General features: G+C 32.7%; 2 protein-coding genes and 1 long non-coding RNA gene across 8 annotated transcripts in view; 2 read left to right on the top strand and 1 right to left on the bottom strand.

The window, feature by feature from the left end:
* The first annotated feature begins 2,142 nt into the window (after window positions 1–2,142).
* LOC143223509 (brefeldin A-inhibited guanine nucleotide-exchange protein 3) lies at window positions 2,143–85,591 on the top strand. The gene is given in 32 exon segments (XM_076451582.1): window positions 2,143–2,272; window positions 3,943–4,131; window positions 5,955–5,991; window positions 6,164–6,245; window positions 8,390–8,497; window positions 13,467–13,637; window positions 16,253–16,385; window positions 16,684–16,781; window positions 18,216–18,400; window positions 20,478–21,166; window positions 24,346–24,631; window positions 26,064–26,254; window positions 31,079–31,241; window positions 34,379–34,531; window positions 35,342–35,560; window positions 36,021–36,270; window positions 38,268–38,435; window positions 41,377–41,544; window positions 43,491–43,692; window positions 43,694–43,756; window positions 47,098–47,277; window positions 48,116–48,386; window positions 49,164–49,341; window positions 50,467–50,587; window positions 53,250–53,439; window positions 54,185–54,355; window positions 56,148–56,271; window positions 77,813–78,041; window positions 78,710–78,849; window positions 78,998–79,182; window positions 80,781–81,772; window positions 82,363–85,591. Coding segments are annotated over 31 exon segments (6,564 nt in total). The 5' UTR covers window positions 2,143–2,272; window positions 3,943–3,954; the 3' UTR covers window positions 82,603–85,591.
* A 12,061-nt stretch (window positions 85,592–97,652) lies between these two features.
* LOC143223507 (uncharacterized) overlaps window positions 97,653–116,585 on the bottom strand; it is a 33,023-nt gene continuing 14,090 nt past the window's right edge. For 3 of the 6 annotated variants that reach the window (XM_076451578.1, XM_076451577.1, XM_076451576.1), the window contains 3 exons: window positions 112,000–112,167; window positions 99,483–99,668; window positions 97,653–99,168 (listed from right to left, as the gene is read on the bottom strand). In XM_076451578.1, coding sequence (XP_076307693.1) covers window positions 98,312–99,168; window positions 99,483–99,668; window positions 112,000–112,167 — 1,211 coding nt within the window. In that variant the 3' untranslated portion in view covers window positions 97,653–98,311. The remainder of the gene's footprint in view (window positions 99,169–99,482; window positions 99,669–111,999; window positions 112,168–116,585) is intronic. The other 3 variants (XM_076451581.1, XM_076451580.1, XM_076451579.1) reach the window with 1 other exon arrangement.
* The window catches only part of LOC143223508 (uncharacterized), a 33,737-nt gene continuing 23,408 nt past the window's right edge, over window positions 106,257–116,585 (top strand). Inside the window, exon 1 of the long non-coding RNA XR_013012943.1 lies at window positions 106,257–106,285. This is a non-coding gene — a long non-coding RNA (uncharacterized LOC143223508). The remainder of the gene's footprint in view (window positions 106,286–116,585) is intronic.

Here is a 116,585-nt window from a genome sequence, read left to right as displayed (position 1 = left end):
GTATTCTTTCCTCAATGGGCCATGCTTTTTTCAGAATAGATGGTCTGCCATTGTCTCTTTTGGCCTTTGTATCTAGGCATAGTTGGATGAATTGGATCTGTCCTTGGATAATATATCTGTATCTACTGGTCAACCCATCCCACCATGGCTAATTACCTTTCCCAAATGTAGTCTTTCTTTGAGTCATCTGAAGAAAAAATATACTCCCGATTGGAAGTATTGCCTTCTATATGCTGAACATCTGTGGATCTGTCCTTCCATTTCCATTTATAAAGATGGTTCAGTATCAGATGACTGTGTGGGCTCTGCCATGGTTTGTTGTAGTTCATTGGTTGCACACAGAATCCCCTTTACAGTTTCTGCATTCACTGCCAAATTTGTCATTTCTCTTGCTCTGGATCACATAGAAGCTATGTAGTACACGAACTGTATTATTTACACTGACTTGCTTGACTTTCTACTTGCTGTGGAATCACTTCACATTAGTTTTTTACCTTATTCTTGTTGATATTTAAAACAGACTCACCCATTTCTCTCTATCATCTATTTCTATCCAGTTTTCTGGATACCAAGCCATATTGGTATTTGCAAGAACAAGTTCCCTGACATTGCAGATGAGTCTGTCTGCTTTAGTGCTATCATAGCTGTGCCTGTCCCATACATGGACTACGATCCTATTTCCAGTTGACTTGGAGTGAGCAGTGTGATGATAAGAGAATTCCTCAAGTTGTGAACAGCACAATATAATTGTAAGTAGAGTAGTGGTGGCACTGTCCATGTGTTGTAGTTCCCTCCCTCAAATATCCAGTGTGCCCTCCTCTTGCAGCAGGATAGTGTCATCAAATATATCCCAGTCTGTCCGTTTGAGGTGAGACAAACACCATGTGGTTAGATTATATTATAACCACACCACTTTTTGTGTTGTTGACCACTTGTGTGCTAAAACTCCATCCATCTCTGCAATGTTTGGTGTTCTTTTGCCTTCTTCTTCTGTTATCTTCTGGGTGAAAAATATACCCTGGTTGAGACCAAAATGTCTCTTATGGGTGTGCTTCTATGGAATCCTTGCCACCAGGTGTTGGACTTCTTGGGCTTTCTCTTCAGACATTCTGAAGAAAGCTCATATAGATTTAATATTTATGCTGGCCCCCTCCATCATTTCATTGTGGGATTTTAACTGTTCTGTGTGAAGGAATGACATTGTTTCAAAGCTTTTAACATTTTGCTTAATTCAAAATGTATTTCTGATGGATATTCACACCAGTCTTCCCAACTTGTGGTGCACTTCTCACCTTATATAAGAAGAAAGTTAATTTTAACACATGCTTAGAATCAGCTAGTATGTAACAAGGTTGTGTCGCTCTGCTGTTGGTGGAGGGCTATTATCACATGATGATATCATGCACTAGCACAGTTAATGTTAAACATGTTTTTTAAGGTGGGAGGTAAAAGAAATCAAGTTCTGTATGAAGAGACAAGTATCTATCAGAAATACATTCTCAGGTAAGGAAAATGTTGAAATTTCAATGTTCACTCAAGTTAAATAATAACAGTTTGTCTATTGTTAATCACCTTGAGATTTTTAATGGGTTTGTATATTTTGTAAAGATGAGTAGTTTATAATAATATTTTAGCCTTTCTTTATAATATTTGCTCTTAACAATAATAAACGTATGTCTGCCACACTTTTTATCATACATTATGTTGTTATTAACATTTACATCTGTGTTTTATAAACTTTTGGTTGTATCAAAAACTTTTTGCTGGTGTTTTCATCATAAGTGTATTGAATCAACTTTTTAATGTTTTAACAGTTATTGAGTTTGAAACTATTTCTAAACATCCACAGTTAGATGTATTTTGGTGTTACAATGTTCAATATTTTTGTGAAAAGGTTCATACTGGTATGATTTTTTTATGGAAAATTTAATCCAAACAAACCTACAAACCATAAAGCATTTTAAAATTATTTTAAGTATGTATGTGTGTGTGTCTATACATATATAGAAAACATTAAAAATGAAATAACTTATTTTATGTTTTAATTTTATTTTGAATATTATGAAATCTTTCTTATTTTGATTGTAAGTGTTAGAGGTGTTTTGTCTAAACTCAATGTTTTTTGTATTATTGTAGCAGCTTTTTACGAGATCAGAGTTCTCAGTCTGTGTATGAAACTGATGATGAAGAGAAATGGCTTCCTGCACAACTGTTAAAAGCAGTTTCTTCAATCACTGCCCAGTCTGATCATACACAAGTGGAAATATTAAAAGTATGTTGCACATACTTTAAGAAAAAATTGTAATTTGAGGTATAAGCCAATGAGAGAATGAACTTAGCTCACTGTGATGGTAGGCCATTTCTAAATTGATTGTTATTCATCACCTAATTTAGTACTAACCTATTAATAGTATGAACTGAGTTAAAGACTCTTTAGATCTATCTGAAATGTCAAAATATTTTAAAATAAAATGTTTGTATGTTTATGTGTATGTATATTAAAATTATATCATTGAACCTTTATACATTTTACGTGATGGTGGAATAGAACTAATAAGTTAAGAAAAGTAATATGTTTAAAAACTTGATAATAGCACATTTCAGTGAACTGGTATAGAATTTATCTATTAACTTTCTTTCTACAAATCATAGCTCAGAAAGAAGACCTTTTGTTTAATATCAGAATTCAGTTACTTTTTTAACTGGACTATGATAGTAACCATAAGTACATTTAAAATTTATTTATGTATATAATACAAAAATGTAATGTTATTCTGTTAACCCTACCATTATGAGTTAGATGGAATCCACTTGGTTCATGACCATGAAAGTAATTATATTATGATTGTTGATAATGTATGTACATGTTTACAAAATTTTGCAGGTTAGTAGTAAACATTACAAAGCTTTTATATACAAAATGTCAGATTTTGAGTTCAGTATTTAGAATTTTTTAATTAAAGATTTTCTTGGGAAATTGTTTTTTCAGAATATTGATATCCAACATGTACAATACTTTTGATTTGAAGATTAAAAAAATACTTTTATGTAAAAGAAAATTTACAGATTTCACATATGAAATTTTTATGACCTCCAGATAATTATCAAATCTTTTTCAGAAGAAAACATTGTGTTGTTTTCACTATCTAATCTGAATCTCTGTTTCATAAATTTGACCAATCTTGTAACCACCATAAAAGTTATGAAATAAATTTAAGTTATACTTTTTCATTCTAGAAGGACCACAGATTATAACTCAAATACAGAAGTTTAGTCTAAATAGCTTAAAGATCATAATGTCATACATTTATACATATTTATTATTTTTACATTTAAATTGGTACATTTACTAAAGTCGACAATAAAGGAATGCAATACTATTGAAGCATTTCAGTACCATGTAAAAGAAAAGTGTGAAAATTTGTCCTCATGTAAGTTGACCAAGAATTTAGCATTGGTTAAAACCATTGATCTGTTTGTACATACTTATCAGTCTAGCATTACTCTTTCTATTTAACATAACTCAAAACATACTTGCAAACTTTTTAATTGAATACTTTGTGTCATGAAATCAGATTTTAAAAGTTCTTTTGAAAACATCTTCTAAAGTGTAATTTGAAATAAGTATCTAGAGTTTTTACTCACTCAAGTAACAGTGTTTTTAGACTAGATGTATTTAATGGGCTGTGATGTAGGAAATTATCTTATACAGATGCAAGTTTGTAATTCCCTCACTAGTGTAGTTCATGTTGTTTCATGGACCACATGGAACTTAACATTTTGATAAAGTTTGGTTTATCCTCAATATTCACATAGGACTTCTATTTGGGGAAGCATATTGTATCTTATTTCCTTTTGCATTTTATAAGATAACTATTATTCATATTTTCTGTTTAACAACTATTGTTTTTGTTTTGAGTTTTGACTTTTGCTTGTTTCTAGGTCTTACTTCAAATGGCATGTACAAGCAGTTGGAGTCTTACAACTTCCACTGTTTTAGGAACTGTTGCCATATGTCAAGAGGTGTACAGTACAGGAGCAATAGGTGTTCGTACAGCAGCCTTAGCTACAGCTAGTCAGATTCTACAGTCTTTCACAGATGTTGTTCAAGAGCCAGAACATTTTGATGAGGTACATATGATAAATTGTTGGTAAATGTCTTAGGCATAAATTTTGTCAGATTTAAAATACTGTATTTAATGGCTTAACATTCATTAATTAATTTTTTATTGTCATCTAAACTTGTACCAACTGTTACTCAAACCTGGAATACAAAATGTCAATAAAGCAAGTAATTTGAATAGTATTAGTAGTATTTCAGTGTTCAGTATGCAGAATCTCTCGTTACTTCATTATGTTCATGCTGTAGGTATTTATTCATTTTCAGTTTGTATGTAATAGTTGTTTCTCCACCGTCTGCTTAGGTATTTCTTGTGTATTCACGTTTAAAGTTTTAGGCAGATATTAATCATTGTTCTTGTTTTGTACAAATGTTATATGTTCATATTAAACTGGTGTGTTTTTACAGGTTCAGGTATTACATGCTTTACTGAATGATTTTTTGGTAGTTTCTTGAATTTGCTTATTTTGATGATAAAACCATTGTAAAGTCAAAGCAAATTTAAAAGATGTGTGTGTGAAAAGGAACTTGCAATTGAGACTCATACAACTTGAAAATATAACTGCAATGTTTAGAAACATTAAATTCTGAGTAATTCAAGTGTCAACCATGTTCTTAAACCTTTTCTAGATGGATCACAGATGGAAAGCTGTGTCATCACCTTTGTGGATTTGCATTAAAAATTTTATTTAACTACTATTTTATGAATTTGTCATTAAGTTTGATATCAAACTGTAGGTTATAATTCAAATTTTTGTATCATATCTTACTTAATTTTTTTATTTAAAAGTAAATAAAAAACAAACATTTCTAAACATCAATTTTTGTGTATTACATGGTATGTTGAATGTAGCACTGGTTCAAATTATGTTTAAGATGTTGAAATATAACTTATAGATTGGTACAAATTAGGAACTTAAATTATTGATATTCCCAAGTTAGCATGTAAAATAAAAAACTTCAGTGATTTTCTAAGCCATTTTCAAATATAATGGCATCTTCTCTTTCTTTTGAAGTATATCTTCTTGCTGGTAAGTTGAGTCTTTAGCCTGTTTGAAATTTCATTTTTTTTTACTGAAATACAACTTAGTTACTAAAATTATAATGAAATTACATTATATTGGTGAAGTACTTTGTTTTTTTTTTGGTTATTCAAATGTAAATATAAAACCTAAAACAAATTTTCAGTAATCATTCTTGGATGAAAAAAAGTAAAATTTATATTTATTTCTTAATTTTGTTTATGGTGGTTACAAGATGGGCCAAATCAAGTGAACCTGCTCAAAAATTCTTTTGGGAAAATAACATAAAATATAAAGTTTTTTTTCCTGAGAAACATTTCATAAAATTATCTAGACATAAGGATTTCATGTCTGAAAATTTTAAATTATCTGATTTACAAAAGCATTTTTAACCTTAAATTACTTTGCACATTGGATAGGCAACATGTGGAAAAAATAAAAGGCATGAGAAGAACTTTGCATAACAAACCTTAAGACTAACTTTAAAAATTCTGATACTTTGTACGTGAAAGTACTATAATATTCACTGACGATATGCCAAATTTCGTGAACATAACTGTACTAATTTAAAAGTAATTAAGTAGGAATTGCACCAAAATAAACTTTTTGCTTTTACTCTACATGTAGAAGTACCTTAATAAATAAAGTTGGCACTAAAAGACTTGTGCTGTATATATTTTAGTTTGTTTTACAACTGATTTAAGTTGATTGTAAAGAAAAACATGCAATTTAAATTAACTGTTAAGTGCTTTACTTGTACTTAAATGTGAATTGCTTTTATTTGTTTTAACATTTCATTTGTTCTGTTTCAGAGTGATGAAGATGGAGACACAGAAGAGGTTACTGAAAGTAAGACATTGCTAGTTTAAATATAGAACATGAACATTTTTTATTGTGTCCATATTTTCATACTAATTTTTCAAAATATTAAATCAAGTAAACTTCCATATGAAGTTACAGTTTACTAAAGTGCTCGATTCTGCAGGAATCCATTTAATGTAATATTTCATTAACTCGTTAGGAAGAAGCCCTATTGGAGGTGAAAGTGATGAACTTGTGCCAGTTTTAAAGTACATCTGTGATAACCTGAAAGAATGTAGTGGGTACGTATCAAAACCAGAATGAAACGTATTTAGATATTAGGATATTCATTGAAAAGGTTTTGAAAAATGTAATCATGATTTATCATTTTCATGTGGTTTTTATTATCTCTCTCTCATATAATTATACTTTCTGAAGCCATATGACTCACTGGTGACCAACCTACAAAAAATAATTAAAAACATTATTAAACCAAACATATAATTAGATGTAGAAATATAAATTTTGCTGTGCAGAAATATCTACAGGAAAAAAGACTTGGCAGCTCACATGTTAAGTAGAAAACAAGTTACTCATAAATAAATTAACATTTTTACTTAAAACATTGAAATTAGTTTACATGAGTGATGTAAAAAATGGAAAAGTGGAAAAACTTCCTAAACTCTACAACAAATTCAATGCTGTAATGCCTTTAGTAAAAGTTGAATACATCTTAAGGTTTATAATCATTAGGGCAAAGTTTTAGTAGTTTCAGAAAATTTGTTTAGCACTTCATTTCTCAGAATCTATTTGTGTTAAACTGAGTACATTTAAACTTTGTCATTAAACAGTTGTTTTTTTAAACTTTGCAAAAAAGAGAAATGTTCTCATCATAGTAATTTATTAAGTTCCTTTTCTGGAAGAAGATAATAACATAAAACAATGAAATTTGAAATACAATTCAGGTGTTGGGCAGACCAGGGTGTAAGAACAGGCATCCAGTATAGGATGGTGAGTTCATACCAGAGATCTGATAATGGTACTTTCACAATAACTTATAAGGCTTCAAACTCCAATGAGTCATTACAGTATTATGGTCAGTAAGCACAAAATTTCATCTTTGAAGTGATAGTAGAAAACTATGAGAATGCCAGTATACCTCCAAATGTTTGTATTCTTTTATGTACATTGTGATATCAGTTAACTAACAATACGAACAGTGCTAGGTTTATGACTAACCAAAAGAATATGAACTTGGATAATGCAGGGTGCTATTCAGCCTGTTGAAATAGTCTAAAGGGAGGGTGTTGCATTCTTTGTTTGGATACAGTTTAAGGAATTATAATGTTGAGAAAAAATTCCAGGACCAGACTTAAATCAGAAACATTTGTTATTTTGGACAGACTCCATCATATGAGCTGGCAAGACTTTCAGCTTTCATACTGAGCTTATATAAACCTGTCATTAATAAGGCCATACAGAATGTTGCAGCTTAAAAAAAATAAAATTACCTTCAGCTCTTAGTTTTCTCAAGTTCTGTTGAAGGTTTTAACTTGAAGACAAACATTACACTAAGTAAATTTTGAGGACAGTCTGTGATGGGTAAAATTTACTGGATAAAGTAAATAGATAATTCCCAATAAAATGAGGTTAAGTTTATTAAAATACTTAGGAAAGTTAAAATGTTAAATCTGAGTGTATACTGAGGTTATGCTAGAATGCTTAAGAAACATGAAGCTATCCTGAGCACAGATCAAGATCAGGTCAGATTGCTTGGTTAAGTGGTTAGTTTGCAAAGTGTGTCGTTAAGACACTGAATAGTGTGTTTTAAGGATAGACATTTTACAAGTTCAAAGTAGGTAGTAACATTTAATAAAACTGAATAGTGTGTTTTAAGGATAGACATTTTACAAGTTCAAAGTAGGTAGTAACTATTTTGTAATAACTTAATTTTAATTTAAATTAGCAATTGAATAAAATTTGAAATATGCTGAAAAGAAGACAGTTTGGTAATACTAGTTAATTAAATGTATTGCATTTATTGTCATTCTGAGAATCTATATGTACAAACAACCTTTGTGTTACATACAACATAATTTAGATTTAGATTTTTACATTGTATTTAATGACTACTGTGAATATATATCCTTATTGCTATTAGCATTATTGGTTAAGATCAGTAAAAAGAACCAGAAATAAATTAAACTGTTTCAGTAAACACTTGTAACAAATAGCTGAGGGTGCATTGTAAATAATTTGATATGATTTAATAATAATGACATGGTTAATAATGTTTTCAAATATATAAAAAAACAATAATGCAGGCATAATTTCATAGTAGAAACCTAAGGGTAGGAAACAATTTTTAAAAGTATGTTACAATGTGTTTTAAACATGCAATCCTTTGTGAATAATGTTTTTCATGAGGTGTCTTTAATTTTTACAGCCAACATGGGAAGCAGGCTTCTCCTTTGCTACTTCAGTGTATGCTTGCTGTACTGTCCAGTTTAAAGGAAAATGTTCAGAAGAGTTCATTGTTCATCAGTTTTATCTGGTAAGTTATCAGAATTTGATGCCACAAATATACTTGGGGTTTACTGGTAATTTATAATTTTTTGAGAATTTCTTCTGTTTCTTAAATTTACCTGGCAGATATCCCTATTTGAATATATTCAGCCCATGAGTATAACATAATTGTTGTTGAATTAGTAAGTACATAGAAAATATATTTCTTGTAAATAAAAAAAAATAAACTTGATACTTGGAAATTAAACTAGGATATGGTCATTTTGTTATCTTGCAATTTGGGTCAGATTCAACATTTTTATGATATACCTTATTAGTAAGCATATGTTTAACATTCAGTGTAATATGATTTGGTTTTATTCTTAATAATCAATGCTTGTTGAACATTTGTTCTTTCTTTTAACTATTTTGTTTGTAATATATATAAAATGCCTTTATAGATTTTACTATCACATGTGGTGTTCGACACGCACACACACACACACCGAACAGCTGTAAAAGTGTTACAGAGAGTGTTGGATAGAGCCTCAGCAAAATATGTGTAGGTAATAATTGCATTCTGTTTTGCAATATATAGTGACTGAGGGCACTATCCACCACCTTGTAACTATTAGTTCATTACATGAAATCTCTGTTAGTGGTATTATTCAGTAATTGGTCAATGTCCAATGAGTTTAAACCTTCTCTGCTAGTTTTACTGACCATTACTTGATCTTTTTCTTTTTGGGCTGTAGAATAACTGAAAGTATTTTTATTAAAAATTAAATTATACAGCTTACATTGTTTTAACCTCTAAATGTGCTACAGACCATTAGTTTAGTGTCATTTACTAAACTACCTCATTAAAGTTTTTCAAACAACTACTGTGTGTTATTGATTTTATGAAACATTGAGGAGAATTAACTGCCCATCTCTTTGTTATTAGCAATTATGCTGGTTAACCCATGTGCTTTGTAGTACCTTTAAAACAAGAGTTTCATTAACAAAATATCAAGTTTATTTCATCTATAAAGAAGATTCAAATTGTTCATTTAAAATTTTTCCAAAAGAACAGAAATATTTATAGCTGGGTCAATATGGTTTGGAAAGTTCTGCCTGCAAGTACCTGTTTATATTGTCAAGCTCATCTGTTTTATCCTGGCTAGGAACAAAGAAATTCCATTTATTACTTTGGGGTTGCATATTGTAGAATTGGAAAACCCTTGTTCTCACAAGTTGCATTTGTTTTCTTTATCCCCAGCTGAATAGTAGATGGTATCTTATTGAATTTGTGCTTTTCCTCATAATTTTGTGATTAGTCAAAGTAATATTCTTATATGGTTAACTACAGTGTTAATAAAAACAGAATAGCTGAAATCTTGACAATGCCAAAGTGCCTACACACATGCGTGTATCATGCTGAACTTTGAGTGTATTATGGTATATGATGCACAGAGAAACTACACAGTTTAACTGATTTCCACAGAATGTTGTTGGGCCAGTTCTATAATATGATGTTCAGCAGGATAGTCAGTTTAGTTAACTTTATATGTATTTCACAATCTGACTTAAAATAAGAAATAAAATAACAGGTGTGATTTCTATTGTAAAATTAAGTCTTGCATCTTCAAAATTTTTATATCAAAATACAAATTACACAATGTATACTTGCACTGATCTTCTACTGGACTTCAATTAACAATTACTATTTGCTTGACATCTTTCATTCATTTATATAGAACGTAGAACTGTTTGAATCAAATACTCCCTACTTAACACAAAATTTTGGAATTATGTATAACAAGTTATACACATGACTGGCCATTCTGTGCAGAAGAGACTGTAACCTCTAGATATCATCTGTTTTATGTATAGCTTTGAGTGAAATTAAAAAAGGAAAACAACAAACAGTCAAACTAAATAAAAATTACTCTGTTATGTAGCTCTCTGCTAGTACAGCAGTAAGTCAATGGATTTACAATGCTAAAATCATGGGTTCAGTTCCCCTTGGTGTGTTCAGCAGATAGCTCGATGTGGCTTTGCTATAGGAGAAACACAAAAAACACAATTATGTAATTTATGCAGAAAAACAAATTGTTAAATTGTATGTAATATCTATAAGAATTTTATAGTTTCTGTAATTTTATAAATATTATAAAATGCTGTTTAAAAACCAATTGTTAGAATTTCGTATTATGCTATTATGTGCTTGAAATCTATTTAAATATGTCTAACATTTTTTCTTTCATTATAACAAATGTTTAGTCTTTATTCTAAAAGCACCATACAGAATTTAAGGAAACTTATTTGGTGGTCACTGAAGCATATTTTGAAATCAATTTTAAACAAACATAAAAGAAATAACAAATTTTGATTATTAATTATTAGAAATTCAATTTCATACATAACACCAATTAACATGTTTTATATTTATTAATATGCATATATTTTTTACTTTCATATGTTCTTTTTGTACATTTATTACAATTACATGACCCACTGAAATTCATAAATTCTATACTATCAGCAATTTAAAATGAAATGTGACTGCAGATCCATTTAGATTTGTATTTACTAAAACCAATTATTTTAAACAAACGCTTTTAGAAAAGTATTTCTCTGGCTTTCAAATGAAAAAAACATATAAACCTAAATCTGGTATCATAACAAGAGGAACCATTACCAGACACTATGAAAAATGTACTGTCTTCTGTTTAGCACTCTCGCTCAAGCTTAGTTGAATTTCATAGTTTGTAGCCCAAAATTAACCTTTATAGTTTCCATATCATTTTAATTTCTCATCTGTTTTGTGTACTTGTATGAAATTTCACAAGCTTTTAGTAAGTACTAAGAATTATTTGGATAGAAGTGGCTCTCAATCAGAGCAGAGGTCAAACAAGTTCTCTGCATGTTTGGTTCTTTGAGTTTTAGGGAAACCTGAAAATAGCTCATCAGAAACAATCTCTATGAGAAACCTCTAATTATAAAAACACTAAAGTGTATAAATCTGCAATTTGTGCCAGAAACCGATCTTTGCTAACTTTTATTAGCTCACTGAGGCATGGTTTTTCTTTCTTAGAGCATTTCAAAATCTTCCACTTTTTTATTTTTAACTGTCCTGTTTTTCTTTCATGCAATATTTACATACACCAGCATATAAAATCTTTCTTTCTTTTTTTTTCTTTAATTGTTCTGAAATGATGGATACCTGTTTCATGTTAATGTTTTTTTGTTTTATAGATTGTGAAAGTTTAAGAGTTTTAAACTTCTCTTGAAAAACCATCTATGCATAATCAACAATTACAGTAAGAATGTCATCCGTTGAAAAAAAAACCTCTTTAGTTAAAAAAAACAAACAAACCAACAAACAAACAGATTTGCTACATCAGTATGCTTTACCTTGAATAAGCTTTTAACTTTCTATACTCTCAAGCCTAAAGCTGCATTTTATTATAGTGTTTAATATCATTTTCTACTATTCTTTTTCATGGGTATTTGCTATCACTATGGTTAATGAATGAATTTGTTGATTAGCTAATTATTTTGCTTGGCAAATTTAGTTGGATGTTTTAATTAAGAATTTGGATAACCCAAGCATACTGTTTTACTATCTGAAAATGCTTGAGTTACTAATTTTTTAGTTTTTCTAATGGTACTGTGTAAAGTTTGTCATAGGATCCATCCATTTCTTTAAATGCTGATACAAGCTCTTTAGAATGTTGGATATTAATCTTTAATGTGACTTAAATATGAAGTTGTACAAATCACAAAATTTAATTGATTTAGATAAACTAATTACATTTGAAAGTTAGTGTTAGCAACTTTTATATGGGATTGCTATATTGTAATGACTTTTAAATGGGATAAGTAGTAACTTGTCTATGAAGAAATTATGATATTATAAAGATAATCCAAATACTATAAATGCCATTACAAAATAGAAAATAAAAGTAATTACTATTTACAGCATTTTATTGCTTTGTTACAAGCATTGGTGAAGTAAAATCATAACTTTTGACACACTAATACAACATAAATGAAGTTAATTACTGTCTGTAATTAGCAGTTTAAGTGAATAGAAGTGTGTGTCTGCAAGCTATGTCACTTAGAGCATTGATTCTCTAATGTTGTTATGCAAGCTACTTCTGATAATTGTAAAAAAAATTAATGAAATGATTACAAGATAAACAAGTTGGTAACACTGTCAACCTTTGTGATTGGTTAGAAAGTAAGTTGGCAATGCTGGCGGCCTCTGTGATTGGTTTGCTGAAGCTTATTCTTCAGTTTTGGTTTAAGGTGCTTGTTTTTACATACATTTCATAGTTGTAGTTGTAGAACGACTACATTTAGTGAATTTATTTTTAATTGTGAAATTTGCTGTGTGAAGATAAGTTAACTGATGGATCAGTTCATTACAGAAAAACAAAATGTAAAGTTAGAGAAGAAATCATGAAATTAGACATGTTGCAATAAGTCTACTACAATGGTGGGATATTTGGATGAAAGGGGGTTAATTTAGGGACACTTCAGTCAAAAAGGTTGGGAACCACTAAACTAATGGAGTTATTATATTAGTGATGTTTAGAAAAATAAATAAAGGTATCTGAAAGAGAACAATTTACCCAAAAGATATTTCATATGACATACAAATAAGATTGGTATTTTCAATGTGTATTCTGACTTTTTTGTTTTTAATTACTAGTTTTGTTTTGTTTTGTTTTGTTTATACCTGAAGGGTATTTAAAAATAATGATACAATGGGTGAAAAGATTTTTGTTTCTGAGGTTAAACTTTTAATGCATTCTTTCACAGTAGTATGGTTGGTTGATTATTTGTTTCTAGTGATCAGCAGGAATTGAACCACAGAGCTCAGCATTGTAATAACAAAAAAAGTATAAACATAATTAAAGATATACTTTATATAAACTTTCATTTTGTGTCTAGCTGATTTGTCTTATAGAACTTGTAATAAAGTTGTAAATTAAATATATTGAAACATATTTCCATATACTTTATAGGCAACAACTGTGCCCTCTTTTGGTTGGATTAATAGGATCTCCTCGAACGGATAAGAACATCATTTCATCTCAGAAGGGTACGGTGAATGATAGTAAGGAGATGGGAAGAGGATCAGGGTGTTTGGCTGCAGCACCTACTTGTCACAGTGCTGAAGCCAAAACCATTTACAGGTCATTTTCAAAGGCTTTTACATACTGCATGATTCTGTTTCAAATCAGTTGAATTTATTGTCTGCTAATTATAATTTTGCTCTTTTTGTTTTAGGAAATATTAGGTGAAGACAATGCATCTTAAGTTTATGTATTAGTGAAGGATTTTTTAAAAATGTTTTAATTACATGGGATATTTTGTAGGAAGTGGAAGAAATAAAGAACTTCATAGTGTTACTAGCATTGTTACATTGTAGACAAAGAAATACTGTTGTATATGACAGCATTGAACAAGTAATATGATTAGTATCTTTGTAAGAACTTTAATACAAAAGTAATATGTTCTATCAGTAACTGATGGTACTAGTAACAAAAATTAAACCACAATGAACTCACTAATTTCATGAACACAAATAATAGGAATCATGGTAATGTGATGTAGTAGTTTGTCAGTGTATTTTATGTTTGGAACTTTTATTCAGTGTGTGGTGTTGCAGTATTTTCCAATTATTTGTAATTACATGTTAAAAGTTCTATAAGAATTATTTGATTAATATGGTATGATGAAGCTTAGCTTTGTGAAATGTTGAGTTTCTGGATGTAGAATTTACAAAAAAATGGTTAACTGTTTAATAAAGATTGGCAGTGGAGGAGAGTGACTGTTTAAATGTGTTTTTGGATAAAAAATGTTTGGTAATGTCTGATAGACAAGTAAACATACATTGAGTTATTGTTTTAACAGAGGAATGCATGATGTCATAGTTAATGTTCAACAAGTTATGATGTCTTACCCCCTTTCTTTGCATTACTTGAATTGGTCTAGAGTGAAGAATTGAGTTAATTGTAGTGTTTTTTTAATATTTAAATATAAGTGGAATTCAAAAAAATTCTCATTACATGTAGAAAGTTATTTGCAATTGAGTGTGAGTTAAAATTGAACTGTTTTTAATTCTAATTTATCAACAAGTTTGTAAGTTACTTGCCATGCACAAAAGAAACTGATGGAAATCTCATTTTGTAATTTTTTTTAAATATCTTAAATACTAGTTTAAAAATATTTTTTTGTGTGAACTCTGAGAATGCTTTAACTAAAAGCAACATTTTTGTAATGTGTGTCTGTAGAGTTCACCTTCATAAATTGAATATCCAATGCATAATGGATTAAGCCATGTGTTTGAAATGAAACTAGAACAGAATATTTCTGTTTACATGGATCTACCCAGTTTCTTCTAATTTGTACAGAAATACAAACTAAGTATGTGTGCATTTCACATTTATTGATGTTTCCCAGTTTTGGTGCTTTTAGGCAGTTTGTCTGGCATATTCACTTGTTTAAACCACCTGCACCAGTATTTGGTAATATGTTGTAAGAAGGCTAGAATGATATCACGTAAGGGATGCTTAACATTTCAGTTTGTACTGTTGTGATAGTTAAATATTTACATGCCTTAAATCATGAGAATCATTATGTACTCCATAGGCTACAACATAGCAGGATATATGAACTTTAAAGGGAAGGAGTAAAAATATTTGTTACTCTTTGCAGTTTTATTTACTTTTCATACAGAACACTTTTGGAGACCTCAGACAGGTTTATTGAGTTAATAAATGTGGTAAAGTTGAAGTATATTTACAAATATCAATTTATTGCTCATAGTTTGGGCAAAAGTTTACAGTAATCATGTATGTAGAGTTTGGCAGTAAGTGCTCTCAGGAAAATTAAACTGTTTCTCACTTATGTGCCATACTTCTGTCTATCAGCGTTTCTAGTTTTCTTTGTATCAAGGTACTAATGAAATGTATCTTTTGAAATTTCAATTATATTTGTAGTTGTTTGTTTATGACCTTATGACAAAACATTTTAATAAAAAAAATTACATTTTTAAATGGAGTAAAATCAACATCTTGATACTGTTACTTAGAATTCAACATGTACAAGTAAAAATATAGGCTATAACTTGTAACAAATAAGCACAGCTTACTCCCCATTTTACAATCTTTAATAAAGCTACTGAATTGGTGTGTGGATTTTTTTTTTTCAGTTTAGTCATCTGTTGTCTATATTTTCAATAAAAATATATTAGAAAAGAAAAAATTTATTTTATTACCAAAATATTAAACAAAATTGATGGTTTTTATCTTGGGCTGAAAAGACATTATCTTACTCTATTAAGAACTAAAATTAACAAGATTACACCATGAGTATGGAACTTTTTAATTGATTCATATGTCATTTTGTAATAAAGAAAATGTTATTCATAAATAAAGTTCTTTACCATTTAATCCTGCTGCTTTTAAGTATATAGATTAACAATGTACAAGAACTGGGTATTATTTTAAGTGAAACATGAGAAATCTGTAAAATGCTCTTTTAAGACGGTTTTTTTATCAACTGATCTGAATAGTGCTGTTTCTAATGGTAAGTGAATAATGAGACTTGTTGAAGAATTTTCTTTGTTTAAAGATGTAGAAAAGTTACAAATGATAATGGAAAATTATAAGCTGTTTTATATAATTGATTCAATTTACATAAGGATGTGAGAAGATATTTATGAAAAATAGAAGTGGACAGTATTCTTTAAAAAATACTGTTACTATTAAATTTGTGCATTATTTTTCACAAAATGCTATTACAGTATTGCTAAAGAGCTGGTACGACTGGCTGGATGTGTAAAATCACTGCGACCTGTTTTAGAATCCCTTTTTCATCGAATGCTGTTGTATCCACCAACACAGCATCGTTTGGAAGCACTGAAAGCTGTTCGAGAGGTACTTTCTTATTAACATAATTTAAATGTTAAATAATTATTCATTGTATGAAAACAGTTTTATGAAATATCTGAACATTTGTGTATATGTATGCAGTACATTAACTTCATTTTACAAAGTCATGAAGCAGGATATTAACGAGTATTCATCTAATAATTACAATATCTTTAAATTGTAATTGTAGCATAAATGTATTAAAAATTCTCAATAATAAACATTTTTGTGTGTTTTGTTTGTTTAAAACTTTTATCTTTCAAAGTTGCAAAAACTAGAAATGTTGCTTGTGCTCTCTTTCTAGATTCTGGGGAATCCCGAACTGTTACTCAAGTTTGCAGGCCCTCCTCTGTGTGGTGAAGGGAAGACGTCCCATTTCAGTGATTTGGACCTCACTAAAATGTAAGCGTGGTGATGTGTTGTATGGAAATGTACGTGTTTTTCTTGTGCCAGATAATGTATTTGTTTAAAGATTTTATTCAATGACAAATTTTAATGCCTACACAGAATTTTATGTGTGAAGTGGTACATGATAAGGTAAATAAAACCTTACTGAATCTATGGATACCACAAAAACGTAATCATTAAAAAAAATATTACTGGTCTATTAATCATATCACCATCTCAAATCATCGATTATTGTAGCACACAATCACCCTGATTCCAATTGTTGAGTCTGATTGTGCACAGTAAAGTTAATAATGTTATTGTGTAGTATTGCTGAGAGTTTAACCTTAAACAAGTACAGAGAAGGTACTTTGTAGTTTCATTAAATTTGAAATGGTGAAGTTATCAATGAATGTGCCACATAAAAAAGTATCTTTTTTTTCCACTTTTATTTTTTTATTTTAATGAGGGAAAAGTAAAAATGGGTACTGATCTTGCAGCTAGTGCACGATTTATACATAACATTACGCGACTGGTGTGAGACATAAAATATTGAAGTTCGTTGTCTAAATTCATCACTCACTTCATTCGTAAATTTAAAGTACTACTATTTACATCTCTTTGAACTAAAGCAAATGAAGTCTTCCAACCAAAAATCAGATAAGCTGACTGTGTTTGAATGTTTTTGTTTATAAAGAAAGTAATCTTCAAATCTATTGCCAGAAGCTTTTAATTTAAATTTATTAAAAAAAATACTCCCAATTGTATTTGTATTGCATACACAATGATCAGTTTTCCAACCTTAACGATAGAAAAAGAAGTAACAACTTTAAATGCATTATGATAAAAGAGACTCGTATTGTGCTGGTTGAATTACACAGCCTTTATGGTTTTATTGCCTTAAATTTTTACAAGTTCTATAGTAATTCCTGTATGTTGAATCTGAAAATGATAACCATACCCGTACAAGTTAGTATGAGCTGAGAATTAATCTGTTTTATACATGAGATTTTGTGGTTGCAGATGATGGTGATCTGGTATAATAGGATAGAGTACAATCCTTTTGTTTGATTTTAATAACAATGTGGTATACACAAAACCTACACTTTTTTTTTTTTTTTTTTATTGAGTTAACCAGTTAATTTCTTTTTGCATCAAAAGTAAGTCTACAGATTAACTGTGGTTAGCCAGTACTGAATAGTAAGATTTCAATGTATTTTGTTGTCCAATAAGGACTGGCTTATCCTGAATCTGCTGTTTTTTGTTAGTGTTGATGCATATGTAATACATTTAGTGTAAGGAATTTTAATGTAATTAGGGTTATATTATATTTAGAAATAGAATATTTGTGTGAAACTGCACAGTGAACTATCAGATAAGTGCATAATTTAATTTATATAACACATTCAGTAACTTTTCAAATAATGTACATATCTATTTTAATTCCAGTGTTATGGATTCTCTGGAAGAATGTTGCCATAGCAATGACACAAGTGTTTGTTATACAAGTGTATCATGCACTGTTGCATTGTTGTCAAGTTTGGAACATCTAGCAACAGGGGAAGGTGTGCCAAATCAATATGTGCAGCATATCAACAGCCTATATATGAACTTGCATGATGTTGACTACAAAGGTGTGAAGTTATTGTATATACTCTATTAAATCAGAAGTGCTTTGAACAAGAAAGAGAAACAGTCTAATGATGAGTTGTTTTTTTTATGTTTCCCTGTAAAATCTCAGATGAGTTCTTAGTTCACATAAAATGTAATTTGAATTTTCAAACTGTTTTTAAAATGATTGGAAATGTATACTGGCAATAACTGTAACACTTGTGCATGCTTTATTATAAATTGTTATTGTATGTTTAAATGGAATTTTACAGTATTGTGTATGTATGCAGTATAGTATAAATTAAATGAGGTATAGTTTCTTTTAGTACTTTTTGGAGGGTTTAAAACATGATAGGCAAACTAATTTTGACTTATATGAATAAGAAAATCTATAGCTGTGGGATATGGTAAGATGTTAGAAAAAAAATGGATATTTACAAAGCATGTACATTTTGAATTTTATTTCATGATATAAACATTATGGAGTGAAATTGTAACATAATTATTTGAAACTTTTATGATTTTTGAAAAAGTAAATGTAAGTATAGAACAAAAACTTAAGAAAAAATATTTTCTTGTACACATAGTGTTTAATGATACTCTGCTGACATTAGTTGTATTACAGAAAGTGTATACATGCAGAAAATGAATTCTTCAAAAATTATACTCAAATTAACATGTTAAAAGCTTTTCCTGATATTTATTTTCATTTTGATAGTGTTATTGGTCAGAGATTCTTTGAACCTTAATAGTTTCATAAGTTGCTTTATGAACTTCCCCCGGTAGGCCCAGCATGGCCAGATGAGTTAAGTCAACTCGTAATCTAAGGGTTGCGAGTTCGAACCCCCATTGCATCAAACATACTTGCCCTTTCAGCTGTGGGGTGTTATAATGTAACGGTCAATCCCACTATTCGTTGGTAAAAGAGAGTAGCCCAAGAGTTGGCAGTGGGTGGTGATGACTAGCTGCCTTCCCTCTAGTCTTACACTTCTAAATTAGGGATGGCTAGTGCAGACAGACCTCATGTAGCTTTGTGCAAAATTAAAAAAACAAACAATAAACCTCCAGTACTAACCTCTTTAGTGCTGATTGACTATATTAGGGTACAGTCCACCTCTGACAGTGTGACATACAGTTTCTTGCTTCATATATTCTATCTGCACTTGAGCAGTTACAGTCAGTGGGTTAATTACAAACACATTTTTGTATTGAAATAAAAGTATAGAATGTGCATGAGCAAATTAGTATTGTTATTACATAGTACTGGAGGCTTTACAAATGCAACTGGTGAAAAAAACATCAAAATTCAGAGAGGCTCTTGCCATTAAAAGTACCCAATTGGAAATAAAGGTCATTGAAAACGTTTTTAACATGTTAATTAGAATGTAGTTTTTGTAAAATGTTTTGTTCCTAATGTTAATTGCAAAAATTTTTGTGTATTAAAAGTACTGAATTTTGTTGATTATGTTGCATAATCTAACACAATGGGAATTTGGAAGTTAACTTGCTCTCTGATCAAACTTAACATTGCAGTTCTTTACTATTCTGCAACAAATTGAATTATCTAGGACCTGTAGACATTTACTATACAGTTTGACATTTTATTCAATAAGAAGTTGCAAGAACTTTCATTGCTTTCTCAATGAAATCATAAATCAATTATTTTTAGTACTGAGTAACTAATGAAACCTCTTTTTAGCTATTAATTAGAACCAGGTGCAAGCTGTGAAATCAGTTGATTAATTACCATTATCATTATCCAAAAAGAAGTTGAAGTTATTGAGGGTGTGTGTGTGTGTGTTTAAATTATGTTTAACTTCCTTTTGAGAAGTAATATAAGGCTTATTGGTCAAGATGGGTAACAGTTTGGAATGTACTTATTTTAAACTTTTCAGACAAAATTTTGTTAGGCTTTGACAGTATGAGAACTTGTTACTAAACAAGTTGAAGCAGTAACAAAATGCTCTCTGCATTATAACAGTTGTAGCTTTTCAGAGGTATCAATAGTAAATAAAAGTTTATGTAGTTAGAGTTTTATTTTATGTTATTTCTTGTGAAATTTCAATGCATTTTAATGATTTTGATGAGGTTCTTTTGTAGGAGCTCAAAATAAAAAAAATAGAATAAGTATTCAGGACCAAAGTTCCACTCTTGGTAAATACCCCCAGAGATTGGATGATAAAGTGGATGACACTTTAAATACTTATGAAGATGACAAAAAGCTAAAAACAGAATTTGAGAATAAAGTGTGTACAACCCAGAGTGAATTAAATAATACAGGTTCAGAATATCGAGGAAGATTTGGAACTGATGAAACTGAAGAAAAATTTGAAAATAGTTACGATGTTCAGATATCTACTGATTCAACAGGGTGTGATTACATAGTTGGCAATGAAAATGTTCTAGTTGAGAAAGAGTCTTTAAAAAAGTTTGAAAAAAATTCAGGCACTAATATAGGGGAACAAAGTGGACAAGACTTGGAAATAGAGGACAGAAGTTCTATTAGTGATGATGAAAAACAGTCTTTTAAAATCTGTAACTTAGAAACAGAGGATAACAATAAGGAAAAGAAGTGTGAAAGTGTTGCAGATGAAACTGATAAGACATTCACTGTCATTGAAAATGAAGTCGATGTTGTGGAGAAGGACAGTCGCATATCCATAAAAAATGATGACATCACTCAAACTGGTGAAAATAAGGAAAAACCAGAATTTCTTCTTGCATCAGATACAGAATCGTCAGGAACTACTGAAGGACCTGAGGAAGGTTTTGACAATGAACAGGAGGAGGTAAGTTTAGTGATCTTGAATTTGTTTCCTATGTAGTTGTGTAGGTATTTTGTAATATAAATATTAAAAATAAATAATTATGGTACGTAATATTTAGACTGAAGAAGAATTGTCTATTGATCTGTAATTTGTATAAAATAACATCACAATTAGACTAGTAATAATCTTAATCACCATATACAGGATTTAATTTAAAAAAAATATTATAACAACATTTTTCAACCACTTTAGAAATAGAACATTGTTGCTACTAGGTGTTTTTACTTAACCCTTAAAGAGCAGCCATCATCAGTTGATGTTATTATTCTTTGCACTCAGTACAGCTATCATCAATTGATGATACAGGCTATAAAAACATTAACTGGAACCCCCTCATACCATAGTGACTGCACCTACTCAAAGCATTGTGTCTGAGTAATTTTCTCTGTAAGTCATGGAGCATAAAAGGAAGGATGCATCAGCTAAGGGAATGAAGTGAAAACAATTTTCATGAGAAGACAAGATTGGAGTAATAATTATTCCAGTGAAGAAGAAAACTTTTATCAAATTCAATTGTTTCAATTAGATAGTGAATTAGAATGTATAAGTGAATTAGAATGAGGTGTCACAATTTTGATTCATTTATTCTTTCTTTTGATAGTAGAAACATTGTACTCGCAGATAAATTTAGGCACGTGGAAGAATCTGAAGAATATGAATCTTTTATTTCTATATTTGATCAAAGTATAAAAAGTCATACTGTGTGAGAAACAAACAAATCTTTTGAGTTTTGTAAATCCTTGAATTCTGAAGAGAGTGAAAGTAACACTCCCTCTACTTCATGAAGTAAGAAATGGGAAGATACAACTCTTGAATAAATATATAAATATCTCTTTTCTTTTTTTCTTCTGGAGATGCTTATGCCACATGTAAAAAAATATGTTGGCTGATTATTGGATGAATTATCCCCTTATAGGAACTTCAATTTTTTCAAAATACATTACTCTAGATTGATTCATGGAGATTCTTAGATATTTGCACCTTGCAAGTAATGAACTGAATGCAAATGATTGATTATGGAAAGTTCAAGAAGTGTTTGCAATAGTAAAGAATAAAGCTAAGGAATCTTTTCCTCTATTACAAAAAGTAGTTATCAGTGAATTTTGATTCATTTAAAGGATTGCATTGTTTTCAAGCAATACATTCCAAGCAAGTGTTGTAGATTTGAAATAAAGATCTTTGTATTATGTAACTGTGAGACAGGAACTGTAATAGATATGGTTATCTATTCTGCAAATGAAGTAGATGCCCCTAAAGATCCCTGATTAGGATTTTCAGGATCAGTTGTCAAGCAACTGATGAAAAGACTATTTTGAAAAAGGTCATATAATGATGATTATTATACAAATCCAGAATTATGGAATTTTCTCTTTGAAAATAAGACTGGTTTTTGTGGAACAGTTATAACTAATCAGAATATCATGCCTAAATTTTCACCTCTGAAGAAGGAAAATGTTGAGACCAAAAGCAAGGGAATATTTTTAGCACTTCATTGGAAACACGAACATCCTGTTTCTTTGCTCAGTACAGTATGTAAAGGTGAAATGAATTGCAGTGGAAAGGGTGATTACAAAACTAAACAACTGATAACCAAACCTGTTATGGTTTTAGATTATACTATCAACATGAGGCTAGTTGAAAAAAGTGACATGCAAATTGGACAAACTTGATTGCTTTTGTAAATGTGTGAAGTGACACAAAAAGTTCTTTTTTCACCTAACTGATATCTCAGTTTTGAATTCTTATAACATATCAAGTAAAAACTGGCAAGAAGCCATCATTGAGACAGTTAAGTTACAATGTAATTTACCAATTATTAGAAAGGTATGGAAGGGTGACAAAACCTTTCCCAGGAAGACATAGCCTTACTGTTACTGATAGACTTGTTGGAAAAGAAGCATTTTCTCAGCACTTCTCAAAATGCATTCCATCCTCAGGAGCTAGAAAAAGTGAACAGAAACAATGTAATGTATGTATGCATGTAATACGAAAAGAAAAGTGAAAGATGGTGACTACCTGATGTAAAGAATGTAAAGTAGCATTGGATAATGTGTTTGTGATTTTCATATCCTTAAAAACATTTAAACTTGTAATAAAGAGTTCTGTATTACACTTTTATTTTCATTTTCTTTCATATTTTGTTCCAAATTCATAATAAAAATTCTAAAGATTATGCATAAGAAATTTTTCTCAATTTTTTGCATTTGTGGTGAGCTGCTACCTACAACATTCCTACTGCTTAAGGGTTAATTCAGAGCTCTTCAAATTACTTGGACTTGCAACACACAACACGTCAACTAAAGTGCAATTTATGTCAGTCATTTATGGGACATCAAATCTTGAGCTAAAGATTTTGATGTTAGTGGTATTATACTCTTATTGGAATATATGGCCTGTAAAAAAAAATGATTCAAATTATTACAATTTAATGTGATATAATATCACATAAACAGATCATTTTTCATCAGTTTAGGCATTAGACACCATAAGGTTTGATGTACATTTAATCTAAGACTTTGTTGTAAGTGTGGTTGGACCTCATGAGCTCTGGAACTGAGGTTAAAGGTCAGAAAAACAGTTGCATGTAATATGTGTATGACTGAAATGCTGTTACACTATTCCTACTACAAACAGGTATAAGGCCAGTAAAAAAGTATATGATAACATTTATTATCAGTTGTATTATCATATATAATTACATAAACTATTCTATAATGAAATATTGTTTGACACTTGATCCAAAAGTGGAAGTTTTATAAATATAAGGAAATAGTTTTATTGACTGATATATGGAAAATGTGGCATTTCATACAGTAAACAAAAGGTAGGAGGTTCTGCTAACTCATATTAGGAAACTTGTTTGACAGTGAACAGAAGTAGGCTTGTTTAAAAAACAAAGTTTTATTGACTGATTTTCAGTGTCCTTTTTGATGAAAGGAGGTTGATTGTATAAAGTTAACCATGCAAAATATGTTGAATATACATGGAAAGGAAAATAACCTAAAAACGAGGAAGAAGCAACTGTCAAAGGTGGGATTTGAAAACACATTGTAGTTCACACTGAACATAAAATGTGTTAAACATAATGAAAATTAGTTCAAGAAAACTTTTAGATTTGTTTTTCATGTATGGATATTTAGATGAATCGTGAACTAGAAGAAGAAGAAAGAAGGTTAGCAGAAGAAGAAAGAACTAGAAGGGAAAAGGCTCCTAGAACTTTGCTTGGACAGGAAGATGCTGGAAAAACAGAACGAGAAAGGGTTGAGAAACTTTGTGAAATGCGAAATGAGTTTGCACAGCAAGAACGAGAGAATGCTCATAATTTTGTCAAGTCCCTTCAAAATCTTCTCCCGAAATTGCTCTCAATAAGGAGTTCAATTGAATGTGATCAGGAAATACAAGAGTTTGCCTCAAACTATTGTGATGGTAAGTCTAAGTATAATTGTAGCTGTTGTGAATCAGTTGTTTTTGTTTTTTTTTTCTCAAGCACTAATGCCTGTATATTTATATTTACAAAGTAAAAAACTTTAAATAAATGTGAGGTAATCTCAAGCTAATACTGTTTTCAGTCAAAACAATTTATTATTAATGAAAATAATGTGCACAGGAACATGAAAGAGGTGCAAAACCTTCAACTTTTTTTACACTAAAGGTGAAATACCTGATTTATTCTAAAAACCATTGGTTATTAAAATTGTTCTTTTTGTGTTAATTATTTTAACATTTTCTGTGCTATTAAATATCCTAAAGAATTATTCATATGGAGTTAAAAAGAAAAGTGTTAAATAGTTTACTTGGTATGTATTCTTCCAGCAACATAATTCCTAGATTCTGTATTTTTCAGTTGAAGGTAAACTGTTGTTTGTTTGTTTTTACTTAACAAAAAAATCATATATATTAATATAATAATATATGCATCATGGATTAATTGCAGATCTTGTAATTATAAACTGCATTATGTTCACTATTGGTAACATTTTTAAAAGTATTTTTATTAGTACGGATTCCCTTCATATTATCCATCGTTTAGAAAGAATAATTATGTGAAAGCTTAGTTAACAGTAGCTGTAAGAAGGATTTTTAGACATAGTTAAATTATTTTCTTATCTAACAAGTATCTTTACAGCAAACAGTGTATTTATATTGATTGGTTTGTCAGTTTTGTAGGTACAAGGTTTAAACCTCAAGTAACCAATTTTGTATGTACTTTTCACTGCCAGTGGAAGTCCACATATTGAATCACACTGAGTAATTTCATTGTTTTGGCTTCTCACATAGTATAAATTGTAAAGAACTGATCAAATAAATTGGGTTGAGAGACTCATTTTTCATGTAAAATAGATAGGAAATCTAGCAGAACTGATCAAATAATTTACAGTTTAACAGATGCATAAGCAGTTTGGTGCTTAAAGAGTTTTCAAAAGTGTTTAAACATCTAATGAAGTTCATTTGGACCACATCACTAATTCTAGGTTTAAAATGACTTAATTTTGTATCTTTAGCAGGTTCGAGGATATTTTTTTCTTTCACTGTTTATCTTTCAAATGAATAGATAGTTTAAAGTCCATGTTAATAAAACAAAAAAACATTTAATGATAATTTAAACTCTTCAAAACATGCTAGTATTACAGGACTTCATAGACTCAAGGAAAACCCACATTGCCTGAATAAAACAAAGGAAGCAGTTGAGTAATGAAGCTTATTTTGTTAATGTTCTGTCAATTATTTCACAACCATATAAATAAAATATGAACCAATTTGTTTTTTAATTGATAGAAAGCAAAGTAATATTTCGATGCACACAAGGTGGTTGAAGTATAGTTTGGAAACCTTATTGTTTTTTTTCACATTTTACAAGGGATATGGCACTCTCAGAGGGAAGAAATCACAGGTGATAGTATCAACAAGGATTATGACTCATTGTCACGCATAACAATAGTGAATGCAGATGGAATTTACCTGGCAACTTTTTCTGCTTTACTATTGAACCTGAAATTGCTGCGAAACAAATACTATATCAGTCAGGATCAGCCTGTACCACTCACTGAGGTCGGTAGAGTTTACTGCAGTTTTTGTTTCTGTAAATATATAAAGAAACTATTCAAAATTCAGTTGTAAATATTCACAGACATTTCTAATCTTCACTAAAACATAACTCATTTATAATCTTGTTTCTGATATCTTGTTCAGCTCTGGTTTGAATTAGTGTTAATTAGATATATTTAGTTTAAAACTCTCCTTATCATATCCTCTGGATGTGGCAGTGTCACATTTGCCAAGCACATGATCATGTATACTTGATTAATTATTATTATTCACTAAGTTTACATGATCTTTCATATGTTTCTAATCACCTATTAGTTCAACCACTGGACTTATAATCACATCTAAAATATTTAAATATGTATATCCCTTTAGGTATTTTTAACTATGAAATTCTGCCTTTATACCTGAAAAATTTTTTTTTTTTCTCAGGTTTACAAACTACTATTAAATCAAGTTGTAGATAGGATCTATGAGATATGCAACATATTTTTTACATTTCCACTTGTTTACGTATATCTTGTAATATTATAAATATTTGGAACATTAATTTTTTTCTGTTTAATGTCAACAGACTTGTGTATGATAATATTTGGAAAGCTATTTTTATTTAGAAACATTTTAGTATTAGGTAATTCCTTAAAAAAAATATTCACACATGCTAACTATTTTATAAGTTGTTGTATTAATATTTTAGCTAGATCTACTTGAAACAGCTCTGGAATCCAACTGTTAAAATATAAATTTGTAGATATGATTTTATGAGATACTTGACATTCAAATTTACCATTATTATTATATATCAACTGTATCAAGAAAGGCAAGTCAGTGTTCTTGATGTTACATGATATATCTTTTGATTTTATTTAGTTATTAAAATTTGCCACATGAGTCAGCTCATCTTTTAATACTAATCCTAAAATGGTTGATAAGGTGGCCACTCTCAAAACTAGTGATTTGGGGCTGTTTCAATAAATCTCAGTGAATGAAGCTTGGCATACTTCTAAAGTGAAATATTAAGGAAAACGTAACATGATGATGTCTGTGTGGATTACACTATGGCAGTACTGTACTAGGCATTATACTGTCCTTCTTGTATTTATATTTACTCTTCATTGCAGAAATGTTGTTCAACCTGAGAATTGCTAAGGAAATCCTTTTCTAATGCATCATGCATCTGTTTCAACATTGCTTCTTGAAACTTTATTGTAACATTAGTTTAACAAAATATTGAGACAAATGATTTTGTGTATATTATTTTAATTTTTGAAGATATTATTCTGCCTGTTGTTTTGTTCATTGTCAGTGGAGTAATCCATTGAGGAATGTTTGATTGATTTAGCTAATATATCAAATTGATTGGAATATCTTACAATAAGCTATCCCTTATCTGACCTGAACCCATTGTTTAGTTTAATTGCTGCACATGAACCAGCACATTCACAACCACATCTAGAGCATTTCAAGTGTGTTTCATTGTTACACCATTTTACTTAGCATTTACAAGTTAATTTCTCCAGGTTGGCTCCAATGGTGTCAGGTTAGGTCAGATGTCTTGTTCAAAAATAGTGCCAAATGTTTTTTTGTCTAATTAAAACAATCCTAACTTTTCTGAGATGGATTTTTTTTCTTATCCACATAATCAGCCTGGATCATGTGACATGTTAAGACACTGTAAAAACTGTTGTATATGTCGAAGAACATTAAAAATGGCAAAATTATCATCAGCATATTTTCAGTGGTACAATTCAATGGCAGTTTCTCATTACATATCATAATGACCAAGGAACAGATTAAAATTAGAGAGATTGTGTTTTATTCTATTCCAGTGTCATTAGTTTTATCAATGTTTATTATTATTATTACTAAATAAGAAACTTGTGTGATAATACCTTCATTTTGATGTAATAGGTGAAGTGTTAGTAACAAAACCTTCACTGAAGGAATATTAGCGTACAAAGGTTCATAATGAAAAATTGCTTAATAGACATTATTATCCAATTCTGAGCTATTAACTTTATTAAAATATTTAACATTGATTTGAATTATTTGTTCACTAGAAGTATAAAGTTCCAAAATATTTAAACAAAAATCCATCTCATTTGTGGTTGTATGTATCCATATTAGAAACTATAGTGTCACTGGACAGTCTCTTATATGTACTATAGGAATTCAGTGTAAAATATTAAATTTTCTTCGTTTTTAATCTTAATAAATAATTCTGTAATTTGTTTCTTTAATCTTTGTAGGAATCACTTTCTCTTATTCAAAACTTTGTATTATTATTATTGTAATTCTGAAATGAATAATATGTTCAATCACAATACAACTGTAATCAATTGCTAAAATTAAAAAAAGACATTTGGATGCAAGCATATCATTTAATGGAGAAATTACACTGCAGTGATTGGTCAATAAGGCTTTTCTGCTAACTTGTTATGCATGATTCTTGCATACCTTTGAATGAAACCTCATAAGTTTAAAATAAGTAAAAACTATGGACTCAAATGTTATATCATATTTTCTTTAGTTATTGATACAAATTTTTCATTTCATATTAAGTATGTTTGTTTAAAAGATATGAAACTGTAAATGTGAAAGTTTGTGTCTGCTGACTAGTTATTTCTATGTGCATGTAGCTTCATTAGACCTGATATATCTGGGAGAATTGTTTTCTATAATTATGAATTTACTTAATGTAACTTCATGAAAGTTTATATCTTTTGGTAAACATTACAAATATGTTGTGTACAAAAGCATTGCATCTTTTAAATAAGTATTTCTGCTAAAGATTTGAGAGTTTAGTCAGTCCAAGTACAAGGTGATTTTAATAGTAAGAACCTCTTAAATGATTACAGGCTTGTGATGGTTTTACTGTCTTAACATTTTTCATATTCTTCAGTAATCCTTGTATATCGAGTCCAAAAATATCAATTTTTCTCCATCACATACATATTTTGCACAAAAGATTATGTGCTTTTACGTAAGTGAATCGTTTTCATTAAAACTGGGTTACATATTTTATGCTTTATAGATTGGGCAATCACTGGCTATACATTTCTCTAGACCAGTCACAACATGAGGGTCATATTGATCATTGTAGAACACAAATAGAATAATAACAAATGTTCATTATAGTAAATAAAATAATTTTATCTAAATAAGTCTTTTGTTCATTCCTGATTTGTAAAACATTAGGTTACATATTTTATGCTTTATAGATTGGACAATCACTGGCTATAGATTTCTCTAGACCAGTCACAACATGAGGGTCATATTGATCATTGTAGAACACAAATAGAGTAATAACAAATGTTCATTATGGTAAATAAAATAATTTTATCTAAATAAGTCTTTTGTTCATTCCTGATTTGTAAAAATTCTTTGTGAGAGAAAAAAATGAATATTTTTTAAATCTATGTTCCTGAGTTTTGGAGAATGTTATTAAAACCAAAACAGCTTTTACAAAGTTTATTTTCAGGTCTGTGTCAGCAAGTGTGTTGTGAGTAAAACTGTGTGTGTGTGTGTATATATATTTGGTATTTCCTTTATCCTAACAGTAACTGTGTATACATACTCAGTCAGTTTGACCAACCTCATAATCACTACAAAGAAAAACAATAATACTAAACTACACCTTTTGCTTTCTAGAATGACTGCATATTTTAACAGTCACAATTATTTATATTAAAATACTCAGTCCTGTAACCTTTACATAATTGCTTTCATTTAATCTTATTATATTATTACTCTAAACTGTGACAGACTTTTAATCTGTCATAACAAATCATTAAATCACCTAGCAATAGTATGGTGTAAATTATTGTAAAGAATTAACTACATCATGCATGAGCAACTCGTGCATTCCTTGTACAATTATTTAATTTAATTTGTTTTTAGTTAAATTTATTTATATAACCAAGAAAATTTCTAGATTTTATGTATTAGCTACTTTTAGAACAATAAAAAACCCTGTAAAAAAACAAAATTCATGATAGTGTGTGGGATCTTGTACTTGGTTATTGATGTTTCATCAAAACTTCACCCTATTTCTTGATAGGATTCTTCATAGTACCTGAAAACGTCTTAAAATTCAGATACTCAATTTATAACACAAAATATAAACATAAAAAAATGTCCCAAAACTCGTAATTTAACTAGCTTTCTAAGTAATCTATAATTGGATTATAATAATTCTGTTATCTATCCTGTATGATTTTAGCAATAGTAATAAGGAAACTGTAGGCTGAATAATTCAGAAACTGTCATAAAAATGAACTAGCTTTATAAAATTTTCAGTGTATTAATATATCATCATCTCACTGGTTATAAGTAATCCAATAGCACATGCTAGAAAGGATTATTGACATTTGTTTTTTTTTTTAAAGACAGTATGATAGGAGGATTTATATTTCTGGTTTCAGCAAAGCAAAATGTTTGAAGGTTTTAAACTTGGGTTGTCCTAGCAGTATTTATATCATAAGTGTGTAATTTATATTAAACTCAGAAGGGGTAGAAAGTATGTCTAAAAAAGGACAATTTGGAGCAAATATAACTGTGAAAGGTTATGATGTGTTACACATTGATTTCTAGTTGTTCTCTCATAAGGTTATATCTACTACAGGGATACAACTCCTGTATGTTAGTTTTAAGTCTTGTGTATTGGAAGTTTATTTTTTTATTACATGTATAAAATGCAAGTAAAATTAAAATTATTCCTTTTAATTTTTAAATTAAGATTTTGATTGAATAGACATTTTATAACTTTTTTCAGAATAAAGCAAAGTAAGATTATCAAATAAGATGTTAATATTTTTATTATTTTTATAGCATGAATTTGTAGATGAAGTTCATGGAAGTGGTGTTCTTGTGTTTCTCTCTGCCACTTGGCTTGCACAAGTATATCAGCAAGTGTTAAAATTAAACCTTCTAGAAGCTGCTGGTTATAACTCCATGTCTCCAGAAAATTCTGCTCTAATCAATCTTCTGACAGGTTTGTGCATAATATTGCTTTTTTATAAATCCCCCAAAACTTAGTGTTAGGTTTGCTCAATATGAAGATTGAGTTTCTTCATAAAAATTGTATTTAACTATATTTAATTATATTTTCTAGAAAATATTTTTAAATCTTTGTTAATATTTGCATATTAGGCTATTCTAAAAGAGAATAAATGCTTTGAAATGAATATATTTTTATTTCTCATGCATTTAGCTTAGTGATTATCTAAAAAACGTGAAATAAAATAATACTCCAAGAGTCTTTGACGTAAACCATTGTGTTGTGACTGAAATATATCGTAAAATTTACTGTTGATAACCACATTTTGTGGGTTCAAGACAGCAGCGTAAACTTTAATATAGGACACTATTGGTGTGACATCAAGAGAAAACAGTTTTAAACTTAGTTGCAGCTGTTCTTCAACACATTTCAATAGTTCTTTAGAGTTGAAATTATTTCATAAAAATATATATTTAATGCTACATATATGAATAAAAATTGACAATTCTGATTTTGCATTGATATTTCTTCTCATAATTCACCACTTATCTCCTCTGTTCTTCTAGTTAAAAAGTGGAAGTAGTTAAGAACTAAATTCTGATTTAAACCTTTTAACTTTAATACAGTTGTAGTTCTATCAATTTTAGCCAGTCACTATTTCTCAACATCCATTGTTATAGCTTGATGTGGTTGCTTGTATCTCAGCTTTAAAGGCCCCCGCCAGTACAGCGGGAAGTCTACGGATTTACAATGCTAAAATCAGGGGTTTGATCCTCTTTGATGGGCTCAGCAGATAGCCCAATGTGACTTTGCTATAAGAAAATCACACACACACATTCAGCTGTAAGGAATTATAGGTTAGTGATATAAATGCACAATGAAAGCTCTTGTTTTTTTGGCTTTTTTCAATGTTATCAACTGGTATAGCTTCAGTTTCATTGGAAGAGATTTGAAGAAAGTGGTCATAGCTCAGCTTGATATGTTGATTAGTGAACAACATCTACCACAGTTACGTTCCTGATATTCTCTGAAATTTCCAAAGAGGTTATTTTGCCATTTCATATTTAAGTCTCATGATATTGCAGTATGATAGAAAAAGATAAGCTTTTTGTGAAACAAGAAATAAATCTCATTAGATTATTTCACACCCCACTGCATTAAATTTGGCTTAGCAAAGAAAGTTTCCATTTGTTAGATTATGTTTATGTCAGGCCTTATTGGCCAAAGTCACTACTTGAATTCCCAAAGGAAATCACAAAAAAAAATGTAACAAAAATTATATAAATTAATATAAATCCAACTTTAAAACTTAAATATTAAATGAAGCCTTTGGATTAGCTTAAGATGATTTGACTTTCTTATAACTTGGATATGGTAGAAAACTTTGTTGTACACCAGTGATCATAAAACACAATAAAACTAACTTGAAATTTTATCCTTATTTTGATGAAAAAAAAAGTTTTGTGAAATAAAGACTACAGGAAAGTTTTCAACAATGTAGGAGGACAAAATGTCAATAAATAAAACATTGTTAATCATTTCTTTCAAAAAGAGAGAACTTCACCTCATATCTTGTTCAGTTTTATAAAACTACAAATTTATAAGAAACTTGTACAAAAATGAGTTTGTTTTTTCAGAGTACATAATCTATATAATGCTCATCTCCTTTAACTCCATCTATGATTTATGTGCTATAACTTGGGTTTCAAACTATTTGTCCAAGTTAGTTTGGGGAAGCCATTTGTTGTTGTATTTTTTAATTAGTAGCTTGAATTTGATTGTTATTACATAACATTACAATCACTGCTCACTAAATGGCATTGGAAATGCTATTTGTATTGATCTATCAAATTTATTCTTAATTATGTATCTGAAACAGTATAAAAAGTATTCCCATTTTTAATATAGTTTCACTGAAATTTTTTATATCACATATAAATCCAAGCATGTAATATTTATTAGTTGAGAATATTTTGTACATAATTATTATAACAGATCATAAAAGCACTTTTCTATCAATAATATATAAGTATAGGCTAACGAAAACAAAGATATCACATTTTTTTTAGCTCACTTCCAAACAAAGCCTGGTATATAAGGGGTTAAATTATTTCATTCAGTGTTTATTTTTTCTGGCAATACAATAAAGCAAACCATACAACAGGTTAATCAAAGTGCATGTAGATATTCTACAGTTAAAAGACCAAAAATATGTGTGGTTATTTGGTTAGGTAATTGCCTTTTCAAAATGTTCTGTTTCGACATGGATTTGTTGGACCCATTTTATTGTGTCTGATGGACAGATATAAAGAAGAGTGTACAAGGAAGGTAAGCCTGGTGTGGCTAGGTGGTGAGGGTACTCAACTTGTAATCTGATGGTTGCAGGTTTGATACCCATCGCACCAAACAATGCTTACCCCTTCAGCTGTGGGGACATTATTATGTGATGGTCAATCCCACTACTCATTGGTAAGAGTAGTCCAAGAGTTGGAAGTGGGTGATGATAGCTAGGTGCTTTCCCTCTAGTCTTACACTTCTAAATTAAGGACAGCTAGCAGAGATAGCTTTGATATAGCATTGCATGAAATTCAAAACATACTAAACAAGAAAGGTATATGAAGTGGTACACCTTCAAATTTTAGTTGTCAACTTATAAATAGTACTTATCATGACAAAAACTAATTTTTAATATTGTGATGATAATTTATAAACTGAGATTAACAGTCACTCAAAATTAAATGCATTCCTCAAAAATTTTATTACTTTTGACTGCAGTTTTAAATACTTGCCAGAGATGCATTACCATGAAGGTAATACCCTAATGAATCTGTGTGTATGTAAAATTTTGCACAGGTTTTCTGTGTGCTTCTGAATTAGTGCTTAAAAATATCCCTTTTTCTTTCAATTTATCTTCATATAATATTAACTTTTATCTTTATTTGAAAACTTTGTTTGCTTATTATCCCTCATTTTTCTACTTTTGAGTTATTTTGCTTTTATTATTAATTCTTATTAATAACTTCTTTAACCTTTCTTTCTTTTTATTTAAATTTTAGTTTGATTTTTCTCCTTGTTTTTGTTTTATTTTTACCTCTTCTTCTGCCTTCGAACCTCATTTGGCTGCTCTTTAGGTCTGGAGTATGGTGTTGATCCAACAGCCATTCTTCGTGTTTCAGATGTGGATGGCCTAGGTAACACTCAACAAGGATCCCAACAACTATCTGACTATGTTCGTTTGGAGCGAGCTGTCACTAATGTTCATATAACACCGACTATGGAAGCTGGTAAAAAGGTTTTCCTCCCATTAGTCTATTTGTTTTATTGATATTCTTATATCCTTGTTCAATAAGGAAAATAGTTTAGATAACACTGGAATAGTTCTTTGGAAAACAAGGGGGTATGTCTTTCAAGTCATTAAATAAGATATATGTTGTAATGTTCTTTCCTTGATAGTTCACTGAAGTTTATGTAAACATTAACAAATTAATTTATTTTTCTCTTAATGTTTTTTACATGTTTGAACACTAGTAACTTTTATGTCACGATTATAAATGATGGTAATTGCACTACACAATCATAAAAAAAATCAGCTAGCTTGTACAAACTAACTTAATATATGCAATAACTGATAATGATTCAAGTATGTCACTGGACTATAGAAACATTAATCACTATATCTAGGTTCATAATCATCTTTTAGTAGGAAGGCCAAATGAACTAGATATGAAGCTTAATATCCTAATAATATTAATAATGTTGTGCTCAACTCCTTCAGGAACTTCAAATTTAAAACACAAAAGTGTGAAGAAAGAAGGTATACAATTTTAAAAATATTTATGCTGTTCATGTTATTCTTGTAGTTTTCATATGATAATGTTTTTAACACATAGCAAGAAAAGTTTTTTTTTATACGACAAATTCCACTAGGGAAGTTTTGGGTAAAAAATATTATTAAAACCATAGTGTGAACAGGGGAAGGTAAGAGGTTATTTGACACTACAGAGTATGATGAAAAGGTAATTTAACACATGAACAGTTATAATGAAGATTTTTTGTGATTTCAAGGTTGTATGTTTCATATGTATATTCATAAGGTATGAAGATTGCAAGGCGAGTACTGACAGCTTGCTGGAATACTTGTCTGGAAGTTTTGTCAGTCCTTCTTGATGGAACTAATTCTTGTGGTATTACTAGTACAATTGGTTTACTTTTGGCTACTGAGGCAAGCAAAGAGGAATTGAGAAGAGCTAGCGATGCTATTGCAGAGAGTTTAGATGGTCTTCAGCGGTCTGCAAAACTGTGCAATGCTCTTGGTAAAGGCTTAATGAATTAATATATTTTTACTTGGTTTGTATAACTTGAGATCTTTTCCCAATTATTAAAAATAACCTTAATTTCAGTGCGAGTATATAAATTTGTGTAGACGAGGTTTAGAAAAATGATTCAATGAAAGTTTTCCTCGTTTAACCAGTTTCATAACCTCACAAAGAAATTCAGTATAAAAAGCAAAGAAACTTAGCACTTTTGAAGAGTAATAAATTTAAGTTTAAATCTATATTAAATATACTGATTTTTAAATATCTATATTTTTAAAATTTTACTTCAGTTTTGTTTTAAGATTTAGGAACAACTTGGACAGCAAAATAAATGTTTTACTTTTTTAAAAAAAAAAAACAGAATTAAAAAGTCTTTAATATCAATGTTAAAACCTTTTTCAATATGTATTAAATAAGTTAGTGATTATTTAATAGTTTTGTGTTTTTTATCCTGCAGGTCTGCAGTCACATTGCAGTGCTATATTTTCACAATTAGCTACTGCCTCGTGTCCTATGATACAGGAAGATCAAGTGAATATTACAACAAATTCGCATAAAAAATATAACAAAGTTAAAAAATCAGTCCTACCAGGCAAAAAGTCTCAGTTGAAATTGCACACGTCCCATATTATGAGCATGGATGTGATTTTGAGTAGAGGACTTGAGCTTGGCAGTCACAGCCCTGATTGTTGGAAACATGTCTTTAGGTAAAGAACGATTATATTTTGAGATTCTAATTCACTATCAATAACATCTGCTTATCCAAACGTTACTGATAATTACAGAGGTTTAACTTAACATTTCTGTGTATGTGTTTACATAGGAGTAAGTGGTAGAGTTCCAACAAGTTATTTAGAGACATTATAATTTCCTTTTGAGCATATTGTGCTACTACATTAAGAGTACGAAACAAGAAAATGTTATTAGGGCACAGTTAAAAGCAATATCTCTTAGAAATTTCAGCCTACTAGATTTAGTTAACACAATTACCATCATCAAGAATAATGACTACAAGTGTTAGCCATATTTGTTTTATTTATTTTTGAACAATAAATCTATACAAATATAATAGCAGTGTCTTTTGTCTGTCCTTACAACTATTACACAATGTGTGGATGGATTGGATCTTCACCAAAATTGGTTTGGAAGTTCATTATGTCCATATGGAGGTATATACAAATTTTATTTTACCAATACTTTACCCCCTGTAGATGGATCTTCACAAAATTTGATATAAAGTTTCATTAACAAAAATTATTTCCATAAGATAATTATGTGTGGTGATATAAACAGTAGTGATAAAATTGGAATGTGTTTTTGTTCTCAAATAAATGCATTATTCATCTGTAACTTTCCTTTTTTTATATCAACTGTTTGCTGACTCTAAGATATGTGCAATATGAACATTTTAAGTAAGCTCTACTAAGAGTTACCTTCCCTGCATTATTACAATAAAATGTCTTTTTTTAATTTACTTTTTTTACTTTTCTTTACATGTAGTTTGAGTACCATAGTTAAACTTAATATTAAATAGTTTTTTATTTTAGCTAAACTTGTGAATTTGCAGGAATACTTAAGTATCATAATTAAATTTTTATTAAGTAGAAAATAAGAAATGTGTGTGTTTACAGTCGAACACGGAGAAAATGAAGTTGAGGAATAAGATATAATTTTTGCAATAATTTTAAAACTTGCTTATTTTTAAATATTATTAGCATTTACAGAAGTTCACCTAATTTATTTTGATCCTTAAAAGAAAATAATGACGTAGATAACATCAGAAAGTTTTAGGAAATGCACATTGTGTAATTTTAATTTTTCATTTCTTTGCTTCAACCATTTTTCTGAAATAAGAAACCAAATATTAAGTTACTTTTACTTAATTCAGCTTAAGCTTCTACAAAAAATTGTTAAATACTTTTTTTTAAATATTTTTTATCTTGTTTTTATAATAACACAGGTAATACTTAACTACACAATGTTTTTTGTGATGTTCCTTTAATACAAGCCAATTAAAATGGGGAGTTTAATGCAGAAAAAATATTGGGTTTCCTAGGATGAGTTATGAGGCTTAATTTGATGGATAATCTATAGGCCATCTGAGTACATTTAGCATGAGTCTGCATATGCTTTTGATCAGATTTTGTAAAAGTGAGCCATGTCAGAATAATAATGGATAAAATATCTACTTGTTAGAATTAACAAAGTAGTGGTTAATATCCAATGATTTGTCCAAAAAAATTTAATGAGTTAAATTATGCTGGTGTTGTTTTTGTAATTGGAAGGACATTACTTGGGGAAGTCAAAATTGAGGTATAATGCCAGGAGTCAAGAAGCCCTTACTTAAGTTTTATTAAATAAAGCTTGTGTGAAGAGAAGTTAGATTTTAAAGTTACTTCTTTTATAATTGTAATAATTTACAGAGTTTAAAGCAAAGTAGTAACCATGTAAAGGTAAACTAAAAAAAATATATAAAAATTGTTTGTTACTGATTCCTTCCAAAACATAGTTGGAATCACGTTTTCACTCCCAAAACACTGTTTGAGCTTGTTCTTGTCAAATTCCATCATTAACTGTAAATAAAGTTCTACAGTCTGTTTTTTTTTTATCACACGTGTTTTCTTTGTTTTCATTTAATCATCTTCTGATTCCTTGCCACTGTTTAAATGACTTTTGTTGAAGTTTGTATGTTATTTTAATACAGGTGCTGTAGCTATGTCTTAGAGCTAGAACACACTTATTTTAGTGGGTGGAATCAGACAGCTATTAGTATGACCAGGCAGCTTAATTCTTCCAGTCGTTTGGATCGTTGGAACCAACCAACTCAGCAAGATGGTGGGCTTTTCCTCCCACCTGTCACTGGAGAGTTTGGGTAAATCTCTAACTTTTGTTTCTTTTCCATCTTGCTTATTGTCACCAAATGTTTGAAGTCAAACTGACATGTTAGTCGAGGAGAAGTAATGTGGTTTGTCACACTTTATTCAACACCATTTGAAGAAAAGTTCTAATTTGACTTTCAGTGCATTGCATAAGAGTAGATTCATTTAATGACAAACATTAAGAAGGTGTGTAACATTGTTTGTGATCTTAGCTCAGGAACATATACAAAGCTTTCAAATTTTGTAAACTTTATTAAACCTTTTGCAAAATACAATTGTATGTGTGTATATAAAAATAAAATCTCACATCTTTAGAATATTAACAGTCCTATACACATTTTGCTGTGAAGTATTAATTTTATTCAATGTAAAATATTTGGAAAAGGCTATTTTTTTTTTATGTACTGCAATCAGAAGTTGAAATGAATACATTTTGAAGTTACACTGAATATGTGGATATTTACTACACATTTAATCATAAGCTTCCCATAATAAACCCAATGAAACTAATCTTTATATATTTTTCTGCTAAGCTCAAGTAAAACATAGTTTAATATGTGCAATCAGCTAGTAATGTATTTTTCTTGTAGTCATCAAAAAGGTGTGTTTACAGACATTAATTCTATATTTACAAGATTGATTTCAGCCATAGTGATACACAGTTCACAATAATGTGAACTACAATATAAATCCAGTACTTCCTGATAAAAAAGCAAAACAAACATTTTTATTCTAATGCTAATATTAGCATTTAGCTCGAGCACATCATAAGAGGAATCTCCACTGTTGCAACACTGCTAAGTTTAATCTAAAGCTCACTTTGTTCACATTTGATGTGTAGTATATTAGATATTAGGTTATTGTTAAGTAGTGTTTACTATATATTAATCCCAGTTTTGATTAGACTAGCTTTTTCTTCAAAGTATACGCTGTGTAAGGGAGGGAATATTTTGTGTCTGTATCCGGTTGTTTTTACTCAGGAATATGATTTACTGCAATAAATGGATTAGATATTGTCAAATTTTTATTAGCTTAGCACGTGAAAATTATAAATAGTAAAGTGAAATTAGTTTTGTTTGACTCCTACTATATGTGATAGTTAAGTATTGATGAAAATTATTGTAAGTCACTATCTGCCTCTATCTAGAAGTGCTTTCTGTTTTTGCATATGCAGTTGAGAAAGTGGCAGGAGATTTTGCATTCTGTATTCTCGTTTATAGCTGCAGTCTAACTGGCAATTATACTTCTGAAAATATAAATGAACAATTTAATGTTGAAAATTTGATCTCCTTAAGATGTTTAGTTATAATTACATAATTAATAGAAAAATTGATTGGTACTTTTGACTTTATTTGAACACGTCTTGGCTGGAAATGGGTTGCTCAGAAACAAAGTTTACAAAGACTTCTAACAAAAAAATTAAGTCAGACTTTGAACACATCTTAAATGAACTTTTTTAAAAAAGACAAATCTAATGTTTTTTGTACCTCTGAATTAACTGAAATTTTAAGTAAAAGTTGTGTATGTTTGCCCTTCTTAAACTAGTATCACTAGTAGATTGAATAACATTCTTTTTTTTGTTTTGCATTTATCTCCTATCCATATCTTGGAAGTCATTGTTTTCTTAAAGATAACTTAATGAATAAAATAAATTGAAGTACTTTTTATATTAAGGATTTTTTAAATTCCAAATTAAAGAAGCAATGTCAGGGTATTCTTACAATATTTTGAGTTTATTTGTAAGCTTCTATACTTACCAGTTTGGCAGTTCCTAGGCTTTGCTTTGCTGAATTATCAAAATACTTCCAGGTGTTTTTAATTTAAATACTTTCCCATATTACCTATTTGTTTATTCTAAACACTAAAAATCATGGGTTAAGGGGTAGTATTATTTAAGAGTAGGTGATAAGAGAAGTCTTTTGTATAAATACAATATACAAACTATTATGTTTTTACAATATACCATAATCCCATTATATGTGATCATTTTTTTACTTGAAAAATGACTGTTAAATGTTGTGAAAGTTTTTTCTATATAAGATAGTCAGTGAGACATATTTAGATTTTTTTTCTACTTTTCAGTAGTCTCATCTCCATTGTTTGAGCTGCATTCCGAGCATTATGAAACCTTTTAAGGTGTTCACATAGTAAACTTTTGACATTTCTCAACAAATTCTTTGAGCTTGAAATGTATATAATTACAAAATCTAGATAAGTACACAATATCATGAAAAGTAATATACAGTGAAGTTTAAATCTACACTAACAGAACAATACCAAGCTTAAAAGGAAACTAATTTTGACATTTCACGTGTCATTTTCATTCGAACATTTGTTTGTTGAAGAAACATGCACAATACTCTGTTTATTTTATAACAGAAGTTCCAATTCCTTGAATGGCATATGACTTCAGAATGGGGTTCAACTTAGTGACCTTTTGATGTGTTGAAGTTTGGTAATCTTTGGATTAACAGACTTTCCATTATCCTTCTTTTGACATAATTTGTAGTTCTGTGTGTTAGCTTGACTGATTCCCAATTTATTTTATGATTATTTTATGTGTAGCATTACTGTAACCATTTTTGACATTCTTTTTGTATTACTGTAACCATTTTTAACATTCTTTTTATGTTTCTCAAGTCTGGAATCTAAATTTTCACCAGTTTTGCTAACATAAACTTTTTAACAGACTTGGCAGGGAACGATATAGACACCATGTTCTTTATCTTGGGTGCATACTTTTTAGGTGGTAGGACGTATTTAAATTGTTATTTTTCAGACATCTCTCTGAGGCTACAATATTTGTATTGTAGTTGAAACTAAATATTTTCTTCTTATTTTCAGAAATTTTGAAACTAGTTTCCTATTAAATTTGTTATTGTTCTGTTAGTGTGGATGTAATTGTGTGTAATTAGTTTATTATTAATTTTCCAGAGAAGATCAGGGCATAGATCCTGTTTCAATGCCAGGAACTGTGGGTCCTCCAGAAGTAAACATATTGCAGCTGTTACAAAAAGGAAACACAGTTGAAGTTCCAGGATATATTGTCAAAGATCAAAAACTTCAGGAAATAATTGAGGGTTTGTCGCAGCTTGTTGATAGGTCAGTTGAAAAATCACTGAGTGTTGCTCTTACATGCAACAACTTTCTACTTTTCACTGTTACATTTAGTAAAAGTTTTATTGTATCCTTTGTTTTTGTAAACAGATGTAAATTTGTTGATGAAATGCATTCCTGAGTAATAATTAAGGTCACCAATTGAGACAGATGTTTTTATTTAAATTCTGAGTTACATTTCTGTTGTTAAAGATAACACAGTAAGATTTCAGTAGCAGTTTTCAGATGATAAGAATGCATTTAGTGCTGACTATTGACAAAGCATATGGTATTATGATCCTATACATACTGTATGGTGTTGCAATAAGATATTCTATATACAGTTCGGTACTTGTTACTGTATTTGCTAATGTATGTTTTTGAGTAAATTAAATGTATTTCTTTGTGGCTAAGTGTATAGAATGACCCCTATTGTGAAGAAAGTCTAGCATGTTACGTGTGTAATGGAATTTTTAAACATTATTTTTAAATTATGCTAATCTGTGCTTTGGGTGTAATCATTAAAACTTCAAGTGTGGATTTTATGCTCTTTGAATAATACAGACTGCACATAATGGCAGAACTTAAGTTTCGAACATCAGATAAAAACTATAAAGTTTTTATCACAGTTAATCTATGTTCAGTTACAACAAATACTGAACTTTGAGATATAGTGATCTACTGTAAAAACATGTTTACAAAAATTAATACCGTTTTTATTCGTTTATAAGACGATTCGCTTATAAGACGGGTCCCAACTTCACCTGAGAGATTGTCGATATTCTGTTTAGACTCGTTTATAAGACGAAGGAAGGAAAGCAGGTAACGAGAGAAAAGTGAAAAAAAATGGAAATTAATAGAAACCTAATTTTGGGTTTCGTATACGATATTTCGATTTCAGATTAGAAGGAGAAAAATAGAAGAGATAGAAAAGTGAAAATAAATGAATAAATCCAAACTCAGTGTTCAAGCGTTTAATGCAATTTCATCAACTATTTTATTTACTGTATGATAAATATTCATATTTAAAACACATAACAAAGAACAATCTAATGCACAAAACTTATCACAACATATTTCAGTATCAAAGTACGTTTATGCTAACTTTTAAACCACATTTCTTCAAAGTATTAAAAGAGTTTACGCAAACTGCACTTTAATAGAACACAGCAAATCAGTATGCAAGTTATGAAATTCAAAAGCCTTCAAATTATTCGTTGTCGCTATCTCCAAACAGTTCATAAAACTGCTCCTCGGACAATCCATCATCGTAGAGGTCACATTCCTCCGTGTTCTCCTCCTGCTCTACGTCATCTCTGCCGCCGATAAACTCACTGAAAAGTTCATCATCCTCACTGCCGTCAATGGAATTCGAAATTCCGCATTTGAGGAACGATCTGATAAACTGAGTGAACTAAATTTATTTTCTATGTCTGTAGACCTCGCCTATAAGACGGGCCCCCCAATTTGAGCTCGAAATCTCGAGGAAAAATCCCCGTCTTATAAGCGAGTAAACACGGTATGTTACAGGAACTAACGTTTTTGACGTAGTAGTAATACTCTAGCATGAGGTGAAATCGGTATGTTTCAAACTTAAAGTGTCTTCATTAACTGTGACTAGCATGTGACATAAATAACTTTAGTAATGTAGAATTGAGATAAATGATATGATTATAAATATGTTATTGTAATGCAGTTGATGACATGATGTCAAAACACTTATACTCAAACAGCACAAAAACATAAAAGAACAATATAGTTTTGGTAAAATATGCTATTAACCAGAGAATTCTTACTGGTACTTTATCTTTGAACCTGTGTGCATGAAGAGAGGTAAAATTGGGTGTTGTTTCATGAGTATCGTCTCGTAGTTTGGAAAATATGGTATTCTAACATTATTGTTCTTCAAGATATGTGATGAACTTGATAGCGTAGATTCTGATTATTTTCAGGTTATTTGAAGATGCAGCTAATAAGTTAAACCTAGCAGCTCTGATTGGATTCCTAACCGAACTTAGTGCTGCCAGTCAGACCCAACTCTTTTCTGAAACTGGAAGAAAATCATCCTCTGGACACAGTCAGTCTTCTCGTTCTCATAATGGTAACACACTATTATTGTTCCGGCTTAGTGATGTCATGCTGAAGTGTGTCCGGGGGAGGGAGACCTCTGATACACGTTATGAAGGCATGGAGTGTTGCAGCACCACACTTTGTGGAGGTAGAGTATCCTTGTGCTCAAAATATTTTATTGTATCCTTTTCACCCTCACAAATTGTTTTTATATGCACCCTTAACTCTTTTCATTGATAGTCAGTTGATTACACCATCCTTTTAACTCCAAAGTAACCATCATTGTTTTCATACTAAAACTTTGACTATAGTATGTGCATCTTCATGATAGTTATACACATTTATACCTGGATAATAATGTAGTTCAATTAAGTTTTGAATGTATCTCTGTAGAAGGTTGTGACGTGCAAACTTTAACCTGACCGTAGTGTGGGAGTTATCCTCTTACTGTACCCTTTTTTCTCTAAGTTTGTTTCAAAATTATTACATTTTTTGAAAGTACACATATAGGTGGGGTGAAACACAAAATATTTTGTTAACAATTGATTATTTGGAAAAAAACAAAGTATAATAAAGCTTTTATTATCAACTTGATATATCTTATGAAATTCAAGAAAAGTGTATGGAAAATAACATATCTAGGTTTATATGCATAAAATATATTATACAGCAGAAAGCAATTACATATTGCATGCTACAACAATCATCTAACTGAATACCTTACAGACTTTGTTGTGGTATGATAGATCCAGAAGCTAGGTGTGACACAGTAGTACAGGCCAACAATCCCTTTACTAAAACCATTGGGATGAGTTGTGTTTTGGAATTTGGAATTTTTTGGATTTTAGAACAAATGTATCAGCCCAGTAAGGTCCAGGGCAGTACCCCACAATCAGACATTAATACTGCAAAAAAAAGTATGAATACTTGCATTAAATAGATTAAATAGACTACAAATACTACTACAGTTTATTTATAGAGTAATATACTGATAATTGAAGTAGTGGAATAATTATAGACCATAAATTGTCTAAACCATTTTATTTCTGAGACAAACATTTGGTAAAATTAAACATACACAGCTTCAAATGAACAGTAATTAAATACATTAATATTTCTACAGAGAAATGTATGAATATTCACACGAAGTTGGATAAATAAAGACTATGCAGTGGTTTCCTATGTATCATTAGTTTATGGTCATCATTGTCACTATAAAACTTCAGTAACTTGTTTTTCTGTTGTTGTGTTTTTTTTAATCATGTACAGTAGCAGTTCTGACACCATATTCTTAAGACAATCTGCATTATTGATAACGTCAGATGCTTTCTTTTCCTTTCTCACTGTTACCCAAATGGGTATCTGCAGCTTTTTTTGACATTTTTACAGTGAAATGAAACAGTCACAAAATAAAAAGCAAGAAAAAAAATATCAGTGAACAGCAGACACACACGTGATCAGTAGGAGTGCTGAGACACCACTGACGCACCTGTCAGACTTCTGAGTGGCTAGGCCATGCCGCCATGTCATACTTTACGAAAAATAGTTTAGTCTTTGGAGCTTTTTGAATTTTGGAACTTTAGATACAAGATTGTGGATCACAGTCAGAACAAAAATACTTTCTTTTTCTTCAGATTCTCTTCCAATTAGTTACAAATTGTATTGATGAATTTGTTTTTCCTGTTGATGGTATAATCCCTGGGAAATGTATTCCCAAGAGACAAAGTGGAAGCAGCGATGTTCCTGGTTGCCCTGCTTCTGGGGATAGTTCAGGTATATGATATTTCTTGATCACTTTCTTAGGCATCTTCATTCTATACTTCAAAGATATATTGTCACAACTTGTTTTGGAATAGAGGATCTACAAATTGCACAATGCTTTTTTGTATTCAGTTTAGGAGTTGGATGGGAGAGTAGGTTATATTACATTGTTTTATTGTACAAAGTATCTTGTATGACATTGTGTATCAGGAAAAGGATGTAGATATTGACTTCTTTGACCAAGGAAGTTGTTTATCAGGTTTCCTTGCACTACTTTGTAAAATGAAAATGGCCAAGAAAAAATGAAATTCATTATTGGTAGTAGGGGTGCCATTTGATTCTTTCATTATTTTGTGTTTGGGATGTTTGCCTCAGACTTTCAACTGTAAATCTGTTAATTTGATTTTCTATTGCATCATTTGATTCACTTTCAAAACAAAAAAAGTTGAATTGTTGCATAACATTATCTGGTTCATGTGTGTAATTAACAATAGATTTACCTGTTTATAAAAATCATGGAACAGGTGGAATAAGAGGTGACAATTTCTCCTCTTTAGTCCAAACCTCAGCCAGGAATAAATCATCTGAACTGCCAGATTTCTCAGTATTTATATATTCAACATTACTGATATTAAATTCGTCTTCACTTTCCATTTTATGAACCCAAAAATGCAACCAGTAAAATAATACATTTCTGTCTTATGCTGAAAACTGCCACACTGCCACACTACCAACCACAAAATACCTGATTGTGCTGCCATCTATTTGTGAAATATGAAAGAAAAACCCTATAACCTGTGTGTTCTCAAAAGGTTGACCTTTTGAAAGCATGTGGGTTATAGGGTTTTTGTTTCATCTCTATCATTCTTGTACCTACTTTTTTTCCAACATTAAATGTGTGAAATATAAAATTGATAGAAAAGAGAATTTCAGTGTCACACAAAGTTTACTTGGGTGCAAGCAACCTGACTTTACATGGTATAATAATTGTATACAAAACAGCTTGGCCCAAGTATACTCAGGATAACCAGTGAAATGATTAATACCATGTAGAAACTACATTCTTTGAAACATCTATAAATGAGGTATTTTTTAGCTGTCATATACTCTGTAATTTTAATATAAAAAACAATATTAAGTTGTCATTTCCATGTGGGAGGCTAAGCTGCATCACTTGGTCTGTGATGTCATGTGAAACTATTGTTGGTGTAAGCTCCTGTCTAACATACTGTGTAATAACTGCTTATCTTGTGAAATCTAAATAAGCCATTACTTGAAAGAAAATTGTTATGAAGGTGAGACTAAGAATTATAAAAGGAGCTTGTTTTAATTAAAAGGAACTGTACCATCTGGAGGGTAATTTATATGAGAATAACTTGTGAACATTTTATGTTTGAATAGATTACAAATATTAAATAGTCCAATTGTACCATATATAAACTTTCATAAAAGTATGCAGAGGTGTATGTTCTGCCAAAACTAGACTAGGAATGGTGACAACGTATGTGTTAGGTTAATATCAATAACAAAGGATGGCTCTCTGTAAACACAATACTAAAAGAATTACACATATGGAATTTTAGGGATACAGTTTAGTTGTTTTCATAGAGAGAAACATGCAGATGGCTTAGAACATGTTATTCTCTTTTACTGCTTGATACAAAAATTAATTTGAATTTCTTTTTATTGGTGACTGATAATTAATTTTGATATTTTTTTTTCTTTCAGGCAGCTTGTCATAAGGATCAGGAGATATCTAAGAAAGCAGTAACTTCTATCCATGATATTGTTAGTGCTTTACTTTCATCCAATACAGAATTGCCTCATTTTCATTTCAATGAAGCTCTCTTTAAACCATTTGAAAACCTTTTATGTTTAGAACTCTGTGATACAGATATTCAAGAATTAGTAAGTAAACTGTGATTTGTTGTCAGTTACACAAATGTAATTATATTGGATTATTGTTTTATTTTTTTAGTCTCACTTAAATTTGGAAACTTTTTTAGGTGTAAATGTACAAAATTTTAGCTTTTCACAGTAAAAAAAAACAATTATTTAAAAGAACCTCAAGACATTGTACAAAAATATTTTTATTGTGACCATAAGAGATTCCTATAATTAAGAAAATAAATTAACATGCTATTGTTGATCCCTTATTATACATTGTATGAAACTTAAACATGTTCTTACTGAGGAGCTTGTAAAGAAGGTATAGTTTTTATGCTTCAGATTAAGAAATACATAAAAATGTTTACAGTTCAATTTTTGGAACAATTTCATATTTTGTAAATACTGTTCAGCATTATACTAAGAATAGGCTTTTAAATAAAGAAGTTTCTTTTTTTTAACCAGTGTTTATTGTATAGTATAACAGTTTTGCTACAACTGGAACATAATTTTGCAGTGTACTAGGAAATGTACATTCCAGCTGCAGTGAAAGGATTGACAGACTTATCCTAATAGTTCTTATGTTTGTGTTTTGATGCTCTAATCACTAAGGTTAAATTACTACTTATTTGAAAATAGTTTAAAATATATGCAGTTTCTTAAAAACAATGTTAGTTTATTTTGATAAAGTCTATAGAGCAAAGTAAAATAAGTAAGTACTATTAATTACCTGGTTTTAGGTTAGTTAAAAAGAAACTGTTGAAACAATTAAATTTTCTTGGATAATCAAAAGGAACACAGTAGTAAGATTTATCTTGTCTTGCTACAGTTAAAACTGGTTTTGGTTACATGTCCATAGATTATCAGTTTAATATGCGAGTTTGTGGAAGGCAGTACTACAGACATAAGGTCAGGATGGCGACCTCTTTTTGGAGCCTTGCGAGCTATTCGACTTCCAGGAACACCACCATATGTGATTTCTTCTATTGAGAATGATGAGGAAATGATAAGGCATTTGCGTGTGGTTCTTGATGTGTTCAATGCTTTTCTTACAACAGACAATGTTTTGGTGTTTGCTAATGCAGCTGTGGACTGTCTTCTGTGTTTATTAAAACATGTTAGAGGACCAGGTATGGTTGGCTTCAAATGCTTTCAGACTTGAAACATGCATTATCATTTTTGGAAAGTTTTGTATTAATATAAGCAATTAAAAGTATTGTTTTCTCTAAGTAAATACATTGTAGTTATTGGCACAGTCACTTATGATTTACAATATTTTTATTTTATTTCACGAACAATATTTCAAAAGTATTAAAACTTGTGACATGTTAAGTATTGCTTGACCAGATTATCTGAGCATTTTTACCATTATCTGTATAAAAGAGCTGAATTATAGCCAGATTTACTCGATGTAAAAAAGTTAAGCATATTAAAGTAAACATGGAAAGGTCAAAGAAATATTTGTTATAGTTCCTGTTTATATCTCATAATTTATTTTCAGCAATGCTTTATTTGGTTTCAGTATATAATATTTTTTTGTGTGTGTTGTGCAAGTTTAATTTGAGGTAATATATAAAGTTAATAATTAGTTTTGTTTTGTGATTTTATAACGTTATTTTAACTTTATATTTGCATTATTGATATGGCTTGAAATTAGACCAGAACATTCATTTTTTTGATTTCTGTTAATGTTGTGAGATTAAAAGGAATCTGTTGGTTCAAAACACCAAAGTAGGGATGACAATATTTTGAGTGACTTAGAATTTATTTCTTGATGTGCCACTTATACTAGTTTTTAATTTTGTAAGATTATGTGTGTAGAGTTAAAGATTTTTTTTTTAAACTAATCATTTTTTGATGCACCAGTAATACAAGATTTAAATGTTTGTCTCACTTTGTTCACTTAGCTGAATTACAAGATAACATTAAAGAAGATAGTACAAAAGGTCTGGAGGAGGAACAAACTATCATAGCAATACCACTGAACCTGTGTTTAGCTGCCTTGAAGTACTTGGAACGTTGTGCTGAGATATTAGCTTCTATGTATCAGATGCCTGCTTGTCCTATCTTCAGTTCTGCACACAGGTATTTGATTTTGTACATTTTAATACGTACATGATAAAGTTGTTAAAGGAATATTTTCAAACTGTAGTAAGACTGAAAGTTGTGACATGTTGAATGTTAGGGTTGAAAAAAAGCATTAAGTAAACAAAGTTGTTTTTTTTTTAAAGCCACTTATTCATATTCTACCTATTTCTGAGAAATATGACAACTTATATGCAGTAAGTATGATAAAATGGAAAGTTAGTTTTGGATATAATTTTTTTTCTATGGATGAAGTTTTTAACGCTCCTGAAAAACTGACTGGTTCTTTAATTGGTACTATTCTTATCAAACTGAGATATTTCTGTGTATATGTGTAGTTTGACAGTTACACATAAAGCCATTGTAAAGTTATTTCTATTAATGAAATAAAAATTGTTAGAAGGCCACCTTTCTGGCTAGACATCTCACTTGATTCATTTGGAATGCATACTTGCAACTGAACTTTAAAACCTTAATAAATAGACTTAGAATTCAATTAATTTTTAAGATATTTTTTGCAAAATAAATGGGTATAACTGATATTTTAGCATCATATGATGCACATCTAATTAATACATTTTTAAAGTGTTCAAGTTGCCATTTCTACCATATCTTTATTATCTGAACTGTAAATTTTGTACTTTTAGATTTAAAGAAAGTTTTTGCTATGTCTTAAAACTTGTATTTATATCTAAGGAAGAATCAAATGTCATCCCTATTATTTTGTTCACACTTTTTCTGTTAACATTCTGCTACACTGTACATGTGCTGTTTATGTAGGGATGATGCAAATGTCATCACTGCTCTCTTCTCTACACTGTTTTTAAATAATTGGTATTAGCCATCCCTACATTTACTTTCTTGTGTGGGATTTTTTTTTTTTACTTGTATTATATGTATGGCATTTTAAATTATCTTTTAAAATATCTTAAACAGCTTAATTTCTGGTAATTTTCAATAATAACTTAGTGGCATTAATGTCCAATGGTGAGTAAAAAAAGCTAAGAACACCATACACTTAGTCGGTTTATATACTGTATGAATTACAAAAAAACTGTTCCTTTTTAGTATAATGTACATAAAAAAAGTTTAATTTATTGCTGGCATTTTAACATTGTTTTACAGAATCAAGTTCAATACTGAGCCAATTTTTGTGGATCCAGTTATTCCTAACATGAAAGTGATTCATTTTGAGAGCAAGAATGAGACAGATACAGATGTAAAAAAGATTTATGCTGTAGAAGAGGTAAATAATAAGAAATCCAGTACCATAAGATAGGTTACTACAATAAAATAATTCTTAAGGATATGAATTGACATCCATACAAAAGGATATGATATTATTTAAACTGAAGTGAACAATACATTTGCTAGTCCTGGTGAAATAATCAACCACAATCTTTTTTAACGATCAGTTGTATGTGCCCATATGTTTAAGTTGTTAGTTTAAATGTGCTTCTACAGGTGAAATGTTTCTACATTATATAGATATTTTATGAATTCATGTTTAACAAAATTAACTTTTTAAGGAGTAGGTAATGAAATAATATAGACAATGTAAGTGAATCTGTAAATGAAGTTTATATTTACTATTATAGATAACAGCAAATTTATACAAGTTTGCCATTGTTCTGTAATAATGGATTGAAACTATTTGAGATTACACAGTATTGTGCATTTAAGTGTTTAAACCCTATTACTATCCTGTAAATCATCCGAGTATTATACATGATACAAAGCTACCTTTTACTTGATGTCTAATTGAACATGAACATGGCTACAGGAATGGTTGTTTTGGTTCATTATGTGAGATTAGAAGAGAATCTTTTGATTGTGTGCATATCACATGACTACTGTGCATCAATAGTACTGCACCACCTATATTGGTGCAGTTAGCTTCCTCTGCTAATTTCACTAAATTTTAACTTTTAAGAATTGGTAGGTTCTAAAAGAATAACTCTAGCCATGAGAAGGAAGGGTAGGAAGTGTGTGAGAAATGGTAAGTGCCAATTGAAAATACATTTTCAGTGTAAGAAAAATGTTTACTTCCAATACAGTCTTACTTTTTTTTTACACAAAACTAGAATCCTGCATTGCAAAGATGTATATTTTTCTCATGTGGCTACCTTTTACCAGTGTTTTACCCTTTCAGATTTTTTTCAACAATTTTGTTTCACTGTATTTGAATTCACTTGTTTCAACATTTTGCATTTTTCTTTGTTACCAAATTCTGAAAGATCTAAATTAGGCCTTAATTCACTTGTAAATAGATTCATGTGTTCTTGCTGGTGATTTCTCCTTCTTTTCAACATAACTTATTTTGGTTGTCACACTACTTCTCTTTAGGAGTTTTTATCTTTCACAAATTTTAATGCCACCACATCATTTATTTTGGTGGAGAATTGTTCTTTTCCTCCTTTCTCCTATTGACTATAGTTCTTCAAGTAGATCTGTGGTAAGGATTCGATGGGGAATAAAAACTCTTGCCCTAAGTCTTCACTGTATAATTCTTTGCACTCCTTTTTCTATGGCCATCCCCTCAGTGACACAGCAGTTAGTCTGCAGACTTTTACTGCTAGAAACTGGGTTTTGATATCTGTGATGGTTGTGGCACAGGTAGCCCTTTGTGTAACTTTGTGCTTAATTATAAACATCAAAATATTTTTTATCAATGATTAGCTCCTGCTTTTTTATTCTTGATGGCAGTGGGGAAATCCTTTCTTAGTCCACTCAGTCCTTCTCCTATTCATCTTCCAGTTTGGAGCAAGCTGTTCACAAGTTCCTCACCTGACATTTCATTCAGCTCAAGATGTTCTGTCTCTTTGGAGATGTGTGCTTCCTTACAAGCTATCATTCCATGGGTGATTCCATATGTGTTTCTTCTGGTGGAAACTAATGACATAGTAGAACTTCTCAAATTCCTTGGACCACCATTTTACTCTTCTTTCTCCAAACACAGCAGACCTGGCTTGGTGGTTAGACACAGACCAGACCATCGTGCAGGTGCCATTTAGTCCACCTTGTCCAGATTTACATCTCATGATGACGAGGAACCACTTGAAGCAAACATGTATCTCAAGACGGCTAGTATGAGTGTTAAAACCTTTATTAAAATAAAGTAGAAAACGAACCTTCTTAGGTCATCTTCAGTTTAACGTCTAAACTGGTTCCTTTATGTTCGATTTTGTAATGTGGAATTCTAGCTTTGTTTGGGAAGTAGGATTGTTCTGGAAATAAACATTTTTCTTGCATTTAAAATGTATTTCCAATAGGCACTTACCACTTCATATCCTTTTTTCCCCACAGCAAGAATTCTTTTTTAGAACCTCCTAATTATCAAAAGTGAGGATTGAACAGGAATGGCAGAAGGAGATAGCTGTGTCAATTTAGGTAGTTCAAAATGGTGTGAAGTTGATGGGGTATATGATTGGTGCACTGAGTGTAAAAATTTTAGCAGTGCTTAGGGGACAGATAGACAATTAAAATAGCTTGGTGTGAGAGGAATTTGTGCATACAAGAAGTACTTTTTCACTGTAAGAAAAATGTTTACCTTTATTACTTGGTACATGTTTTTTTTTAATGTACATCTCAAAATATTTCAAGTTCATAATAATTTGTTAATCTTGGATTAAGCTTATTATATTTTTTAACAATGTATTTTAGGCAACATTTAGATGAATTGTATAACTCAAAAATACATTTGAGATTATAAAGTTTTTCATGTTTAATGCTATCCTGAAATTTAAAAACTTCCTACAATTTTTGGTGAAAGAATTGAATTTTAATTGAATGGCTTGTTTACTACTTTAATCAAACTTAAGTTGTTTTTTTTATAATGTTATGAATTAACAAATTTTTGAGAAAATGTAATTGCTAATGAAAACCCTTTATATTTTATCCCTAAATAGGAAGTAGAATTAATAAAGCCTGAAGAATCAGTATCTCTTAAGAAACTGGATCAAGCCACAGGTATCCTTCACGTGTGGTTTCTGTTGTTAGAAGGACTAGCTGGTGCTGTTGCTACCTGCCCTCGTCGGTACCAGCCTCATACAATGGAAACTTTATTCACAATGCTTCAGAACCTGCACAAAATACCAGGTAAGTTTTAAGTATTTTTTACTTCATTTAGTATAAGGACTACTAAATGTACCTATAAATCATATAGTAATAAACAAACAAAATTCTTCAAATAAGTTTTAAACTGAGAAGGGTATACTTAAAAGGCATTGTTAATGGACTGCTTCTGTCTAGTAAGTTTATGATGTTCATCTAGTATAGACCTGATAAATATTTTTGTTATCAGCTTGAAATGCCATCATAAATCTCTTAAACACTTTTAGTTAATTAACAATGGTCCCAGCATGGCCAGGTGATTATGGAGTTCGACTAGCAATCTTAGAGTAGCAGGTTCAATCCCCATCACACCAAACATGCTTGCCCCTTTCAGCTGTGGTAAAAGAGTAGCCCAAGAGTTGGTGATGGGTGGTGATGACTCTGGTATTGCATTGCTAAATTAGAGACAGCTAGTACAGATAGCTCTTTTGTAGCTTTGCACACAATTCAAAATAAACCAATTAACAATGCTTTTCAAATAAGTAAAATTCTTTAATGACTGATCTTTTATTCAAAGTTTTATACAATATTTTATGCTAAAAATGTAAAAAACAAATCCTGATGTTTTGTATACTTGGTCATTTGCTTCAGTAATTAAAGTTCCATAAATGTTGTTAATGTTGTTTTTGTAATTTTATTAGCAGTTATGACACTTAAAGTTTGTACTTACTTCACAGTACTTGCTTTAAGACTATAGACCTTGGTAAAAGTGGCTTAACTTTAACCACAGGGCCAGAATTTGGAATCTACTGTGTCAACCACCTTCTCTTGCCCATGCTTCAAGGCTGGTTAAGAAGAACGTCTAGAATCTATCGTGGCTGGGACAACTTTGCTTCAAACTTTAAACAGTGCTGTGGACTTGCTACTGATTTAATTGTTGACCATCTGAAAATTCTTTCTGGTACGTTCTGATGTGGAGGTATATTTTGGTTTTGATCAAGTAACTGAAGATTGTCTATTGATTACAGAATAGCAGTTAATTTCTCAACATAATTGGAAACCTTTGTTTGATAGATTGTAATGTGGAAAGTCCTCATTTTTCACCCTACTAAGGAACTTTACTTTTGGAATCTTGATTTTGGTTAATGTATTATATTTGAAGAATATTCATCCTATTGATTAGTAGGTATGAGGTATTAAATCTTCATTCGGTTTGGTGTTGCTATGATATGTGGAATTTACATTGTATTGAGTATTTTGATATATCCTTGTTATTCTCTTGTAAATGAAAATTTTATGATGTAGCGGATCTCCATTCCGTTGAGAAGTTTGTGATGTGACATAAGAAATCTTTCTTCTGTGTATTATTATATGTATTATTAGCCATATTACCTTGAATTGTTTGTGCCATATAAAATCTTTATTCTCTTTGGTATACTTTTAAGGTACAATAATTCTACTGAGTAACCTGTGGCTCTAGAAATCTTTATTCTATTATTATTTGTAGAGCACTTCTATTTTTTGGGGGAAGGTTGATAGAATTTTTCATTCTGTTGCATGTGGCTGTAAAATAGACTTGTGAAGTTGGGATACGGTATTAAAATGTTATTATTCCTCTAGTTGTATATATATACATGTATGTATGTTGCAAATGATGGTATCTTTGTGAGCATTCTTCTATCCCATTTACAGCAGTCCTTTCTTGTGCTGTGTTTGAAAAGTTGTGCAGATAGTAAATGCTCAACATTCACTAATGAAATGACAGGAGACAGGCATAAATAATGTTATGCCACATTTTATTTTGTAAGCAGGATATTCTACACTAAATTTGTTAGGAATTAATCATGCCCTATTATTCATGTTTCAAAATGTGATATAACTTAGAATAAAAATGTACATTTATTGTACGTTAATGTTGAGCAGTGTTGACATGAATAACATGCTCAACAAATACTTTTTATGGTGGACAGTATAAGTAGCTCAGAGCTTTGGCTCTGAGTAACACAAAGAGTGCAACACAAATTTTTTAAAGTCCATGAAACAATTTAAATTTATCAATTATCTTAAACTTTTCCCATTGCTAGGGATAGGTACTTTTGTTTCTTAGATATATTGTCAGTTGTCACCAGAAGAGTCTCTATTGTTCTGAGTTAAGGTTGTGATGTAGCTAATCTTTGTTGTTATGCATGACAGTTACTACCTAGATAATGTTTTTTTCTTATTTTCAACAGCAATTTAATTTTTCATTCATTTTGGCAACTTAGAACAAACAAAAAAACTACATTTTATAAAGTATTTAGAACCAAAAGTAATTCATGTTTTGTGTAGGTAATTTTCTAATAAACTGTCAGGGAAATACATAGATGTTATTTAAAGGTGACTTCATTTTTCCATTGAATAAGTTATCACATATACTCTTAATTTTTTGTGTGGATAGGGTATAATATACAAAAAGGAGTTTGTTATTTATTTAGGTTTAGAACATTATAATTTAATGGAATTCCTGTTACTCAGAAATTTAAAACTTTAAATTGATTTTAATTTTCATTATATCTATTTGAACAAATTAAAGAACAATATTTGAATGGCTGTGTTGAATAATAAAACTATAATTTAAAATCAGAATAGAAAGCATAGAAGTGAAAGTAATTTCCCATGGCTAATGAAAGATGCAGTACATCTATTCACTGTAATGCAGTAAAATGTTGAAGGATTTCTATTTTTAATTTACAAGAAAATGATTTTATTTTCAGAACAGGATAGATTATTGGAAGTTCCAGGTGTTTCTTTAATGCTACAGCAGCTTCTCCTGGTGTTAACTGAATGTATTGCTCAGTCCAAAGAAACCATATCTCGTTTAGGCTGTGCATGCATAAGGTGAGACAACTAGTTTTATTATGTGGCAACAAACATGTTACTGGTATTCCTATCCATATCAAATGTATGACTTGCACTGTACTACTCTAGCAATAAAATTAATGGGTTATTTATGACATTTTGCTAGTATCAAAGTTTTTAGTATATTACTGAATTACCATAAATGAGGAGTATATACCAGATTGTTGGGTGTATTCTAACTAGTGTAGTTCATCATTTAATAGCATTTATTTAAAATATTTACTGAAGTTAGAACTCTTCAGTGTTTTATATGTGGTGTTTATAAAATATTAAAAGCATTCAGTATTAATTTAGATAATTATTTAAGATCACCTCTGGATTTTGTTCTAAAAAAATTTCTGGCTCTCTAAACTGAGTTACTTAGCACAGCATCAAAACTATTTATCCTTAAAATTACAAATTTGTTTTACATATCACTCACTACTGGTGAAATCCACATATTGTACAAGTGTTACGTAAAAGGTTTATCCTAAAAAACATCCTTATAGTGCTGACTACTGAACTTAAAAAAAAGGTTCTAAACAAAATAGGGATAGAAGAAAACATAACACTTGATCCAGTTTTTGATCATATAGCAGACTAAGTCATCTTAATTTTACTTAGACTATAAAATTCTACATTACTGATTTCTCCATTTTGTCTACCAAACACTTGATGTTTGAACAGAATTTCAGCTTTGGTCGTTATACCTCTCCTTTAATTAACTTTATCGTGCTACTTTTATGACTATTTTACAATAGAATAATATTTTGCAATTGGAAATTCTGGTTCTATATGTTTTTCCAGTGAGGAATCCAGTAATGTATGGATTTTATTCTCCATGAACAGTTGAGACAACAGAGTCTGGTATATGATCATCAGCTGGATCAAGTGATGTGTCTACTTCCACCTCTACCTTCTTTGGTTCTTTTGTTTTGAAGTTCAGTAGGCAGTCCTATAAAGATTAATTTAACAATAACATTTTTTTCTTAATACTTATTTGTTTTATAAGATACCGTATACTAAAGCTTTAAGTTTTGTGTAGATTAATAATCTGTTTTGGCTCTTGACCTATTTTTGATTTTGGAGCACAATGAATAGTGAACAGTGCTATATACACCAGAGAAAGAGGGACTATACCAGGTTACTCTTCATATCTAGCTTCTGATAATCTGTATGTGTATTAATTTTCTAATTAATCCTTTGATTTATAGGTAACATAGGTCTTCCTAAAAACATTTGATTATATAGTGTACAAACAATTCAGTATTTTACTTGTTACAGTCACAAAATGCTCATTATTTGCTAGTAATTTCTGTGTCACTCTCTGCTTAAGCTTTTTAAAGGAATACCACATTTCTTTAAAAAAAGCTAACTTCAAGACATAATAACATTGTTTACACTAGAATTATGATTTTTTAAATTTATGTATCATAATAGTAATAAAATAGTTCAAGACTGTGAAAACTGTTTTGCTGTGTCAAATGATGATAAATTTATAGTTACTGCTAGAACTGGGTAGGCACAATACCCATTGAAGATAGATGATGATGAATGAAAAATAAATTTCAGTTTTGGCAGTATGCTGGTTTTCAACTTTGGAAAGCTAAAGAGCAGCATGAACACTGGGGATAGAACAACTGTGGCAAGTAGATCTTCAATCTTGCCTTTGATGTTCTTCAGAGAGTAAAATCCAATTGACTTTTGTAATGCTTTAATTTGGTTGTCTATACCATCCCTGTGTAGAGTAATTTTATATTTTTCACTGTTATAAAAACCCATAGATCCACAAGTAGTCAGGTGTATAAAGGTAATCAATATTATAATTAGTTCTAAGGTTGACTCCCTCAGTGTGGATTCCCATACATGGTGAGGGGACATTTCAAATAAGGTTCTGTTCTTTCAGTTTACCTCCTCCAGGATCTAAACATCCCCTACATGTTTGCCGTGTGTGGTAACCCAGGAAGGGGAAGAGAGAATTCTCGTGGTTGAGGATCCCAACCCTGACACACCACTTTGGCTTGGGATTCCTGTAGACAGGTGGCCTTGGCGTGGGCCTCGTAGGATCAATCAGCTGGTCCTCTTGAGCTAGGGTCAACCAAGTACCAGTGTTGGATGTTCTCAACAGGTGTTATGGATGTTGTATCTGATGCTGGTGTTTGGGTATAGTGCTCACAAATCCCAGCGTTGCTGCAGTGACCTTGTTTGGCATTATAGTGCATCCTCTCTTAGGGCTCCATGGTAGGTGGGGTCAGTGGGTGCTGAAACACGTTTATCATGGATCTTCCAAATAAAAACTTAAAATAGTGGAAAAACAGTCCATAGGTAAACGACAATGTCTTGAAGATTCTAAGATTCTAATATATTCTCGTTCAGACAAACCTTTAGGGCAAATGCCTCCCTTTTATTCAGAGGAGACTGGAGGGACTTGCTGGCTCTTCAAAGTCAGTCAAAAAGCTTAGCTCTGGTGACATTGGTGGAAATATCCACATCTAAACATAGTGAACTCCTCTTACATTCAAAGGTGCTTTGGGATATACCCATTGAGGTTACATCCCATGCTACTTTGAATTTGTCACGAGTTGTTGAGGAATTTGGAGAACATTCTCGAGTCAGAGATTTTCACTGGTTTCTCCACCCAAGGTGTTTCTTTAGTGAAGTATATCACCATGTGCAAAGATGGAATTATGATGCCGACCAGTGGCTTAATTTTTAACATTTACGTCACCATGCCCACCTGTCACCATCAAAGCAGATTATCTTCATTACAAAGTATAGCTGTACATTCCAAACCCTCTCAGATGTTTCCAGTGTCAGCAGTTCAGTCACTAGAAAACATCATGTCGTAGTTCCTTGATGTGTGCTCATTGCAGTGGCAAGGATCACCATGCCTATGAGTGTGAAACAGACCTTCATTGCATTAATTGCAATGGCTCTCACCCATCCTACTTTTGTTCTTACTCTAAGTAGTTGGAAGAAAAAGAGGTGACATTTGAAGATGATTTAAAATATTACTTACCCTGAGGATCAAAAGTTACTGTCCTCCATTTTATCTTGGACATATGCTGCTGCACTTCATTCCACTATTATAATGGGAGTGCAGACGAATCTCTCTGTGCCTCCAAAAAGATTCATTTTCACACCATATGAAAAGACTTTTGATCTCCATGGTTTAAAAAGGTGATGAATCATTGTCAACGCCCATCTCTGTTTCAAACGTTTATTCCATCAAACTCTAAAATCCATTTCTTTTGGTTCCAGGTACAGGCATTTCCTCGGGTGCATCTTCTCCCGCCCCAAGATGCAAAACGATCATTCATTCACGTCTTTAGTCGCTGGAATCCTCTTTCAATGACAGAGACCTGCCCTCAAATAAAGAAAAAAGACCTGGTTGAAAACAGTAGGGCTCTTCACCCAATTTGCCTACACATAAATAAAAATGGCCACCTTGTTACAATGGAACTGTCAAGGTTTACATTCTAATCTGGATGACATCAAAGCACTGGCTACATCCTATCATACTCTGTCTTTCCTTATAGGAAACATTTCTGAAACCTGCTGATACAGTCACCTTTTGGCAATTTTCTTTGTACAGATATGACAGACTATGCGATGGGCGAGTGCTTGGAGGGGTGACTGCTGGTTGATCAGCATGTGCCCACCCTGTCTTGCCACACTATACACCCTTGAATGGTGTAGCCATCTATGTCTTTTTTGTTGTACCATCACTGTTTGTTCTCTTTGCCTGTCTCCTAAAGAGACTTATGATCAGTGAGACATTGATGCTCTCATTGAACAGTTGCCATCTCCCTCTTTAATCCTGGGAGACTTTAATACACATAATTGCCTATGTGGAGGTACTGAAAGTGATGAAAGGTTTGCTCCATAGACCATATGCTCTCAGATCACAACCTTTCTCTATTCAATACTGGTTGTTATACTTATTTTCATGCATCTAGTCAGTCTTTTACTGCTTTTGATCTCTCGATTTGCTCCCCTTCACTATTCTCCCACTGTTCATGGAGGGTTGACAATAACCCACGAGGCAGTGATAATTTTCCTGTAATTTTGAGAGAAACTGGCCATAGTCGATGCCACACGACCCACGTGCCCTGTTGGAAGTTAGATCAAGCCAATGTCCCTTTTTCACTGCTTTTGCAGAACTTGGTCCTGTCATCATCTGTAAGCCATCAATAGATAACTGTGTGGCAGCAGTAACTGACTGTATTATACAGGTAGCTGCTCAATGTATTCCTAAACTTTTGACACGTTTTCCACCATATCCTTGTGCATGATGGAATCCTACCTACCACATGGCATGGAAGGCTCAAAAACAGGCTTGTAATTCTTTTTGTAGGTATCCCACACTATCAAACTGCATTGCTTTCCAGCAGGCCTGTGCACATGCTCGGCAGGTAAGGTGTCAAAGCCAGAAGGAATCTGGGATTAAGTTCACAACCAGCATATCTTCTACCAGCAGTTCCAAAGTCACATGGGACAAGATTTGAAAGATCAGTGGGCAATATAATTCTGTCCCCCTCTCAATCTTGCTCTCTGATGGCTGGGAAGTAGTTGATACTCAGAGCATTGCTGATACTTTAGGTGAAAGCCTTTGCTGGGTATCTAGAATTTCTGCTTCATCTTCCATCTTTTTATCCATCAAGACTTGGGCAGAGTGATCACCTCTTTCCTTTCAAGCTGATTGTCTCTATGACTTTAATCACCCCTTTACACTGTTGGAACTCAAACTTGGCCCTTCATCAGTCTGGCAATACATTGGTCAGACCTGATGATGTACGCTACAAGATACTGTGCCACCTATCTCCTGCTTCTCTTGCTATTCTTCTGAGTGTTTTTAATTAGATCTGGCAGGAGAATGTTTTTCCTTATGCCTGGTGCCAGGCTATTGTCCTACCTTTCGCTAAGCCTCGGAAGGATCCCAAAATTACTTGAAACTACCATCCAATTGTTTTGACGAGCTGTCTTTGTAAGACCATAGAGAGGATGGTTAATGTTCGTCTTGCTTGGTTTCTCGGATCAAACAACCTCCTCTCACCCACCCAGTGTGGGTTCTGATGACAACTCTACATCATGGACCACCTGATTGGACTTGAAACATCAACCAGAGAAGCCTTTCTCAAATGACAACATCTTGTATCAGTATTCTTGTACCTTAAGAAGGCGTATGATACAACATGGAGGTAATGCATTTTGCAAGACCTCTATTTATAAGGGTTACATGGTCATTTTCCCATTTTTATTTAAAAAATTTTTAATGGACAGGAGATTTGAAGTTCATGTGGGTTTGACACTTTCCCGTTCTTTTCTTCATGAACTTGGAGACCTTCAGGGCTGTGTTTTGAGTGTCACACTTTTCAGTATGAAGATTAATGCCATCACTGAACAATTCTTTCTTACTGTTGCAAACAAGCTCTATGTCAACGACTTTCACATTTCATGTCAGTCGTCGAACATGAGGTATATTCAGCGGCAGCTACAGACTGCCCGCAGTTGTTTACTGAAGTGGGCCACAGAAAATGACTTTAACTTCTCTCTCTCTCTCTAAAACCGTTTGCATGCACTTTTGCTGCCAATGGGGTATTCACCCTCACATTGAACTCCATATTGGTGAAGTTATACTACCTGGGGTACCTGAGACAAAGTTCTTGGGGCTTATCTTTGACCATAAGCTAACCTTTGTACCACATATAAAGCAGAGTCAAATGTATCAGAGCACTGAACATCCTCCGTGTCCTCTCTTCCACCACTTGGGGAGTAGATTGATGTTCTATGCTAAAAATATATTGTGCTCTTATTCGATCAAAACCAGACTATGGACCACTTGTCTGTGGCTCTGCCAGGATCTTGGCCTTGAAGATACTGGACCCCATTCATTATTAGGGACTTTGGCTCTGCACCAGGACTTTCTGCACTTCCCCAGTTCAGAGCTTATACACAAGAGGTTCATGAACCTCTTCTACACCTCTGCTGTTTACAAATGTCTTTACTGTATGCTATGAAACTTTGATCCTTACCACAGCATCCCACCAAGCTTCATGTTTTACTTCCTTGGTGGTCCATGCTTTTTCAGAACAGACGATCTGCCATTGTTCCTTTTGGCCTTTGTATCCAGGTGCAGTTCGATGAATTGGGTCCATCCTTGGATGATATTGCTGTATCCACTGGTCAGCCCATCCCACCATGGGTTATTATAATCCCCAAATGTAACCTATTTTTAAGTCATCTGAGAAAAGCAGATACTTCTGATTGGAAGTACCATCTGTTATTTGCTTAACATCTTTCAAACCATCCTTTTATTCCTATTTATACGGATGGTCCGAAATCAGGTGATTCTGTGGACTCTGTCATGGTTTGTTGTGGTTAGGTGTTTGTGCACATAATCCCCTTTACAGTTTCTTTGTTCACTGCTAAACTGTATGCCATTTCTCTTGCTCTGGATCACATAGAAGCTAAGCAGTACTAAAATTGCATTGTTTATACTGATTCGTTTAGTTCTCTAGTGGCCCTGGAATCACTTCACATTAGTTCTCACCCTGTTCTTGCCAATGTTCAAAACCGACTGGCCCATTTCTCTTTAACATATGTTTCTATCCAGTTTTTGTGAATACCAGGCTATGTTAGTACTTGAAGAATGGGCTAACTGACACCATAGCTAAATCTGTCTGCTGTGGCACTATCACTGCTGTTGATAGCCTGTATTCAAGGCTTGGCTCTGGTCCAGCTGGCATTGACTTGGAGTGAGCAATGTGAAAACAAGCTTTTCCAAATAAAACCCTGTATTTGACTTTGGACGCCTTGCTGCCGTACGAATCGGTAAGAGGAAGTTGTCATAACTTGACTACGCGTTAGTCAGGTTTTTAACTTTTTTTCTTTATTTCTATCTGGGACTGACGTGCCAATGTGTTGTCTGTGTGGCACTCGGTTCACTGTAAGCCACATTCTACTGTCTTGCTGCTGTTATGACTCTCAATGACAGCAGCATTTTAAATATGTTTTGTCCCAAAGTTTAACCATAATGTTAGACAGTGTTATTGGTGATGGTGACACTGTCCACTGTACAAATCTTTTTAGTTTTTTAAAGGCCATTAATCTTTTTAATGCTATTTAAGTTTTTAATTTTATAAATTAAACCTTTTTTTAATGCAGTTACTTTTTAAGAATTAAAAGTACAACTAGTTCAATTTGAAATTAGAAGATGGCTATAATGTCAAATAAATCACAACCAGGACTGGAAAGGCCAACTTCAGGTGTCTAACATTGATGTTTGAACTTACCCGTTAGTCATCCTAGCAAGTTATAATAATTGAAATTATGCTACAGAAAGTCCTCTACAACTTGTATTATTGTAGTTTCTCTCTTACTGCCGTAAACTAGGCATAAAATTGATTTAACGCTATTTATGTTTGTAATTCAAAAATTAAACTTTGTTTTGTTTTACCTTGATTTCTTTTTACAAATTTTAATAATATTACTTTAATTTTAACTTTTTACCAGATGCTTGGTGCAGATAGCTTAATTCCATTGTGCCATAAAATGCCAAACCAACCAACCAAAGATTAACTTGCTTGTAATTATATGGTTTAGACACCAAAAGGTGGTGAAACATTGGAATTCAATAGGCCTAACATTTGACCAGAAATAAAATTTACTTGGTTAAACAGTTATGGAAGACAAAGCGTAATTTAAGATGTTCTTTGCACAAATATCTGATTTGGAATCTTAGAGGACTAGTCTACAAAAGTAACTTGGGTAGAGACGATTTTAGATGACTGATGTACAAAAGTAGTTCCAATAGAGAAAATCTTGGAAGACTAAAATAGTAGCTCCAGTAGAGAAAGTCTAGGAGGACAAATATACAAAAATAGCTCAAAGTTTTTAGAGGGCTATTCTACATAAGTACCTCAAAAAGAGAATGTCTTTGGGGACTGTTCTACAGAAACAGTTCTAATAGAGAAAGTCTTGGAGGACAAATGTTCAAAAGTATTTCCATTAAAGAAAGGACAAATCTATAAAAGTAGCTCAAAGAAAAAAGTCTTTAACGACTATTATGCAAAAGTAGCTCAGGTAGAGAAGTGTTTGGAAAATTAATTTACAAAATGAGTTCAGGTAGCTGAACAGTTTTGTAGTTCAGTCCCTCAAGTCTTCCTGTAGAAGTGTCACTCCAAACAAGTTAGTTGTTACCTGTTTTACATGTGTTTATCAATAAAATGTTTAATTGAATATCGTCAGGAAAATAAAATATGTAACAGATTGAGAAAATTAGATAACACTTGGTGTTGACTAGAGAGTAAAATTACTGTTTAGGGTCTCTTAACTCTGAAAATTCATTATTTTTTGTAATGTTCAGTATTTTATTTAAATTTGCTAACTGTGTACTATTGGAGGAAGTTTTCTCAAGCAGAAAGCTGTGAGATTCAATAACATACAAGACTGAAGGTCAGCAGACTTCAATAAACACAATACATGCAGGATTTGAGTATCAATAGCATTCCTTAAAAGACACTAAAAATATAACCATAAGTATGATTGCTGATCAGTTACGTTAGCACTGTTCCATCTTTAACAGCCACTTTCAGTGCACTTATTACTATGTTCTCCATATGTAACATTTTTAGGAAAAGGAAGCTTTATGTTCAAACAGTGAAGTGTAAATTATTAAAAAAAGAAACTAATGTACTGCCAACATGTGTTACTCTAGATCTTACACCACTTTGTGATGCTAGAAATAAATCTTAACAAAACAGGTAAAATCTGGGATTTGATGGGATTCAAGCCTGTGATTCTTATTACTGACAAATGCTTTATGAAACTAATGTGAGTCATCAGTGTCTACATTTTAAATTCAACTCAAAAAATAATGTCTTTGATTTCAAGTGTTTGTGTTGAAACGTGCACACTTTATCAAAGATGAAAGTAACAGTGTCACTTGTACTGAGAACCTTTAGGAAATTTCTTTGTATTTCTCACCTATAAGAATTGACAAAAAGTTGCTGTATTTTACCTTAAACGTGGAAGATTCATGGGTAACAAAATATCTACAAGTGCATAGTAGTGGGCTGAGTTCAGGAGTTCCATCCTACTCATTCTAGGCTTAAATGATAATATTACCAACAATGTAATTTCAAAACTGTGTGATAAAAAGGCAAGTGGTGCTTAGGGTTGCAGATTCAAATCCCATCACCCAACATATTCTCTTTCAACTGTGGTGATGTAATGTTATGGTCAGTCATGCAATTCATTGTTGGCAAATAAATATTATGTACATATATCCTTCTGTATTTTCCTTGGCATGATAGTATAAAATTATTTGTAGTCTGAGTATGTGGCTGTACGATGTCTTAAATAAAGCAAATTTTTTGGGACATTGCATGAGTTTGGAGCTGTTGTATACAAAATATTTTTGGTAATTTGTTTAGTGCACTGTTTTTCTAAGATTGAAACTATAGGTGGTCTTATAATATCTTTGCTCACTTGTTCGGCTCACTCAAGTAAAATTACAGTTCTGTAGGGCGGCACCCTTTTATGAGTAGTATAAGTTATTTGTAAGAATATTTCAAGCGTTGGCGTTGCACTTGTAGATTTTTTAATATAAAAGTATTTGGGGAAGTAGACCATAACGTAGTTAATATACACTGAATAATTTCGAAAAACAGCGAATAAAGAAGGAACTTTAAGTGACTCGTTTCGTGCATTAGCATAATAGTTAACGTGCCCGTGAATCTTAGGATTCATGGTTCCCTCGTCGTTGTCATGGAAACGTTTCACGCATGTGAAGGCTGTTTGTACGATCAGAGAAGCTCAAGAATTAGCAGCAGATTCTGTTCATCAGCTTAAAACTTGGGAGAGCTATACTTGTGTAGTTTTGAGTATTACAGTTATATGTGTCTTAACCCTGCATTTCTATAGATATCAAGAGAAGATAAGTTTCTTATACAATGTGCTTTTGTCCAAACACAATTGGTATAAACAGTTGCAAAAACAAAGTTGGAGTGAGAGAAACGTTTCCTACGTATTAGTTATTATAAGAGTCTATAACTTGATTGCTAAAATCTGGGAATAACCGAATGGTTATTTCTGGAAATGTTTAGTTGGTGTACTCTTTCAGGTACTTAAGGAAATAGTTGCTATATTTTTAATGTGTAAATATTTATTTTCGGTGGTATAAAGAATTTATAAGAACTTCGGATAAAAAATACGTTAACTTTTTTATAGGTCGGAAAAACATGAGTGCCTTGAAATCTGAGAATAATTCTGTATCTACAAAAACATTGACAGGAATTACTTCAGTTGTACTCACAAGTCCACTTACGCAAAAACTAAAATGTAATAACGATAATTCGAGTCACTAGTTGTTTACCCTCGCTGTAAATGACATTTTCAGCGATAATTACACAGTCACGAACCCTGTCTAAACGAGAACTTTGCCAGCTGTGGTCGTGACTGGAATCCATTTTGTATGGTGTTTCAGTCTTGTAGGTTATGCAACACCTTTTGTCTGCGCTCGAGTATCGCTGTGAATGTGGCAAGAGAGATTGTTTTGATTGGTCAAGTCTGTTGGTATGCGGTTCTATTTTCATATCCGGTGGTTCCTGCATAATCGTCGAATTACAGTCAAATGTGTAGTAACGATGAAACATAGTAGTGTCACGATTCTCATAACTTATGGTTGACCTTAGTCAAAACAAATTATCTTCACTTGGCTAGAGAGAAGATGCCTGCAGTATTTTCACGGCTACACATTCCACACAAAGATGATTCTTATTTTAATACTTACGTAAAACAGATTGTATTACTGACTCGTATTGGAACATAAATTGTAAACTGAATCGAAGTTTCATGTATAATTTCGAAATTTTAAAATACGGTGTTATTAAATTTATTGTTTAAGTATTTGTAGCGTTTGTTCGCTAATTAACTGTTATGTTAATTCTTGTAGACGTTGTATTATAAACTGGTTTAGTTTGCTCAAATAAATACCAGATTAGTTATGCGGGGTCGGGTTTGCGTTTGTTCACTTTGTTGCCGTTCGTCTTGATCTCCATTTGTTTGTTATGGGCCTACAATATCAAAATTCGGAGTTCGATTCACCATAGTGACACGGTACAAATAACCCGTCGTTTTACGATCTCTTCTTTGTTACAAACGTAGCCGTCTTTTATTTACAAAGATACATAATAATTAACAAATTGTTTAATAATAACAGTATGATTTGTTTGTTTTGAATTTCGCGCAAAGCTGCACGAGGGCTATCTACGCTAGCCGTCCCTAATTTAGCAGTGTAAGACTAGAGGGAAGGCAGCTAGTTATCGCCACCCACCGCCAACTCTTGGAATACTCTCTTACCAACGAATAGTGGGATTGACCGCACATTATAACGCCCCCACGGCTGAAAGGGCGAAAATGTTTGGTGTGACAGGGATTAGAACCCGCGACCCTCGGATTACGAGTCGAACGCCTTAACACACTTGGCCATGCCGGCCTGACAGTATGGTGCCACGCTGTTTGGACTGCGCACTGACAGACGTACGGCAATAAGACTCCATTAGGGAAGAGAGTTTTGAATCGGTGCTAAAATCTTGTATCGTGTAACTACGATACTTTAATGAAGGTTATAAAGAACTTTTCATAATCCGACCTGCTACATTTCTTATAGATGCGAGTTCAAGTAACTTTGTTTAATAAAAAAGCGATATTTTAATTTTAAGTTTTCTTATTCTATCCAAGAAAAAAGCAATTTTTTATCATATCATCATTACCTTGATTTGTGCTGTTTTTATTGTCGCATCTTCTTTTGATCCCCTATCATAACATATTTTTACAATTTATATGAAAAGTCGTAACTTTTATTTCAGTGTGAAATATTGTTCCCTTAGTAACGAGTTGTGTTATGAGAATCTTGGGTTTTATAGTTGTATTTACATAGAAACACAAACGAACCCTTCTGGTAAGTGGAACTGGAACTTTTGTGTGTTCGAAGTACTAGAACGTATACAATGAGGTTGGACTGTGAGAATTTTCTGAAATTACGAATCCTAGTTTTTGAATCGGTAACTTAGGTTTATAATTGGTAATTTGTATATGTAATACACACAAGTATGGTGTGTGTGTGTGTAATTTTATTTTCGTCACGTTTCTTAAGAGGAAAATAGCATGGGATAGGAGCCACATAAAATCATTTCAACAGATAGTGTGTGGTACATCTAAGGTATATTTTGCTCATTTTGATAAAAACGCTAAATTAAAATGTCTTTGTTACTGAATGTGAAATAAGATATCAGTTAAGGCATGTCAGCATTTTTCTACATTACTTCTGAAAACATCTGTTAATACGTCATATCCTGCGCGCGATATATTATTTAATATTTGTAACACACTTCCTGCAAGTTAGTTTGTAATAAAACAAGATGAGTGTTAGATGAAGAATAAAATATGCTGCGTGACTCTGGTGGTCGATATGTCATCTTATCACAGCCACCTGTCGGCCAGTTTTACATAATTTGAAACAGTCAAACATGAGGAAAATAGAAGAAATTACTCAAATTTTTTTTATTATACATCTTGAACTCTGAATCATTTGTCATGTTGGAAGTGGCCAAAATAACATTAACAGCAAACAAAGAACAAATTTCAGATCTAAACAACGTAGTTTTAACGTTTTGACTATTTTTAACTAGCTTGTGTGCACTGGACTCTCCAGAAGATGACACGGAGGCTACAGATCACAACGGCAATTCCCCTGTATAACCAAATAAATTAAAATATTACATAAAACAAAGGATCCTATGGTTCAACTAAAAAAAAAAAATCCAAAAGTGTAAGGGTAATGCTCGCTGGGGAGGTCCTGGGATACTTGCCATGTTTGGTGACAATTGGCCCAGTTTTTCGCAAGTTAAAAATGGATATATATACATTTTTTGTCAAACAATGGTTTAGGAATTTATATTGGTCCTTCCTTTATTATTTGAACCTTTTGTATGCCTGATAAAGCAAGATTTGTTTTAATGTTATTCGTTTAGAAAGTTATTTTTAGAAATGAAATAAAAAGGTACGTGAAATTTCGTCTGCAACAAATCGGTTATCAAAGAAATTAAAATATTACATACAACAAAGGATCCTATGGTTCAACTAAAATAAAAAATTCTAAAAGTGTAAGGGTGCACGCGGAAGAATGAACGATCTGATGTACAACGAGGTTATTCTGTATATTTCAAAACTTTTCAGTTTGAACAGCGAACTGTGTGTGCCTTGATTTACGAATAAAGTGAAAGCTTCTATGCTGTTTTGATGCGTTGCATTCCAAACTTCCGTCATAGGGTGAAAGATAAGTCTGATTAAGGAGGTTATGAGGCGAAGGAACTATTTGCTCTTAATGTAGAATAGCTTATAGTTCGGAGGCACGATGAGGTTTGGAATATGTTAAGGTAAGGTCAGCCCTAGTTTTATCACGTACTGCTGAACAAATCGGATATAAACAGTTGAAAAATTACTAAAAATAAGAGAGGAGGGATGATAGGGTAGGAGAAATAATATAATAAAAGCAACAGTTTGTGGTTAGAACATAAAATATTCTGATATTGTGACTTATAAATCTTGTCTATTCTGTAGTCATCGTAATTACCTCAACAACTTAGCAAGTATTAAATTTGCTTAAATAATCATCAGCGGCATCTTGCGTCTAAAACGTGCAGCACACTTTATAATGGAGGGCACGATCTGCCAATAAACGTCATGAGTAATGTTATAGGCATGAGTGTCATATAGACAGAAAATGACTAATTCACGTATTCTGTACATACCAATAAGAACAATTAAATACTTCAAAACCCTATTTAACCAAAGTTGTTTCATTCAAGAAAAGAAAATTGTGATCACTCGGCTTCATAAACCCTCCTTTGATTTATATATATATAAAACTTCCCCGAAAAAAAACACACATAACAAACATGAAATGTTTTATGATCGAGACCTTCTATTACGAACTCAAAACCCAATATGCTTTTATATTTTACCCATTCATATTTTTCGTGCTGTATGAACTGTAATTGACATAAGTATGAATCATTATTGTTATTGGTGATACCACCTTTTGATCTGTACTTAAAAACTTGCTTATATTGTACATTAAGGATATCGATTTATGCTTGGTAGAAAGAAAAACCGAAAGTTCAATATAATTACATTTTTTACTGAGCAAGTTGGGCAGTGATTAAACAAGTGATGCCGCTTAGGCCAGGGAAGGAAAACGGAACAATTTAAATCTCGTAACAACTATCATCAGCATTCGTACCAGAGGTATGTCTTTTCTTGTCAGTTTTGGTACTAATTGGCCACGAAAACGATAATAATAAATCTTGTTTTTTTCTGGCGTAGAAATGAAATAAGGCTCAGTTAGAAACAAAAATCTACTGTATAAATAAGGTGGGGAAATAATAGGTATAAACCTGAACAGAAGATTACAGGGAAGAATACAACTTGATGACATGGTAATGATGTATGGTTTATAAAGCATACATTATTGATGCTCTAATAAAGTCTTGACAGCCAAGAATATATCAAATGAAAAGATTGTTTACCTACAAGCGACTTGCATTATCTCGGATGAATATCAGTATTTTGAAACATTATGTGCTGTTGCAAATGACATTAAAATAATCTCCGTCGAATGCGAAACTAAGTTTCCAGTCACACTGCTCTGCAGTTACCAAACTATTCCTTCTCAGGAGGAAAGCTGCCGGTTTAATATTGTGTCTGGATTAACTATTTTATTTTTAGCGTAGTATATCGTTATGACGGCTTCTTTAAGGGCTCACAATTATGGGCTCGTAACTAAATGTGATTTTAAGATCTATTTTATGTAAAGTGTCGAGTATGAAACGGATTAGAATAAACAGTGCAGTATTAGGTGATTTTATACATAAAATTATAACTAATGAAAATTTCTAAACACACACACAACTTGAATTAATTAAAGATAAATCCTAAAAGTACAGTGAAATATAATTTGAAGTGGTTTGTAAAGACTAGCCACTGTTTGCTCGTTTCAGGTTTGTGTTCGTTAATGAAGTGATTCTGTATTTTTTATATTTATTTGGTGACCGTGTTGTGGTAAATTGGGATTGAACATTGTTTAACAATGTCGTTAAATTAACCCTGAACATTATTGTGAATGGAACTCCACATTGTTATAAAATTTAAGCAATCCTGCATTGTGTATAAACTACGATTCTCCGAATTAAGCACTATACAAAATAGTATACATTTTTAGAATATGTAAAACTATTTAAAGTTCCATTATTTAAATTTGTACATATGAAACAGTTGAATCTTAACGTGAATGTAGAAATCTTTTATTCGGTTCTTAGGTTTTTGTCACTCAAGTGACTACATGAAAGATGTGGTATTGCGGGAAAATGTTAGAAATTATAATCTTGTTATGGTTTATTTTACCTAAACTTTTAATTTCATACAGAATATATATCTGAAGTGTTGCTTTTGAAGGTGTATTTGAGATAGTTAAAAAGAAATAGGATAAAGAAGTATTTTTCTAAGCTCGAATATATCTATGTTTATCTATTCGTAATGCACAGCTACATTTTTAAACCTACAAGCTCGGAGCACAGATACACTTTTGTGCGGAATGTAAGATGGGTTATGTGGCCGCGGCCTCATATCGTTTTGAGGTCGCAAATTCAGATCAAAGTAATCAGTACAGTAAATTTTGGCAAAGAGGATTATTTTGGTAATGTGTGACTGAAAGGGCTATTGTTTATGGGGTTTTCAGCTCCTAATCATTCTTTTAATGATTAATGATGCGTTAAATGATTTAAAGATTTCATGGAGTAAAAAAAAAAGTGTGCTCTTTCTCTCCCCCTCTCTCTTCTACACATACTAACACCCCTAAACTAAAAAGATGATGCTTTCTCTCGAATATTCACGCAAGTCTCTCAACTAATTAGACTTGCCTTTTACTTTGCTTTGTGTGTACTTGTAAAAACCAGCTATACGATAACTTTACAAAAACGTTTGATATCGGGAAATTTTAATTTATGCTGTGTTGTATCGAGAAGAGAATAAACCAGTTCTTCATTAAATGGAACGGTAATAAAGGCAGAATACATTGTAAGCAAAAATCGTAAAAGTACGGAATTTTTATTTGGAAACTTCATGTAAAACACAGGAGAAATGTTTTACTTTGAAATAAAAGAGCTTCATTTTTTTCACACATTATTTTTATTGATTTTAATCAAATATTTATTTAAATAAATCTTTTTTTTTGCATAATAGTCACGATTAATATTTTTGATATATTAAAACAATTCGGGATATGTAAAAGTATTTTTATCCAAGCAACGCGGGTACTCTGGTAATATAATTTCGACAGTTGAACAATGTTTTAGAAACCGTTTTCAATTTATCTAGATCTTGTATAGTGTGTGTTTCGTGTGTGTTTTCTTTTAGCAAAGCCACAAAGGCTATCTGCTCAGCCCACCGAGGGGAATCGAACCCCTGATTTTAGCGTTATAAATCCGGAGACATACCACTGTACTAGCGGGGCAGATCTTGTATAGCAAACAGCCCTTACCATCTATTTATTTAATAGACAGATAAACAAAACAACATTTTTTGAAATATTGGTTCACAAGTTTTACCGGAAAGCGTTATCCAAGTTACGTAAATATACGAAGAAACATATTTTAGTTGTTTTTGAAGTTATGTTGATATATAAGCAGCCTCCTACCTTTTCAAGTTATGCAGAGACGACAACTAACCATTCATAGTGTTGTTCTTTGCCAAGTTATATAGACTGATAAAATTATTGTTTATGTTGAAAGACTGACATTTACAAAATATATAAACGTATAATGGTTGATCTCATTCAGGTGAGAAGCCCTTAAACCGTTGTTCGAATTATATGAGTAGATAAAAAGCCTTTTTTTTTATTCATCACTCAAACACATATTGGTAAACAAATAAATAACCCTAAAAAAATAAATGTGGTATCTGGAAGGAAAATGCTTAGCTTAGCACTAAGGTTCAGGACTTGTAACGTCAGAATTCGAGATTGATCGAATTTTGCCCTGTTGTTTAGTTATATATGACTGATTATTTATCCAGACAGCCAATTATTAGTCTTTCTTAGAGGTGTGTTGATAATTGTACCTTCAGTCAAGAGTAGACCCAAGCGTTGGCAGTAGATGCTTTTCACTAGCTGTATTTCCTCTCGTCAGGTCATTTCTAATTAGGGATGGGTGTTCAGATTGACATCTCTTTATGCAGCGTTAAGAGAACATTTGGCCTTCTTTTCACTCTTTAGTCTAAGATGAAAATTACCAGAAAAAAAAAAAAACTCTTTTGAATGAAAGCAACGATGAACGTTGGATATTAAGAGCGTGCGAAAATCGAAAAATGTAATTTGATGTATACCCCAACAAAAAGGTTAATATCGTAAATAATGCGACAAATAGAACAGTTGGTAGAAATTACACCCCTGCGTTCTTCTATCGCTTCTCTAATCAGGAAAAAGCGACCCCTTATTATATGTCACAGTGTTTTGGTTTTTCCTTATAAATATGAGCATGTTGTAATTTATAAAAAAAAAAAAATGCATATAATAACTCAAATGAAAAAAAAAAGATACGTATAATTTCTTGCACCAAGAAGTTAGATGAGTACTAAGCCCCAACTACTACAATAAATTAGCCTGTGTTGTAAGAAACGCGTTGTTGTGTAACGGAAACGTCTATTTTTTCAGCAACGCGTGCAAGTCGTTATTTGCATATAGAAGAGCCTTGTAAGTGGAGGATAAATATCCAGGCTCATTTACGTAACAAAAAAAAAAAAAGGAGAAAAGTGTATTCCAATGTAACAACTTTGATTTTGCAAGGCCTTGCAATTAAACTCTTTCGTGTGAGACGTACAGCATCCGGATAATATTTTATACAAGTATAACCGTGTTTGTGCCTAATTTTTTTGCGTTTTCACCTTCCTATAATTTTAGATTTATTTTTACATTGTTTCTTTTTTTCTTTCATACTCTATGGATAACCCAGAGCATTTTGTTCAGTATGATTCAAAGTTTTTAACTCCATTCTGCACAACGATTGGATACGTGGTTTGTAAATTACATAGCAGAACGGCAGTATGTCCTGTATTTTATTACCAGGTTTACGGTATTACAGTAATCTTGTGAGTGGAAATTTGCTCTGAAATGTTTTAACATGTACCTTTAACTTGAACAATTTTACTTGATTGACAAAAAAATATATCAGAATAGTTATTAGTTAAATTTCTATAGGTTTTTATTTTTCCCTGTGATTATTTCAAACTGCGCGATATGCTTATGATGTCACAGACTTCCATGGTACTTGTTTATAATTATTTGTGCTTCTGTTAGTTAAGAACAATAACCTTTATCACTATGACTGTGAAGAAGACTATAACCTTCATTCAGATTACCAGTTGTATGAAGTATAATATTATCACTTTTGGTATCACGTAATCAGTAAGTTTAAACATATCTTTCAGCTTATATAAGGGTTGTTTTATATGAGCCTTAGAATTCGGGTTCTAGAAGTAATATAACGGCCCTCCATGGCCAAGTGGTTAAGGAACATGAGTCGTGCTCCGAGGGTTGTGGGTTCAAATACCTGTCACGCCAAAGATGCTCGCCCTTTCAGCTGTGGAGACGTTATAATGTGATAGCCAATCCTGCTATTCGTTGGTAAAATAGTAGCCAAGAGTTGATGGTAGATGGTGATGACTAGCTGCTTTCCCTCTAGTCTTACACTGCTAAATTAGAGACAGCTAATGCAGATAGCCCTCATATAGCTTTGTGCAAAATTCAAAACAAACCAAACTTTTTAAAGTAATGCTGTACTAGAATAAAATGTTTTTTTTCATGAGGTGAAATGATGACTGATACTGTTGCAATCAGACTTTGTTGCATTTACTTTACCAAGGCTAACTTATTCCTTTTAGGTTTTTATCATGACTGTTCATATTACATGTTAAAACTATGACCTTTTAAATTCAGATTTTAGAACTATTGTCTTAAACATTCAGGTTGTATCAAACTTATGATGTCTTGCACTCAGGTTTTATTAGGATATTAATTCTGCCATTCAGTACATACTGTGATTGTAGGCCCTCTTTTAGATATTTTTTCTGAACTGAGACTGTTCAAACTGTAAGAGATGTAAATTTTTGGCATGAATTTCCAAGACACATGTCTGGTACTTTCAAACTCTGGTTTCAAGTGGCACAAGCTTATGATGATCCACTCATCCTACTTGGATCTCATTTCATTGCAACTTTAACCCTGAGCTAACAGCTGGGATGGAACAAGTGGAGTAAATATTCATTATAAAGAACAAAATAGCATTATTTGGGCCATCCTTAAACTCACAACCCTAAAATTTAATTCAGTTAGATCATTTCCTCTATTAAATAAGTCAATAATATTTCATCAAAACTATAGTTTATGCTATTTAAATTGTATTAAGTTATAACATTGAGTTGCATCAGAACCATATCCTTTTCTATGGCTTCATACTTTCAGGACTTTTTTTTTTCAAAACTACATTCATTTGTGAATAGTTAATATCAGAGTATTGATGGCTGGAGTCTGTTATATTTATCTTGCATCAAGACTATAAACTTTGATACTGTGGTTGTAAAAGCTGTTATCTTGTACAATATTCTTGTGGTTGTTACAGAACTATATACATGCACTCATATCAGGAGTAGTTCTTGAAATGATGTGGGATGCCATTCAACTTCCTTTTCAAGAGGGCCTGAAACAATCCTGGTATCTTTTAGTAGATTGCATGCTTCTCAAAAGAGAAAGGCTCAAAGAATGATGCAATGAGTACTTGTGGCAGCAAGAGACTAGGAAAAGTAACTGTGTTTTCTTCTGAGAGTGTTCTGTAAAAATGAGACAAAATAGTACAAGGATGGAGCATATGAACCCTCTTGCTTGGATGGTTTACCGTAACCATTTCAATAGACTTGCTTTACAGAAAATGAAAGGTATTGCATTCGGCAATTTGACCAGTATGTCTACATATGGCATAGCATGAATACTCATTTCATTCTTTAAGTGCTGTTTAAGAGTTGGTTGTGGTTGGTGCTGATTAGCTGTCTTCCCTCTAGTCTTACACTGCTAAATCAGCATTGATTAGTGCAAATAACCCTCGTGTAACTTTAAATTCAAGAAAAGAAACAAAACAATCTTTAGTATCTTGAGGTATGCAACAGTTGCACAGGAAGTATGATTGGAAGCTTTATGTTGGTGAACCTATAATTTATTTACCTCATTTTCATACAAAACCAGTATTTCTTTGTGGTAAGTAGGATGTGTGTATAGAAAAGCCTTATTGGGCCATCTGCTGTGTCCACCAAGGAGAATCAAACCCCTGATTTTAGCATTGTCAATCCATAGAATTACTACTGTCTCAGTGGGGTACAGTAAATAGGGTCTAGAGCACTGATTTAATATCAGTGTTTTGTGTTCACTCTTCTTATCTCTAACTTGCCAGTAGTGTAGTATCCAACTGTGATCATGAATATCTTCTAAAAGGTGTCATAATGTACCATTTCTTTCTCTCATTGACTGGTAGAAAATAGTATGAGACTTGCTGCAGTTGTCAAGGTACACCTATACTTTGTTTAGTGTCACCACATTGTTCCATTTTTTACTAAAGTTAGATACTATTAATACAGTTGTTCTTCCTTTCCTGGGTGTGTTATGGAAGCAACTTGTGTTTGTCACTTTTTTGAGACAGATCTTTCTCGATTATGTTGCATACTGTTACCCATGACATGTGGATGATCTTTGGCACTGATCTTTTCACTCACAGGGATTCTTGCATGTTACAAGATGCAGTTTTTTTGCTACCTCTGGGGTACAAGTTGTTTCAGATATCATATTCCTTTTTTTCTTTTTTTTTTAATACAATGCCATCAAGAAATGAGGAATATTTTTGTCTTGGAAATATTAAACCCCTGACTTAAATGCATGTTTATTATCTGAGTGTATGAATATTTTACATTATTAAAGGCTGTAACATGTATTTCTCAAAAGCAATCAGTTTTTATTAGCATCATACCATCTACAAAATGCCAAACAGTATCAAAATGTAGTTCTTATACATTCTATAACAATGCGTACTTTTATATCCCCTGTGGTTGTCATGTGACTTGCTGATTTACATATTCAAAATTATTTTAATATGAAGTACTCAAACCTTGTATACTTTATTTTTGTTATGTCCAGAAGGAATTAATAAAAGGACATTGTACTGGTTTCCATTGTTGTTTTTCTACTTCCTCTTTTACCAGTTTAGTTCATGGCTGTAGTAAATCCTCCATCAGTTTGAATGAAATATTTTACTCTCTCACTGTTTTCATTGACTGCATCTAACTAGTTTGCTTTATAATGTTAGAATATGAAATATACAGCTAATTATTTTAGAAATATACTTAGATATGAAATGGTATAGATTACTTCTTGAAATTTCAGACATGTTATAACAAGTGCAGCTCCTTTGTTTACACCTGACTTGTGGACTATTGTATGTGTCCATCTCCAGAGGGCATTTAGGGTCACCTTACAGAGTGTGCGGCAGCTGATGGTATGTTTTCATACAGATTCTGAAAACTTTTACGGAGACATTGGTCAGGTAAAAGTTGCCGCACGTAGAGATTGTACTGTTGCCGAGTCAGAACGCCTTAGGCAACTTGCACATCAGGTAAGAATTGCAAAATATTCTTTGTTAAATTGGAATCCTTCAGTTTAAAACTCATTGGTGTAAATGTTTTGGATTATAATGATTTTATACCAATACTTCCATATCTTACCTTTTATACATGTTGAAATAGCCTAACTGTAGTTTGTATAAAGCAATGGTGGATAATACAGAGTTCAGTATAATAAAATAATTGAAAATTCTGATTGATCAGAAGGAATGTGATATTTGCACAGGACTTCCATGTGAGTTGAAACCTTTGAAAACTCTATTTGGTGCAAGATATTAATGCTTTTTTACACTTGTAAAATAGATTCTGGTCTCTCAGTCTGTAGTAAAAACAATGGTAGCATTTGACTTCTATACATGTGTACAGGACCTTTTGTATGGAATAAACTGTCATGCATGTTTTGGTATATGTGCTGACTTCTAGCTAATTATGTGCATGTGTGTCATCTTTAGGCTATATAACATTGCTAACTTAAAGGAAGGTGGTCTACAATAGCTTTTGGTTTGATAATATGATAACTTTAAGCAAAATATAAGGTCTTCATCATTTTTATAGCATAATAATGTGCTTCATTGTTGTCCTGATTTTATGCTTTCCTTAAAATACCTTTTCTATGTGAAATGTATTAACATACCTGTATTTGCTCATAATGTATCTACAGGTGTTTTTCCTCGACTGTCAGCGTGTTACTCCCACTTCTAGTGCATGTGAATCTACTGTTGATGATGAACGATCATACATATTTCTCCTGCATCCTCCAGATGTGGAAAGTACTCTCAATCCAGAAATGTTCATTATTAGGTTCGTACTGTGTTGAGTAGAATTCAGTAAAGTTTCATTCTCAACTTAAGTGTTGATTGTTATTTTGAGCAAGACTGAAAGAAATAACTGAAAAACAAGTATTTAATTTAGAAATTTATTCACATGTAATGCTGTATTTGTTTCAAAGGGTTCCCTTTCGCAGCGTAGTTGTTGGATTGCTGTCACATCAAATCTTGCTTCAGACTATGGCAACAGTTTTGCTTCAAGGAACTCCACATCTATTACCTAGTGTGGCAACGCTTCTTCCAAGTTCTGTTGCCAACAGCAATGTCCATCATATGTTAAACAACTCATCCACTACTTCTCTACCAGGTACAAATCTTGTCATGGCTTTCATAGTCATCATATTTGGTTTCATGTGTATATGCTGTGTGATAGTTACCAAGATTTGACTTCATTGAAATAAATATGCTATTTGTACATCAACTATGGCTTGTTGAACTGATGCTGAGTTTAGTTAATTTGTGGGTTGCATTTTATGTTTCATTAAAGCCAGGTAAATGTGTCCTATCATCTAAAAGTTAAGCTCTATGTTTTCGTAAAGTTAAGTTGAGATGTCGATGTTATCTGTGCATTACATTCTACAATTTTTTAAAGCTAAGTATATGTACTGATATTATCTGTGAATTGAACTTTACTTTTTGTCAAAGCTAGGTAGGTGTGTCAGTATTATCTTTCAGATAAGTTGATGTCATAACTTCCAGCTAAGTGTGTGTGTATGTCATCTTTTAGCTACATAATATGCTAACTTCTGGTAAAGGATATTGTTCAAAATCATATTTTAGTTACATATCATTCTAACTTAAAGCAAAGTATGTGGTCTTCATCACTTTTTAGCTTGATAACATGCTAACTTAAAGTATATGATCTGCATAATTTTTAGCGTGGTGACTTGCTAACTTAATAGTATGTCGTCTATGCCATTTTTTAACTTCATGATATACTAACTTCAAGTAGATTATAAAGGTATTAAAAGTGTGTATATTTTCTTTAAGCTAGACCAACATTGGTTGCAGACTTCATCAACAGAATGCTATTCTAGACAGGCGAGAAGTGATCATATAACATTTGAATGTTGAAATGTGACATCCAGCAATCAAAAATGCAACACCCACATTTAAGCTTCTAACATGTTATATATCAGAAATAATAAACTGTATATTTAACTTATCCTTAAATGAGGTGAAATAGTGCTTATTGATGGTGATAAAAAATCCAACTGAAGTACAAATGTATTCTAAAATGGCTAGTATGGGTATTTAAACTTTAAAATAATTTTAAAGTACAGAACAACATTATGACTGTCTTAGGTCGTCTTCAGGTTAACAAAGAGAGTTTGCAACTGATCATTGCTGGGTGCATGTCTCAGGGATTAGAGTGTGAACAGGTACGAGATTGTAGAGGGAGTTGCAGTAAGATGTTAGGTTATTAATTAATACAGGTAGAAAGGTGTTCCTTTGTTTTGGATCAATTCTGTGTAAGTATGGCTTCTTTAATTTTGCATTTGTTTGTATTTGTTTCCCTACTCAGTATGTTGGTGTTTTCTATGGCTATGTTGTGTTAATTTGATTTACAGTGTTCAAAAATCTGTGAAGATGGTTTTTAGAATTTTCGTCTTAAGAAACACCAGAAGGAATAAACAAGCTTCAAACTTTTAATGTGAAACAGATAATATTTAGTTTTCCATACATGATATCTCTTTCTCAAAGCTCTGTGCTTCTTTACATGGTGTGTAGACATGTTGCCTATGTTTTACTTAGTATAATTATGTATATACACAAAAACATGAAATTTCAGTGCATTAGATGTTTAGGTAGTTATTCTGGTACAAGTTTATCAGTTTATTTTTGTTTAAAATCAACAAACATATTTGAAGTTCTGTTTGGCTTTGATTCTTTTCTTATGATTAGGGTTCTTGTCTTGCATATCTTACAAACATCTGGAAATGTTACTCTCCTGCCTTCAAGAATCATATAACACTGCATGCGAGTTTGACCTTCGACCAGGTCTGAAGTTTTTGATTCAAAAAGTAATTCGTGCAGATGTAGCAGCCAATTTGTATAAGCAGGCAGGAATTAGCTGGACAATCCAGGCTTTGGTTCTGTTTGAGCTCTGTTTTCATCATCAAAACCTTACACTAGAGCATGTAAATGAATGGCTACACATGCATGATCAGGACGAGTGTGTTAATACCACTAAAGATGCAATTTACCAGAAGGAAGGAAATGCACCACTAGAAGCAGTGGGAACAGCTGACTTACATGCACCTACAGAAACTTTTCAATTTACTAACATTCATAACAGTGGTAGTACAAAGCTTCAGAGTATACTAGAAAAGCCTCCAACAGTATCAATGACACTCAATGCCAAAGACCAGAAATTACTTTTCAATGCCTTCTGGAGGCTTCAGAACTTCTTCTTCAGCCTGTGTGATAGTTATGCAGATATGTGTTTGGATAAAGATGGAAATCTTGCTGTAGTTGACAGAATTGTTGATCAGCCAATCTTCTTTCTTGTTGCTTCACAAGAAGATGTACTTGATGGAACCCTGATTCAAAAGCCAAACACAGAAAGCTCATGTGTGGCTGAGGAGAAGGATAGCACTGAATCCAAGAGTCCAAAGCTGGTCAAGCAAACAAGCACAGAAAGTACTGATTCAGAGACGGGAATGGCACTAGGGTTTGATGAAAAGGAAGATAAAGTGTACAGTGTTGCTACAGAAAAAACTATTCAGTCCATGTTGAATGAGTACAAGAGGAAGAAAATTAAACATTCCATGCCATCATCTCTACGAGACAAACCAAGAACCAAATGGAAACCAAACAGTGTTGATCAAAAGCAAAGAGAGGATATAGACATTCCAGAAGAGATCAATCGGCAAAGACGAAACTCGATCATGAAGGTAAAATGATTATTATTTTCTACATTGAATAAAAGTTTTTTCTTTAAATGTAACATTCTTACAGATTATATCAAAGTTGATGTGCAGATTTTAATGAATATATATCATTAACCTTTTTTCATTGCTTGACAATAAATAAATTAGGTTATTATTATGATGAGCTCCCTTATCTACAGCTCTTGTATCCAAATCTCTTTCTATAGCACATAATGCAACATATGGAGCAATACAATTTCAAGATTTTATTGACAAAAGTATAAAACTTTTCCATAACATTTTAATATTAAGTTCAAGCTACAGAGAGAAATAAAATGCACATTATATCGGAAATTAAAAGGAAATTGAAAACACGGTTATTTGGATAATGTAAGTAGTTTTTATTAAATAACTTGTTTATCTTTTAAATATTTTGTAACAAATTAACAGCTCAACGTTTGAAATCCTATTATATTCTTTAAATATAAGATCACACATTTAGTTAAATAATATCATACATTGAGTTTAAGCTAGATTGTGGTCACTACAGAAATATTACATGACTGTTTCTGATCTTAATAACTTTGTCCTCATTTTGTCCTCACACACTGTAGGATGGAGAAGCACATCTCCAAGTCTGGACACAGCTGATACAGTCTCTCTTAGAGCTTCACTTGTCTCTTTCTGAATCCCAGTTTACTGCTCTTCTTCCTGTTGTCTTCCCTGGTGTTCGTACCCTGGTGGCCTATGCATCAAGCTCAGAGCTGAGGCTCTCTGTTGCTGAGTGGCTCCTTCGAGTTGCCACTGTGCGTGGATTCTCAGGACAGCCTTTTACTCTCACACCAGAGGCATAATATAGTTTCCCATACATGTCCGTTAACAATTTAAAATGTTTTTTATGATTTTAAATTTAATATAAAAATATATATCTTTTTTATTTTGCAATAATGTAAAATAGTAGTTGGAGTCTAGCTATCCAAACCTTTGAACACTATCAAAATATTTTGTTATGAGATAAACTTAATTTTTAATTTATTTATTATGCATTTCAGAATTTATGAAATTGCATTTGTTTACTTGAACAATTTAGTTTTTTTATTTAAGTATTTAAGACAGCTATATTTTGATAATCATGATAAACCATCTTAGAAAAACAGGAAGTTAAAACTTAGGAATATCATAAATTTAAGGCTTTTTATAGCCAAATTGTAAGATACTGTGATGTCTTAAGGAACCTGTCATATTCATATTTCTAACTCTAGTCAAAGTTTTATATATATGAAAATAATATAAATAGTTTACAACTTCCACTATTTTTCTCTTACCAAGTGTACATTTGAGAACAATTTCTTTATAAATCTTGAAAATTTAAAAAAACAAAACAGTGTGAAGGTGTTGAGTCTGAAACTTTCTACATTAGCTTTACCTTGTAATAAGTATGGGAAATGTGGTAGAAAGTTTTAATCTAGTCTAATGCTAAGTGAGTAAAACTCTAGTCAAGCTTGCTGTTTATTTTATTAATTTTGAAAACTTGTATATTGGATTTTGTTCTTTCTTGTTTTAGATTGTTGTACACCTTATGATTCTGCCTTTGAAGGTTATTAAGCATTTAATTTTATGTTTGGGTATATGCAGATAATAATATAAAGTTGTCTAATTTTGTATGGATTTTAGGTGTTATATTCCTGTGAAAGTAATGTGACCTTTGGTTTTCACTGAAACTACATATGAGATCTTTGTTTATCAACTGCACAAGTATATCTCTTTGTGTAACTTTACATAAATATTTAAAACACACATTCTAAAATATATATCTTATACAACTCAGAATTGATGAACGTTTATGTACTGGAACTCCAATTTGTCTTAGAACAAGGGAGAGGCACAGCTAGTTTCAGTTTATCATTATCATAAACACTTCTGTTCCCAATTAGACAACAATGTGACATTTACTCTGTTGTAGCTTGATAAGTGTGATATGACAATATTAGTTGTGGAATGACTGCCATTTCTCCTTGTCAACTAATTGTTAACTGTCAGAGATATGTTTGTATTTATACTTGTTAATTTTTATTTGCTTATTGGCCCAAACTCATAAAATATGAAAATTAACATCTTATAACTTTAAGTGATAAAAGCTTATTCTCAGAGTAGTATTTTCAACCAATTGGAAAGTTTTTATTCTCAAGAAACAAAACTTCAATACTTTTATAAAAATGAAATATGTATACAGTTTGTCACAAATGTACCCTGCTGGCAAAAAAGAAAAAGTAGAAATAACCTTTGAGCTAGATGGGCAGCATATAAGAAAAGGCTCAGCATGGCCAAGTGGCTTAGGCACTCAATTTGTGGTCTGAGGTTTGCAGGTTTGAATTCCCATCACACCAAACATACTTGCCTTTTCAGCACATTAGTGACAATAAATCGCCCTATTCATTGGAAGAAGGATAGCCCAAGAGTTGGCAGTGAATGGTGAAGACTAGCTACCTTCCCTCTAGTCTTAGATTAGGGTGGCTATTGCAGATAGCCCTCATGTAGCTTTATGTGAAATTTAAAAAAAAAAAAACGTTAGAAAAACATTTTATATTTTTTGGAGCATAAGATTTTATTAACTTGTTTTAAGTTTTGGACAATGTCCCTATTTCAGCTGTTACTGAAGTAATTTTGCTTCATGAAACTCCTTTTGTTAGGCAGAATTTAATAGATACTGTCATATGAATAGTATTTCATGAAACTTCTTGACAATTACAGTAAAGGGCAAAGACTGTTGATTGGTTATTGAAATGTGATTCAGTATCGGATATTTAAGAGTACCCTAATTCAAATATAGATTATAGGGAACCACTTTGTTTATGCAGCTCATGTAATGGTTCATTATGTTAAATCAGTTTATGTTAAGCATAACTTAGAAAAATGTCTTTTGGAAAATTTTAACCATGTGTCGAGTGTTTCTGCATGAATATTTTTAACTTCAGCATAGTGGAAGTCAAGCACAAGAATATACTTGTAAATGTTGTCCAGATTTATGTTGTTATCGATATACAAGTTCTATCCACTGATTATTTGTAAGAGTATTGATATACATTTATTGTGTGTGAAACCTTTCACTAGAAGAAGTCCTTTTTTTGTGTGTGTTAAGGTTACTTTTGGCATTTAGTGGCATTAAGTCAAAGTTTGCCTAGTCACTAAACTTTTGATGTCGTGGGTCATTTTGTATCAAATTTTGTTCCTCAAATTTATAAGTGACTATTTTGGCAGCTATTCAAGAACTAATAGAATGTTGTTTTTTTTTATGCAACAGGACAATCTGAATTTGTGGTTACAATAAACTCAAGTTACACAAGGTTCATGAAGCATACAAAAAAAATTCAAAATTTATAGCCATCTCTTGTGTATCAGATTGTGAACCACCTAACAAAATTCCTTGTCGAGAAATTTTCAACACTTAAGTAACAATACCGACACATTGTGTAAGTCTACAATAATACTGAGGAACAAACTTAAAAATAAATGTTTTCAATTTCCAGACATGTTAGAGGTTAAAAATAGATTGTTGCTATTATATAGGTTAAAAAAACAAATATGATTCTCTCGTAAAAAATGACCAAGGTTTATATGTAAAGAGATGTTTATATCATAGAGTTAAATGACAAAATTAATACAGCTTATTTATACAGATGGTTTATACCAGTTTTTCAGAAAACAATATTGTTATGCACTGTTGTATTTTGATGTTTTGGGGAAATCTAGTCTTCATTTCTCGTTTGTTTTTTTTTCCCCCGTTAAATATATTATTAGATATGTATATTTAACTACTAGTGTAATAAACACTATGCCGTGTACTGGAATTTGATCGTTGTGTGTTTTTAATTAATATTTTAACAGTAGTATGTTGTCATACTCAAAATAAAGAATGCATTTTGAGATAACATGAGGCCGCATTACAACATCCACTAAAAATTAAAATTTTTGACTGACTGCCACACGACACTAATTTTGCAATAAGGCATCCCATTAAACCTAAGAAACTTTTGCAAGTTCACAAATATTTTGTAAATACGCAATTTACAGTTCGTAAATGTACAAAAACTGGAAAACATTGAATATTTTATCATTTTTTTCACAAGTCATTAACTTTAATTGTAAAAATGTCGCAAAATACTCTACCATTTGTTCTTTTAAATCTTTGTCAATATATATAAGAACTTGGCTGGATGTGTTACAATAATAGTAATACAGCAGACAAGTTTGACTGAGTGGTATTCGTACTTAAAGGCCTTGCTTGACTAGGTGTTTAGGACGCTCAACTGGCAATCTGCAGATCGTCTCGCCAAGTATGCTTGCTATTTTAGCCTTGGGAGGTGTTGTAACGGTCAGTCTTAATATTCGATGCTGAAAAATTATCAGCCTAGAGTTGGAGATGGCTGGTGATGACCAGCTGGCTTCTCTATAGTCTTTCATTGGTGAATTAGAGACGGCTAGAGAAGATGGCTCTTGTGAGCTTTACGCGAAATTAAAAAAAAAACAAACCCGTACGTAAAGGGTTAATATTGTTACCTCTTTCTTTCTTTGTCAATCTGACGATGACCGAAGAAGGTCGAAATGTTGTTCGCTACTCTACGGAAAAAAATTTTCTTAACCCAAACGAGCCTTTTTTACATATATAATATTTTTACCTGCCACCTTTTTGATGACACCCATGAAATTATCTCGCAGGCAGCAAGTTTCTCATTCCAACCGCCTCCCAGTGGCACAGCGGTATATCTACCCAGTAACAAAGCTAGAAACTGAGTTTCGGTACTCAAAGTGGGCGGGGCACAAATAGCCCATCGTGTAGTTTTGTGCCTAACTTCAGACAGTAAAGTCACAATTTATATATTTTAAAATCAAATATTAATTATAGTAAAAAGTATTCATTAGCAAATATTTTACACAAATATAATGTAAATTTTTTAAAGTGTGAATATATAATTCAAAAGCTCAGTTCTTGCATTGATTGGTGCTGTTCTTCTGAACCTACCTTTCTTTCCGTGGTTATTAAAGTCAAAGATAATTTTACATTGACGATATATACTTTCACTTGAAACAGTGGTGCAACCTAACAGGATTCTTTGAAACTAAAGCTGGCCTAACTTTATTTTTTATTAAAATAAAAATGAAATATTTATTTCTTTAACTGTGAAAAAATAGAAGTAGGCGATTATTTAGATGTTATTGGACAGACCAGACCATTGTGTTTTTGTAGTTTGTGTTTATTATATATAGACACATTTTTATTTTATTTGTTGCCAAGAGAAGACTGACCCTTCAGACTGCAGTAATGCATTAAATTGTTATATTAGCGCTAAGCATAAGGTTTTATCACCTTAGAATGTGTGCTCCATTTTCACAGCGGGTATCGTACAGATAGCTCCCTCATGCAGCTTGTGGTAAGACGTACATTAGATGCTGGACGATTAACATGCCTGAATAATAAATCCAATGTTCAAGGTTTTCGACCCGATGCTGCGCAGTTTGGGATTGTGAGTACGGTTTGGACTGACATTTAAGTTTAGGTACGAGACGGTAGTGGGTGCTGTTGACTAGCCCCTCTCCTTAATATGTCATTCTGAAATTTATCCTCACCTCTACCCCACAGTGGCTCAAGGCCAAGCTTGTGAGCTTATGTTGCTATAAATCGGATTTTGGTACCTTTGGTTTGCACAGCAGAAAATAGTCCATTGTGTAATTTGTGCTTCACGATAAATAAAATTAAGGTTAGTTTTATATATATAGCTTAGTATAAAGATTTTAGAAAGCACAAATTTGAAATTGTATGCAAAATAAAGTATAATCATAAAGTTTTAACCATGTATATATATATACTCTTCAAAAAAAGAAACGCAAAAGGGATATTTTTTTTATTTTAAAGAGAAATATATGTAATAACGTTACAAGCTCAGAGTATGTGATGTTACACGTGTTATGTCACTGATTGTCAGATCAAAATAACAATAAAAGTTATGCACTTTGAAAACGGAGGAAAACAACGGATTTTTCTCCAAAACGCATTTGTGTCCAATAAATTTGTTTGAGAGATCTGCATGTTCTGCAAGTGCAACCTATAATTCCTATAAAAGTGACGGGTTTTCGGTTTCCATAGCTCAGTGTTAAGCCACCGACACGCAATACAGTTACGCCAAGACTGACTGAAGCACAACGCAACAACGCCATTGGTCGTTAGAAGCAGGCGAATCTCGATCAGATGTTGCCAGAGCTGTGAATGTCCACCCAAGCACCATCACAAGGCTATGGAATCGTCACCAACATCATGGATAAACTCATGACCGTCCACGATCTGGCAGACCTTGTGTGACTACGCCCGCACAAGATCGCTACATCCGGTTACGTCACCTTCGGGATAGGACCACCACTGCGACGTCTACTCCCTCAACCATACCAGGGCTGCGTAGGATTTCCGATCAGACCATACGCAACCGTCGACGAGATTCTTAGGCCCCATGTGCAACCCATCATGGTGAACGTCAACAACGTTTTTCAATATGACAACGCCCGTCCTCACACAGCCTGACTCATCACTGTCTTCTTGAGACACCACAACATCAACATTCTTCCCTGGCCCTCCAGATCACCAGATTTAAACCCCATCGAACATCTTTGGGACGAGTTGGACCGACGTCTGCGACGGCGACAACCTCAACCGCAGACTCTACCTCAACTTGCAGCAGCTTTGCAGGCTGAGTGGACAGCCATTCCATAGGATGTGATTCGTCATCTCATCGCTTCCATGAGCAGGAGATGCCAAGCAGTTATTGATGGTGATGGGGGGGCATACTCGTTATTGACGTTGAGTGACGTTAAACTTCACCTAGTGAGCGTGGACTTCGCCTTTGCAGACTTTAGATGTTCAGCAGTGAATGTGCAAAGTTTCACACATGTCATACAGAACTACCCGGAATAAACTTGTTAACAATTTGTCTCATATTTTGCCTTTTGCGTTTCTTTTTTTGAAGAGTATATTTGGACGCTGAGATAAATAAGTTGGGGCTCAGCATGGCCAAGTCGTTAAATCACTCGAATCGTAATCTGAGGGTCGCGGGTTCAAATTCCCGTCACGCCAAACATGCTCTCCCTTTCAGCCTTAGGGGCGTTATAATGTAATAATCAACCCCATTATTTGTTTAAATATATTTTCCCTTAGTTTTTTGACATGTTGAGATTCAAACATAAACTGAAACTTTTTAAAGTATATGAATATATATTTCTCTTACAAAACGTAGATTTCATTTTTGAACATATAAAAGTCACACAAATCTCTTCGGATGTAAATATGACAACTTATTGTGGTTTGGTATTTACGCTCTACCCTAACCCATCCCAGCATTTATGTCGCCCTCTAGTGACTTCGTTTGTGCATGGACAGAAAGGATGTTTCTTAGATCACAACAACAAAAGAAATGAGGGTTTTCAGCTGTCTAGACAAAATACCCAACATATAATATAAACCATAGTGTTTCATCGTCTTTTCGTGATTACTTTAGTAATTAACACCCTAATACATGTTTTTTTCCCCCAATCTTCCAAAATCAAATTAGAATTCGGACAAAAACAATGCACATCTGAAGGTTCACATCACTAAAACCCGAGTTTTGATACTCGTGATGGGCAAAGCACAAATTGCCCCTTCTGTAGCTTAGTGCTTTCAACCCAAATGTCATATCATTTAAAGTGCCTAAAGTAATTGCGTGGATAAATGTATAACATCAGGAACCAAGGTCAGTCCAGATGTTGCACATTGGTGAACTCATTACAACTTGTTCTCATGTTTTTTTTACAATACAAGAATTTGTATTAGTATTTGGCATTCTCATAAAAAAATGATTGCGGGTTAGGCAAAAAATATAATTTATGCAACAGAACAGCTCCCATATGTGCTGAAAGAAATTATCGGTGCCTTTTAGAGGATCTAAAAAAAATATTCACTTTCGTTCTTATTTGGCCAGGTGGTTAGGGCGTTAGACTCGTAATCTGAGGGTCGCGGATTCGAATGCCTGTCACACCAAACATGCTCGTCCTTTTAGCCGTGGGGACATTATAATATTACGATCAATCAAACTATTTGTTAGTAAAAGAGTAGCCCAAGCGTTGGTGGTGGTGGTGATTGCTAGCTGCCTTCCTATTATGTGAACGAGGGTAATGCTGATTATTGTTTGTCCGTCCGCAGACATTCTTAGCTTATTTTGTAATCATAATGAACTTTGTTTCAGTTAAACATAAAGCTACACAGTGAAGTAGCTATACCTTGCCAGCCATAAGTATGGAAATCTAAATTTAGTGTTACAAGTTCTCAGACATATCTTTGAGCCACTAAGAAAGAGCATGCTTAAGATGTACCGGGTGTGTGTACGTGTGTTTTCTTTATAACAAAGCCACATCGGACTATCTGCTGAACCCACCGAGTGGAATCGAACCCCTGATTTTAGCGTTATAAATCCGTAGACATACCGCTGTACTAGCGGGGAGCTAAGTGGTACCGGATGATTTGTTTTGTTTTGTTTTTTTTAATTTCACGCAAAACTATACATGGGCTATCTGCACTAACCATCTCTAATTTAGCAGTGTAAGACAAGAGGAAGGCAGCTAGTCATCACCACCTACCGTCAACTGCTGGACTACTCTTTCACCAACGTGATTGATCGTAACTTTATAACGCCTCCAATGTTGAAAGGGCGAGCATATCTGGTGTGACGGAGATTCGAACCTGCGACCCTCAAGCTACGATTTGAGCGTCCTAGCCACCTGGCTATGCCGGGCCCGTATCGTATCGTAATATAGTAATTATAAATATTTGTTATACCCCAAACTAAGTCATCTTTACACTACTTACATAATCTATAACCGACTGAACTATCTTTGTGCTATAGTTCTAAGAATGTTCAACACGCATTTATTTAAAATTCTGAAATTTCTGGGTTTTTTTTGGCAATTTTTGATATCTCTTATAATTGTAGAAAATATTTTGTTATACATTGGAATAAATAAATATAAATAATAATGCTATATACGACAGACTTGCTCTAACTATGAATGTCTAAAAACCCATTCAATTTTCGATATTTACGATTGGTTTGACATTTACTTAATTTGTCAGAATTCAAATAATTACACCTATATGTAATTTACAATAGCGTAGTTCGTAACAGTGAGACATTATCATATATGTTCACATTTTAAATACTTTCTCAAAACCAAAATGTGATAACAGTACAGTGAATTTTATGCTCAAATGTACATACGGCCCCGGCATGGCCAGGTGGGTTATGGCGTTCAACTCGTAACCTGAGGGTTGCGGGCTCGAATTCCCGTCACACCAAACACGCTCACCCTTTCAGCCGTGGGCACGTTATAATGTGACGGTCAATCCCATTATTCGTTAGTAAAAGAGTAGCCCAAGAGTTGGCTGGCGGTTGGTGGTGATGATTAGCTGCTTTCTCTCTAGTCTTATACTACTAAATTAGGGACGGCTAGCGCAGATAACCCTCGAGTAGCTTTGTGCGAATTTCAAAAAACAAGCACACAAATTTACGTAATACAGTTTGTTTACACAGCTGATATAGGCCTAGTTAAACAGGAATTTCTTCCATTTCAGAGATAATATTTTTTTATCTTTTATATTTTATTATTCTGAGATAAAGGCGTGATTTGGATTCAAATGAATTGCATTAATCTTAAGCTAAATATGATAATGTGATGAGATACTGCAATATTTAGGTAAACTGTAATTGAAGTTTGAAAATTGCCCTGACCACTCTTAAAATTACTAATTCCAATACATCCGGATGTAAACTCTGTTTACCTACAAATATGTTTCAACTTGAATGTCCCCAGTGACTCTAAGGTAAGTTTGAAAACTTATAACGCTGAAAGCCGAGTTTCGATATGCGTGTAGTTTGGTAGTTTTGCGCATAACAACACAAACAAATAAACACAGCTGAACGACTTTATTTAATTACCACACATATTTCACTCAAGAGGAAATTCATGATTTAAATCCATTTTATGATATCAACATACACACACCATATATCTGTGCAAATCACTAAACTTTATAAAGAATTTGGTGTTTTTTTACCAGGTATTATAAATAGTTTAGACCAGGGGTGTGCAACATTTTTCGTCGGTGGGCCATATAACCAACTTCATCAATCAAGCGGGGCCACTTAAAAAACAAGCTTATTTGTGTACATGCACAATAAATTAAAAAAAAATTCTCAAAATGCAAGCAATAATATTTTATATTTTTGCATGAGTGATCATTTTAGTGCGACACTTGAAATTTAGAGTCCTTGCAGAGCTTGTCAATATCAGCTTTGACAGAAGTGGTTGCCACTCTTAACTGACTGGTCAAATGTTCATCAGTCAGCTGACTTCTACATTTGGTTTTGATGAGCTTCATTTTGGAGAAAAATTGCTCACAGCAGTAGGTGCTACCAAAAAGGGAGGCAATTCTTTGTGCATGACGGGACAAATTGGGAAACTTTTCACGTACACAGAGTTTGTAAAAGTCTAGCAAACTGTTTTCAGAGAATTTCCTTTTAGTGTCCATGTCAGCCTGCAGTTCAATGAGTTCCATTTGGCAATCATCAGGACTGTCTTCCACTGCCAAATCAAAAGGTTGAGCGAACAATTTCAATCTAATTTCAGTTTGTCTGAAATCTGGAAATCTGTTTGCAAACTCATCACGCAGCTTTTGTACACTGGTTCCATATTTGGTGCAATCCAGATTAGGAAATTCCAGTTTCCTGGTTGCAAGACATGTAAAATGGGTCAATATGGCTCTTCTCAACTGAACCTGGAAAAGTTCCAATTTCTTCTCAAAAGCACAAATATGCTCAAACAACTTATTCACAAGTTGACTTTTCCCTTGTAGTTTTAATTTTAAATCAGACAGATGCTGTGTAATGTCTGTGAGGAATGCTAAGTCATTCAGCCAGTTCTCATTGCTCAAGAAGTCCACATTCTGACGTTTACTCTCCATGAAGAACTTAATCTCCTCTCGCAGATTCCAGAATCTCTTCAAAGTAGCAGCTCTACTAAGCCAACGTACAGCAGAGAAGTACAAAACATCTGAATACTCACTGTCCAGCTCATCTAAAAAAGTTTTAAATTGTCGATGATTTAATCCTCGTGTTCGAATATAATTTACGCATTGGACGACATTTTTCATGACTTCTGCAAAATCCAGAACTTTGGTGCACAAGCTCTCTTGGTGAATAATGCAATGGCTTACAACTACGTCTTGTGCTCCAATTGCAGTTAGAAATTTCTTGGTGAATCCATTTGTCCTACCTGTCATGGAAGGAGCACCATCTGTTGTAACACCACATAATTTATAAGGATTCAGTTCAAACTTTTCTACAACCTTAAGCACTTGTTCACAAATATCCTGTCCTGTGGTTGTGGAGGAAAGGCTTGCCATATCTAAAAACTCTTCGAAAACATCAAAGCCTGCAGTAACAGCTCTGATGAAAATGACAAGTTGGGATGTGTCATTGATATCAGTGCTTTCATCCAAAGCCAGACTGAAAGCTTCACACGAATTCAATCTCTCTTTCAAAGTTTCTTTGATGTCCTCTGAAAGATCTTTTGTCCTGCGTGAGACAGTAAAGCGGGAAAGGCTAGTTTGCTCCACCAAATATTTTTCTCTGGACATGCATATTCTGTGAATATTGTTAAACAATTTTAATAAATTCTCCATCACTGAAAGGCTTTCCCTTTTCTGCCATACATTCACAAAGCTTAAAACTCAGTTTTGTCACCAGTTCTGAATTTTTCTTGAAAGTGGTAAAACACCTTGTTGCTTTTCAATGGATGTTTTAAATGTTCAATTTTGTCCTTTCGTGCCTGACCAACAATTTCATCAAACTGGGAGGAGTGCTTAGTTGCGTAATGTCGCTTAATATTGTACTCTTTCATGACTGCAATTGTAGTTTGACAGACGAGGCAGACAACACCTTGATTATGTGGGACAACAAGATATTTTGTGCACCATTCACTGTTGAATAACCTTCCCTCATCATCAATTTTTCGTTTCTTAACTGCTGACATTTTACTAGCCCTGAAATCAAAACAAAAATTATTCTCACGAAAATAGCAAAGTAGAAAAAAACATAGAATTTATTTACACATGGAACCTCTTATGGACAGAAACACATGTTTCTAAATTGGCATCCCGATCATAGCCTTCCGGTACTTAAATTAATTGAGAATAGCAAAATACAGTGTGACCTCGCCTATTCGCGGTTCGCCATTCGCTGCCCCGCATATTCGCGGGTTATGCGCGAACTGCGTTTTCGTAGGTCACAGAGACTGAAAGGGCTTTTCGAGGAGATTTCTGTTGTATTTACTCAATCAAGCCGTTTTTATCAATTGTCGTCTTCACCAAACAAGATTGGACTGCTATTGGCTGACTGCCTCAGCTTCCCCAACAACGCAAACGGCAAAGCACAGCCCGGTAACGCACGGTACAATTTAGTGAAATACATAACAGTATGCAATATTGCTACATTATTACTGCATCAATGAGTATAAGTATCATTAGTGTTTGGGAAGCATTTCATATAGTATATAATCGCATACATACACGTTTTAAAACTGCGTCCAATATTCGCGGTTTTCGCTATTCGCGGGAGGGTAAAGAACGTAACCCCGCGAATAACGAGGTCACACTGTACATAGAATCAGATGCATCTGAAAGCAAAATTTTAATAAATTCAGTAAAGTCACAACAATATGCTAAATAATAATCAATTTACCTTCAATCTCTTGTAGTAACTGTAAAAGGTAATAAAATTTTCACCAATAATGAATGACGGACAGCAGAGGTTAGGGAAAATTGTCGCCAGCGGGCGAAGGCGAGGTTCAGGACATGACGTTGAGTCGTAGACAATAGTGCTAGTGCACGTCACCTATTCATGCCCTAAGGAGGTCGACCAATCGAATTCGGCCTGCTCCTCTCTAGCAAAGATAATTTTAGAAGTTTGTCGAGTCGAAGCCTGGGAATCCCGTAGGATCGATGCTTTTAAAAATATTCCATTTGCGTTGGATTACAGATCAGGCCACATGGTTAGATTACAACAACTAGGGCCACACTAAATGGCTTGGCGGGCCGGGTTGTGGCCCGCGGGCCGCCTGTTGCACACCACTGGTTTAGACTATCACTTTAAAAGTATCCGTTTTTTCACTCAGAAGAGTGTTTTGTGATGTAAACAGTTCTATTTCTTCCTTTAAGATGCACTATAAGATGTTTTTTAACTATTAGCACGCATCGTGTTTTAAGTTAAATCTTCAAAACATATACAACACTATGTAACACAAAGTTTGTTCCTGGATAGCATGTGTTATTTCTTAATTGTTTATGTTGTAAAAGTACAAAAAATGGCCATTATTCCCTTCAAACTTTGCTTTTGTGACCTGGATAATGAAATTTAAAAAATATCCTATTCTCTATGCAAAAACGGGCAAATTTGCACAATTTCATTTACATAAGGTCTGAATAAAACAACATATGAATCAAGATTTTCGTGTATTTATACTAAAGTTATACAAAAATGTTTAGAAGTGAGTAGTTTTTCGAGATTTGCGACTGTAATGTAAACCGTTTTCACGTATCAGCTCCCAAATATGGTCTCCCATCATGTTTTTGTTATACGCTTCTTGGTAGCGGCGTTCAAAGTCCAGTATATCTTGGTGGAAGCGCTCGCCTTGCACCTCTGAATATGCTCCCATGTTTTTCTTTAATTTATTGAGATGTACGTCCATATCTTTATATGGATTTTCAGGGACATCCTGCAGTCCATTTTGCCGTAGTTCTTCACCAGAGCCTCAACCAGTTCCACTTAATTTTCAACTTTGTGATTGCCTAAAATGCTCCAAACCACTGCGACAAAGCTGCCTCAAGTTTTTTTTTTCTTTCTACTGAGCTTCTTGGGGATTCTGTGCACTCCAGGATCTTCTTTATTTGTGGTCCAACGAAGACACCAGATTTGACCTTTGCCTCAGACAGCTTAGGGAAGAGGTCTCGAAGATACTTGTAAAATACAGACTCCTTATCAAGAGCTGTGACAAATTCTTTCATAAGACTCAATTTTATATGCAATGATGGGAACAACACCTTCTGGAGGTCCACTAGTGGCTCACACTTGACATTGTGCCTTCCCACAGAAAACTCGGTCCGTTGTGGCTAGTGCTTTCTGTTGTAGTGCGCTGCGGTGTCCCTGCTGTCCCAAAGGCGAAAATAACAGGGAAACTTGATAAAGCCTCCTTGAAGACTCATCAGAAATGTCACCATTTTGAAGTCTCCGATAACCTCCCACCCATACTCATCGTACTTCAAGGCTTCTAACAAGGTCTTGACGCTGTTGTATTCATCTTTGTGGTGCACCGAATGAGCCAGGGGAAGAGACGGATACTTATTTCCGTTATGGAGCAGCACAGCTTTGAGGCGCCTGGATGAGCTATCAATGAAGAGGCGTCACTCGTTCGGGTTACATGCAATTTCAATTGCCTCGCACACACTGGATACATTGTGGTAGAAACAGAGCTCATCTTGACGAGTGAAGAAGCTTGAAAAATGCCGGTGACGTTTTCTCTGACTTGCGACTTGCACACTTTCATCTAACAAATCCCACTCCTTGAGCCTAGATGTCAAAAACTCGACATTCGACTTTGTTAGACCAAGATCTCTGAGCAAGTCAATAAGGTCTCTTTGGTTGGGGTAGTATGGGTTTTTCTCACCAGCTGTACCTCTGAAATTGTAATATGGATCTTCAACGTCTACCTCCTCCTTTGATTTGCTGCCCTCTTCTGAGGATGGCTGCTTTCTGTCTAGAAAATTATAAAAGGTTCCTGAAAATTGTCGTAAGTTCTACAACATTCTAGAAAGTTCTTGAAAATTCTCTATCAGCTACTCAGCACTGAATCTACCTGGAATGTTATGAAAAAGGGGTAAATTACCCAGGTCACAAAAGCAAAGTTTCAAGAGAAAAATATGTCTTTTCCAATTACTTTAGGCATAAGCAATTGGGAAATAACACTTTCTGTTCGGGAAAAAGGAAAAGTAAAAACTTTGTTGCATAGTGTTATTGGTTTGCTATAATTAATATACTATAACTGTGATTGATATAACGCTTGTTAATCGAGAACTTTAAGTATTTGACCAGAAATGTTTATAAATTTCGAACATTGCAAACCATTTAACTTCAGCGGATTCACAATGGACGTTAATGATTAACTTTATATAACTCCAACGGTGGGTAACTCGGCGTGTGACCGGGGAAGAAAGAAGAACTTAGAGCTAGCTAGCTCCCTGTTGAGTGAAATGTAGCTTTGTCAACATAGAATTAATCAATTCGCTCATCGTGAACCCACGATAAGATAACAAGAAAGTTTCGGATAAGATAAAAGACTTAATGCTGTTTGTAAGTTTGTGAAACTTGTATATATAGATCATAATTTGTAAAAACCGTTATCATAAATTGTGCTGTTGTTCGTTCATTAAAATACATTTGTTCTAAAAAAGAAAACTGTGTGTATCAATCTTGTTGACAAATATCATAAATTAGATATATATTAACATTCAGTTAACTTGTATATTTAAATTATCATTTAACTCAGTTTCAGGCTAATTGAAATTATATGTTACCTGATAATTTAAACATATGTTTCAAAGTAGAACACGTTGAAATGATGCCAACTACGCTCCTTTGTTAGAACCCCTTAGCGGCACAACGACATGTTACCGGACTTAATAATGCTAGAAATTGGGTTTCCGTGACGTGGCGGTTACATCACAGATAGCCGATTGTAAAGCTTTGTGCTTAACTACAAATAAACAAACAAATCATTTGCTATAACATGAAACATTTAATTAACTCTCTTAAATATTCTAAAACTTGTATAAATTTGACATGTTACTGCAAAAAGTAAACATTACATATCGACTCAGCGTAGCTGGTATCACGCAACCGACTTGTCCTACATGGTCTAGTCTGAGCTTTTTTTATTTTTTAATAATAATAGTTTTTTTTTTTGTAAATATAAAATCGATGATTATTTCTTTTGATCAGTCGTCAAAAATCACATTTAAGGAAACAACTTGTATTAGCAATAACACTGTAAATCTTGTAACTGAAGAGATATTATGGAGTAATGCAAGTGGTTGTTTTTGGCAGCTGTCTTTCGTCCATTACAACATTGAACAAGATTTATTAACATTCAATCCAACTGGGTTTGTGGTGTTTGTTAAATAAGAAAATTAATACGTAACATTGTCAAAATCTTAAGACGCATCGTTCTAGTAGTTTATGACACGTTCACATTTCTGAAACATTTCGAGTCTCCAAATCTCTCACACTGGAGTAGCGCGTGCAGCTCACACCTAACCTTCTTACTGTACTTTCTGGTGGGAATCAGTCTTATCTCACTTGTTCTATTATCTGGTGAAAATCAGGCGTAACCCAATTATCCTGTTTTCTGCTGCAATTATGTACACATCTATATTAGCTAGTATGGTCGCCACACTTGAGAATCTGCTGTGCCCAGCTGGCTGCATTGGGAAGGAGCTGATGTTGCAATCTGGCGTACGTAGTAAGAAGGCGGACTAAATGATGGTCCCGAGAATTGAAAATTTGTAATATCAAAGCTTTGCACTAGTCTAGGAACAATATTCTGGGGTGCTTGAAGAGACACGGGGTTCTCAAAGTTGGAAGGAAAAATGTTTAATCTTTCTTGATGCTGTTGCGAAACTGTGAGAGGGTCAATAACTGATCTCAGGTCATTTCCTAATAGCTGATAGGGAGGTGTTGAAGTCTGGGGTTGTGAAACGCTAGAGTGTAGTGGGGAGCATATCAAAGACGAGGAAACCACTGGAGTATTTGTGTATCTTCCACCAACAGGAGCACCGTTATCACTGTAATAATTAGGAGGAAACGAGCTACCCCAATTATGATTAACAAGTGAATAAGGAGAGTTACTGTTCACACAAAACTGAGTCATTGTATTGTTAGAGGACGGAAGAGGAAATTCTGTCATAGAGATGTTGGCTCCTGTATATTTGGTCACTGACTCTTGTTCACTGTGGAACCGGGTATTCTGTACACAGAACGACTGGGTGTGAATGTCGGGTTCAGAAACGACAAAAGAGCTTGGATCCTTCCTTCCCGGACTTGTCGAAAGACGGAAAGATAGGGTTAAGTTGGTGTTGGAGTCTCTCTCTGATAGGAGTGAAAAATGGTTTCCTGGTGTACTAACTTCTGTGTTTTTCATGTTGTAGGAACGAAACGCTGGAGTCCTAACAACGGTTTGTGATGATCCAGGTACATTTGAGGACGAAGACATTTCACAAGCACTTTCATTCCAAGCTTTATTGATTAATAATGGAAGAAAAAACATATCGTAAATATAAGTGCTGAAATAAGAAATACAAAACTCAACTCGACAATAACTTGAGTATCAAAAGCTAGAATTATTATTTTTTTCACGAAATGTGGTTTTTAGAGAGGTATTGAAAAGAAAACGTTTCAATTATTGAACTTTTTATGTGAGAACGTATTACACAAATAAAAATCAGCTATTGTGAATCATTTATCTCTCGACTGGAAACCTGAATTAAATAAACTAACAAGCACATAAAACTTTCTTGGTTACACTTTTAATCTAATTGGCCTCACACTACCTGTAACAGTATCGCCATGAATACTAGAAAAACTGTTTCCTAGTGTGCCACCGGGCCATGAAAATCCTGCGGTGCCCAGGCCAGAAGTTGGGAGTGTAGAAGTTGAACTTAGATATGTATGGTAGGGAGAAGTATAGTGGCTCAGCTGAGATACTGGAGGCTGAAGATGTAGTGAAATACTGGCATCTAAAATATATATATATATATATACATTTGAATAAGATTTTCAGATACAAGTAGTAAAACATTTTATTATCTCATGAAAGTATCAGTATGGGTCTGTTTAGAGACCCTTTATTTCTTAAATACATAAAATATATAAGTTGGCAAAACAACATATGAAGTTATAAGTACCATGCACATGTAATATGTTATATAAGTTATGAGTACCATGCACATGTAATATGTTATATAAGTTATAAGTACCATGCACATGTAATATGTTATATAAGTTATAAGTACCATGCACATGTAATATGTTATATAAGTTATAAGTACCATGCACATGTAATATGGTATATAAGTTATAAGTACCATGCACATGTAATATGTTATATAAGGCACTTTTATTCAGTTATTTACCAATAATCTTGTACAGGTTTCATTTCTATAGATATTTCAAACACTTTAAGTGAGTTGCAGAATAAAGGCAATGATATATTTATGATTTTAGATTCAAGAAGTCTTGATAGAAATTAATAAAAATGTTATAAACCGAGCGTTTTCGAAAGGTGGACCAGTTTGGCTCTGAAGAAGAAAGGTCCGTCTTTCGCTCGAGTAATAGGGCAATGATGTATTAATATGTTTTGAAATTAGTGCACACTGATAGTTGCTAGTCTAGATTAAAATTATCGCGGATAACAGGAAAATAAAGAAATAGATCGCGAGAAAGAAAGTGTTTTTTATCGCTTTTTTAAACGTTTAGCCCTAGACAAACTTATTTTCTTGTTTGTAACTGTGGCATTCGTGTACAGAATATAAGAGAACAAGCAACCAAATAATTAGTAATAATTAAATAAAATTGTATCACAATCATGAAAATAAGAACACATACACACATGTATAAAGGGTTGAAAACGTTATAATAAAACGATTTTAAAGTGCATAAATCAAGTAATTTTACATTCGTATATAATATATTGCTTGGAGGAACGGACTGCGAATTTATGTGTTTCTGTTAAGCACGAAACCACACAAAGCATTATTTGTTACGTATCCACCAAGTATCGAAATCTAGCTTTTAGGTACTGGATGTGGTGGAATACATTAAAACTGCATTTGGACGTTGTTTCGTGTTTTGTGTGGTGCCACCGAAAATTGATCGCTTTGGGAAAGTTCATAGCAGCTCTTTACGACGCAAAATATTCATATACTAAGGTCATAAAGATGTGTTTAAACGAGGGGTTTGAAATTTCTAAGACGGCAATAGATAGTCTTTGTATATAATTGTATTTGAAGACAGAGGAGTATGGATCAACCCGGGGCACCGAAAGCAAAAAGACAAGAGACCAGCAAAAGTGGCACCCCCAGCTGTGGTAAGAAAGGTTCAAGAAAATTAAAAAACACAAAGGTCAGTGGTAAAAGATGTTCGCGTGACCCAGTCAGCAATACGTATCATAACTAAAAGGGATTTCTGTCCCGAAAAGTGTTACAAGTCATGCAAAAAAGTGCTTCTACGACATCTGTTCAATTGTCAAAGGGCTCAAGCAACTAGAAAATGAAGTGGGTATTCACGCTATTTCATACGAAGACATGCAAACCAACTCGCTGGTCATAGTGTCTGTGGATTTCTTTGCAATCGGGCTGTTGGAAAGGAGCAATGAAAATCGTTGTCCTCATACGCTAGATTGATTATGGAACTTGTAGAGAGGAGTGATATGCTTTGGATATGACAACCTTGTGACGGAGCTTTTTGCAATAAGCACTTCGCTATATGACGGTCGTATAGAGATATAAGGTATGATCGGACCTAAGGACATGAACTGTAACGACATGGTGAGGCTCCAAAATTGTTTTAATATAATGCACCCAGTCTCTATACATACATATTGTTTGCGGAAGCAAAGCTAAAGATCTGCTATAAACAATTCTATCATATATTCATATGGTGTAAAAGTTTAGAAAGTTTAAGAATGGTATAGGAATGTTTAAAACACAGTTTTGTGGTAACAATCCCAATATTAAAAAAATAACACACAAGCTTAAGAACTTTAACTGAATGAAACATGTTTTAATCATTCAGTTTAGAATAAATTATGAAACGTGTTTAGTTACAAACTGTTTAAATAATTATTACAAAGATGCTGCGAAACATGTATATATACATTAAACACCTGTTATATGGACATGGAGTATAACCATGGGGATATTTAAAATCTCAGATAACTTTTGTTTTAAGGCATGAAAACTAATAAACTCACACTGTGTTATGAACATTGGCGTAGTGATACATTTCATGGTGTCAGAGCCTTACCGAACTTTATCGGGCGCGTCACATCACCATAACAGTAGTAATATATAAAATATATATTATATTTTTAAAATATATATATTTTATATAATATATAAAAGGTTAATTTCAATTTTTTAAAGTCCATTTCAAATAAAGGAAATATAGTGAACACTAGTTATATGAGCCTACTTACATTAGAACTAAACTGAATATGCTTATAATAGCGAAGAAAAACACGCAATCGACTTAGGGAAACAAAGATAACTGTGTAACAAATAAAAGTCACTAACAACATTAAAAACAGTTTAAAAATTGCATAACTCACTAATTTATTAACCCTTCTAACTGCATTATAATATTAAGAATCTTGATTTTTATAACGCCTTCCATACCTCCTAAACAAAACGATCTTTAGTTAAGTTTTTGTTTATGAAAGACATTTAATTTCAAGAGTGAATTGAATAACTTCTAATGCACACACTTTTTTTTTTTTAATTGTGGGGTTTCAGTTACAATTTGAGGAAACGGAACTGTGCTCGTGCGCGCCGGTAGCACTATACCCCCTAGTCATGAAAGCCATATACTATGACCAGTTGTGAACTCCAATTTCAAGCATTGTCAACTCCCATCAACATAATCAGGTTCCTGTTGCGAGGGCGGAAAATGAATTGGTGAAGGTTTTAGTCCAACGTTTCTTTTTCATATTTAAAACCTCAATCAAGTTTGTGTTTCATTTTTTTTTTCACTTTCTTAGAAAACTACAGTGTCTTATATAAAACTTAAATTTCCATATGATAAAAACATAAAATAAAAATATTTTAACTTACGTGGAACATTAAGAAAAAATAAAATAAATTGCTCCTACGAGTTCAAACAGTTTGTCAAGTAGAATTTGTTTGTTTGTAATTAGGCACAAAGCTACACAATCAGCTATCTGTGCTTCTCTCACCATGGGTATCGGAACCTGGTTTCTTGCGTTGTAGGTCCGATGAGATTAACTAAGAACATAAGTGAAAGGTAATGATAAATCAGAAGTTTTGTATAAAAATTAGGTGAGTGATATTTGCTGCTTTTCTTCCAGTCCAACGTTTCTCAAATCAGGTACGGGAATCATGTCCGAAATTTCATGAAAATAATTTTCAAAAAATTATTTATGGAATAGAAAATATTTTTCGCGAAGTTAAATTTATACGACTTAAAACAATTTTTGAGCACAGCTTTTCAGGTGCATAGAATCTTTTGTTTAAAACATTGATAGGTATGGGGTCCACGAAAAACTTTTAAATTAAAAGAGAGCCTCTTGTTACTCGTTTGAAAACCGCTGCTCTAGTCTATCACTTCAGAGACGCCCTCTAGTGACACAGCGACATGTCTTCAGTCTTACACCGCTAAAAAGCGAGTTTCGATACCTATGGTTGGCAGAGCACGAATAATCTATTGTGTAGCTTTGAGCTTAACTACAAACAAACACTTCAGAAATAAGGACGGATAGCGCAGATAGTTCTCAAGTAGCTTTATACGGAAAGCTCACAACTTAAAAATCCGAGTTTCAATACCCGTGGTAAGCAGAGCATAGATAAACTTTGTGCTTAATTATAAATAAGAACATAAAGTCAGCTGTTAATCTAATTTGTTTTTTCTTAGTTACACACTGAGCTATCTGCGCTCTGCCCACCATGGGTATTAAAACCCTGTTAAACTGGAAGGGAGCAATATTAATATGAAATAGGTATTGATCGCTTAAGGGTTTAATGGAAGGTGGAAACCTGAAATGTGGGGAAGGCGTAAGGATGTGTGATAACTTTTCCCATAACAACGGCGGTGGTGATGGTAGAAATTCAATTCAATTAAATATAAGATATGATACCATATTAAAAATATGTTGCATATGTTAGAGATTAGGAGAAATAAGCAAAAATATTGATTGTTGTTATTATTTATCTTACTGTCACGGCACAGTATGGCCAGGTGTGTTAAGGCGTTCGATTCCTAATCCAAGGGTGGCGGGTTCGAATCCCGTCGCACCAAACATGCTCACCCTTTCAGCCGTGGGGGCATTATAATGTTACAGTCAATCCCACTATTCGTTGGTAAAAGAGTAGCTCAACAGTTGGCGGTGGGGGTTGATGACTAGTTGCCTTACCTCTAGTCTTACACTGCTAAATTAGGGACGGCTAGCGCAGATAGTCCTTGTGTAGCTTTACGCGAAATTCCAAAAACAATCTTATTGTCCATAAAGTTAGAAAAGAACGACCAATTTTTTACGCTCCAAATAGTAATATTTTTTATTTCATTCAGCGTTTCACCATTTCAAAAAAAAATCTTTCTGTTTTCACAGCATCACACTGACTATCATTTATTTAGAATATATGTGAAACATATTTGTAATAAAAAAATCCTGACACAGAAAAAACGTTTTGTATTTTGTCTCACCGTGTTCATACATGGACAGAAACTGTTAATTTACATGTCCAGAATATCTTGTTATATAAACTAATGTTTCATGTAACTTCATGCAAATTACTAGAAGTGATATCGCACACGAAAGCGAGAAGTAGTGATATTACATCAAAACTAAAAATAAAAGAGTCAGTTGTGTGAAGATGTAATATCACTTTTTTTTTATATTACATCTGAAACTCTAGAAACAGCTGTTGTTGCTGTAGCGCAAGGCTACGCAATAAGCTGCTCGTGTTCCGCCCACCGTGATGAATCAAACTCCCTTATTTTAGTGCCCAAGTCTATCAGCTTATACCGTTGGATCACTAGAGAATGCAACAAGTAACAACATGAAGACAAAAACGGAAAATGTGTTTCATAACTTTTTTTGTTTTTGCCTTTTCCCCACGTTTCTCTTAGTTTTTCTTATTTTTTTTTTAATATCATTACAGACATATCCTTTGTCTTCCACAAGTCACTGCCCAGCAGGCCTTTCATTTACTAAAAGACGTGGTCAACAATATTGTGTATGAATAGCAATAACACGACAAATGATTTCCATTATAGAAAGTTACGCAACAAATTAGTTCCTCCGTAGTAGAGTGGAAAGTTATGCTATAAGATATCTGTGCTCTGTCCACCACGTCAATCGAAACACGGTTTCTAGCAGTATACGTCTGCAGACACGCCTCTGTGATTGAGCGACAAATTGCTCAACAGATCCATTTTCACTACTCGAGGTACGATACTTAAAAAACTTGTGTCAGTAAAAAAATGTATCAGTAAAACGTAAATGTTACTCTATTTTTCACACTCAAAAGGTCTCGGAAAAAAAACAACTAGATACTTTAGTAAAAATGATTTATATTGAAATTTGAGAACGTATAAGCACTTCTGATAAATGCATTCCATTACGTTTTAAGCTAAATAATGAAATTAGGAACTAACGGTTATCATTATCAATGTTAGATGGCGCTCGTCAATGTTTTTCCTTTCTTCCCATATTTACTCCAGTTTTTACATTCTTCCCATATTTACTCCAGTTTTTCCATTCTTATAAAAAATGAAACATCATTACAGATCTACCCCTTTTCTCCCGCAAGTCATTACCCAGTAGGTCTTTCATTCTATATCAGATGCGTTCAACAGTTTTGTATTCAAATAGCAATAACATGTCAAAGCGTTTCAGTCGCCCCTAGTGGCACAGCGGCATGTTTGCTGAGGCACACCGTTAGAAATCGGGTTTCAATACCCGTGGGGAGCAGAGCACAGATAGCCCATTGTGTAGTTTTGTCCTTAATTCCAAAGAAACAAACAAAGCATTTCAGTCAGATATAATTAAAATACAAAACCCATCCAGTTAGGCTTAGAAGAGGTTAAGTTGTAGAATAGCAAGAGAAATAAAAAATCAAATTTATTAGGTTATGTCGAAAAGTCTTACCAAGTAACAAACAAGGAACTGGTAAAACTGTTTTAAGACCTCTATCAGTCAGATATAATTAAAATACAAAACCCATCCAGTTAGGCTTAGAAGAGGTTAAGTTGTAGAATAGCAAGAGAAATAAAAAATCAAATTTATTAAGGTATGTCGAAAAGTCTTACCAAGTAACAAACAAGGAACTGGTAAAACTGTTTTAAGACCTCTACACAGAATTTATTTACCACAGACACACGAGAAATCTTCGAAAGATGGTGCATCCGGGAAATTTGATGAAGCCAATAGGAATTATTGGAATTTTGCCAGAATTACTGTATTACCGCTTCAAAAAAAGGACGGTAGTTCTAAAAATATGAAAACTGAAACGTTCGGTTTTATTTAGTACAGTGCTTCAATAAAGTTAGATTTATTTAATGAAATGTTTACGTACTGAAATCGCGTTTGTATATTGATGTGGAGTAATTCCCAACCAAGGTAGGACTAACTGTAACTATTTGGAATTGTCTGTTCTCTTTATACAAAATTAACTAGTTCTGAAAGAACAAAAAACAAAACAGTAAGAACACCAGAGATATACCTTAAATATGTACCTAAAATGTTAAGTTAAAGAGAGAAAATACATTGCAAAACAGCATTAGGTCCTCACCAATTAACTGATAAATTGTAAGTTAACAAACGAAGTTATCTCATAATGTAAAACCATCGAACTTGCCACGCGTAAGGTCTTTTGTGCAAACTATATTTGTGTGTTTTATGCATCCGATGTAGACGATGAATTATAATTTATATTCAGAACGTAATATATATGCACCTGTTCGTAATATCTAATCTCGTTCAATATTAAACACAGAAGTTGAATCTTGATTAAAGTGCACTCTTGCCGTTGTGTGTGTCTTCTACACCTACATCTTCCATGAACTTCACAAGAGGTACTTGGGTGGATGCAATGACAAACAAATAGATATTTAAGTTCGTAAATCGTGTTTTTTTGTTTTGTTTTGGACAGGGTTCTACAGTAATTGTTTAGAAAGTTCTTAAAGCGAGGAAAGACAGAACTCTTCTTTAAATAAATTCTTCATTATTAAATAAGTCAATTATTCACGAAACAAATATTAAAATATTAATATATTAAAGATGTATTTTTCTATAAAAATATTGATTAGTGCATGTAATCTAACTTTATATGTATTTTGAGAGTCTGCTGTTTATAAAATATTTATTCAGAACAAGTAAAAAAGAACGTCTAAAAGAGCAGAAAAACAAACCTTACCACATATGAACACTCCATTATACATGTTCAACTTTGCCGTCCATAAAAAGACATAAGAAAAATAAAGGGTCTTCCAACATAGGAAATCAAAGCTTATCATGAGCAATATCTCGTTTACCTAAAGAATATAAACATGCTACATATTGGTGTATTTCGATAAAGGATCAAAACATAGACGACCACGTGAGTGCAAACACCCCCCCCCCCCAGTGGCTCAGCGGTATGTCTGCGGACTTACAACGCTAAAAACCAGGTTTCGATACCCGTGGTGGGCAGAGCACAGATAGCCCATTGTGTAGCTTGTGAGAAAAGGTCGTTCTTTTCCCAATAGATAATTAATAACTGGAATCTGTTTTAATAAAAACCTTTTATCAGTAATTCCCAAACGTAGGTATGCGCTACTTTTTTCACAGAAATCTTCCCGATTTTCCTATTCAGATCCTATCTAGCTTGACGTCATAATGATGTGGTGTCGCACACATAAAGCCAGGCCTAATCTGGTCCTGGGAACTCTCTTCTTGACAGGTTTTTATTTACGTCTATGTTAGTAATTAAATTCAACTAAAATGGGAACGTGCAATCAGAAGAGTAAGTTTTGTTTGTTTGTTTGTTTGTTTTTAATTTCGTGCAAAACTACACGAGGTCTATCTACGCTAGCCGTCCCTAATTTAGGAGTGTAAGACTAGAAGCAAAGCAGCTTGTCATCACCATCTACCGCCAACTCTGGGGTCACTGTTTCACCAACGAACAGCGAGATTGTCCGTCACATTATAACGACCCCAAGGCTGAAAGGGCGAATATGTTTCATGTGATGGGGATTCAAACCAAACATAGTCTCCTTTGCATTCATTAATAGGTTCTTAAAATAACTCATAACATTGAATTATTTGCACTCAAACCATTTCTCAAAGAAGGGGGGAACGTACTGCAATAAGATCCTTACATCACAAAACTGTTTGAAAAATATACATTTATTGTTTCTTATTCTTATTCTGAATTGTTATTCAACTTGTTATGATAGATTCTGGGGGATCCCTCGGTACGTGCGTTTGATCAGGTCCTGTGTGAATCTTTTCAAAAATTTAATGTAACAGCAGTCAGAGACAATCCTAAACCGTAATAGTAAATCCATATCCATGTATCCTGTTTGCTCATTACTTTTTAAAGATCCGGTACCGAAAACATGAAATTCCTCTTCCCCTTCGAATTTCACTTCAGAAGATTATTATTCATTGTGTCCTGCATTGGTACAGAGTGACAAAATTAATATGAAAAATTAGGCCAATATTGCACACAGACAAACACGGATAAGATGAAGTGTATTATATTTAAATATAACATTCACCATGTCCACATTTTCCTCATTGAAACTTGTGATATTTAACGTGCCATTTGTGGCAGTTTTTCGTTGTGGGAAAATATGGGTTCTTAAGATAAAATCATTTTAAGTGTGGGGATTTTCATTATAGGCATTCCAGTATTTTAATCAGTCTTTTGGAATGCTGAACAGTTAACTAGGCTATAAGAAAAACAGAGAGCAAATCCTTATTCACGTCAGCTTTGGAAACAGATGAATATCCAATCAGATCACTTTATGTCAGCTTTTAAACAATTTAACAGATAGCTTTACGGAAGAAATAGTCGTGTTCAACTGTCAATTTAAAGTTAAGTCTTAGATACATATATACATAGATAAACAGATATAGAACGGTTCGAATAATGGTAATAAAGTTTTTTGACTCTGAATATAACCCTTTTTAGTTTTAAAATAAATAGGAAAGTACTATTCATACATTTATAGCCCATAATTATAAGCAGCCTAGACTTGCTTTATCGGTTTACCCTACCTAGTCCTAAGTTACTAATATGAAGTTGGATTCCTTGAAACCGGTATAACTCAGTAACAAGTGATGGGTCGAATAACAGATCGTGCTTCATATTTATTTTTGGTTTCTTAAAATTATAATCAGTTTTGGGATTAAAACAAATAAAACATTTTAGCAGAACGATTCTGATTACAAACTTCTGCTACCAATTTAATGTCATAAATAATATGCTCCACAGATCCTTCCGCCTCCGAAAATATTTCCTTTACTTGCCTTAATATAGCAAAGAAACAACGAGTTTCGTGATTGTGAAAGAATCAGTTATGATTATTATGAAAAACGAGAAAAATCGCGAAATTTATAAAACCTTCACTAATTCATTCTTATTACAAAATGTCTCCTATCTGCACTTAAAGTGGAACAATATTAAGTTATTAGTTTGTATTTTCTAATAAGAGAAGCAGACAAACGAATTTTGTTTCCATTAGATACATGTATGTGTAGTAGTTTAATTTGTCGAAAAGTGTCTTACCAAGAAACGTTAGTGGAGCACTCGCCTGGCGTATGAACAGTCCTATGTTCAGATCACATAGGAAGCACAAAAACTGAAATTACCACATTTGTACATGTATAATAAAAATGCATTTTTTCCTGCAACGTTTCACGAGAACTTCATGACAATTACGTATAACAACAATGTACATCACTTTTAGGGACCGTAAATAAATTTCAAACTACGAAAAACTTTACGATTATGTTTGACCAGAATTTGAGGGGGGGGGAAGAAGCTACATAGAAGTGTTTGTAAAGAATTAGAGGTACATGAAACCCAAACAAGATAAAATATAGTGAAACTGAAATTTTAAGTGTAAAGGCATATTTGTTTTGTGAACATTTTGATAGTCATACATTGAAAACACAAACCTCTACACCCTCTCTTTTCATCTCCCGAATGTATTTCGAATTTTAAAGACTTTCAACAATTTCTGACAGTTGATAATCTAATTTCTGTAGACTTCGCATAATGGCGAACGGCACAAGTGTTGTAACTCACGTTTCTTGACAGACCTAAGAATTTCGCACCACACGTATAGAGCAACAAGCCTTCTAACAATGAGTTGTTTAACACTGTATTGTGTCACGAAAAGTTGAACTTTATAAAAGTAACATAAAGGTTCCAGGAAACCCAATTGAAGCAGTCATATTTTATTCAACTAAAGGGGGGTAACCTTTATTTATGTTTGAGTTCCAGTGTTGATTACTGATTCTTGGAAGTGTTTTGGAGACATCTACGACTGAAACAACCTGTTACTATCTAATAAATAAACAAAATTCCATTAAGTAGGGAGAGTCTAATAACAGGAAATTTTAAATACCATCCCCCAACGACTGAGGATGTGGTATTATAACCAACAAAACCGTCCACAAACGCCGAGTTTTCTTTTCCTTTGGTAGGTTCACATGTGAAAAAAATGGTTAAGTCTGCATATTATTTACTTTTCCTGGAAGGAGAAGGAATACAAACTAAGTGAAGTCTTTCATTGTGGATGTTATTATCATTTAGGTAGTCTCTAACTTTAGATATACTGACTTGTACGAATAAAGCGGGCCTGGCATGACCAAGTGTGTTAAGGTGTTCGATTCGTAATCCGAGGGTCGCGGGTTCGAATCCCGGTCGCACCAAACATGCTCGCCCTTTCATCCGTGGGGGCGTTATAATGTAACGGTCAGTCTCACTATTCGTTGGTAAAAGAGTAGCCTAAGAGTTGGCGGTGGGTGGTGATGACTAGCTGCCTTCCGACTAGTCCTATATTGCTAAATTAGGGACGGCTAGCACAGATAACCCTCGAGTAGCTTTGCGCGAAATTCAAAAACAAACAAACGAATAAAGCGCTTTACGACAAGTATTCATTTAAAACACACAAAAGGTGAACGCTCATGATAGCGAACAAATGAAAGTATTTCAAAGGTCATTTTAATCCAGTACAGAAATGGGTTTGTTCTGAATTTCGCGCAAAGTTAAACACTTTTTTTTGTTGTTGTTTGTTTTACGGAATTAAGCACAAAGTTGCACAATGTACTCTGCCCACCACAGGTATTGAAACCCGGTTTCTGTGGGTGTGATTCAGCAGACATACTACTGTGCCACTGGGGCGCTACTAAAGAGCTGTTGGTAACTAGGTGCCTTCTCTGTAGTCTATTACTACTAGATTAAGAGCAGCTGGTACAAATAACTCTTTAGTAACGCCCCAGTGGCACAGCAATATGTCTGCTGAATCACGCCGCCAGAAACCGGGTTTCAATACCTGTGGTGGGCAGACTGAATGTTGCTTATAATGCCCCCACGGCTGAAAGGGCGGCTGTATTTAGGAAATGGAATTTACTCTCGTGACCCTGACAAGGATGGGAGAGCAACGCTTTCGCCCGTGCATGCTTTTCGACAGGTTTACTATTTACGAAAGTTAAATTGTGATAGCATGTTTACAATGCTTACGTCAGCAAAGAAAAAAAAATAAACTAAAGGATGTCATAATAAAGACGTCTTCGCCACAAATTCAATAGGTGATTAAGCATACTTATACAGTAATAAAGTACGTAGAAAGGTACGTGGGTAACCAGTGTAGTTCAGAGTTAACCTGTTTGATTTTTCTTTCAGGGAAGAAATGTACAAATTGAACGTACACAAAATGCCTGCTACACATTGTTACAGCACTATATAACGTTTATCACACCATGTAAACACAACATAACATAAAGCAGCATTATACAAAGTGCATGCTACACATTGTTACATCATCATATTAAGATTATCACATCATGCAATAAGAGCTAATTAAGTGCAACAGGATACTTGGTAACCTAGAAACAAAGTACTTAAATGATGTGCAGTAGGATACTTGATAACCTGGTAACAAAGTATTTAACTGAAGTACACCAGGATACTTGGTCATCTAGAAACATAATATTTAACAGAAATACACCAGGATACTTGGTCACCTAGAAACACGGTATTTAACTGAAGTACACCAGGATACTTGGTCACCTAGAAACTGTAGCACCTTTAGAAAAAGTTACACATTGCTGATACCTACCTGGTGGTGGGGGTGCAGAAGGCGCCGGTAACAAGCGAGGAATTTCAAACGCCCACTGATCAGTTCGTTTTCGTCTCAGATTCTCCCATTCATGAAGTGGATGTAGAAAATTTGGTCTCTGACCAAAAGTTGAGGCGAATGTTCGAAGTTGTTGTTGTTGTTGCTGTCCTGGAAAATGTAGCAAGTAAACGTGATAATTTCTAGGTGATCTGTTGTTTTTTTTTATAGGAACGTGTTTCCACTGCAAGATTTTAATTTCTTAGTGTTAATAACAATTTAACTTACTCGAAGGTGGAAATGTGTTACATGTCTGCTTTTGCAGAAAATTCCCCAAACCTTTTGATTTTCATTAATGATTTGTCGTAAGTAAATAAAATCCTTATCGTGATTAGTATAAAGCTTTGTCAACATCAAAATATTTTTTACACTAAATAATTTTTCTAATATATAGTTTGAAATAATTCCATTGGTGGCAAATTTTTTCTTCGATCTGACAGATGGATAAGAACAGTTGATAAAAGTCTACACTGTAGACGTGGAGTAGGTTTCACTACCTAAAGTAAACTCTTTACTGCATATGACGTGAAATAGAAACACCTTATAACGTATGAAAAACTATATATATATCAAATAAGACCAGAGAACGTGACTGTTGTGATCTCGAGCCCTCTAGCAACAGGCAACAATGAGTCACAGCTTGAAGATCTATCTTAATAATTGAACTCTAAACACAAGTAGTGTTAAATATTAAATACATTGTCTGACTAATGACAAATTACTGTTACTCACAACGTGTGAAGCACAAATATATTTAATGCAAAAATAAACTTCGTCTCAGAGATAATTATGATAAAATAATAATCAGTCCTAGGTTGAAAAGGTAGACATACTGTATGAAATTAGCCATTAGGCTGTGTCCTAATCAGGCTAACATTAACCGTTGATTAAATTATATGTAATATCAGTTAAACAGTTAGTTGTACCAAAAGTCTTGTCTGAATAATAAGTTAATGTGTTGAAATTAGTTGATTAATACACGTACATCATGTTAATCTAATTTCATAACACGAGCTATTACTCACTTTGCTATTTTATGAAATTATAGAATTTAACAAATTGGTGTTACCCTCGACAGTTGTAAAGGATTAAGATACCCATAATATCTGTGAATACGATAATACAAGTAAGATACCCATACTATCTGTGTTAAAAGACAAACGTTTCAGGAAACTTTTTAATCACCGTCGTTAGTATCTTAATTCATCGTGCCATTTCGTTTTATCACCAAAAGTAGTAACTTAATTCATCCCATAATTTAGTTTTCATCACCAAAATTAGTATTTTAATCCATACCATAATTTAGTTTTATCACCAAAAATTGTATATCTTAATTCGTCCTACCTAAAATCTTTTTGTGACTAAAATAAACTCCGTAATTCAATAAACTATGTAGTTTTTCATTACTCAAAGTATCTTAATAATTAATTCTACATTTTAGTTTTTTTTATATGCAAAAACTAGTTTTGTAATTAATCCTGCTAATGTAATTTTTTGTCAAACAATTAACTTCGCCATTCATCATACCTTGTAGTCTTTTTCAGCACTAAAATTTGCTTGAAAATTCATCATTGCAGGTAGCACCAAATTTCACTTCTTAATTTATCTATCCATTTAGCTGAACTACTTAAAATATGCATATACGTATAACCGTCCCCCTACCCCCAGGAAATGGATTTTAAAGTGCTGACCCAAGGTGTTTATTGCCCGAAACTCTGCAACTCGACGAACGAATCAAAGAAGGGACTCTGACAACCGCACGTGACAAAATCGTAGCGCTTATTAAGTCTTCGCGTGACAATGGGCTACTAAGACTTTCAAGTTTCATCGGTTAAGCGCAAATCGAAACGAAAAGCTTATAGTTGGATTCCACGCTAAGTTCGCAAGGTACATGAACAAAATGTAGGTCAGTGTTTTATGTATATTTAAATTAACTATAGAATGTACTTTTACCTTTAACTCCAACATTAGTCGTGGTACTTAAATTACCAGTTACTTATAACTACCTACCATTAATACTATTAAACACGTTTATATCGTTACGCAGTCCACCTAAGAATAGCACTGTTATTACATTCTCTTAAGGATAATACCGTTACCACGGTAGATTAAAATTATCAATATTACCAAACCCACTTATGGTTAAAAACATCACCATCCTCACTTAAGGTTAATACCATTATCATATCCACTTAGCTTTGACACCATTACCACATCAGTTTACGGTTAATACTATTACCATGTCTAGTTAAGGCTAATACCATTACTAAGTCTACCTAAGGTTAATTTCATTACCACGTCCACTTCGCATCCACTCCACTGAAGGGTATAGTCTATAACTAATATTCACATGCATTCAAATGTTAGAATATATGCTTCACTGAGAATTTAATCGGTCTGGTCAGGTTTGTGTATTCTCATTCTGTGATGTTGGTCAAAAGTTAAGAAACAACGAACATCTTTATCAGCAAGTTAGCAACAATTGCAAGTAACCCAAGTGTTACACTGTCGATTGCAACGCGAATTGTTCATATCGAAAACAGAAGAAAACATAGTACATTATTGATGTGTGTCTTGTTTCGTAACTTGTGATACATCCAGTAGAGTAGAAGGTATTATGCAAAACTAAGAAACTTCCCCGCAATCCTCTTCTCACACTTAAAACATCTGAGGTAAAACCGTATTTTAAAGTGCATTTCGGTTGTTTATAATAAAAAAGAATATTTTTGAAATATCTAAATCTGAAAATGGTAATGTAAAAGGGTAAAACTAAGTACGTGTGACCAAATAAGATATTATACAGAAGTTGCCAAAAGATGGCGATAAGAGCACTTTTTTAAACACTGCCACTGAAACATTATTCAAGTTGTCTTTAAATTACCTAAAGATGTAGACAGGAAGGACACGAGGAGCTTTACTCACCATCCACCCCGGTGTTTTGGTCTTAATTTAAATTAGTTACCCATAGGTACTGTGGTCGCAACAGGCGCATCTATATTTAACTTTTATTAACATGTAAACCCACATACACTTTCCATACCGTCTCTACGTCTGGTTACTGACTGACAGATTACTAGAAGTTAATATTTCAGGAACAAGCTAAACTGTTAGCAAGAAGTTTTATTTATAGATACTTTTGGCTTATAAATTTTTACTTTTTATATATTATTTTAAAACCTGTTCAATTGGAATAAAGCGGTTTAACGTCTTCATCTTGGAGCAACTAAATAGCAATTGATAAAATAGAATGTCTGTATCCTGTTGAAAGGAAAGTAGTTTAGATTGAAATATGTACTTAAAAAGTTTCAACATCTATACTGTACACTTAAAGACATATTACACACAACTGCGAATTTAGACTTCATAAAAGTTGTTTTGGGTTTAATAACAGATGTTACAGAATTCAACTACGCAGATTTCGATAATAATATATTTATTTTTTTATCACGTAAGAATTTTCTAAAAATCGGAAAGAAGGAAAAAACTCTTGCTTAGATCAAATTATTATTTTGTTTACCACAATTTCTATTATTATGTTTGGGTTACAGAACGATTGGTATGACTTTCACAGAATGTGATTGACTTATGTAAGAATACAAATGAGGTTTCATGAAAAAAAATCTGAACGTGATGGAGTAAAATGGATATAATTTTCGGATTCAACATACAGAAAGTACCGTAGAGCATGTAAAAATTTCAAAACAATAAAACAGTCGCAGGTCCGTGTTATTATCGGAAAATGAGCTTTAAGTATAATTTTGAGATTAATGTTGTCTGTACAATCACATTCAAATGTTGTCTACAACCACTTTCAAAGTCGGTCTTCATTAATGGTTGCTGGGTATGTCAAGTAATAAAGATTGAGTTTTAAGTATAATTTTGAAATTAATTTGTTGTGTTGCAAACAACTGAATTTGTAACACACACGACATGTATTAATGAAAACGTAGTGTCAGGTACAAGTTAGCCCTTTCGATTTACTAAAATAAAAAGTCTTTGACTCACTAACCAGTTTTCTTTCTTGTTTTAAAATGTGACATCTTTTTCAAGTTTATGAGAAGTTTTAGTTCCCTACCATATTGCAACTCGAGTACTGTGAAAACGCTGTTAGTCTAAATACATTTATTATTGATGTTATTCAGTGGTCTTTTAAGCCTATCTTTAATTTAAAAGCTTTCTTATTATTCCAGCAGTTTGCATTTTGAACTGCGGATTGGAAGGTACTAGGTTCGAACAGCGATGCAATTGAGCATGTTTCACATTTTATAACGTGAACCTGTTATTAAAAGCGACACCTATCCCCGTTATTCAGCTTCAAAAAATATTAAAAACCCTTGTTGTGTCGGGTGCTGCTGGCTGGCTGTTCTCCTTTTGGTCAATAGTTTAAAATTAAGAATGGCTATTACTTGATCTATATGAGAGTCTAACCTGGTTGTTCATTCCATTTATGCATTGTGTTGAAAATACTGATATCTTCCGTTCTCATGTACAATAAGAATGAACTGAGCTTAAAGACTGCCTTTCTTCTC

This window comes from Tachypleus tridentatus, chromosome 8, assembly GCF_004210375.1.
Source record: "Tachypleus tridentatus isolate NWPU-2018 chromosome 8, ASM421037v1, whole genome shotgun sequence".
Lineage (NCBI taxonomy): Eukaryota > Metazoa > Arthropoda > Merostomata > Xiphosura > Limulidae > Tachypleus > Tachypleus tridentatus.
Note: the sequence above shows the minus strand (reverse complement) of the source record. Positions and strands in the feature narration are given on the sequence as shown.